Source organism: Epinephelus fuscoguttatus, linkage group LG7 (genome assembly GCF_011397635.1).
Source record: "Epinephelus fuscoguttatus linkage group LG7, E.fuscoguttatus.final_Chr_v1".
Taxonomy (NCBI): Eukaryota; Metazoa; Chordata; class Actinopteri; order Perciformes; family Serranidae; genus Epinephelus; species Epinephelus fuscoguttatus.
This window is the reverse complement of record NC_064758.1, coordinates 45,168,369-45,288,870: the sequence shown is the minus strand read 5'-3', so window position 1 is coordinate 45,288,870 and position 120,502 is coordinate 45,168,369. Positions and strand designations below refer to the sequence as shown.

Sequence of the window (120,502 nt, the reverse complement as noted above, 5' to 3'; positions counted from 1 at the left end):
AGAAATACAAAACAAAACAAAAGCATTAAATATAATGAAGGAGTGGATTTTAACCCTCATACAGACTGTGAGATTTGATCAGTCTTATAAGTTTAGTGCGGCTACACTGTGTGACATGGATCTAATAAACTTGGGTACGACATCAGGTTTGATGTTTGCAGACTGTACAATGACAGCGCCTACTGAATCACAGGCTACAAGGTACGATGTCACAGCTTCACATACTGAGTGATGCTGCAGGGTTATTACTCAAAGACAAAGAGCAAGTAGATCAGCTCAGGAAGGATGTAGCCAGCGACCTGGAGAACATCGACAGAACCATGCTTCCTGGCAAGCTGAAGCTCTGGTGCATGCAGTTCGGACTACTTCCACACCTCATGTGGCCACTAACCCTTTATGACGTTCCGATCTCAAAGGTGGAAAAACTTGAGAGACTGGTCAGCTCATATGCAAGGAAGTGGCTTGGCCTTCCCAGGTGCCTCAGCAGTACTGGGCTCTACGGCAAGGGAGTGTTAGACCTGACCATTTCCATCTATCAGAGGAGTACAAGTGCACCAAAGTATGACTGGAGATGATGCTACAGGATTCAAGTGATCCGTTTGTAGCCCAAGCTGCCCCCATCCTGGCTACTGGGAGGAAGTGGACTCCACTGGCTGCAACTGAGTAGGCAAAGGCAGCACAAAAACACAAAGACATCATTGTCTGAATGCAGCATGGGAGGAGTGGTCTTGGTCTTGGGGACAGCACACCAGCCTGGAACAAGGTAACTCCATCCCAGAGATGCAAGCTTGTGGTTCAGGAGGTGCGTCGGGAAGAGGAAGCAGGAAGGTGCTCAAAGGCCGTGGCACAGGCAAAGCAAGGGCAGTGGATGACGTGGGAAGGACTGGAGAAGAGGAAGATCTCCTGGCAAGAGCTGTGGGAAATGGAGGCATTCAGGGCAAGCTTTACCGTCAGGGCTGCCTACGATGTCCTTCCATCTCCCAAAAACCTCAGCCAGTGGTATGGTGAAGACCCCACATGCCCATTCTGTCCAAATCCAGCAATACTTAAGCACATCTTGGTGGGCTGCAAGACTGGCGGTGACACTTGTCCGACGAATTTCACTGCTGCAAGACACTTTAACACCTGGTTGTGCCACCATGTGTAACGGCCTTGGGTGAGGCTGGTCCAAGTCTGCCAGCAGCTTCCAATCCTGTGCCCTGCCTAGCTGCCCATTTGTCCGGAAGGGCGAGGGTCAAGCCAGTCTCGCCACCTCAAGACCAGACACTGGGTAGCTAGGCAGGGCACAGGATTGGAAGCTGCTGGCAGACTTGGGCCAGAAGCTCTGCTTTCCAGCTGAGATCACGTCCACCAACCTGCGACCCGACCTGCTATGGTCAGCCTCGCTCAGGTACGTGTATATCATCGAGCTGACAGTGCCCTGGGAGAGTGCAGTGGAGGAGGCCTACGAGCGCAAGAAGCTGAGGTACGCTGAGTTTGCAGCCAATGTACAACAACAAGGCTGGACAGCGGAGGTTCAACCAGTAGAAGTCGGCTGCAGAGGGTTCGTAGCCACCTCAACATCCAAGCTACTCCAGGAGATGGGAGTGCGAGGGAAGGCAAACCGGCAGGCGATCAAGGACCTCTCCAGAGCCGCTGAAAAGGGGAGTCAGTGTCTTTGGATAAAGAGGACGGACTCCACCTGGGCCCTCAAATAAGTAGATGGCATCTAGGGGATGAACCTGGGACGCTGGGATTCACTGCTGAACCCTCTGGAGGTGTTGTGGGCCAATCAGAGAAACAGCAAGGAAGGAGGGCGCCGACTTGATAACCTAGCGGAAGCCATCTCTCACTTGACCATTCCACAGAGTCCAGCAGTGTCTCAAGTGTGCAATAAGGGATATTAACATCTAGTCAGCTGCTCCAACTGTGGGGGCTCATATTGATGACATTATAAGTTAATAAAATGTTGATAAAATGTCAGAAAACAATGTTAATAAAATGTCTGAAAAATATCCCAAAGTTTAGTGGGCACTATAACTGCGGTGTGTGTGTGTGTGTGTGTGTGTGTGTGTGTGTGTGTGTGTGTTTGTAACTCCGCCTGTACCTGTAACTCCGCCTCCGCCTCATGGTAAGAGCTGGTGGAAGAGCTGTGGACTGCAGAGGCAGCAGCTGCTCTCAAGGATGCTCTGCGTTTTTTGGGGAATGCTTTTGCGATTGGTGGTTGTCAGGGCAGTTGTGATGAGGCACTGTGAAGGCAGCTTAATGTATATTAAAAGTAGAAAAAAAGGAAAATCCCAGTGTGAATCAATTTATAGAAAGCGTTTTGGGGGGCACCCAGGATTTATATACATATATATACATATATATAGCTGAAGTTGAAACCATTTCACTCAGTGGAAACGAAACTTTGATTTACTTTAATTTCACAGATAAGAAACAATAGCATTTTAAGTCTTGTGTGTGATTTATCCTGGCTTCATATGAGTAGGGAAAATATACACTAGCTGCTAGGCTAATTTATACAATGTAAAATGCCATAGGCTTGTGCTAATAACGTTAGCATGTTGTATTTGTTTGGAAAATGTGTCCGGTAAAGACAAGTGTTTGTCTGTGAATGCTGCAAGTTATAGTGAAGCTGATTTGTGTTTGAAACTGTCTCTATTAAGCCATGTTTAATGTGTGTTTAATTAATGTGTGTTTACCATGTGTTTAATGTGTGTTTAATTAATGTGTGTTTTGAATCAACTAAACTTTACAGCACTTCACAGAAACATCCACCGCCGACTAGTGTTTTGGAGGTGTAACTGCAGACACACCACTGCACAAGTATAAATGCTCACAATGGCATACGCTATGCATAGAGCTGACGTACAAGTTTAAATCTGCCTTTACACACTTCATGTTTAAGGGGGTGTAAAAACTTCATAATCCTCAGAATTCTGACTGCTCACTTTTTTATTACCAGCATTTACTTGTAGTTTTACTTTCAATACTTAAATACATTTAATATAATGCAATTATTGTTGATAATTAATATATCAGGTACTTTAAGACTTTACTGAAGTAATATTCTAATATTCACCTCTTGAATATCTATATTTATTCAACATTCAGCGCACATATCTGCACATATTCCTTTTTTTTAAATTTTATTTTATATTCTTGTGTTACTCCAGTGATTGTATATTATATTTTATTGTAGTTAACACACTTACAGCCCCAGAACAGTGATGATATGTATTTTATCTGCAATATTTTCAGTATCTTAAGTTCCAGTGTTAAACACTGTGGCATAATACACACATTATTTTTTTTATTTCAATGCACATTTTCATTTCTATTTTGTTTTATTTTATTGCTTTATAATTACATGCTGCTATTTCATATTCTTATTCTTACGTTGTCATAATTCTCTGCTCAGATCAGATCAGTTTCATCCTCAGAGATCAGCAAAGTTTTTCTGACTCTGATTCTGTGACCAAACTCATCTCCAGCTCAGATATCTGTTCCTGTACTCAGGTGTATTTTTCAGTCACTTGATCCTCCGCTGCTTCCTGCATATTGTACCTGTAGAAGTGTTCAGTACTTTAACGTGGGGGACACCCACAGACCGGCCCGTGTGTAAAGTCTTCTAGATCCGCCACTGGTCCCAGTTTGGGTCCAGTCTAAGCGTGGCCGTTCACTGCGCATGCGCAAAGACCGGTGTCCGGTGTCGGACTGACAGCAGCTGTTGAGACCATGCACGGTAGGACCGAGGCAGCAGAGAAAACACACCCAGAATAAAAGAGTGGACCCGGTACTGAGCCGGCAGTGATCCGGTACTACTGAAGGGTACAGATCCGGTGCTGACCCGGGACTGACCGGGCCGGTCTGCAGGAAGATCCGCCGATCTGCAGCTGGAGCTAACGGAGCTAACGGAGCTAAGTGACGGCAGACCGTCAGCTGTTTTCTGACTAACGGACAGGCCACGTTCAGCACGCGTCACAGCACTGAGCCGTTCTGACCCGGGTTAGTTCGTCCGGTCGGACTGTCTCCGGGTCTCAGCGCCGGTTGGTGGGGACGTCCAGCCGCTTCACGGAGGCTAACTAGCTGTCAGAGAACCGTCAGCCCGGCCGGGACACAGCGCTCCGACCCGGTTCGGTTTGAGGACCGGGACCCAGGATGCTGATAGGTAAAGTACTTGTGACCCGGGTCGGTGTCCCGGCACAGCTGTCGGTGTTGTCGGTACAGTTTGTGTCGAATTCAGTGACCGTTAAATCAACACGCTGAACTCCAGAGAGCGAAGCTAACATGCTAAGCTAACTGCCGTTAGCTAACGGTACCAGCCCGTGACACACACACACACACACACACACACACACACACACACACACACACACACACACACATTCTGGTTCCTCTGTCCTTGTGAGGACCCTCATTGACATAACACAGTGCCTGTCCCCTCACTGTAAGGGACTGTTCGTTACTCATGTGAGGGGAGGAGGTGTGGGGAAAAAAGGAGGAGACATGTCATATCATTTTAAGCACTGGGGAGGGACTTGTGTTTAATTTGGCTCAGGGGAGGGCCACACACGTTTCAATGGTTTAGTTTGTTTTTATTTTACTGCAGAATTGTAGATGGTAAATTTCCGACTGTCCTTTGACACATCACGAACACTTTAATCAGGAAAACACCCATAACCTAATCTGAGCTTCTTCTTCCTCTTTTTCTCTGTCTTCTTTTTAAACAGCAAATTGCAGATGGTGGAGAATAGAGTGTCGAAGTCATGCCCCTTCCGGTGAAGCTCATGGGACCTTAGATCGGAAAAAATATGAATGGCAGTGAATGGGGAGAGAAATATTATCTTTTGGTCCCGTTTGAGTTGTGACATGAAATCCAAATATGTCGTTAATGAATTTAAAATATAAATTTTAAGGTCAAGAAAGTCATACTTTGTGGTAAAACTGTTGATATATAAGCTTTTGAAAAAAACGTAATTAGAAAAACTACACAGGAGGCGGTCGCGTATGTGACGTCATAGCTTTCGCTCGCTTCCAAGCAGCTTGGAGTGACTGCAACCTGGCACAAAACACACAGACATCTTCAATCATAAATCGATTAATCATAAAACAGTGGAATTTCAGCGGGGAGGCCAAGCTGCAGGAAGCGAGCGAAAGCTATGACATCACATATGCGACCTCCTCCTGTGTACTCTTGAGTCTTTCTAATTAAAGAGCTTATATCTCAACAGTTTTACCACAAAGTATGATTTTCTTGACCTTAAAATTTATGTTTTAAATTCATTAACAACATATTTAGATTTCATGTCGCAACTCAAACGGGAACAAAAGATAATATTGCTCTCCCCATTCACTGCCATTCATATTTTTTCCGATCTAAGGTCCCATGAGCTAGAGCTTAGACAGTCAAGCGCCTGTGAGTACACTCGCAGGACTTCCACGGCACTAACACGCTCGGTGTGTCCTTAGCGTTAATTATAACAGCCAACTTATTAAAAAATGTCGGGTTTAAATCGGGCTCGGGCCCATAATTACAGTTAATTGGACGGGACGGGCCAGTCCCGGACATAACGTGCACGGGCTCAGGCTGGGTCGGGCTGAATTTTTTGGGCCCGATCTAAGCTCTACCATGAGCTCTGCCGGAAGGGGCATGACTTCGGCACTCTATTATCGCCACTGTCTCCACCCACACACAAACCAAACTTACGTCTCAACTTCAGTGCTGATTAAAATGTGCCACTGTAGCCAGGAGCAAGTTAGCTAGCAAGCTAACATCAGCACATGCATTATTGTTGATAGTATTTCAGACCCAACAAACATCACTGACTGCTTCTATTCAACAACAGTTTTTGTCCTTAGTGCAAAAAACATGTAGAACTTCCATCTGTAGAACATGGCCATGTTCACTGTAGCCAGCTCTGGCTCCTTGTTGTCCTCAGCCGCCATGTCACAAAGATGGCGATGTGGACGCGCTTAGCGCACTTGTGTTTAGTACAGAAGGATTAGATTTGAGACACACTGACAGTCCTAACCCTCAAACAGGCCTGTGACAAAGTGAGGACCGGCCCAAATGTCCCTACTCTTAAAAAATGTTTTCACTCTGTTGCTTTATTACATTTTGTAGTCCTCACTCTGTATCACACACTCAGAGACACACGTCCACAGATATGATAGGATGGAGTGTTCACTGTCTCCTGGTAAACTGAGCTCTCACTGATCCTCCAGGTGACATTTTATTTCCATATGAACTCTGATTGTCACTCCTGGCTGGTCGCCTCTGTCACGTCCTGACACGTCCTGGTTGTGTCTAAACTGTTCAGCCCTGTCTGCGGTTCGATGATACCTGATTAAATGATTTTACTAACTCTGCTAATGAATGTTGGAACATTTTTTTGCATATTTTAATGACAGGGTGGATGACATCAGAATTAAGATACCTCAGTATCTTAATAATGACTTTGTTTTTGACACATAAATAAATAAAGGTTAAGGCTTTTCTGTTTTTGAGCCGACATCTTGCCCAGTCTAACAAAGGCAGTCATGGCAGCGCGATGTGCAACTTGTTCTTTAGATCCTCTGCCATCTTGGATGGTCAAGGAGCTATGGTCTACCCTAGGTCATCATGTTTTATACATTTTAAACTTATCACTTTCCACTGGTGTTTTCTCAGTTTGTATTAAATCTGCTGTAGTTAAGCCCTTATTAAAGAAGCCTGGCTTGGACGCCAACTCCTTGAAACATCATAGACCTGTCTCCAATCTTGTGTTTTTGTCAAAAGTCTTTGAACAAATTGTCTTAAATCAGTTCTTGAAATACTTGACATTAAATGACCTCTTTCTGTCTGCTTTCAGAGTAAATCATTCAACTGAAACGCAAATGATTTATTCTTGGCTGTAGATTCAGAGTCAGCATCTGTGCTACTGTTGCTCGATCTAAGTACAACATTTGACACGGTGGATCATTCTATTTTATTGGACAGACTTGAAAATGACTTTGGCATCTCAGGTCAGTTGTTCCTGTGGTTGAGATGTTACTTGTCAGACAGATCGCAACGTGTCTTATACAACAACACATTCTCTGAAATGTATACCATTACTCATGGGGTTCCACAGGGGTCTGTACTTGGTCCACTGCTATTTTCTACGTACTTGGCACCCAGATTTAACGTTCATTTGGGATCTCTTTACATTGTTTTGCAGACGATTTACAGTTGTACACCTAATATCCTGCAAAATGGTTCAGAGATAACTAAACTTGAGACCTGTGTAGCTGCAGTTAGGGGATGGTCATCTAGAAATTTCCTTTTACTTAACTCGACTAAGACAGGTCCTGCAAAATTAAGGCATTTCTATGAATGTATTACTTTGTCTCTGGATGATTTTGTGATTCATTGCAGTGACAGAGTTAAGAGTCTTGGTGTGCTCTTGGATCAGACCCTCTCGTTTGATTTTCATATTAAGGACCAGAATGGCCTTTTTTCACATACGGAACATTACCAAGATTCGACCTATCCTTTCATTTAAGGGTGCTGAGATACTTATTCATGCTTTTGCCACATCACGGCTAGATTATTGCAGTGCCCTTCTGTCAGGTTTGCCAAAGAAGAGTTTTCGGGGTCTTCAGATGGTACAGAACGCTGCAGCTTGTGTTTTGACCGGAGCGGATAATTATGAGCATATTACTCCCGTGTTGGCCTTGCTCCACTGGCTTCAGGCAGAGGTTAGAGCAGACTTTAAAGTGCTTTTGCTTACTTATAAAATTGTAAATGGCATTGCACCACAGTACTCATGGTTAAACCATAATACTCCATACACACTTGCATGTGAACTGCGCTCCCAGGGGACTCATCTTCTGAGTGTCCCGTAGAAAGACGGTTGGTGAGCGTGCTTTTTCATTTGAAAATAGTACAATAATTTCTTTTCTTTTTTTTTTGTTTTTACAGTTTCTGGCTGTCATACATGGTGTCATTTGGGCATGTTTTCTTTAAAAATCAGCAGTAAAATAAATACAAAATAAAACCATTTAAATCTGTGTGCCCTTCACCTTAATGAAAAACACAAGTCCCTCAAAATATTTAACATGCCTGCTTCTTTTCACGCCACCTCTCCCCCTTCATAAATAACAAACAGTCCCTTAGGGGTTCACATGTTCCAACCATAGACCATAATATATTTCTGCAGGTGTACAAGTTTGCTCATGCAGAAGAAAGTGTTAAATTTGAAGCTTTTGAATCAGAGTTTGGTGTACGGTATTAATGGAGGTTAATGGAGGTTGGTGTGTGACTGAACCTTGTGTTGTGGAGGTGTGACTAAACGTAGCGCTGACTCTGATGTTCCTCCTCTCAGCAGCAGTCGGTGCAGGAACTGGAAATGCTGCCACCACCGGCAAGAAACACCGGCGGAGAGGCAAAAAACACCGGAGAGTCCGAACAGACGAGAATCGGTAAGAGACCAGAGACCACACACACACACACACACACACACACACACACACACACACACACGCGCGCACATACAATTATATATTTATAAGATATACATTTATAGGGGCTGTCAGGGTTAACGTGTTACTTGCGATAAGATTAAGGTCCACACATAACATGTTTTTTTTTTTTCTTTTTAATTGCTTGCTGCCATTTTGCTGTGTGCATTTACTTTGAGTTTGAGCCCCACCTACGAGCTGAGCACACAGGTGTAGTTAATCAGACTGATGTCAGCAGACAACCACATCACCAGAGCTGACAAAGCATTATCTTGAAGTGTGTGAATCACCACAGACCTGTGGATGAAACTAAATCAAAGAAGTTAAGCACTGCTAAACAGGTGGAAACTGACTACAGACCTGCATTTTAAGTCTTGTGTGTGATTTATCCTGACTTCACATGAGTAAAGAAAAACTCTGCTAGTTGCTAGGCTAATTTATATGTTGTAAAATACCATAGGCTTGTGCTAATAACGTTAGCATGTTGTATTTGTGGGGAAAACATGTCCAGAGTTCAGTGTTTTGTCTGTGAATCTTGTGACTAATAATGAAGCTGATTTGTGTACTTTTATGAAATTGTCGCTAAGCCAAAAGGCGGCTGCGGCTCAGAAAGGACAACAGGTCGTCCGCAAGCCTAAGTGACAACTCTCTGTACTTCTGATCTGTAACGTTGACAGGAAGTGACCACCATGAGACGGTGTATCATCTCTAGTCAACTCAGACGAGCTCAGACCGGCCAGTTCACTCTGCTGACACTTTTCTCTATGATGTTCTAAAAACATCATCTTGTCAAGAATCTTTGGTCTGAACTGTGATCTCATCAGTGATGAAAGTCAGCAGTTAAAATATTGTCACTCAGCAGAAATGTTTTCTGACCCAAACAACAAAGAGGAATCATCACATCTGACAGTCACCTCTTCAAACACTCAGACTTTAGGGTTCTGCTCTGTGGTTCAGACGATGGTCAGATCTACCAGATATAAACTCTCACTGCTCAGCTCGTCTTCAACCACAACACTTTCTTCTTCTTTTCTTTTTTTCTTCACTTATATTTGAACTTGTGTATGTCATGTTTTTGCCTCTTCACTCCTGTGTTTATTTGTTTTTATTATGTGTGTTTATGTGTGTGTGATTTTTATATCCTGTGTGTCACTGCTGCTGCCACCGAACTGGGGACAAATCAAGGTCATGAACTCAAACAAAGCAACCGCACATTTTACACGGTAATTCAAAACCTGGATCATGACTGTGCATCGCTGAAGGGAAGTGGGGGACTCTTCATCATAACTGATGAATGTAGCGTATAAACCTGAACAGATCTTAAACCCTCGTGGATCCATCTAAACTGCTGAACACAGTTTGACGCACGAGGAGGTCTGCACAGGAAAAAGATGCGTGATACAGAAGATACCACATATACATCTGTGTCTTAGTTGCTAGGCTAACAATTCCCCCTTGCTTCCAGTCCTTGTGCTAAGCTAGGTTAACAGGCTAGGCTAAGCTAGGCTAACAGTTGCCCCGTGCTTCCAGTCTTTGTGCTAAGCTAACGGGTGGCCTACTGACAGAAACAGGTTTGGTGCTCCGTCTGCAGAGACTCGGCTCCAATAATAGAACCAGAGACTGAATCGTGATCCCACAACACACACACACACACACACAGAGTCTATTTTAGTACACCGAACCTCAACAATGTCCATGACTCAGAGAAGTCATGGAGAGGGGAGCAGCTGTGTGTGACACAGATATATGATCCATCTGACTCTGTGTATGTGATTAGAATGACATCATCATCCAATGTTTCCAGGCTGAAAACATCCTTCCTGTACATGTACAGGTATCTGATTCATGGCTGCATGATTAATTGAATTTTAATAAAAAAAAACACGATTCCCAAAATTAAATAAACCTGATCGGCTACGATATCGATGTTTAAAATGATCCGCTCATAGAAAACTTAGCTGCACATCAAAGCAAGTGCTTTCTAAACTAAGAGCAGCCTCCACTTTGGGGGAGCTGTACGCTTCTCGTGCACGCTGCAGTGTCAGCCTGTGAAAAACTGTCCTCAGTGTTGCGACTGCAGATGAGCTAGAACAGAGGATTGGGCGGCACGGTGCTACAGTGGTAAGCATTGTCGCCTTACAGCAGCAGGGTTACTGGTTAGATCCCGGGGTGGAGGAGCCCTCTGTGCATGTTCTCCCAGTGTCAGCGTGGGTTTCCTCCAGGTGCTCCAGCTTCCTCCCACAGTCCAAAGACATGCAGGTTAACTGGTGACTCTAAATTGTCCGTAGGTGTGAATGTGAGTGTGAATGGTTGTCTGTCTCTATGTGTCAGCCCTGTGATAGTCTGGTGACCTGTCCAGGTGAACCCTGCCTCTCACCCAGTGTCAGCTGGGATAGGCTCCAGCCCCCTGTGACACCTAACAGGATAAGCAGTTAGATGAATGAATGAAGATGAATGCACAAAGGCGGAGAAGAATAACAACACTTACGTTACCTCACTGAATCCCAAACCTTGTTTAGTGTCAACTTGGACATCCATAACAGCACCGCCATTTAGGGTTGGGTTAACTCGATCAGATAATCTGTCTGACGTCATCATCGAAAGCGTTTTCATTCTTTGTGAATGTCCACGCTGGTGGTTGTCTCCAGTTTTTCACATCTTCAGTCTCAAGACGTTCATAGTTTAGATCTATTCACATGAAAAGTGACAGAAAGAAAAGTTCAAACCCCGCCCACTTTCTCATCACCACACAGCTGACCAACCACAGTGCGAGGTGGCTGTGATGTCACATTTTTCAGACAAGCACTAGTTTGAGGCCCTTCCTGTGGAGCCGTGGTGTAATACGTTGTTTTCCTCTGTTTCAGGCCTGATGACTTCTGTAACCTTCAGAGTCCAGATACCAACAGCAGCCTCGACACGACACCCCAGCAGAGTCACTCTCAACCTGCCCAGCCCCGCCCCCAAAGTGCTCCAGATACAACCACATCACCACAGAACACGCCAACATGTACTGAAGATCTCCATGCGCCCCCACAGACCCCCCCACCCACTGACACCACCCCGCTGCCCCCCGAGAGTGATCCCCGACCTGTCTCACCACCTCCCCAGTCCCCAGTTGCTCCCCAGACCCCCCCTCCCCCTCTGGATCCAACAGACACACCTGTAGCACACCTGGAACCTCCTGCGAGTCTAAACACCTCCCTGACATCCCCAGTGACGCCTGAGATATTCAGCCAATCCCCTCCTGCCACGTCTCAAAGTCCTGAGCACAGTCCTAGCCACTCACTGCCCCCTGTCAACCAAAATATTACCCAGAATTCCTCCAGATCACCTCACAGAACTCAGAGTCCGCCTGATGGCCGAACAGATGCTTTCAAATTGCCTCCAGCTTCACCACACGTTATTACCCACAATGCCTCAGAATCATCATCAGTTTCTGCCCAGCAGCCTACCAAAGCTCCTCCCACACCTCCATTAAGCCCCTCCCACCCTGACCCCTTCCTGCTGAACTCAGTGACCTTCACCTCCAGCGTCTCCTCCCACCTCTACTCCCCCGGCTCCTCGTCCACTTCCTTCCTCCGTTCCTTTGACACCCTCGGCCCCCACACCGGTCTGCCTCCCATGATGTCATCAGCCGCCCCACACATGACCACACCCCCTTTGACTCTAAGTCCACCCCCTCCTGAGTTAACTCCACCTCCTGTCCAGCTGCTGGGCTCTGACGATGAGGAGCAGGAAGACCCGTCAGATTACTGCAAAGGTGAGAGTTTATTTCCTGATTCAGTGAAGAGAACCGAAATGACTGACGATGATTCATCCTCTGATTTTCTGACGCAGTGAAAATATGAATAATCAAGGAGTTAAACAGCTCCCCCTGCTGCATTATGTATTTACAGTCAATTAAAAATAAATGATGATAAAGGATTGATAAACTTGGCTGATATTTGATCCAACCAATGTTTGTCTCCCATCTGGGTCCAGGCTGCACTGACAGCAGACTGAGTACGGTTCTCCTCCGTAAGCTTCAGTATTAAGTAGGGGTGGAAATCACCATACGATATTATCACAATACTTAGATCACAATACATTTCTGCGATATGCTGAGTATTTTGATAAAATATATTGTGATTTATTACCTTTTTTTCCAACTGCAGTATGCACGCAATCAGCACACACTACTATACCAATGAGACTTCCTCCTCAGGGGCCGGGGGTAACATGCATTCTGGGTGATCAGTCTGACAGTGGAAAGCCCCAAGTGTAAATGCACCCATTGCATCCTCAATGTGTCTTGAGATCTGATCACTCAGACCACATTCAGAGATGATCTGTGCTGCATGTGGCTGCGTTCTGTCAGCAGTGTGTGAGCTAATGTTTCCTGGGCCACACTGAAGGAATGCCTGCTCAGGTGACATCATCTGTATAGGCAGAAGTATGAGCTCATTCGTGCACCAACGGCAAACCACAACCCCTCCTCCTTTCGTTAGGTCTCTGTCCGTTCGTCCCGTCTGAAAGCTGACGATGGTCCTGTTTGTGTCTGGAATATTTCCAGCCTTTGTCGTCTTCTTTTGCTGCATTAAATTTCCAGCAGATCAATCTCCGCGGGTGGAAATGATGCTCGTGTTTATTTGTATAAAGAGCAGGAAGAGAGATCTGATCACAAGTTGTTACTCGACATGCGTTATGATGGCAGGTGTAAAGAGACAGGCTCAGAGCTGTCCACTTGTGATCAGATCCCAGGACGCCTGATGATACCGGTGTAAACAGGACCAGAGAAACGACCCAACACAGAGGCTCTCGTCACTGTGTCCGTGCTGAGTCTCCACTTTGTTCCGTTCTGTTTGTGTTCCAGGTGGTTACTACCCCGTGAAGATCGGTGATCTGTTTAACGGGAGGTACCATGTGGTCAGGAAACTGGGCTGGGGACATTTTTCTACAGTGTGGCTCTGCTGGGACCTGCAGTAAGACACACACACACGCGCACACACATTTATCACTGTAATTCTGAGGTCTTTGCATCGATTCTGTCACGTTTCGTGAATCTGTGTGTTTAGGAAGAAGCGCTTTGTGGCGTTGAAGGTGGTGAAGAGCGCTCCACATTACACTGAGACGGCTCTGGACGAGATCAAACTGCTGAGATGTGTGAGTACACACACACACACACACACACACACACACACACACACAGGTTATATCTGCAGCAGAGACTCTACAGCTGCAAGGAAATTATGATTTGGATGAGAAGTGATAGTGAGTGATAATCATGAAAGGCTGGTCATGACATTAAAGTCTGTGCAGTCTGTGCTGCGTCCATTCCTCGTTACTCCCACAGTAACATGATGATGTTGGAACACAGCGTTCTGCAGTACACAGGTGACAAGTGTTTCTGTGTACAGGTGAGAGACAGTGACCCCTCTGACCCCTACAGAGAAACCATCGTCCAGCTGATTGATGACTTCAAGATATCAGGAGTCAACGGAGTGCGTATCCTTCCTCATCACCTGTACCTGTCTACCTGTCTGTATACTCACCTGTACCTGTCTACCTGCCCGTCTTCATCAGTCAGTAGTTTCCTCAGCTTTTCTCAGATGTCTGTATGGTTCTGGAAGTTTTGGGTCATCAGCTGTTAAAATGGATCATTAAGTCGAACTACATGGGACTTCCTCTGGTGTGTGTCAAGACCATCATCAGACAGGTAACACACACACCTACAATGTGCACACAGTGACTCAGGACATGACATTAGTGACACGTTAACCTGTTGAGTGACTCGGCTGTGTGCCTGCAGGTGCTGCAGGGGCTGGACTACCTCCACACCAAGTGTAAGATCATCCACACCGACATCAAACCAGAGAACATCTTGTTGGACGTAGATGAGGTTTACATCAGGAGACTGGCAGCTGAGGCAACCTTCTGGCAGAGAGCTGGAGCCCCGCCCCCTTCTGGGTCATCAGGTGAGGAGCAGCCACGTGACTGGTCAGAATGGCAGTTTCATGTTTCTCCACTGGAGTCAGACAGCAGTGTTACTGGGAGCTGTGGTTTCCACTTTGTTCAGACACACAGCAACTTTCTGTCTGTCTGTCTGTCTGTCTGTCTGTCTGCTCGTTAAGCTGTCTCCTTCTTTTCTCTTTCCACATAGTTCTGACCTGTCTGTCTGTCTGTCTGTCTGTCTGTTTCCATCTTTACTTCCTGTTTCTGATGTTATCTTCCTGTCTCTTTTCTCCCTGTCTGTCTGCCTCCACGTGTCCCTCTAGTTAGCATGGCTCCCAGGGATCTACAGGTAAGTGTCCAGGTGTGATGCCTGCTATGTTCTCATTGGTCACGGCCATGTCAGAGTGAGAACTTGTCTCTGGTGCTGACCTGCCGGAAATAGCTTCCTGCTAATAAAACCTGATCAAACAATCCAGCTTGTTGAATGTAAAAACAGGAAGTGAGACACACACACACACACACACACACACACACACTATCCTGTGGTGGTTTTTGCTATACTGTGAAAGAGATTCTCAGAGAGCTATTACTGTAAATTTTATAAGGAATTATTTTAAATTAGAATAAATTCAGAGCAAGATTAAAACTAAATATATTACTTTGGCTGGCCCGACACACAGACGGCAGGAGGAGCGGCTGCTGCAGCATGATAATATATTACACCAAAAGATAAATATACAGATTAAAAGAGCCGGTAATGTTGAAGCTTTTCAAGACTATGGTCGTCAATAGTTCAGCGCCATGGCCTGTTTTCTACTGGAGAGATTAACGGAGTTAAAGCTCCACATATCCATGGGAAAAGCCTTTATTAAAGGGTTGAACTGATTCAAATGAAAATCGATTTGAATTAGATGAATTGATTATTTTCAGCCAGCCCTACCTACTGTGTCCTGTGATGGTGGCATCCAAGGCCGCAGTTGTCTAAGAGTTTCACGTTATGATAAGCCTCTCCGAAAATATCTCGGTTTCACGGTATCACAGTTATTATTATCATCAGTTAAAATGAGCCTAAAGGAATGAAAACAGATTATTTTTGGTTGAACAAACGTTTTATTTCTATGATTGAAACTTAAACCATTGTTTTAAAATGGAAATTGTGTAAAAAGTCTCCCCGTTGATAATAAATTGGAAGAAAAAAATATATGAATATATGAATATATGTGTATATATAAATTGAAAATACATAAAATTGAGATTTTCCGTCCAGTTGCATTTTTTTTCATATTGTAGATAAACAAATGTAACGGTACAATAACTGTCAACTTTTATATCACAGTATACCTTAAAACCGGTATATCGCTGCAACCCCAGTGGTGTCACCAGTTTGATTTCAGTAGGACACACACACACACACACACACTGTTTCCTGTGATGGTGACGTCACTGGTTTGATTCCAGTTTGGGACATTTGTTGCATGTTTCCATGAAATAAAAACAAATAGTGTTTTCACCAGTGTGTAGTGTAGGTAACACAGAGTGTGTGTGTTAGAGCACATTCACATCAGTGTGTAGAAACTTCACTGTGTTCTGCTGTCTCTCTCATTCTGTGTGTGTGTGTGTGTGTGTGTGTGTGTATTTTTGTGTATACATGTGTGTGTGTAGGTCGGTAAGCTGTCTAAGAACAAGAAGAAGAAGTTGAAGAGGAAAGCCAAGCGTCAGCAGAGACTGTTGGAGGAGAGACTGGTGGATATACAGGTACTGTAACACTGATGATGTCATGTGATCAGGTGGTGAGTGGGGCATCACGAGCTGAGACGTTAAAGTGAACAGAGCGTAGTGAGAATGAAACAGTGAACATTTATTATTTTTCTCTCTTTGTGTATTTCATTTTATTTGAATGATCAAATATTAAATTTTACTGTCGTGCTGAAGCTGGCACTGTGAGTATGTTTCACTACAACTGCTATTAACAAGCAGCCCATCAGATTAAAACAGGAAGTGATAAAAATGAGGGGTGTCACAGTACACAGCATTCACAGTTCAGTTCGTGTCTTGGTTTTGGGGTCATACTTAAGGAAGTCAGATACCGGAATGTTTTCAGTAAGACAGAATGAATAATAAAAAATAAAACGCTGAGGTGACGCCGTCAGAAATGAAATGTTTGAATGTGCTGATCTGAATGATTCAGGACGAGCACACATATTGTTACACCCCTGACAAATTCATCCCTTCAAAGTAAAGGTTTCATTTCCTTCTGTCTGTGTGTTCAGAGGATGGAGGAGGAGGACGGTGTGATCCAACCTGACGACACTGACAGCAACTGTGAGTACACACTCTCACACACACTGTTACACACACTGTTGCGTAGATAATACAACATCATCAATGAATTAATGCCTTTATTGTCATTGCATGTTCGTATACAACATTTACTTTGATAGAATATTTTTTACCCACTGTCAGGTTTGTGTGTGTGTGTGTGTGTGTGTGTGTGTGTGTGTGTGTGTGTTAAGTTAAATAAACTGTAAATGCACTCTTTTCCTCTCAGGCTCTCTGGTTGTCAACGGCAACACTTCCTGCTCCACAGCCAACAGCAAAGCGAGCCCAGAGTCCACCTCCTCCTGGTTGGAGGATAGGTGTAATGGCCACGCCCCCGGACGGTTCTCCAGCCCTGCCTCAGGCCTATCAGGCTTCTCAGGCTCTGTGATGTCAGCGACATCCGAGTCAGCACTTTCTACTCAGTCAGGATACTCGAGTGGAAGAGACGGTGAGAGCACACACACATACAGATTAACTGTAGGCAGCAGTATTGATCCATAATTAATGATAATGTAATAAACGTGATTTCATGTGTTGTTTGTGTGTTTCAGTGTTCAGTGCGTCAGACTTTATCCTCAGTCCTCTGGATCCTCAGAACGCCCACAAACTCAGAGTGAAGATCGCTGACCTGGGAAATGCGTGCTGGGTGGTGAGACATCTTCATCTTCTCCTCGTCCTCTCTGTAGTGTCAGTATGAACATTGGACCAATCAGATGGCTCCTCTCTGTCTCCCTGTGTGTGTCTCATCCAGCACAAACACTTCACAGAGGACATTCAGACCCGACAGTACCGAGCTCTGGAGGTTCTGATTGGAGCAGAGTACGGGCCGCCTGCTGACATCTGGAGCACCGCCTGCATGGTACACACACTCACGCACACACTGAAACTCACTATGAAACCCACACGACGCAGACATGACTCCCCTCACACATGATAAATGCTGTCAGAGACTTCTTTAGTGTGATAAACGTTTCGATGTGTTAGAAAGAAGTTTGGGAGTTGAGTGTAAATTAAAAGGTAAAAAAAAGTAAAAGTGTATTTTAATTTTTTTCTAAAAGTGATGGCTAACATTAACGAGCCTCAGCCTGACATGTCACTATGTCACAAATTTTTCATAAAAATTTCACATCAAAGTCAAAGTAGAGCATAACAATTTTCAGTAAAACGTGATGTCATATATATATATATCATAAAATTTAATTTAAAAAGTTCATTGAAAACTCATAGTACAGTATATATAAAATATTGTATTATTTATTATTATTATATTGTATTTTAAAAAAAAGTATTAAAAAGTCTTAGTTCAGTATGTGAAAAAATTCTTCAGAAAATTTCATTAAAGAATTCATAGCATTGTAGGTTGTAAAAAAGTCTGTGTAAATGTTGAAAGAAATGTGATTCAAGTGTCATGTATTGGTTGTCATAAAAATTCAATCGAAAAGTTACAGTTTAGTAAAGTATTGTATTTTATTGCAGGAAAAAAATCCCTAAAAAAGCCATGGTATCCTATTTTATAAAAAAATAAAAATAAAATTATAGTATGTCGAAAATTTGCTAAAAAATGAAGTCATAGTATAGTATGTCAAAAAAGACTGCGAAAAAAGTCATGGTGTAGTATGTCGAAAAAACTGAAAAAAGTGATAGCGTAGTATGTCGAAAAAAGTCATATTATAGTATGTTGCAAAACTGCAAAAAAAGTCATAGTATGTTAAAAAAAAGTCATAGTATAGTATATCGAAAAAACTGCAAAAAAAGTCATAGTATGTTAAAAAAAAGTCATAGTATAGTATATCGAAAAAACTGCAAATAAAGTCATAGTATGGTATGTCAAAAAAAGTCATATTATAGTATGTCGAAAAAACTGCAAAAAAGTCATAGTATAGTATGTCGAAAAAAGTCATGGTACAGTATGTTGAAAAAACTCGATAAAAAGTCATAGTATAGTATGTTGAAAAAAGTCATAGTATGTCGAAAAAGTCATAGTATAGTATGTCGAAAAAACTGCTAAAAAAGTCATAGTATAGTATGTCAAAGAAAGTCATAATATAGTGTGTCGAAAAAGTCATAGTATAGTATAGTATGTCGAAAAAAACTGCACAAAAAAGTCACAGTATAGTATGTCGAATAAACTGCACAAAAAAGTCACAGTATAGTATGTCGAATAAACTGCACAAAAAAGTCACAGTATAGTATGTCGAAAAAAAGTCACAGTATAGTATGTCGCAAAAGTCATAGTATAGTGTGTCGAAAAGGTCGTAGTATAGTATGTCGAAAAAACTGCACAAAAAAAGTCACAGTATAGTGTGTCAGATTTTTCATAAAAGACGTAAAAAAAAAATCAGTAATCCTATAGCATGTTGTAAAAGCTGTATTGATTATTGATGTAATGATGTTTCAGGCGTTCGAGTTGGCGACAGGAGATTATCTGTTTGAACCTCATTCAGGAGAAGACTACACCAGAGACGAAGGTACTACACATCATAACACACAGCATACTACACACACCACTGCCGTCTGGCAGCACAGCTCCTCACAGACACACTGCTGCAGGGTATCAGAGAGGAACTCAGTGTGCGTTTGTTCTCTGTGTTCAGATCACATCGCTCACGTCATCGAGCTGCTCGGACCGATTCCTCTGCCCTTTGCTTTGTCTGGAAGGTACTCGAGAGAGTACTTCAACAGGAGAGGTAAGACAGTGTGTCCATCTGTCTGTCTGCTCTTCTCTGCCTCTCTGTGTACCTGTCTCACCTGTCTGTGTACCTGTCTCAGGTGAGCTGCGTCACATCTCCAGCCTGAAGCCGTGGGGTCTGTTCGAGGTGCTGTTGGAGAAGTACGAGTGGCCGCTGGATCAGGCGGCTCAGTTCAGTGACTTCCTGTTGACCATGTTGGAGCTGCAGCCTGACCGCAGAGCGACGGCAGCGCAGTGTCTGCAGCACGCATGGCTGCACACATAAACACACACAGATGTACACACTTAGAAACACACATCATGTTGAGGAGTGTTAGATTTCTCTGTGTTGACTTCATGTTGGAAATTATCATCTCGACTGATTCTGTCTGAATCAGAAGGTTTTCTGAGTACGATCAGTGCTGCGTGTCGCAGTGACAGCCCTGCTGCCGTCTGCTCTGTCTGTCTAATGGTTATCAATAATCAAAGAACTCTGTCCACACAAACACGTCTGTCCGACACTTTCACACATACGTGTTCTCTGTAAAATGTCATGTTGGTCGGTCTGGATTTAGCACCCAGCAGTCAGAGGTTCAGTCGAGCTGTAATTTCCCTCCAAACTCTTCTCAAACTGTTTCTGTTGTAACTGCTGATTTATTTCTGATAATTATCTTCACTGATTTTTGTTTCTCTGTTGTTTCTTTCTTTGTGTTTGTTTCTGTGATTTTTTGTTTGTTTTTTACAGATTTTCTGTTTTTACAGATTCTGTTGACTTTTGCTGAGTTTCTATTTAACAGACTGTTTCCTCACTTCCTGCTTCACTTCCTGTCCCTTACTGATAATTGATCAGAGACTTCTAAGACTCCTGAACCTCCTTGATGATGATGATGAGTTTTGGTTTAGACGAGCACACTGTGGCTTTCTGACAGCAGCCGACCCTCTCACTGACTCTGATGACATTATTGATCGTATTGACAGTATTGATCTCTGTAGCTCAAAGTGAACTCTGACCTCTCACCTGTTTCTATGTTCATATAATAAATAGTGCCTTGAAATGACCCCTGACCCCGTCCCCCCTCCCTGTCACAATGACATCACCCGATGTGAAGAGGTTTTTTTTTTGTTTTTTTTTTTTACATGTGTCCGTTTGTGTGGCATGTTTTCTCTTCAGTGAAAATAAAGATGAATGAAAGTTTGTCTGTGGCGTTATTAAACATAGTATAATAGGTTTTGTTTAAAGAGTCATGATATAGTATGTTTTATGTAAGAATTTTAGAATTTTATAAAATGTCAAATCATAGTGTATGTCAAAAACATTAATAAAAAGTCATACAATAGTATGTTGTAAAAATGGCGTAAAACCAGTGTAATTTTTTTAAAATAAAAGTCATACCATAGTTTGTCATTAAAAAAATTACAAAGTCACAGCATTGTATGTCAAAAACTATTCATCAAACAGTCATAGTAAGTAGTAAATAAAAAAAAAATTGGTTGTAAAAAATTTTGTTTAAAAAGGTATGGCATGTTGTAAAAGTTTCTTTGTAAACTCAGTATAGCGTCAACAATTATACATATATGTCATAAAATCAATATAAAATGTCATTAAATATTTTTAATTTAAGTCTATTTAAGTATAGTGTGCCAAACACTATATAAAGTTACAGTACGGGATGTCAAAAGTTTCATTACCGCAGTTGTGCTGTAGAAAGTTGAAAAAATGTAATCAAAAAGTCAAAATTTAATTATAAATCATAGTATAGTATGTAAAAAAATGTAATTAAAAAAAAACAGTATAGTACATGGAAAATTGTTATAAGATCTGTTATAAAAAGTCATAGCATAGTATAAATAAGTCATATTTTACCATCTAAAAAAAAAAAAAAAAATTCATGAAAAAGTCTTAGTGTGCCAAAAACTTAAGCAAGTCATATTCTAGTATGTTGTAAACAAAAAAACTCCATCAGTCATAGTATAGTGTCAGAAAAAAATACATAAATACAGTATGTAAATTTCAATATAAAAAAAATCATAGATTAGTATATTTAAAAATTAAGAAAAGGTTTTTGTATAGTATTTCTCATTTTCATTGGAAAAAGTTCAGAAAAAAAGTCACATGTTAATTTTTTTGTCATAAAAAATCAAATTGAAAAGTCTATAGTGTGTCAAAAAATGTATACTGTAAAAATGTCATAGTATGGTATGTCAAGAAGAAACCAAGAAAAGTTCGCACACTGATCAGATAAATGGAACATCCACTCCAGAGGTTGATGGATGTCAAAGTTCCATGTTTAATGGTCCATCAAAATATACAGAAAAGATAACAAGTGGAAACTGAACAGAAATGTTTCAGCTACACAGCCATCCTCAGTCTGCCTGAAGGGCAAATCACACATCTGTGCTGTATTTGTAGATTAGAGGCAGAGTCAATCAGTGAATGGATCCATCCATGTTACAGGGCCACAAGTCCAGATACTCAAAGGATGTGTGATATCTAAAGCTATTGTTGCAGAAACACAGCACAGCAGATTATTAAGAGAAGAAGAAGCCTGATTTTAGATTTACTCCAGATTAACACTAGCAATTTCAAAATGTATAGAATACAGAAAGAAACATTTCCCATACACACACACACACACACACACACACACACACTGAGTTTGGAGAGAGAATATCCGTTAACACTCTGCCTGTAGAAGAGGACGTTCCATATCACCTTCTCTACACAGTGTTTTAATCTGCTGAATAACAGAAGGTGAGAGAGGAAACAGGATGGTTAGCATCTCTGACGTGACGGGCAACAGAGGATTTTTCATCGACCCTCCTAATTGCTCTTTCTTCTGTATAGTATGGTATGTCAGAATTTTTTATTTTTATTTTAAAAAAAAGTCATACTATAGTATACTAATAATCATCTTCATCTTCTAACCGCTTCATCCTCGTGAGGGTCGCGGGGGGGCTGGAGCCTATCCCAGCTGACACTGGGTGAGAGGCAGGGTTCACCCTGGACAGGTCACCAGACTATCACAGGGCTGACACATAGAGACAGACAACCATTCATGCTCACATTCACACCTACGGACCAATTAACCTAGTCCCCAATCTGCATGTCTTTGGACTGTGGGAGGAAGCCGGAGTGTCCGGAGAGAACCCACGCTGACACGGGGAGAACATGCAAACTCCACACAGAAGGGCTCCCACGCCCGGGATCGAACCGGCAACCCTCTTGCTGTGAGGCGAGAGTGCTAACCACCACACCACCGTGCCGCCCGTAAACTAATAATATTTTGTAGAAATTAAATCAAAAAGACAATATTGTATGTCATGAAAATTTCATTAAAGAATCATAGTCGAGAATGTCAGAAATTATCCTTAAAAGTCATTCTGTGTTCATTTAAAGTATACATGATACATTATAAACAAAGTTTATTGATTACTAACTACTAAACAGAAAGTATTGCATGTCTTCAAAATGTATTATTAAGTCTTAGTATGGTATGTTGATAAACTTAAACATAATTATAATATAGCTAGTTATACAAAATAATGTAATTATAAATTCATAGCACAGTATGTTGTAAAGAATAAAAACTCATAATACGCTTCTCAAAAATTATACAGAAAATTTTCATTTTGAGGTCTGTCTATTGTAGTGTTGTCACAATACCAAAATCTTTGTTTCGGTACCGATAGCAATATGAATTTTGATACTTTCCGGTAATTTCCTAAGGAAAAGTCCTTTTGGATACAAACCTTTAGAACAATAAATAGTAGAGGTGTAACGGCACCAAAAAATCATGGTTCAGTAAGTCCCTCGGTACGGACGTCACGGTTTGGGTCTGTGTACGTTTTGAACATAATTGCTTGTCTTTTATTTCACTATTTCACAGTATAGTTGTAATTGCGGACTGGACATGGCCGACTCACTGGGACTAAGAGCACAGACGACCTCCAAAATTAAATCACCTGAGGTCCCCATGTAATAAGCTACTGTGCGGATAGGGCTAACCGTTATGTCGGGATGCACCAAAATTAAATTTCTTGGCCGAAGCTGAACAATAATGAAACATTAGGCCGAATACCAAACACCTTACATTTTTCATTCATTCATTCATTCATTATTTTTGTATAATTTACTTTTCCACTTTTTTCAACGTTGCCTAAACCAAAGGGTTTACGGCCACTAGATGGCGCAGCATCATCTCAGATGTAAACAAAAAGCCTGCATTGTCTATGGCCTGGACTAAACGAGGTCAGATTTCAGCACTAACAGCTCCGACTGCTCCACACATCAGGACTTCTCTGTAAGCTACAAAGCAAGCAATATTTCTTTATATTTTGCGGGGCTAAAAATCGAACCATCAAGCCTAAGTGTGCTTTTTACTCAGCCTAGCCTACTATGTTTTCTTTTCACTGCTGCAGCCGGTGTCTTTCTCGTAATCGGCATGCTTTCAGTGTGTTTAGATTTTAGACGATAGATTCAGCTTGTAGTGCTGTTGGTCTTTCCACAAATAGCCTACCCCCCCAGAAACTTCTGCCTAACAGTGTTTACAAATTGCTGTTTTAGGTTCATTCTCGGATATAATGCCTCCATACTGCCGACATGTTGTAACAGCGTGTTACCAGGCACCCAGGCGCTGGCAGGCTGAATATGTGCATCATTTCATTTCTGTTTTGGCGAGGGGATGTTGTGTTTCAGCGCAACAATGTAATGTAGCCTATATATTTTATACTATAAACTTTTTTGTTTAAGTTTGAGTCAAGACAAAATATTGTATGTAAGGTCATAGTATAGTTAATATGTTGCAAATATTTCATCAAAAATAAGTAGAGTCTAAATGTAAGAAAAATTCATTAAGAGTCATTGTATAGTAAGTTATTTTTTTTTAAATCATGAAAAAGCACTTATATAGTATATTTCATTAAGTTAAAGTAGTGTGCCATTTTTTTTTTGAAAATTGATGATATAGTATGTATAAAAGTTTTTCTTTCAAATTCATTGATGTTGAGTATAGTGTCAAAAACTATACATAAAAATTCATTATAAATTTATAGCGCAGTATGTAGAATTTTTTGTTCCTGAAATTATTAGTTTTTAGTCTCACTGCTGCTAGCTTGTTAGCTTTGATTTTAGCCTGGCTCCTGCTACGCTAACACTGGTGCGTGTGTTTCACCTGTGTCGTCATATCCGCTTAGCGTCATGTATATAGGTTTATGAGAAAGACGAGCTCTGGCTGCTGAGGCTTAACACCTTCCCGCCCGGAGCTCCTCCGGCTGCAGCAGCAGGAAACACAGTGACCCCGATTGGTCCACTCCAGGAACGGCTAAAGCTCCAGCTCTGTCCTGCACCTGCTCCATCCTCACAGGAGTCTCTGAGCAGGGCTTTAACACCGGGGATCGGTGGTCTCTCCTGGGGGCTGAGTCCAGAGCAGCGGACGGTGCGGACTGCGCCTCATCTGGCAGGTGGACGAAAGGGGGGCAACTGCAGCAGGAGGCGGAGGCAGTTTCCCGCCAGTTTTCTCAGCCCGTACAGGAAGTCACAGGAACACTCACTAAAATGTTATCAGACCCATTTATCAGTTTGTTCTCAGTCTCCAGTTGTTTTATTGATTTATTTATTAAAATGTTTTACAGGTGATCTGTAATTTATGTTCATGAACTCAGTCAGCATCACATCAGTGCGACCTGTCGCCTCAACTACACAGGCTGAATACACTGTGACTGTGAGCTTCATTCATTCATTCATTCATTCATCTTCTAACCGCTTCATCCTCTTGAGGGTTGCAGGGGGGCTGGAGCCTATCCCAGCTGACACTGTAAGCTTCATATTTTATACAACACAACTGCTTTTATTACACATCAGTCAGACACGCCTCCGTCTCGTGAGATTATCGTTGTGCACTTGAGCAAAGCAGAATGAAGTCATACACAAATTTAACCAGCATGCATTGTGCAGTGATTGCTGGTGATTGATTCTGCCAAGGCCTGGCTCATCCCAAACAAGCCTAATGTCATGTTCCAGTCATGGCGCGGTCGCATGTCGACAGGGATAATAAGGCTCCGGTGAGCTGGACTCGACATCAGCAGGAAAACTGGGCTGTTGCCTGCAGGAGAAAACATGATGTGAGGCGCCCGTCTCCCCCTCCTCCCCCTTGGGACATCCCACTGGCTGACAGGTATGACATCCTGGGCATGCAGGAGTTTCCCCCGCTGAAGGGCCGCTCCCATCCTTCACCGTCTTTTCTGCCTTCTACCAACCCGGCTCACAACAGATCAAACATCAGCTGACTGTCAGCGGTCCAGTCGCTGGTTGATTTCTCCTGATGATCACAGTACGGAGCTGAACCTCTGTTGGGCCGGACAGCAGAGAGACTCCTCAAGGGTCAGTTTCTGACTGCTGGTCTGTCGCTGGGTTACACAGAGCTCGCTATCTGCTCCTACAAGAAACTGGAGAGTCGCCATTTTAGCTAGCCAGCGTCCGCGTATCAACGCCCTGATCTTAATAGAATATAGCGGAGGTGGGAGGAAGTCACATGTGCAAGTCATAGGCAAGTTTCAAGTCATGATATTCAAGTCTCAGGCAAGTCCCAAGTCACTGTAGTGAAAATCAAGCAAGTCAGGTCAAGTCATGTGACTCGAATCCTCCACCTCTAGAACACAGTAACTTCAACCACTGCTCATTTTAGAAGGACCACCACAAGATGGCGTGTTTGTTTTAATTATCAGACAATTAACAGACTTGATGACTGAATGAATCATGGTCGTCTGTTTCTGGTTGCCAGCACTGGCGAGCGTAGCTACAATAAAAGTATGACAGTATACTCTGATGACATCACACAGACACTGAGCAGCACTTTCAACATGTTTAATATAAAAACACAGAAACCAGACTCACTCTGGTTTAATGACGCCTCTCTGCTCACACGGCGGCACGATGAGGCCGCTCACAGACGCCATGACAGCGCAGAACATCAACTCCCGTTAAAGACGCGCTCCGTCTTTATCAGTGTTACACGCAGTCTTTTCCCAAAGGTCAAAGGTCAGCTGCGTCTGAGGTCAACAGTTCATACTGGTCCTCATCTTCCTGCTCACTTCTTCTTACGCACCATCGTCCACCCGTCCTCTTCTTCACCAGGAGGAGGAGGAGGAGGAGGATCTTTCCTGCTGACTGACGACTGTTCGGAGGATTCACACTCCATCACCTGGACATAGAAACACGTGGTTACTGACATCACACGATACGATGACATCACACTGTGACACCAGGCGGACTGAAGACCCATGTGTCAGGTGAGACGTACCTGTGTTTCATCATCACTGTCGTCATCAGACTGTGTGGGCGCAGCGGTGACCTTTGCCCTCTGACTCTTCTTCTGTGTCAAAGTGTCGATGGTGTGTTTGAGCTGCTGCAGCGCCCCCTGCTGCCACTGACTGAACACCTGCATCAGACTGTCACACAGCTGGAGACACAAGTGGAACATGTGACCTCTGACCTTTACAACACCTCTTCTATCCCATATACACATTTTATTGTTCCATATTTATCTGTGTGTGTGTGTGTGTGTGTGTGTGTATTTGTGTGTACCTGAGGTAAACTCCCATCATCCACCACTGTGTCAAACTCCTGATCCATCAGTTCAGCGATGAAGTCCTCGACCTCACACCGCTGCAGGTCGGCTGATCACACAAAAACACACACACACACACACACACACACACACACACACAGAATATAAGACCACACATAGATTCACAGGTGCAGATTACTACCAGAATAAAGGTCCTGTCATGAGTAAAATCACAGCTCTGTTTAAAATGTGCTCCGCCCTCTAACGGCTTCACTACTGGTTCACCATCACAAGCTCCGCCTCCGCATGAGAGAAAATACTTGTACTTGGAGGACAGAGTACCTGAGCAGGTAGAGGACAGAGTACCTGAGCAGGTAGAGGACAGAGTACCCGAGCAGGTAGAGGACAGAGTACCCGAGCAGGTAGAGGACAGAGTACCCGAGCAGGTAGAGGACCTGAGCAGGTAGAGGACCTGAGCAGGTAGAGGACAGAGTACCTGAGCAGGTAGAAGACAGAGTACCTGAGCAGGTAGAGGACCTGAGCAGGTAGAGGACAGAGTACCTGAGCAGGTAGAGGACAGAGTACCCGAGCAGGTAGAGGACCTGAGCAGGTAGAGGACAGAGTACCTGAGCAGGTAGAGGACAGAGTACCCGAGCAGGTAGAGGACAGAGTACCTGAGCAGGTAGAGGACAGAGTGCCCGAGCAGGTAGAGGACAGAGTACCTGAGCAGGTAGAGGACAGTGTACCTGAGCAGGTAGAGTACCAGAGCAGGTAGAGGACGTTAGCAGGTAGAGGACAGCGTACCCGAGCAGGTAGAGGACAGAGTACCCGAGCAGGTAGAGGACAGAGTACCCGAGCAGGTAGAGTACAGAGTACCCGAGCAGGTAGAGGACAGCGTACCCGAGCAGGTAGAGTACAGAGTACCCGAGCAGGTAGAGGACAGAGTACCCGAGCAGGTAGAGGACAGAGTACCCGAGCAGGTAGAGGACAGAGTACCCGAGCAGGTAGAGGACAGAGTACCCGAGCAGGTAGAGGACAGAGTACCTGAGCAGGTAGAGGACAGAGTACCCGAGCAGGTAGAGGACAGAGTACCTGAGCAGGTAGAGGACAATGTAAACACTACCCACGTATGACCATACACAAGAAACCTTTGCTGTCACTTGACAGGTTACTATGGTTACGTACCATTGTCGTGGAAAAACTGCTGGACTACATCCACCATCCAATCAGCTTTCTGCTGCCCGTACACGCCTCCAAACCCGTTGTCCACCGCGATCTGAGGAAATGAAGACACAGGAGTGAGTCTATGACCTTTGACCTCTGAGGCAACAGGCATCCATGCTTCAGAGTTTCACTTTAAAGATATGCAAACTAAATATGAGAGGTGACACACAGCTACGTCACTAACTGCATCACCAGCTCTGTCACGTGTCTATTAAACATCATCAGGGTCGCAGTGATATATCATGACACTGTATACTGTGGCACGACACTGACAGGCACTGCGAACATTTGCTTATTTACGAAAAAGATGCAACCGGACGGACAAACTCACCTGTGCACACATCTCCTTTCCTTTTTCTACAAACTTTATCTCTGGATGTGTACTGAATGTGTGCTGAATGTGTTTACTGGTGTAAAAACTACATTATATGAAGGGCTGTGTGTGTGACGACCTTAAATCAGAAGTAACATCTGTGTTTCAAACATGTGTTTACTTTGCCAAAGAGAAAAGACTTCCATGATTAGCTTTGTTAGCATTAGCCTGTTAGCATGGCCCCGTGTGTTCCGCAGTGAGTCAGTCGGTAACAGTCGGTCCGGTGTGTCCTCTGTCGGACCGGTGTCTCGTTACGGATCATATTTACCTGTAGAACCGGCCAGGTGTGAAGAACCGCTCTTACTCCCTCTTTAAAGAGCTCACGTGAAGCTGCGGAGGCCGCCATGTTGGATGTGATGGACAGAAGCAGTCGAGTGAAGAGAGAGTCGATCAGACAGAAACAGTCGATCAAACAGAAACAGTCGATCAGGCAGTCTGATGTGGATTAATTAGTTTATTAGTGACAAACTGTAATTGTGAAGCTGAGCCGTTGTATTCTGTGAATCTTTAACTGCTTTACAATCAAATTATTTTGTAATGATTTCATTTATTTATTTATTTATTTATTTATTTATTTATTTATTTATTATCAAACTCAAAACAAATGATACAAGTCACAGTTAAGGTGGTTAACTTTTCAGTATTAAACAGTATAAAAGTGCCAGTGTTTAATTATAATAATAAATTGACCTATTTTGTTTTCATTATTTTTTTAATAATTCTAAAATCCAGATTTCTCTCATTAAAACCTGAAATATGTCTTGTAATGAACAGCCCAGGTGTGATGTCAGGAGTGTCCAGCAGGAGGCAGCAGCTGATCTCACATCGGTCTGATAATAAAGCCCTTTTTTAATTTTTAATCTTTTACTGTTTTCATGTTAAAGTGTTTGTTCTTAGTGAGAAAGGAGAGTTTATTTACTGAAGGTGAGACTGAAACAGAAACAGTATTTTCACTGATGGCTGCTCAGAGGATCAGAATCTTTATTTGTAGTTGGAATCATTTTGGTTTTAATATTAATAAGTTTTAACAACTGAACATTTTACTGTGATATCTAAAAGTTTAAATTGACAGTGAAATATTTGCCTTTGAAAAGTGTCTGTGTGGATTTATGTGATCTGAATTTTCCTCTTTAACTTTTCAACGCCTTGTTTTGAAGTTTGATTTTATGGAGTGAGGATACTTCCTCTTGTATTTCAGATGATCATGTGACTGATAAAGTGTAACCTGATTGGTCAGAAGTCGGATCAATGATCTGTTAGCATGAGTGTTCATGTGAGAATTTCTGATCTTGATTGAAAACGATTTGATTTTGGGGCTTAATTTTAATCGAATCGTCTCCACACAGTCTGAACGAGTCCTTTAAACTAAAACCTGATCCTGGAGTGCAGCTGCTCTTCAGGATCCATCAGTGGAGAATTCATCTCTTCCTCGATCTGAAATATTAAATCCTGACGTTTTAACATGAACAAATGAATAAATGAAGGAGTGAGTGAGGAGGTGAAAAAACATGAACTGCTGGTTTTAACTCTTCAGTGTCTGAGACCATCAGAAAGGAAGTTCAGCCCAACAAACGGTCACAGAACATTTATTCAAGCAGACCCAGCAGCATGACGACGGCCTGCAGGTGAACCACCTGTTAACACTGAGGGCTTTAATTCAGTTCAGTTCAAAGAAGCTTTATTGGCATCATAGGAAACAGACGTTACATTACAATGCAAGTGTAAAATAAAACAAGAACTGTACAATAAATAAAGATCGACTAGAATCTGGTTTATATACAGGTCACTGCTGATTGGCTAACACCTGTGACACGCCCACCACACAAGAGAAGATGTACGTCAAAGCCTGTTTCACACCGTTACACCGTTTCACACTGTTTCACACTGTTTCAGTCTGTTTTACACAGTTCTACACTGTTAAATCATTTCACATCATTTCCAACTGTTTCGGGTCGTTTGACACCATTTGACACAATTTCACGCCGCTACACACGAGCTGTATTCGAAACCGTCCACTCACTCACTCACTCACTCACTCACTCACTATTCCCTATTTCGTGTTTACTATATAGTGCACTACATGGGGAACGACTGAACAAGATTTCGGACACTAACTGAAATTTTCTGAACGTCGTTGCGTGAGTAGCTGCGCCGCATACTCCTGTGACGTAAGTGGACGCGCCGAGCATCGTGTAAACAAACCAGGCGCTTTGAGGATGATCGAACTGTATGGTGGTTGTACTTTTTGTCAATAAAATGTTGAAATGTCAACGGTGTGGACGTTTGGTTTTGTCAGCTACGGTTGTGTGTCTGCATTGTGAGCTGTAACAGCCCACGATAGTGCACGAGCTACAAGCTACCTGGCTCGTGCGAGATAAGTGATTATTGTTAGCTCGTTAGCTGACGTTACCGGCTAGCATCCTATTCGTTTCTTTTTGTGCCATCTTTGTGGTTCTTCTTCTTCTTCTCCTCTGGCAAAAGTAAAATGTAGGGTACATCCAGAGATATTGGATGAAGTGAGATATCCCACTTAGCTCACTTCCTGATTCAGTGACGTCAGCGCCACGCCCCCGTAGGAGACTTGCGGCAGCTCTGAATGTATTGTCGTCAATGAGGCAAATGAATGTGATCACAATTTATGGTCAATTCTTTCGCCTTATAGTCACTAAAGTAAATATTGGGTTCGTTTTCCACAAGCCACACATCTCACCAATATTCTGACACTAAAGCTGCATTTTTCATCCACACAGATCAAGAAAAAAGAAAAAACAAGTTCTCGCGAGATCTCGTGATCTTGATAAACAGGCGGTAAAATCACAGTTAGCTTACAAACAGTTATTTACCGCTAGTAATAAATAAAAAATGCCCAAGCTTTGTGCAGCAATAGGCTGCAATAATAGGAAGAATGTATTTTCATTCCACCTGCTTCTTGATCTGCATACACAGACATCCACAGAGCCTCTGTTCAACACAGTGGTGGAGGGGGGGGTTGAGGGAGAACAGGCTCTGATTGGAGGGAGAGCTAACCACGCCCACTTAGGAGACAGGAAGAGTAACAGTTTTCTTAACATTGGATAAGCCTACAGTTGGGTATCTCCCTTCATCCAGTATCTCTGGTACATCGTTTGTTCACTCACATTTGCTGTGCATTGTGGGTATTTTATAGTCCACTATATAGTGAATGAAATTAACCACGGAGAATTCAAACAACACTACAAAATGACGAACACACTATATAGTGCACTATATCCGTGATAGGGAGCGATTTCGAACACCGCTACTGTTTGAACCGTTACACACCGTTTCTGTTTCACACTGTTTGGAGTAAACATGTCATTCTAGCTGGAAACTGCAGTAAAACAGTGTTTCAGACTGTTTCCAGTGTTTCTCAGTGAGAAAAAAAAACAACAACTTACTGACTTATAATAAAAAAACAACAAATCCTATTAAAAAACAGCTCCCAGGTGTTTTCTACAGATTTACAGTATAAATATATTTACAGATATTCACGGTTTCATTCTTTTACAGTATCAGTATAAATATCACCAGAATAGAGTGTACAACACACACACACACACACACACACACACACACACACACGCAGAACAACACTTTCAGAATAAAAGTCTCTGTTTGAACAAACATGGCTGCTCCTGCAGACTGTTTGTGATGAATTAAAGTGTAAATGTAATAAACACAAACAGCAGATCGTACAAACCTTCAGATGTTCTTCAGTCAGTTCATACTCAGACTATAAAACAGGTGAAAATCAATGACTACTGCTTTTATACTGGATCCTATAAAGTTTAAAGGACATTTAAATCTCCTTCAGGTTGATGACGTCATCATTTAGGCTTTGATTCTGTCTGCTGATTGGTCCTCAGCTGTGAGTTTTAACAGTCATGTGACCATGTTGATGAATCCTGCGCTCAAATGTCACTGGAAAAGTCAGGTGGACAACATCACCTGAGATTACCTGAGTCAACCCTGCAGGTGACGCAGAGCCAATCAGGATGAGTCCTGAGGAGAGGACGTGTAAACAGGTGGACAGAGACGTCACGAGTCGTCAGGTGAGACGCAGGTGAGCAACAAAAACCCTGCAGCTTGTTCAAAGAAAACTCTGCTCTTATTCTGGTAGTTCTGTTTGATCACTTCCTCAGCAGGGTCCACAGGGAGGCCGCACTCTCACCCAGACGCGTCGCTACGGGTATGGCCGCTTTGGCAAAGAGAGGCGGCGTCACAGACAGGCTGGAGAACAGGTTAGTAAACAGCAGAAAGCAGCATGGAGGCCTGTGAAAACTTTACCGTGGTTACTTGTTCTTATATCTTGTTTTGTTCAGTCTATCTTTAAAACTCCGTGCACACTCATTCGGATCGATGTTTGAAGTTGATCGGAGCCGGAGCTGATGACTACTGCAGAGTCATGTGACGCAGGTGTGAATGACGATTATAACTTTTTCCATTATACACAGAAGCCAGATGTTAGCGGGTTTTTGTGCAGTGGAAAAGAGTCCGACAGCTAACGTTAGCTCGCCTTTTTATCAGCAAACATGAACTCACCACAGAGATTCAGCTGCTCACTGACTCCACACGTGTTCACTGATCAGTGTTTAAATATCGTGGTGACCTTCATCCTAAATAAATATGACTAACATTGACCTTTCTGTCCCACTGTACCTACATCTACACACATTATAACAGGAAGGATGTAGTAAAGTAGTAAAGCCCGCCTCTAACTCGATTTGATCGGCTGCCTGTGTCAAGTGTGACTGACCAGGGACACTGCTCTGTGCCTGATACCTCAGTGGGGGAAAGTGGGACTGATCACCCAGGGCCGCAGTGGGACGAATTATTGTTGCAAATTTTTTTTCACTGACACTGAGCCGACACTGGGCCGACACTGAGCTGATACTGGGCTGACAGTGGTCCGATGCTGGGCCGATGCTGGGCCGATGCTGGGCAGAGAAGCTGCTGTGTCACATGACACGACTACCAATGTAAAATCTACGTACTGATCCTTTAACAGTCAGCTGCCTCTGTGTTTGTTTAAAGGGTCTTCTGATGGTTCACCTGTCTGTCCAGGTGAGTCCTGCTCCGTCAGGCGTCCATGTTTCTGTGATGGACAACCTCAGGATGAACAGGTGAGACCTTCAGGTGAGTCTGACTGTCCACAGGAGGGGACGTCTCCTGTCCAACAAACTGCACTCCACCAGTTCAACCAGTTAAAGTTGATGTCAGATCAGAATCAAACATGTTCTGTGTTCATATTTAACCAATTAAAGACAGACAGGAAGTCCTCAGCTGATTCTTTCAGATCTGTGCTGCTGGTCAGCTGTTCGCTCATCAGACTGACCGTGCAACTGTCACAGTGATGTTTGTGTCCGCGCTCCTTATCAAATATAACGTCACTCATTCGACTCATGTCTTTAGCATGTTGTTAGCACTAAACTTCAAAACGCGTTCTCATCCGAACTCATCAATTATCACCGCTTTGTCTGTGTTCACGTCTTCATATGACACACTAGGTATCCTCCTGTGTAGCTGTTGACGTTCAGGGACACGCGTCAATCAGTCTTTTTCAATCTAAACTTACAACGTCGGTAAAACACCATGTGCTTACGTTTATTTCCTTGTGCAACAAAAGCATGTGGTTTGGCTCTAAATTCAAATGGAAAGTGAAGGTCAGGCTCCTGGGTGAAGGTCCAGAGACTCTCCAGCTCCTTATATTATGTTGTTACTGGCAGTGTTTTAAACTGATGCTGTCCGGCACTGTATCATATCGCTGTGACATGCTGTCCGGCTGCGTTATCAACGGATGCTGCCTGTACACATATTGCTGTCTGGCCGACAGGTGGCGTATCATACCAATGTGAAAGGTGCCATCCGGCTGCGTTACAAACTCCACAAACAGAGGCTTTTGGCGTTGGTGTCTGACGCCGAATCACTGACAAAGCAGTGGTATTTGAGTAGTTCAGAATGAGAACGGACTGGAGCTTCAAACTGACACCTGAACGCACCACTCTGAGAAGGAAGTTTCATTCTGTCGTCAGGACAGCACTTCCTGCTGAGGACTTCCAGTCTGAAATGCAAAAACTCATGATTTTCACTATAAAAGCCGTGGGATAGTTTTATTTTGACTCCACATGTGTGTGATTGTGTTGTTGGTCTGTGTGTGTGTGTGTGTGTGTGTGTGTGTGTGTGTGTGTGTGTGTGTAGGACCATGTGATCTTCATGATGATGATGATGTCATCAGGCTCTGGACAGGGATTGGTCAGCAGCTACCTGAGAGAGGAGAAGAAAAAACACAGTGAGGAGAAAGTGATCACACACTGGCCCCGCCCCTGTCTGTCAGTCATCTGTGATGTAATGATGCTGATTGGATGAGGTGTGGTGAGGTCATCCTGTGTGAGGGTGTGAACCCCTCGGCTGCACTTTAATCTGCTTCAGTGTGATAACATTAACGCTGAGCTGCGGGCGGATTGTCCTCTGATCATTAATTAAACCACAGAGACAGAGCTGCGTTCAGTCAGACGTGTTAATGGACTCTGGGAAACCTGAACCTCTGTGAGGACTCTGAGAACATACTGGACCAGTGGAACCTCTGTAACAACCTCAGAAACCTCCTCAAGAACCTCCAGAGTCTGAGTCAGGTTTATTGCAGAGGACGCTGTTTTGATGCAATAATAATAACATTACAAATATATCAAGAGACATTAAAATCGACCTCCTGTGTCCTCATGAGGACATCACACTCTGGGTTTGCTGCACCTTATACTTCATTCTGCTGAGATCAGACCTGCTGTCCTCGCCATGGACACTTTTTCTGTCGCCATCTAGTGGCAACACAAATCCATGTAAAAACAAGATGGCGGTGATCTCTGCCAAGTCAGTCTACAGCCAATCCCAACACAAAAAAGTGGACAAGGTCCAAAATCTGATCAAATTCTATGTGCGGCGCGGTCATTTTGACCTGACCAGCAGACTTCACTACAAGCTGATTGGCTGTTGAAACAGGTGACGTGCTTTAAAACCAGCCGCCGGCCTTTTGACCAGCTGAGTGTCAGGAGACGCCATCAGACGACTTGAGTCGAGCTCAGACCGGCCAGTTCACACTGCTGACACTTTTCTCTGTGACGTTCTGAAACTGTTTCATCTCATCATGAATCTTTGGTCTAAACTGGACGTCATAGTTCAGTCTTTGAGCGTCTCTCAGCGTCTTGTTAAACCCGTCCCTGTCCCCGCTCCTGTACGCCTCTTCTTTGTCCGACCTCGGCTGAGTTTGGCGCTGAACCAGAGTTTGATATCTTACTTTGATAACTTAACCTGCTGTCTCCACAGAAGCTGGTGTATGACATCACAGCCTCTGTGTGTCACCCAGACTGTTGGTAGCGTCCTGAAACATCTCAGTCTGCACTGTCCACCTGGAGATCCTCCACAGCTTCACCGCTCCTGTGGCGTCCTCACAGCAGCTTCACAGAGCTGTAATTCATCTCTGGGTGCAGGTGTGTCCCAGTGCAGCGTGAGGGACAGCGTGACAGGCGATGACGGTGATCTGTTTCCTCTGATGGTCACTTCCTTCTGTCTGAGTGCTGAGCTCTGATTGGCTGACAGGCTGTATTGATCAGACAGGAGTGTGATGACACTGACGAGGACTCCGCAGAGGAAACAGAAGAAGAAGCAGAAATATTAACGAGCCGTCACCCTGCAGCGTCGGTGCCTTGCTCCGGAGCAGCTCAGCTGTTCACATGAATCTTTAAGCAGCAGCTGAAATATTCAGCAGTGCCTCCACAAATATCTGCAGCAGTTTCCAGACGTCAGGAATCATCACCTTCCTCTTCAACACACACGCTGGCTCCACCCACCGACCATATAAGGACACAGCCCGCCCCCTGCCTGTCAATCATCAGACTGAGTAGAGAGAAACAGAGACATATGTTTCATACTGCTGAGACACAGAGAGGCATGCTGGGACATGTGGTTCCTCCTGCAGTGTGTCCTGAGTCTGGTTCTGCTCCTCTCACGAGTTCTGATGACTGATCCTGCATCACTGACGGCTGGAGCACGGATGTGTTGAAGACGTTTCTGTCTGAAGGCCTCTGAGCACTGAATGCATTTTTTTGTTTTGTTTTTTTAATCCATCATCTGAAAAAAAAAGGTTGTGCACACAAACCTTGTTGTGAAAATTCACAAAATGAGAAAAAATTTAAACACACATTAGCTCCTTGTTTCTGTCCACTGACACTGATGTGTCTGTCTCTACTGTCTCCTCCACTGTGTCTCAGATCACATACGTCTGTACTAAACACTTCATATGTTGAACATGCTACGTGTGTTCACACTGCACAGTACGGGAAAACACAGTGTACTACTGGCATTCTCAAAAAGCTCCAAAAGTTGAGTGTGGAATGACGGACACCTCTCACCCTCAACGGTCGCCATCTTTGTGATGTAGCTAAAGCTACGCCACAAAGATATCTGTCACCGCTGCGTTGTAAGTTCTATATGTGTTTGCACTAAGCTTCAAAACTGTAATCGAATAGAAGCCATCAGTAATGTTTGTTGGGTCTGTGATGATTTGGTACCACCAACAATAATGTGAGTGCGTTCACTTGCTAGCTAACTTGCGCCTAGCTACAGTGACACATTTTAATCAGCACTGTCGTTGTGACATAAGTTTGGTTTATGTGCGGACAGGGATAGCGGTCAAATGTTGGTCATGATGCTCCAGTGTCTGTTTGCAATTTGTCGTTCAAAAGGAGGACGAAGGAAAAGAGATCCTCACTTCCGGTAAGTGAAAAACTGCAGTGCGTGATTTGAGACGACACTACCCTGTTGAAAAAAGTGCACCATGCAAGAAGTTCGTAGTGTTCTACATATTAATGTACTAACATGCGATGTGAGACACACACCTCATGTCTTAAGGGTCCAGACACACCAAACCACCTTCAGAGAACTAGCGGTGACGAAGGCCCCCTGCTGCGTCGCCTTACATCACCGTGTCTCAGCCAAAAAGTTGCACCTGAACACACAGCAGAGACTACAGCCAACAGCCAATGAGCAGGTACGTTCTGCGCTTGCGTGAGAGGAAATAAGTCTCCACAGCAGCAGACGGCGGTCGTCTGTAATCATCGTTCAAAAAGGGAAACAGGGAAAGCGTCTTGATGCTAGTTAGCCAGTTAGCACGTGAACAACACAACCCAGTGTTAAAGAACAGCGCCAGTGAACAATAACACAAACCATCAGGAGACATTTCTGCTAAAGAGCTCATTGGGTAAAGAAAAATATCTCTCTGACGGCCCAACATGGACCGAAGGCCGTCTGCTGGCTTAGTGTGTCAGGGCCTTATCATCATCATCATCATCATCATCGTCATCATATTAGCATGCTAACATTAGCAGAGTCCAGCTGAGGCTGAACGACTTCAGTCCCGCAGGTATTTGGTCACAAACCAAAGTGTTGGACACATTAACATGTTGACCTGATGATGGAGAGTGATTACAGATCATCACAGTACACCACATACATGTTCAGACAGACAGATGGACATTAACATCCAAAGAGACAGGCTGCTAATGTGGCTACACATGCTGAGAAACATTAAATAAAAAAAACATGTTTATGTTGATGAATATTTTGACTTCAGCTTGTTGACCTGCAACTTCAGTGTGTGTTGGTGTAGTACCTGCACTCTGTGCTATCACTGCGACCTGTCGGGTTCAATCTTCGTCTCTCCGTTCTGCTTCTCGCTTGGAGATTTCTGAGACAGTTTGGCAGCTTGGACAACAGCCTGCAACACAGCAACACAGCAACTGTCAGGCAACACAGCAACCATCAGAACAGTCAACACAGCAACACAGCAACTATCAGGAGATTCAGAACCATCACAACAGGCAGCTCGTCACAGCAGCACACAGAGTGAAGCTGCGTTTGCACCTTGAAGCTCCTCTTCCTCTTCTGGACATTCTGCTCAGGGTGAAACAGGATGACGTAAACCTTGGGCATGTAGAGCATCCCGAGAGAGACGAAGGCGCTAAGAGACATGGAGACGGTCAGAGTGGCGGTCTGGATAAACATCTGTAGAGACACAGAGAGATGTTTACTAAGAGACAACTTCCTCAAGGTCCACTAGAACCGCCCACAGGGTTGGAAGGCATGTTTTGGTGTGTTCACACCTGCCCAGACTAACCACACTGAGGAGGCAAACAAACTTGAGTTCGACTGAACCGAACTAAACAGGGCAGGTGTGAAAGCACCCTTAGAATACGACTCACTTTTCTGTTAGGTACTCAGGTGTGTACTTTAACACACAAACACATCTGTATAATAAAGAAACACAGTCTCAGCGTCCTGCAGCTCCTTTCACAGGAAACGGGAGCAGATTTTGGTGAGAGGATCTAAATCTAAAGAGGAGAAACAGGACGACGTGTGAAGACGATGAGCTCTGAATCTGTCCAATCTCTCCTTTCTTTTCTTTTGTGTCCTCTGTGTTCACATTAATCCTCTGGATGTGTTTCTGTCTGACGCTGCTGTTTGCCTTCATGTTATTTCTGGATTTTATTGTCTCTTTATCTGTTTGTTGAAGCTCTTTGTAACTTTAGTTATTATTCTATTCTTACTTCCTGTGTTGGTTTATAATCTGTTTAATCCAGCTGTTCCCGTCTGCCTGGAAACGACTCCACTCATTTATCTGTCCTGCATTAAAGACTCGTCCCTCCCTGAACTCACTCTGAACCACAAACACTGAAAACACCTCTCTGTATAAATGTGGCTGCAACAAAGAATTAACTTTTCATCGTTCAGTTGTTTTTCTGGAGATTTCTACTGAAAGTACGTCCTCATTCAGCCGGTTAAATTCACAAACAATCTTTTTCTCTCAGTTCAAATTTCAGTAAAAAACTCGCAAAGCTAGACGTTAAACTACAGGTTTTTATTTCAGTGTTTCAGAAAACTGTGAAAAGTGTTAGAAATAAATCAGCCACTTTGGCCGAAGGATTTTAAATTCTACAAGCCGCTCATACTTTTTATCAGCCACTATTCTGTTATCACACTTTTGTGTAACTAAGTTTAGTGTTACGTTTGTCTGTGCAAATAAAAAACAACGAATACACATTGTTCTCACAAAAAGAATTACTGAACCTCTTAAACAACAACAAATACAGCTGCTGTTTTACATATCATAATCACCTTGAGGGCCCACGGACAGGCCGTCAGATTTCTTGAATTACATTTTTGGTGTCTCTCCCTGTATTTGAGTCTGTCCTGGTCTGGTCTGGTTTGGGTCTTACCTTCTCTGTGGACTGGGCAGTACCAAAGAAAATTGGTACGAAGGCGAGCCAGATGATGCAGGTGGTGTACATGGTGAAACCAATCGGCTTTGCTTCGTTAAAAGTCTCTGGAACACCACGACTCTTCACTGCGTACACCGTACACGTTACCTAGCAACAGAATGATACAGGTTACCTAGCAACAAGGGCAGTGCAGCCCTCTACAACAATCACAGATCAATGAAGAATCAATACTGGATCAACAGCCCTCGTTACCATGAGTACGATGCTGTAGCTGAGGCAGCAGATGATTGACAGGTCAGACATGTCACATTTTAGGATGCCTCGGGCCAGGTCAGGGTTCGGGGGGCGGAGCTCCTCATAGTCGATGATGGTGTGAGGAGGGACAACGGCGAACCACACAAACACTCCAAGGACCTGAAACACACACACACACACACACACACACACACACACGTGAAGATCATCCTGAATCATGTGATGGAAACAGGCAGCTGTCTGATACCTGTGTTCTCACCTGGACGGAGATGAGGATGAAGGTGATGATGAGCTGGGAGGCGGGGCTGATGAATTTGGGCGGGGTCACCGACCTCTTGCCCTGTTCGAAGATGCGGTAGATGCGGTTGGTTTTGGTCAACATGGCGGAGTAGGTGATGGCCATGCCGAGGCCCAGCAGGAGGCGCCGGAACGCACAAGCCACCACACCTGGCTCTGCGATCATTAGGAAGGTTATCAGGTAGATCAGGAAGATACCTGCAGAGAGAGAGAGAGACAAGTGATGTCATCCTCGCTGCTGATGACATCTTCCTCACTGCCGATGACATCAGGAACTTTTATCATGGCCTCATTCTGTCCTGTGTTAACTTTTGCACCTGCTGTAGTCAACTCCTACAGGATATACTGAAGCATGTAGATTATGACCCTTCAGAAAACCACTTTTGAGCAGAGCCATTGTAAATGAGGACGTGTCATCAATGGAAGGTGTTTGCACAGTGCACAGTGGAAGTGAACAGTTGTAGCAACACTGACTTGACTTCTCCACCCTCTCTTTCCAACCTGTAGAGTATGACGTGCTCACTGATGTCATCACGGTTCGCACTTCAGGTCAAGGAAAACCTGCTATTTTTTGGTTCCAGTGAAGAACTAACTTTCTAACCTTCTAAATCAATTTGTTTTTTGTTGAAATGCTCTGAAAGGTTCAAAATTAGATGCGGGAACTGCGGTCGACAAGGGGTATGATTGGCCCTCAGAGGACAACGCTGCCATGGTCTGGGTCTGTCTCCTACCCCTTGTAAATCCTTTGCATCTGAGGTCCCAGGTCTTTTGGGGGCTGCCTGAATACCTGTAATTCAAGAGGATTTTCAACAAGGCGCAAGACACACCTGTCTTCACCAATTACCCACAGACCTCCTTCAGTTCAGGGCACCGCTCTGTGGCAGCCAGCATCATCTGACCCCTCCTAGTCTCAAGAGGAAGACTTCATCTTTATGGATAGACTTTCTGTCCCTGCATCTACTACTGGGGCCTTAATGACATCATCATCAAAAACAGGCACCATTTTTCAATCATCTCGTCAGCATTTGAACTATCTTCACCATGCTAGATATTCGGAAAGGTGTTACCAGCCTCTCTAGGGCCCCACTTGGAAGGACCCGTCCTTGGCAGCCTTGCAGTTCCCTTGGTGCTACTTTCAGCCTTGTGGCACTAACTCTCTTACTGTTTCAGCCCCAGCCACTCCAACCTGGCCTGCAGTAACTTCAATGTTCACACCATTTCCTATCACCTGACCCACACCCACATGCACACCTGTTCCCCACTCCGTCGTCAGGTCAGGAGTATTAATACTGAGCCATTCCCCCACATTCCCTACCAGATCATCCATCTTAGAAGCCAGTTTTCCAGCCTCTCTTCCCTGCCTGTCAGACCTTACTAGTTATGAATCCCAGCCTGTTTCTTTTGGTCTTCTCATCTGCCTGTGCCTCTTCTGGACTGGTTAACCCGGGTTCCTCCACCTGCCAGTTACTGACTTTACCTGCCTTTGCCACTGCCTCAAGCATAGGTGCTCAAGTATCTCACGGTCTTGTTCACAAGTGAGGGTAAAATGGAGCAAGAGATGGATAGGCAGGTTGGTGCGGCATCATGGGTAGTAGTGCTCATCTATCAGCAGTACGTGTCACTAGATTTCAAAAGAATTTCTCTGGCATTTCTTCTTCTTTTTTCTTCTTTCTTCAACTCACTGAATAACATCTACTGTAGTATTTACCTGTCTGCAGCACCCACCTGTCAGTAGGACATAGCTGAGCTCCCTCCCTGCTGCCCTGACGATGGGTGTGTCATTGAAGCGGATGAAGGTGATCACCACGACACTGGTTGCTATGATACCAAGCATGGCGAGGGAGGCGGGCACTAGGGCAAAGGGGGAGTTCCACTCCAATTTGATGATCGGAGTTGGGCGACAGGCAGTTCTGTTGGGGGTGGGGCGCATGTCTGACGGACAGGTCTCACAGTTGAATTCATCCAGCTGGTACTGATAACCATCACAGAGCTGCAGATGAGTCAAAGACAGATTTTAACACAACTTTATTTATAAACACAAACATAATTTATTTCAATACAAACTGGTGAGCTGGAAAAACAATAAAATCTCAGGCATCATTAACGCAGCTCCATCAAACAGCTCCAACCTGACCTGCTGCCAGACACCAGTAACACAACAACAACAAACCCAAACTAAGACCATCCATCAGCTGATGGCCCGATATCTGCCCGAAACAAGAAGGTCCAAGGAGCCCCAAATTTTAATGCTGTCTATAAAACATATGCCAATTATGACAGTTCAGTTTGATTCTCTGTGTCACAGAGTGGTGACGGTTTTACCTCACAGTGCCAGCAGCAGGGAACTCCTTTCACCATTTTCTTCCTCTCTCCTGGTTTACAGGGGAAACTACAGATGGAGTCTGGGACTGATTTATCTCCTCCAGACCACTGCATCTCCTCCAGCTGACAGACAGACAGGTGGAGAGACAGACAGGTGGCGGGACAGACAGGTGGAGGGACAGGTCCAAAGTGAGACAGTAAGACTTTATATCATCAGATGCTTTCCTCAGTTTCATTTCTGTTCAATCCAATCAGCTTCTTACGTTGAGTTTCAGGTTATTGGTCCACTGGCCAATCACATGGTAACCAGGATGGCTGTGATTGGTCATCTGGAATTGGAAGATGTCATAACGACCGGGAGCGTCTCCATTCTCATTGAACAAGACAGTCGTACCTGCACTTCCTGTTGGAGACAAACAGAAATGGATGAGTCAGAGACACGGACTGAAACAGTCACAACATCAGCTGTCACACACCTGTCACCTGACACCTGAACAGTTCACACCTGAACAGTTCACACCTGGAACAGTTCACACCTGATACAGTTCACACCTGATACAGTTCACACCTGGAACAGTTCACACCTGATACAGTTCACACCTGATACAGTTCACACCTGACACAGTTCACACCTGGAACAGTTCACACCTGATACAGTTCACACCTGATACAGTTCACACCTGACACAGTTCACACCTGGAACAGTTCACACCTGATACAGTTCACACCTGATACAGTTCACACCTGGAACAGTTCACACCTGATACAGTTAACACCTGACACAGTTCACACCTGATACAGGTCACAACTGAAACAGTTCACACCTGACAAAGTTCACACCTGGAACAGTTCACACCTGACACAGTTCACACCTGATACAGGTCACAACTGAAACAGTTCACACCTGATACAGTTCACACCTGATACAGGTCACAACTGAAACAGTTCACACCTGATACAGGTCACACCTGATACAGTTCACAACTGAAACAGTTCACACCTGATACAGGTCACACCTGATACAGTTCACACCTGATACAGTTCACACCTGACACAGTTCACACCTGGAACAGTTCACAACTGAAACAGTTCACACCTGATACAGGTCACAACTGAAACAGTTCACACCTGATACAGTTCACACCTGACACAGTTCACACCTGGAACAGTTCACACCTGACACAGTTCACACCTGGAACAGTTCACACCTGGAACAGTTCACATCTGATACAGTTCACACCTGAAACAGTTCACACCTGGAACAGTTCACAGCTGATACAGTTCACACCTGATACAGTTCACACCTGGAACAGTTCACACCTGACACAGTTCACACCTGATACAGTTCACACCTGACAAAGTTCACACCTGATACAGTTCACACCTGGAACAGTTCACACCTGACAAAGTTCACACCTGGAACAGTTCACACCTGACACAGTTCACACCTGATACAGTTCACACCTGATACAGGTCACAACTGAAACAGTTCACACCTGATACAGTTCACACCTGATACAGTTCACACCTGATACAGGTCACAACTGAAACAGTTCACACCTGATACAGTTCACACCTGAAACAGTTCACAACTGAAACAGTTCACACCTGATACAGGTCACACCTGATACAGTTCACACCTGATATAGTTCACACCTGACACAGTTCACACCTGGAACAGTTCACAACTGAAACAGTTCACACCTGATACAGGTCACAACTGAAACAGTTCACACCTGATACAGTTCACACCTGGAACAGTTCACACCTGGAACAGTTCACACCTGATACAGTTCACACCTGATACAGTTCACACCTGATACAGTTCACACCTGACAAAGTTCACACCTGATACAGTTCACACCTGGAACAGTTCACACCTGACAAAGTTCACACCTGATACAGTTCACACCTGACAAAGTTCACACCTGATACAGTTCACACCTGGAACAGTTCACACCTGATACAGTTCACACCTGAAACAGTTCACACCTGATACAGGTCACACCTGACAAAGTTCACACCTGATACAGTTCACACCTGAAACAGTTCACACCTGATACAGGTCACACCTGATACAGTTCACACCTGACAAAGTTCACACCTGATACAGTTCACACCTGAAACAGCTCACACCTGATACAGTTCACACCTGAAACAGTTCACACCTGATACAGTTCACACCTGAAACAGTTCACACCTGATACAGTTCACACCTGATACAGTTCACACCTGCACCTGATACAGTTCACACCTGGAACAGTTCACACCTGATACAGTTCACACCTGGAACAGTTCACACCTGGAACAGTTCACACCTGAAACAGTTCACACCTGGAACAGTTCACACCTGATACAGGTCACACATCTGACGTGATCATGACAAAGAGATTAAACTCACTGAAAACCCCTCATGTGATTGATGATATGAACTTCAGTTTGAACAGTACACAGGTGAGGAACCACACACACAGAATGGTGTGTTCCATAACATCTCACAGTGAAGCAGCTGAGGCAGTTTTTACTTGTTATAACCATCAAACACACTGTCGAGTACACTCTGAAATCCAACTGATTCTGTCTCTGCTCTGTGACGACACTTCACCAGATTTTATCTGTCAGTTCATCACTTTTCACAGTTTGAACGTTTATGTTTTTATTTTCTTTGTGCAGAAAAAAAGATGTGAATAAAAACAGCTGGATAGAAACACAATCTTCTTTTTCCTCCTGCAGAGTGTTTTCAGCAGCTGCTCACTTTAATTATTAACACACAGTAACACACAGTAACACACACACACACAGTAAGACAGTGAGTCCTCAGAGGGAACATGTAAAGTGCATTAACTTATTTTTAACGTATTATCTCTGAATAAAGAAGAAGCTGCTGACAGGGGGCGGAGCGTGGGGGTCATGTTATTTTACACTACATTTTGTAAAGGGCCAGTTACCTTTGTTTCACAACAGCAAGTAGACCAACTGAAAAACAGAGTTTTGTGTGAACAATCCATCCAACAGTTGTTGAGATGTTTGAGCAACATGCTGCTGACAGGCTGAAGACAGAATTTCAAACCCTGCCTGCTTTCTGACCTCCACTCAGCTGACCAATCACTGAGTCCCATGGGTATGATGTCAGAAAGTTTAGACATGTTAAGCGCTTTGAGCACAAAGTGATAACTGAGACTCAGAGAAGTGTATCAATACTTGTACCAATGCTCATTTTCTAATCTTTTTGCAGCCACACAGTCGGAGGACAATCAGAGAGGCTTCAGTGAGACAATCAACCTGAAACTATCTAAGGTAGGGTGACAATGTCTGTTATTACAGCTACAGAATCAGACACTGTTAAAGGGATAGTGCACCCAAACATGAAAATTCAGCCATTATCTACTCACCCATATGCCAAGGGAGGCTCAGGTGAGGTTTTAGAGTCCTCACATCACTTGCGGAGATCCAAGGGGAGAGTGGCTAGCACACCTAATGGCTGACGGCGCCCCAGATTCAAACGTCCAAGAACACATCATTGAAACCACAAAATATCTCCATACTGCTCATCCGTAGTGATCCAAGTGTCCTGAAGCCCCGACATAAAAAGTTGTTTTGAAAAACGTCATATGAACTCTGTTTTTAGCCTCACTGTGGCCTGTAGCTCTGACGGCCTCTCTGTGCTCTGCGCTTGCGCGAGACCAGCGAAAACATGAGCTTTGCTTACCTGTGTTTACATCATTTGACACGTGCACCGCAGGGAGAGACAACAATAACCACAGAGCTAAAAGATAATTTGCACTACGGTCTTTTAGCAAAGGACAGCCCAACATGTCTGAAGACTTTGAAATTGAGGAGGAACAGCATTTCTTTGTTGAGCCGTATTTGTTTGAGCCCGAGTATACGCACGGAACTCAGGCTACTGGACGAAGCAGCCGCCACAGCTCATGATCCTAACCCTCAGCCAGCCGCAGAATACCGGAGTCGAGCACTGGAAACCTGGTGGTGTAGTTGTTTCAAATGCAAAACAATGCCAACGGATGAGGAAAGTCTTTGCTGCTCAGACTGGGAATTGGCGATGCCTGCACTTGAGAATCTGGACATCAGTACTGACGAGACTGCTGCTCTTCAGAGACCATGCATCACTGATCACCCTGAGCACGCACACGTGAGCGCGGAGCACAGAGAGGCAGTCAGAGCTACAGGCTACAATGAGGCTAAAAACAGAGTTCATATGTCGTGTTTCCAAACAACTTTTTATGCCGGGGCTTCAGGACACTTGGATCACTACGGACGAGCAGTATGGAGATATTTTGTGATTTCAATGATGTGTTTTTGGATGTTTGAATCTGGGGCACTGTCAGCCTCCATTAGGTGGAGTTGTGTTGCTACCTCCTCTCCCCTTGGATCTCTGCAAGTGATGTGAGGACTCTAAAACTTTACCTGAGCCTCCCTCGGCATATGGGTGAGTAGATAATGGCTGAATTTACATTTTTGGGTGCACTATCCCTTTAAGGCCCAGGCACAGAAAACTGACCTCAGAGAACTAGTGGAGATGAAAGCCCCCCTGCTGACATCACTGTTTCTCAGCCACAGAGTAGCATTGCCACAGCACGCACCTCTAACCTGCCATACATGCCATTTATTCAGCTCACCAAGTAAACTTCCACTCACCTCGCCTCTCCACCACACTTACCTGCCAGCAAATCATCTGTCCACACATCTTCTGCTCTTGTTAGTCCACCACACCCACCTCATCAAGCCAAGTCTGCTCACCTGTGCCTCATTACCTCCTGCCACTATAAAGACCCCAGCTTCACAGACTCTCATTGTTCTTTGTCATTCAATGCAAGAGTTTTAAGCGTGTGCTCCTGGTCTGCTTCCTTGCTGCCGACCTCGCCTGTCTCTCAGCTCTCCTGCTTCGTCTGCTCCCTGGTAAACCACTCAGCCTTTCCGCCTTCACGATTTGTGTTCATCCGTTTCCTGTGGGTGAGTAGAGGGACTACCAGTCAGCTCTACATTATGAGTTTACCTGTTCTGCTGCATGTGATTTCCTGTGCTGTGGAATACCTTGCTGTGAGGCTGCACATTCTGCCTCTGTGTCCACGCTGCAGGATCCACTAATTGCCACCGCTGGCTCCTCGACTCCTCACCAATTCTGACCTATGTACAGCAGGCTCCTCAAAGGTGTGTTGGCTTCAGTCACATGTGTTCATCTAGAATCAGACCCTCTGCTCACCTGACATCACCTCCCGTCTTCTCCGTCACGGTACCACTGCACACGTTTGAACTGTTTGCTGTTTGTGTGCATCCAGCAGAAGCCACTGACTCACCAGCTCTGCTTTGGCGTGCCACATCAAGTACTTTGGACTTAACCTGTGTCTTGGAAGGTTCTGAGCCATGATACTGACTCACAAACTGTCTGATCTGTCTTTGATCCTGCAATTGTTCCTACCACATGCGTGACATGCACATGAGCACACTGCAGAGACTGCAGCTGATTATCAACCAGCACGTACATTCTGCTCCTGCCGAGAGGAAATAACTCTCCACAGCAGCAGCCGGCAGTCGTTTGTAAACATCATTCAAAAAGGGAAACAGGAAGAGCGTCTTGATGCTAGTTAGCCAGTTAGCACATTAACAACACAATCAGAGCATATATACCGTGCGCCAGTGAACAATAACACAAACCATCAGGAAATGTTTCTGTAAGAGAAAAATAATCTGACCTGATGGAACAAGTTTGTTTTGGTCTCACTCGCTCTGGACTTAAACACTTTGTTTACTCAACTCACTGACGTTTCTCTTCTTGTGCGCTGAGCTGAACTGACAATCAGAGGGATTTTACTCACCAACTGGCTCCATCATTGCTGACACAGATTCAACATGCTGAATTGACCAAAAAAAAAAAAAAGACAATGGAGGCAGACGAGGGCCAACGTTGCGGAGCTTGATGTTTCAGGGCCTTCAGATGATCTGACCAGCACTTTATTAACTTAAAATTGGTTCCCTCAGGGGTCACCTGAGGTCAGCAGGTATCAGCCTCTGTGTCCCTGTTCTGGTTTCTGTCTAATCTTCTGATCTCTTTGAACCAAACATGGAGTTCGTCAGCCTCCTCAGCGAGAACACACTTCTGGTGAACAGATTAAATATTCAGATGACAGAGAAGATGAAGATTCATGAGGAGAGGGAGACAGGCAGTCAGACAGACTGGTTTCATGGCGTGCAGCTCCGGCTCTTAGAGATGAAATCCTCTCAGTCTTCCAGCTGCCGCAGCTTCTCACCTTTATAAAATATGGATTTGATGTCTCACAGAATGAAGCTGCTGCAGTTTGTTGTGCTGCTCTGAAAACAGTTTCTTTCTGTCATGGTGGACTTCAAACTGACTGAAGACTCAGTCATCAGGTCAGTCGGTCCTCCAGTAACTCGTTAGGTCAGCTCCATCTGATGGACAGGATATTCAGTGTCCTCATGTTAGACAGAGAAGACAGATGTTTGAAAGAGGAGTAAAGGAGTACATCTATGTCAAACTACAACAGAAGGTCAACTACACCACTGATTAGACGCTAAAGCCTTGTCTCCACCGAGCACTCCAGTCCAGTTCAGTACAGTATTCATTAGAAAGGTTATTTTTCCATTTCCATTGTGAAAAGTTGTGGATGTACCGACAGAAAGTCTCCATTTTTCATCACCCCTCTGTTGGGGTACCTAGCCAACCTAGTCTCACTCCAAATTCGTCAAGCACCAGCACATAGGCAGTGACTTCCAGTGTCAGACACTGACAAAAAAAGCTGTACTTTAATGTCAGCATGATACCCGCCGGTCGCTGTTATCGTGTAATGGTACCCAGTGGCATCAGGGGAAATGTGGCAGGCCAACAGTGTGAGTTAAGGGGGTGAAAGTCCAAGTAGGATGGGGGGAGGGGTGGTGGATGGGTCCAGCAACCCCGGACTCTAAGCCAGGATGCTGGTATTCACTTCCTGTAAGATTGTAAAGCCAAACCCTGTTCTTTTTTCCTAAACCCAACCACGTGCTCTTGTTACCTAAACTCAGCCACATGTGTACGTTAGCCAAATGTAACCACATGCGTTTGGCCAGCTGATTTGGCCAAATTCTGGGGCGTCATTCATGCCGAGTGTCAGCTGAGTTGGACACACAATGGCCTAGCTAATTTCATCCGGCATACCGAGTTCAGGCCAATACTGGGCCAGGTCATTTTTGATAACGGCCCAGTAATGGCAGTGTCGGCAGTTGGAATTGGGCCAGCCCATTTTGCCAGATTCTGGGGTGTCATTTATGCCAAGTCTCAGCCGAGTTGGGCAACTGGATGTGGCCCAGCTAATTTAATCTGGCATGCTGAGTTTGGGCTGATGCAGGGCCAGGTCATTTTGACTACCTGGGAACCTCCACGAGACTTTGAAGAATCAACCTAGACAGACCAGCAGTGTCCAGAGCCTTCAACATCTCATGGTGAATCTCATGCAAACCTGGTGCCTTGTTACCGCAGAGCCTCATACTAATTCAGAATCCTCTGCCAGGGATAAAGGTAAGGCTTTCCACAAGACTTCCAGATCTACTCCTTCCATGGAGGATGCATTAGTCAGGTTGAGGAGTTCCAAAAAGAGCTATTTCCCCAGTTAGCCCCAATCATCAGTTCTCCTCCCTGCTCCCTACAGCCTGGGGAATGATGGAGCCAAGACTTTCAACTAAAACTTTGACACCAACAAAAGTCCTTGTCCCTGAACTCCTACACCACTTTGGCAACCACAGAAGCTGCAATCCATCTGGCCTACATCTGCTGCTTCAGGAGTCCTCTGGGCCAATCAGCCTGAAAAGACTTCATCAGCTTCATGGCCTCCTTCACCGCCAGCTTTCACCAGCAGGTTCTGAAGGGCTTTCACAACATGTAACCACAACTGTGTGAATGCAGGTCCCCAGCCTTCTTTAAGGTGCAAGAGACAGTCCTCTGGATTGAGTTTAAGGCCTCAGTCAGATGTTTCCCTTCGAACAAAGAACCATCCGGTTCTCTGAATACAGCAGTTCCAGCAAAGAGTCCAGACCTGGTTCTGTGTGTAGAGCCAAGTCCAACTATATCTAGTTGGTATGAGTCCACCTTCTGCAGTAACTCTGGCTGCCAGATGCTCACAGGTGAGGTCCAGTCTGTCTTCCAGGTGAGGTGCTGCAGATCTGATGTTGAAATGTTGCTTTGATGGAGATTTATATTTTCAGTGTGTGTTCTTACCGTTGAAGTTGACAGCTCTGATGTAGTCGAGAAACAGGCGTCCCTCCACAGGGTCCATGTTGCTGCAGACTCCAGGGCTGCTGGGACACAGATCCAGGTGCATGCTGTGTAGAGCATAAGCGACGGCGTAAACTGCATCGATCACAAACTGAACCTTCCCCTCCTGCTCGTAGGACGAGTCCCGGCCAATCCTCTCCTCACCTGTAGGGACAGACACATGGTCACATGACATGGGGGGCTGTTGGTGTTGATTGAAAGGTGTTTCACCACCAGGTAGGCCCCACCCCCTCAGTTGTGCGTACCTGTACATTTCTTCTTGTCAGGGTCCAGTTTGATCCCAGGTCGGGTCAGTTTACACCTGAAGTCGTCCTCCCAGAACTCATTGAACCAGATGTTCCTGCGGTTGTTCTCCAGGGAACGAGACATGAAGTACTGATCGAAGCCTGTTCAACACACACACACACACACACACACACACACACACACACACACACACACAAATGTTATATAACTTATATTAAGTTATGCATGCTATGTTATGTTTGTTATGTTATCTTATGTCAGGTTATGTCATGTCATGCCATGTATGTCATGTGTGTGATGCCATGTCATGTCATTTATGTTATGCCATGTTAATGTCATGTCATGAAACAGATGTTATGCTATGTTATATCACGTTATGTTGTTATGTACGTTATGTTATCTTATGTCAGGTTATGTTATGTCATTTATGTTATGTATGTTATGCCATGTTAATGTCATGTCATGTCACATACAGTACAGGCCAAAAGTTTGGACACACCTTCTCATTCAATGCGTTTTCTTTATTTTCATGACTATTTACATTGTAGATTCTCACTGAAGGCATCAAAACTATGAATGAACACATGTGGAGTTATGTACTTAACAAAAAAAGGTGAAATAACTGAAAACATGTTTTATATTCTAGTTTCTTCAAAATAGCCACCCTTTGCTCTGATTACTGCTTTGCACACTCTTGGCATTCTCTCCATGAGCTTCAAGAGGTAGTCACCTGAAATGGTTTCCACTTCACAGGTGTGCCTTATCAGGGTTAATTAGTGGAATTTCTTGCTTTATCAATGGGGTTGGGACCATCAGTTGTGTTGTGCAGAAGTCAGGTTAATACACAGCCGACAGCCCTATTGGACAACTGTTAAAATTCATATTATGGCAAGAACCAATCAGCTAACTGAAGAAAAACCAGTGGCCATCATTACTTTAAGAAATGAAGGTCAGTCAGTCCAGAAAATTGCAAAAACTTTAAATGTGTCCCCAAGTGGAGTCGCAAAAACCATCAAGCGCTACAACGAAACTGGCACACATGAGGACCGACCCAGGAAAGGAAGACCAAGAGTCACCTCTGCTTCTGAGGATAAGTTCATCCGAGTCACCAGCCTCAGAAATCGCAAGTTAACAGCAGCTCAGATCAGAGAGCAGATGAATGCCACACAGAGTTCTAGCAGCAGACCCATCTCTAGAACAACTGTTAAGAGGAGACTGCGCGAATCAGGCCTTCATGGTCAAATAGCTGCTAGGAAACCACTGCTAAGGAGAGGCAACAAGCAGAAGAGATTTGTTTGGGCCAAGAAACACAAGGAATGGACATTAGACCAGTGGAAATCTGTGCTTTGGTCTGATGAGTCCAAATTTGAGATCTTTGGTTCCAACCGCTGTGTCTTTGTGAGACGCAGAAAGGTGAACGGATGGATTCCACATGCCTGGTTCCCACTGTGAAGCATGGAGGAGGAGGTGTGATGGTGTGGGGGTGTTTTGCTGGTGACACTGTTGGGGATTTATTCAAAATTGAAGGCACACTGAACCAGCATGGCTACCACAGCATCCTGCAGCGACATGCCATCCCATCCGGTTTGCGTTTAGTTGGACGATCATTTATTTTTCAACAGGACAATGAGCCCAAACACACCTCCAGGCTGTGTAAGGGCTATTTGACCAAGAAGGAGAGTGATGGAGTGCTGCGGCAGATGACCTGGCCTCCACAGTCACTGGACCTGAACCCAATGGAGATGGTTTGGGGTGAGCTGGACCGCAGAGTGAAGGCAAAGGGGCCAACAAGTGCTAAACACCTCTGGGAACTCCTTCAAGACTGTTGGAAAACCATTTCAGGTGACTACCTCTTGAAGCTCATGGAGAGAATGCCAAGAGTGTGCAAAGCACTAATCAGAGCAAAGGGTGGCTATTTTGAAGAAACTAGAATATAAAACATGTTTTCAGTTCTTTCACCTTTTTTTGTTAAGTACATAACTCCACATGTGTTCATTCATAGTTTTGATGCCTTCAGTGAGAATCTACAATGTAAATAGTCATGAAAATAAAGAAAACGCATTGAATGAGAAGGTGTGTCCAAACTTTTGGCCTGTACTGTATGTTATATGTTTTGTATGTTGTTATGTTTTGTATGGTATGCTGTGTGTTATGTCATGTCATGTCATGTCATGTCATGTATGTTATGTATGTTATGCCATGTCTTGTCATGTCATGTCATGTTACATCATGTTTTGTATGTTGTTATGTTTTGTACGGTATGCTGTGTGTTATGTCATGTCATGTCATGTATGTTATGTATGTTATGCCATGTCTTGTCATGTTACATCATGTTTTGTATGTTGTTATGTTTTGTACGGTATGCTGTGTGTTATGTCATGTCATGTCATGTCATGTATGTTATGCCATGTCTTGTCATGTCATGTCATGTTACATCATGTTTTGTATGTTGTTATGTAAGTGTGATGGTAATGGTTTTTATTTTTACCGTCTATTGAAGCCCGTTTGGGCAGAATGGTCACGGCGCCCTCGGCGACGTCCTCCAGCTCTGCGATTGGTGAGCTCTTTGCTCCCCAGCTGTCCGACCCCACAAACAAGAAGTGACCGGTCATATTAGCACGCTTTGCCGCCTCGAGGACACGCCTACCAGGAGGACAGGGGAGTGGTCAGAGTGGAGTCATGTGACCACAGTTTGTGAACGTGATCGGTTTGTTTTTGTCGTTGTTTATATGAACTGATGTTGTTTGTGATTTTACTTGATGTCATCCTCGTTGGCGAAGATGATCACTCCTCTGGCGTTGCTCGTCTCCATCAGACGTTTGATGATCTTGTCAAATTCTCCGGCTGTTGGCTCACGAGGAATCTTTACCGACTGAGCAATACACACCCCACCTGACAGACAGACAGACAGACAGACAGACAGACAGACAGACAGGTACACAGACAGACAGACAGACAGGTACACAGAGAGACAGACAGAGTCAGCGTGAGGGAGGGAGACCGTGTAATGTTCGCCATCTTTTCCAGCTGTTGTGATTTTTTGATGGTGTCTGATCTCAGATGCACTCTGGGAGTGGAAAGGGATTTAAGTGTAATGAACATTTGCCTGATAACGACACACCACCTGCCATCTGTTGTGAATTTTAAATTCTACCTAAAACCTAGAGTTGACGTTTTAAAACTTCAAATCAGTTCTGAATGTTTTCAGGAGGCTGACGTGACACTGACAGAATTACAAATGTTGTTTACTTCCAAACTTTACATTTCCAGAAAAAAGCATATTTTTTTTACATTATTACAAAAGGTATTACATCATCTGTAAAAATGTTGTTATGATATCAGTGAGGACATTTTACTTTATTATTGGTAGAGTTATAGCATTATTGGGTTTTATTACATTTTTAATGAGGTTGAATGTAAATATGATGACATTTTCAGACATGGTTACATTTTGGGGCGCCGCAGTGTATGAACTGTTTCCTGTGGGAGGTGTGACAGAAGCTTTGTGGATAAAAGCAGAAAGAGACTGAGTGAATAAATGATGATGAACATGAGGAGCTGAAAACATGATGAGGAGACTGTACCCTTCCTCACATAAATGCATGAAACAGACTGAAATGTGACGCCCAAGCTCCCTATTTTCCAGGAAAACCAACATTCAACTTTTGGAATACAGCAACGTGCACCGCATGTCATGTGATGAGGAACAACCAATCACAGCCTTTGTTCTGTAAAGATCAGTCTGAGAGGTTGATCATTTTAGTGCAGAGCTTTAGAAAGATTTAAATCTGTCCCACAGACAATATTTTACTTTACACTTAAAATTAGGGCTGTCAAATGATTATTATTTTCAATCATGATTAATTTCAGAAGTTAATTGAGATTAAGTGCATCTTTAATCGCATGTTTAAAATTCCAATATTTTGGATTTCAGAACCGTTCTGAAGTCACTCACTGACGTCCAGTGATCTGTGGTTAATGTGACAGCATTTGCACTTTTCAGGAGTTCCAGTTTACTGTCTTTCTCTGATTCATAAAGGTCCTGTATGTGTCAAACTATTGTTCCCCCCTAATGGTACGACATATAACTGGTCACAACATGTCAACCTGAGGATGTCCCCTTAATATATGATATACTTGTGCAGTGTTGTGTCTGTGTCACTCTGCAGTTACATCCTCAAAATAGTAGTTGGCGACAGGGTTTCTGTGAAGTGCTGTAAAGTTTAGTTGATTCAAAACACACATTAAACACACATTAAACATGGCTTAACAGAGATAATTTCAAACACAAGTACACAAATCAGCTTCACTATAACTCGCAGCATTCACAGACAAACACTTGTCTTTATCTGGACACATTTTCCCCACAAATACAACATGCTAACGTTATTAGCACAAGCCTATAGCATTTTACATTGTATAAATTAGCCTAGCAGCTAGCAGAGTTTTCTAGGAAGAATAACACATAGGACTTAGTTTCATCCACAGGTCTGTGACGTTTTGTTCACTCCAAAATGGTGCTGTGCCGCCTTTGACAATGCGATTTCCTGCTGACAGAAGTCTGATTAGGTGCACCTGTTGGTTCAGCTCGTAGGTGTAGCTCAAACTTGAAGTACTTCGGTGATATTTTAATTCCATTTGACTCAAGGTGCAGATTACTTTTGAGTAAGCAACTGAACTGTCTGGGAGTTTTTTTTTAAGTAGAAGGAGACATTCAAAAGTGCAGGGGTGCATTAAGAGACAAAGTAAGGGTGCGTCGAAGATGACATACCCAAATTAAAATGACTGTAGCTTCTGAACCGCTCTGACTACATGCATGCATGAGGTCTTGCCAGAAAGAAAACTCCCTGAAGTTTCTTGTGAAAGTGTCAGAAACACTCTAGGTGATACAGAGACAGAGTAATGGGCCTCTGAAGTCAGTAAAAAATTGAAGATTTTGCCTAAAATAAAATAAAAAATGTTTTTCAGGATGAATAACTGTCTGTGGCTTCATCTGAGCAGGTAAATGACACTGTGGGGCTGTAGGCACACTATCAATGAACACTTGTTTCAAATTTGAAGAAGACTGCTCAAAGTATGACCATTCTACAGTGTTTTTACCATGAAAAGATCCAGGCGGAGCTCCAAATGACAAGTCGGTCACTCGGCTTCAAAACAGCACTATCAGTGATCAAACAACACTCAGCCAGCTTCAAACATTGTACCTTATTGAAATCAGGTGTGATTATGATAGCTGATGTTGTTTATGACACAGAAACACCATAAAATATCACCAAATAAAGCCATATGAAACATGAAAGTTATGATCCCACTTTCTAGACGGTGTATCTCAGCCAAAAATAGTGGTAGGAGTGAGACTCTTACCTTTTATAAAAGAGCTAAGTCCCTGCTAACAGCTCCACATAAGAACGTGAGTAATCCTTTAACTTTTCCTGTTGAAAAACGGCATGACATGACTTGTCACCACTCATCGCGATTTGGACTTTGTGTGTTTAGGCTGCTCTGGTGCCAAATACATAATAAATAAAAGAAAAATGATGCCGGATTCTGGAAGCCAAGAGCTTCCTGAATCTGGTGATACCAAACATCACATGGTTTGATGACGTAGTGTGCCTGGGAGATACCATTTAACAGAGGAGGGGGGAAGCGCGGACGCCGGCGTCCTGGCAGAGTTAGAGAGGCTAAAAAGAAAAACTATTTGGACCTTAATTGCAACACAAAGCATTAATGCTGACAGCCGTACTTAAAAAAACAATGTCTGGAAGATGATCAGCTCTGAGGGTTTCTGGTAGATTATAGTCACTCAGCAACACCAGGCTCAACCTGCCTCCTCGCTCTTTAAATTTGGCACAAAAAATGACGCAGCATGTGAATGAGCACTTGTGTAGATGATGAGCAGAAACCATGTCCAAGTTTGGGAACACACTTTCCACAACTTTCTGGTTTTCATGATCACACACTGTCACAACTCATACATGTTAAGATAAGAGGGGCTGCTGTTCTCATACCACAGAAGCTAAATATTTAGCCTGACCCCTGAACAACGTTTGGTGGTTCATTCTAGAACTCAGAAAATTTGGCACATCGGGAAGAAGAGAAGAATAAAGCATAAGAACAGAAGAAAGTAGAAGAAAGTAGAACCCTGATGTACCAGCCTCTCTGGAGATCTGCATGAAGGCGTCGACTCCGCTCTCTCCGTAGTTTCCCTCAGAGGCCAGCGTGGAGACGTAGTTCCAGCCCAGAGCTTTGACGATGTCCAGCATAGCCTGAGCCTGGTACGAGTCCGGAGGAACCACCCGAGAGAAGAAGTCGTACCGGTTATTATCGCTGAGCTCCGGAGCCGTCGATGCATAGCTCACCTGAGGGATCTAACACACGGACCAGTAATCAATAATCAGTATTTATTATCACACTGGTTATTTCAGGTGGTAAATGTTCATCTTAGTTAACGTTATCTGGCTAATGATGGAGGACGTCAAACAAAATATCTCCTATTGTTACCTGAAGCTCGGTGTATTTGGACAGAACTTTAGTGTCTCTGAAAGACTGATGGAACAGGGGAGGATGGCACTGACGACACCCACTGTGGTTGTTGTCATCTTCCAACACCATAATATCAACTAAACGACGATGGTTGGATTATGTAAACAGCTCAGTTAACAGCAGACATTAAAATTTGACATATGCCAAAGGTAAGGTAAGGTAATGTATTATTTATAACTGCTGATGACTTTGTGTAATGTGTGTGTGTGTGTGTGTGTGAGAGAGAGAGATGTATGTGCCTTTTGATGGTCATTTACAAGGTGTCACATGTGTAATTAGGTTTGGTACACTGGCTAGCTGTAACCATGGTAACAACAGAGTGACAGGGACAAACTCAGTGTTTCAGTAACATTACATTCCCCTCATCAGGCTAGATTGAGTTTGGCAACTACTCTCTCGGGCTCGGATGCGATTTGGTTACTACTGTATTGGTCGGATTTGTTTATTACATTTTCAGGCTTAGGCTAGGGTCAGGTCTGGTTACTTTTGTCTTGGGCTCGGGCTTGAGTTTGGTTACGACTGTCTCAGGCTCGAGTTGGGGTTGGTTACTACTGTAGCGGTCAGGGTTGGTTAGTATTCTCTTGGGTTTGGGCTCGGGCTCGGGTGTGGTTACTACTGTATCCGCCTTTTCGGTTACTACTCTCAGGCTTGGGTTGGGTTGGGTTGCTACTGTTTTGGGCTCTTGTTGGGGTTGGGTACTACTGTCTCAGTCTTTTTGATTTCAGGCTTAGGTTGGGTTCAGTTACTACTGTCTTGGGCCCGGGTCCGGTTTGGTTACTACTGTATCAGTCAGATTTGGTCACTACTCTTTCAGGCTCGGTCTTGGAGTTAGTTACTACTCTCTCAAGCTCAGGCTGGGTAGGGTTTGGTTACTACTGTCTTTGGCTCGGGTCAGAGTTGGTTACGACTGTCTTGTTGTTTTTTTTTGTTTTGTTTTTTAAAGATATTTTTTGGGCATTTTTTTGCCTTTATAGATAGGACAGTTAAGGGTGAAGGGGGGAGAGAGAGAGGTAATGACATGCAGCAAAGGGCCACAGGCTGGAGTTGAACCCGGGGTGCTGCGGCCTTGAACATGGGGCGCCTGCTCTATCCACTAAGCCACCGATGCCCCAACTACTGCCTCAGCCTTGGGCCAGGGTTGGGTTTGGTTACTACTGTCTCTGGCTTGGATCGGGGTTGGTTACTATTGTCTTGGGCTCAGGTTGGGTTCCATTTCTACGGTATCGTTCGGAATCTGTAACTACTCTCTTGGGCTCTCTCGGGATCATGAGCTCACTTTCCTAACAGTTCATGACACACACACACTTAGGGCTGGCTCAGACTTGCCTTGGACCAGCCCCTAGTTAGGCTGATGTAGGCCTACGATGCCTCTCAAAGTCAAGGAAGGATCCTTACACGGCTGAATTTTAAGGTGGTTTTGTCATCGAACCTGTTCCATTGTCAAGGATCCTTCTACCGAGGAACGATTCTACGATTCTACTGAATTATCAAGGGTGCATGTATGTATACTCAGCGGGCATGGAGTACCCACAATTCTTCCTGTATGATTTGCCGGAATTAAAGGTGTCCTCTTCACCAGCCAGCCTGCTCCAATGTGTGTTCACTGAATGCTAGGAGAGAGTCTTCCCAAGCCTCTGTAGGAGAACCTGTCCTACCAAGGAAGCATCCTTTACTTTAAGAAGCACTGCTAGTCTGCCCGAGGACTTCCTGTGATACACTGAGCTCCTCTCTCCATCTGTGTACAGTCACGTCTCATTAATGCACGTTACTGACTCCGCCTCCTCCCATGAGCTTTTGTGCTCCCACACCTCACAGTTTCTTTGATTGTGATTGTGCCTGCTGTCGTGATCCTACTTGATGCTGACTGCTGCTATTACTAGTATTCTATTACATTCACTATTCTAATTATTATTAGTTATATCGCTATAAGTACAGTTGTTACTGTTGTTACCGTGCTTCTCTCTGTTGAATCAGAGTTTGATGATGTAGAACCTGCTCTGAATAAAAAAGGTCTCGAGATAACTTCTGTTATGATTTGGTGCTTTATTAATAAAAATTGACTTTAACCGGTGTTACAGTCACAGATCTGATGTCATGAATCATGTGACTGCTTTCACACTACAAAGTTCACTTTGAACTGAATTGAGATCTTCATGCTCCTTCACTCAAAACTCAGGGTCAAATTAAACACATGCATACCTCTGGTCAAACTGGGAACACTGGTGGGCTTAAACAGAGCATAGGTACACACGCACACACACACACACACACACACACACACACACACACACACACACACACACACACAGAGGATTAGTGTTGTGTAACAGCAGCTGAATGTGTGTCAAAGAACAATCACATTAACACAAAACACTGAGTGTGTGTGTGTGTGTGTGTGTGTGTGCAGATTAATGAAGGACTTTACATTAACGAGCTCCTAAAAGCAGACCTCGTTATGACAGTCATCATCATCATCATCATCATCATCATCAGACGCTTCAGTGGAGCTCGATCGCTGTGTTCAGGTCAGTTTGTCGTTTTCAGAGAAACACATGAAGCTGAAGTCAGAAACCTCTCTGACATCACAGCCAACTCACACTGTGATTGGTCGGGTGTGTAGAGGTGAGAAAGTGGGCGGGGTTTGAATTTCTCCCTCAGATATGTCTCTGTCACTTTTCATATGAACAGGTTGACACTGTGAACGTCTTCAGGAAACACTGAACGTGTGACAACTTGTCTCCATATTTAAGACCTTTGCACACTGAGTCCGTTTTTTCGATTGTGAAACAAACTGTAACACACAGAAACCTTGCACACTGAGTCTGATGCATTTTTTGTTTATTCTATGTGTTGCAAAAATTCGCAGTAAGGGACAAAAATGAAAATACACATTTCCTCTCCTGCTACTGTCCACTGGAGTTATTTATCTGTCACCACTCTCTGTCCCTATGTCTTGCAATTTGGCACCGCAGCTCCTGTCCTAGTGTACCAGAGTTTAATTCTACTTCCTGTTATTGCTATAATGTGTAAGACATGCAATATGTAGTTATGTGGTGATACCGGAGTAATTGGCTCAAGGGCGCCCTCTCTCAGAGGTAGCAGGTAAATGCCACTGCAGGCGTTAAAACATTGCCACTTAATGGGAGACGTGCCTGAGGTGAGTTGTTGATCATAGCACTGTGTGTAAATATTGTGTCTGTATGTTCACCATATGAACATATATTCACTGTGTGTTATGGAAATGTAACTGGGATGAGTTACGAGTGGGTTAATTAATGCACTTTGTGAAACAGCTAGCTTTTATGCTAAAATAACATGCTGTTCTTTTGTACTGTGCTGTGTGTGAGGTGCCTGTGTTGAGCCTACGGCATGACTGACCAGTGCATATCCTGTTCCTGTTCAGAGAATAAAGGGCGGTGTAAAAGGGACGACGAGCCTCCTCATTACTGAACACACAACACAGATTCCGAGGGTTGCCTACCAGCAGGTACAGCGAGGCATGACTGAGTTCGGTTACACTAGGTCCTCTTTTAATCTGTATTTACATGCTTCTTTTAGGCAGATTAATATTCAATCAAGAACTCAACTTCCATCGTTATGCCAATGACACTCACCTCTGTGTCTATAAAACCAAGATTCCCCAAACAGGCTGGGGGTTGACATGCAGCAAAGGGCCGCAGGTTGGAATTGAACCCCCGGCTGCTGCGGCAAAGACACAGCCTTTGTATATGGGATGTCTGCTCCACTAGGTGAGCTAGTGGACACCTCTCTAAGGAGCCGAGCAGTATGTTACGGTTCAGTTCGGTTTTAACACATTGTTTCTGTCTCCACAGTGTAAAGTTGTGGATGGTACCAACAGCAGCGTTCCTTAGCGTCCCCATGTTTGGTCCCCCCTCTGTTGGGGTACCTAGCACACAGATCTGGTACTAAAAGGTGGAGCTAGAAACCCTGCAGTCTGATTGGTCAGTAGAGGACGCTCACTCTGGTTTTATGTAACCTCTGTTCATACATCAGTAAACTACAACTATAAAATGAAAGAGAAAAAAATAACTTCATTCACTGGGCCGACTGCCGGCAACTTTTAAGGTGGAACGTTAACTTGTAATGTTACTCAATGCATGAGTTGATGACGTGAATCCATCAGCACACCTTAAATTTCACTGTGACAACTTTGACCATCACTTTAGTTTTTATATGACACACACTTTTAGTAATGACTTTAAAAATATAGATTCATTTGGAGCGGATTATGTGAAGGTCATATATTCTAATCCTCACTTCCTGTGGGCTACAGCAACACTAAACCCCTGAGCTTGCCTGAGAAGGACTAAATGCACAAAGCTGCTATTTTGAAATATCCCATGGAGAGAGACTCTCACTGCAGCCTGTTCTATTTTGTTCTGAAAATGTCGGTGCAGTAGAAACTCTAAACAGACCGAGGGTCTAGGTACCATGTCTGAAGGGTTACTGCTGGTTCCAAAGGTGCTGTACTGAAAGTGTTTGGTGGAGACGAGGTTTTTGATTTCAGTTTACCTTTGACCAATCATGTCAGTAATGTCATTTTTATTCTTCACTGACTAAAAAAAGTTATTCTATTTTACCTATACTTGACCATTGAAATTCACTCTTTACCTGCATAAAAACTAAAGCAGGCTCATGCCTTCAAATTGCAGCGAGACCCATTTTAAATAGACCCTGCACAGTTGCAGCGGTTAGTGCTTAGTTTGCATGTTCTCCCTGTGTCAGCGTGGGTTTCCTCTGGGTGCTCTGGTTTCCTCCCACAGTCCAAAGACATGCAGGTTAATTGGTGATGTCCAGGGTGAACCCCGCCTCTCGCCCAATGTCAGCTGGGATAGGCTCCACCCCTTCTGCAACCCCCAACAGGATAAGTGATGGATAAACAAATGATAAAATGAATGAATTAAAAATAACGCATTAAAAATTAGCGCAGACTAATGCTTCCCCTGGTGCCCTTTGACCCTGTGCATCATTGAAGGCCACGGTGTCTTTGTCACATGATGGAGGCAGATGAGACGACGCTGCTCGGCCCCGTGAATGGAACATGTACATTTTAAAAAATCACCCAGATGGAGCTGTCGATAGGAGCACCGTTCTCTGCAGGTTCTGCAAGAAGGAATTTTGAACCATCGGAAAAGGACAGAGGTGTCGTATCCGGCACAGATCGTAAAGATCTTTGAGGCAAAATTATAATGAATCATATTTGGCTATACTGATCAAACTGGTTCAACTAAACTCGGTCTGCTTCCAACGAGAGACACCTGTTTCTGTTCCGGCTGAGATTTCAGACCACCAGGAACCAGGAACGTCTCTCAGATCCATATCTGCATCCGCTAAAATAAGTGATGGAAAGAGGAACGATCCATAATAATAATGGTAAAATATTCCCATGATGCACCTCTGTGGCCGAGTGTTTCTGCTGTTTCAGTTATAATAATCTGCTGAAACACACACACACACACGCACGCACGCACGCACACACACACACACACACACACACACACACACACACACACACACACACCGCAGTCATTAAAGGCCGTCATTAGAGACGGTCAGTCATCCAGACACTAACTGTCTGTTTAAAACATTAATCCACAAACCAGACTACTTCATCCACCCTCCGTCTGTCTGTCTGTTCACCTGTCTCTCTGTCCATCTGTCTGTCCCTCCATACTTCTCTGTTAACCAACCAGCATGTGGAAATGTTGACATGTTGCACTGTTCACTTTTGTCCTCTGCCCCGGTTCAGACTGTCAGCCGGAGGCCGACTCCAGTTCAGCCTGAGAGGCTGAATTTAGGACAATAATCCCCCACAAACAGAGACAACTAACATACATGATGACACATTGTTCTGTTTGAAGAGTTCACATCCTCCAGGGACCACATCAGACCAGAAACCTGAGCTCTGCTGTGAAAACAATAAACAGCAGAAGCTTCAACCTGCTGGATGTTCTGTTCCACTCCAGCCTTTTATATCGTCACACATCAGATGGATCAATGGACTGAACATATGGTATATTACCAGGTGTATTACCTGCATGTCACCTGTATATTACCAGGTGTATTAACTACATGTTGTATGTTATCAGGTGTATTATCTGTGTGTTACATGTATATCATTTACCTCAAACAGTCGCAGGATGTTGGCCACCATGATGGACACGGAGCTGGCCGACGCTCCGATCACTCCCACCACCCTCTCTGGTTTACGGATGATGGGCGGCTCTCCGTTGGAGCAGCGGATGTCAGACGTGTCTTTCTGGATCAGCGCCTGGACGAAGGTGAGCGACTGCTCCAAAGCGTAGGTGTCTCTGGAGCAGGTGTCAAGGATGCGGGCCCCCAGGGTGATGTTGGGCAGCAGGTCAGGGTCGCTGTTGATCTGGTCCAGAGGAGACATCCATCCATCCATCCACCCACCCATCCATCCATCCATCCATCCATCCATCCATCCATCCATGCATCCATCCATTCATCAGTGGCTCACGGGCGTGGAATTTTAACAATGATACATTAAGTGTATGTCCAGCAAATATTGAAATAATGGAGTCTTGGAAGTGAAACATGGTGCAGGTCACTCACCTGTACCACCTGTCCACCAATCCAGAGCCAGAGAGACAGCAGGAGGCGGGACCATAGTGAGGACTGATGAGGTGCCCATCCAGTCCAGAAGAAGATGTGATGATGACAGTGGTGGAGATGGAGGGGGGAGGATGTGGGGCCTGATGATGTCATACTGAGGTGACGTTCAGGGGAGACTGTGCATCCTGCTTCTTACACCTGAGGAGACATCCATCCATCCATCCACCCATCCATCCATCCATCCATCCATCCATCAGTTAAAAGGCTCAAATTTTTTTTTACCGAATGATACATTAATGTATTTCCAGCAAATATTGAAATAATAAAGAGTCTTAATGAAACATGTGCAGTGTCACATGTTTAGTGTAAACTGTCACACGACCAGAGCTGTTTACTTCCTGGTTGTACCATGAGACGAGGATCGAAGCCAAACAAAAGGTTAGTAGAGTGTTAACTTCAAGACAGGAAAGAGGTTTTTGGTACACATTATCTTAAAGGTGTCTGATGTTGATATGTGCGTGTGCAATTACTCAGCTTTGCTACACAATACATAAGACTGAATTTATACTTCTGCTTTGAACTGATGCCGTAGCCTGATGTGCACCTCCCCAGAAATGTAACTACACATCGTTCACAGACCTCCTGTCTGTCTCTGTAAGCTGAAACCATTTCCCTCAGTGGAAACAAAGCTTTGATTTACTTTCATTTCACAGATAAGAAACAATTAATTGTGAAGACAATAAAGCCTCCACAAAATATAATTTTAAGTCTTGTGCGTGATTTATCCTGGCTTCATATGGGCAGAGGAAATCTGTGCTCATCGCCAGGCTAATGTATACAATGTAAAATGCCACAGACTTGTGCTAATAACGTTAGCATGTTGTATTTGTGGGGAAAATGTGTCCGGATAAAGACAAGTGTTTGTCTGTGAATGCTGCGAGTTATAGTGAAGCTGATTTGTGCCATGTTTAATGTGTGTTTAATGCGTGTTTGATGTGTGTTTAATGTGCGTTTGAATTGTGTTTGTGTGTTTGATGTGTGTTTAAAGTGTGTTTGACTTGCGTTTAATGTGCGTTTGATGTGTGTTTGATGTGTGTTTAATGTGTGTTTAATGTGCGTTTGATGTGTGTTTAATGTGTATTTGATGTGTGTTTAATGTGTGTTTAATGTGCGTTTGATGTGTGTTTGATGTGTGTTTAATGTGTTCTATGTGTGTTCTATGTATATTTAATGTGTGTTTAATGTGCGTTTGATGTGTGTTTAATGTGCATTTGATGTGTGTTTGATGTGTGTTTAATGTGTTCTATGTGTGTTCTATGTATATTTAATGTGTATTTAATGTGTGTTTAATGTGTGTTTAACGTGTGTTTAATGTGTGTTTTGAATCAACTAAACGTTACAGCACTTCACAGCTGCCAACTAGTGTTCTGGAGGTGTAACTGCAGAGTGACACAGACACACCACCGCACAAGTATAAATGCTCACAACCGCTCCTGCTTAAGAAGCAGGAAAGTCCATATAAGGAGGGCAGGAGTGGTGGATGGGTCCAACAAACCCTGGACTTTCACCCAGGAGCTGAGTGTTTCCTTCCCAAATGCCAAACCAAGATGTTTTATTCTAAAGCTAACCACGTGCTTTTGTTGATGTCCTGGTGTTGGTAGTGCATCCTGGAACGTCAACAGCAGACGCAGAATGCAGCACGTCATATATTAACATAAAAGGCCACTGACAAAGTGGTGATATATGTATGTAGAAGGGTTTTTGATATGTAAAGTAGTCTGAATATGATAGAGCATTCAAGTGGTAAAGCTGTGGAACTGCCAGTGACAGAGTTTCAAATGTGGTGGGACAGATCAGTATTTTGATGACTGCGGAGGAGATTACGTTAATTCGGTCAATAAATGGAAGATACAACGCAGTATCCCACCGATCGCTATTGCGACCAATCATAAAACACTTTTTCACCTGTTCCATGAACATTTTAAAGAATAATAACTGATTATGTCAAAAGAGTCAGATGACAGATGATTTGGACAGTTTTATGTCTGGGGGAAAAAAATGGGATTAAAAGGGTTAATTAAAACTTGTCATGTTCATATATTAAACACAGAAATACTGAAAACGGTTTCTTTTGTTTAATTTCAGGTCTAATTATCTGCTCTCTTTATTGACTTTTGACTTTATTGGCCTCAGGATTGATGGATGTTTGATGGCAACTGAAAATAAAAACAACAGGTGCATCGTTGAAAGTTTGTAGGGGGCGTTACTGAGACATTTTTTGAAACCAGAGTGCAAGACACATATAATATCAGAATTTCCACCACTTCTGATAAGTGCGCAAAATTTCATGAATTTTTGAGCGTCTTCAGACCCTCAAACGAGAGATTTATTTCTAGGAATACTGATAATAATAAGTCCTTCAATTTCAAGAGGGTCCTTGCACGGCGTGGTGCTCTGGCCCTCACCAGTAAATGTGGAATTACACTTAAAGCCTGTAGAGTATTTCAGATCAGAGAACTATGGGACAAGCAGTTACTGGATGGAGGTTCTGAATTCAAAGGCAGACGGACTTTAAAATTATTTCTAGTCATTTGTCATTTTTTTTTTTTTTAAATCATCATTACCAACATTTATCGGACTAAACTTTTCATACAGACAGTGAAACTAAAGCCGACCAAACTGTGAATCATGTTTCATTACTTATACACAAAATGCATTTTCCAATATCCACGAACTCTTCTCTCGTTCATCCTCCACCTCCTGTAAAACACTGATCTGCAGCACAGTTTCTAAAATGCTGACACGCTGTTTTAGAAACTGTTGGAGACACTTTGAAGATAGAATGACGGCAACTTCTGTTCAGTTTGTGTGTGAACAGTTTTTAAAACGTACAAACCCTCTGACACACTGTAAAAACCACACAGCAGGTGAATACTGAGGCTCAGCACAGAAGACGCTGCCCAGTGTTTCACATATACTCATTATTACACCGAAGGAACGACAGGGTCACATCTCAGTTATGTTACATATGATTCATGTTACAAACTGAAACTAAAAACAGGACACCTTGGTGGGATTCCAGTTTGGATTTATTAATATTCAATTTATTGTAAAAGAAAATATGCTGGGATTTTTTAATACATTTCAATATGTGTCCTGCAGAAGTGCACAGAATTTACCGTCACTCTGTCTTGAATTTTTTAAGGGTTTTTAAAGCGTTACCGTTAAAACTGTGCTGCAGATACACAGTGTTTTACATAGTGTTTTACATAGTGTTTTACACAGTGTTTTACATAGTGTTTTACACAGTGTTTTACACAGTGTTTTACACAGTGTTTTACATAGTGTTTTACAGGAGGTGGAGGATGAACGAGAGAAGAGTCCATGGATTTTGTGGGAAAGTAATGAAATATGATTCACAGTTTGGTTGACTTCTGCTTCTATGACTGTGCCAACTGTTCTGATGAATGCATGTTAGTTATAATAATAATAATAATAATAATAATAAAACACTGTGAAAGATAAATCAGTAAGAGCTGAATGATTATTGAAAAGTTAGATTTTCTCTAAGTAGCTGTTATTTTCTGTCACAGCCGCTCTCTGTAAAGTCACAGTGAATCAGAGGTGTTTTTAAATTTTAAATTATTATTTCTGAACAAACCATGAAAAATAATCTAGAAAATATAGAAACATGAGGAGAATCAGTAAAAGAACAACAACATGCACAGTGTCATAGTAATGTAATAAATAACAAGTAATATAAATATATTTAACATTAATACTTATATATATATTTTGAATATATATATGAAAATATAGACATAGATTTATTATATATTAAATATATGTTTATTGTCTCTGTGAGTGTGTATGTATTTGTTTATTTATTTATTCATATATATTTTATATTTTCAATAAATATGTATTTATATTAATCGTTGTGATAAATAATAAGTAAAATCAATATGTAATATTAATATGTATATATATTTATTAAAGATATATTTATCAAATTTGTTGTGTTTTTGTCTGTATTTATTTACTTCTTCATATATATTAAATTTAAAAAATGAATATATATCTATTATTCATTGATCTAATAAATAAGAAATATAGCAGTTTTATTAGTGATTGATCTGCAGATTGATCAATAAATGTTTGTAAAACATCTTTTAGAATAAAAAAATGCCGAAAGTGACGTTTTTAAATGTCTTCAGTTTACTGTGATGTAAAACTCAATCGATGATTAAGACGTCTAAATCAGCTGTTAATTGATTTTCTGTTAATCAATAATCAATTAAACTCTGACACAAGAGAGGATGGAAATGTGTACGAATGATTGATATTAAATCTAAAATCAGCTGTGGATTGATTTCCTGTTGATCTGTAATAAATCAAAACTGACACAGAGTCCAGCTCAGTGAATATCGGATCGATATAATCAATAAACTCATCAGTTTGTTTAAATTACTTCAGAATGTTTTGTTGTTGTTGTTGTTGTTTTTTAATTAAATGTGACGTCACATCAACAACTAAAATTTGGATCAGTGTGTGACATCAGTCCAGTTTGAAGTCACTGGTTTCAAACAGCAGCTGAATATAAACCAGTTCAGTTGTGTGTGGAACTCACCGGAGCGGAGTCCCGTCTCCTCCCGGTCCGAGCTCACTCCTGGACCCGCTCAGCTCCTCACGGCCGCCGCTCTGCTCCGGTCAAACGCTCCGCTGCTGCTCCCGGGGAAAGTTTGGGTTCACCTCCTGCTGCTCCTCCGGTCAGAGGAGGACTGAGGACCTGTCTGTCTGACTGACTGTCTGTCTGTCTGTCTGTCGGTGTGTCTAATTAAGACATGCACATGGACATGTTGCTGCGTGTGTGTGTGTGTGTGTGTGTGTGATCTCAGAGTATAGCAATCCGATAGTGACCTCTGCTGGTGACTGTGAGTCATGACTGTTCACCTGTTCAGATGTCAGACAGGTGTTCAGTGTTTACCTCCTCATGTGTAAACTCACTTTGATCTTCACACACACACACAAACACACACACAGAGCTCTGAGTCCATACTCAGAGCTGAACTTTAATAACCACATTAATATGATCACAGACTCTGTGCTGCTCAAACATATCAAAGGACAACATGTGTTTATCTGCAGATGACCTGGCATGTCTCTGCAGGTCAGGTCTCTGCAGGTCTGGGACAGGTCTCTACAGGTCTGGGACAGGTCTCTACAGGTCTGGTCTCTGCAGGTCAGGTCTCTGTAGGTCTGGGACAGGTCTCTGCAGGTCAGGTCTCTGCAGGTCTGGGACAGGTCTCTACAGGTCTGGTCTCTGCAGGTCTGGGACAGGTCTCTACAGGTCTGGTCTCTGCAGGTCAGGTCTCTGTAGGTCTGGGACAGGTCTCTACAGGTCTGGTCTCTGCAGGTCAGGTCTCTGCAGGTCAGGTCTCTGTAGGTCTGGGACAGGTCTCTGCAGGTCAGGTCTCTGCAGGTTTGGGACAGGTCTCTACAGGTCTGGGACAGGTCTCTGCAGGTTTGGGACAGGTCTCTACAGGTCTGGGACAGGTCTCTGCAGGTCAGGTCTCTACAGGTCTGGGACAGGTCTCTGCAGGTCAGGTCTCTGCAGGTTTGGGACAGGTCTCTGCAGGTCTGGGACAGGTCTCTGCAGGTCTGGGACAGGTCTCTGCAGGTTTGGGACAGGTTTCTGCAGGTCAGGTCTCTACAGGTCTGGGACAGGTCTCTGCAGGTCAGGTCTCTACAGGTCTGGGACAGGTCTCTGCAGGTCAGGTCTCTACAGGTCTGGGACAGGTCTCTGCAGGTCAGGTCTCTGCAGGTCAGGTCTCTGCAGGTTTGGGACAGGTCTCTGCAGGTCAGGTCTCTGCAGGTCAGGTCTTTGCAGGTCTGGGACAGGTCTCTGCAGGTCTGGGACAGGTCTCTGCAGGTCAGGTCTCTACAGGTCTGGGACAGGTCTCTGCAGGTCTGGGACAGGTCTCTGCAGGTCAGGTCTCTGCAGGTCTGGGACAGGTCTCTGCAGGTCAGGTCTCTACAGGTCTGGGACAGGTCTCTGCAGGTCTGGGACAGGTCTCTGCAGGTCAGGTCTCTACAGGTCTGGGACAGGTCTCTGCAGGTCAGGTCTCTACAGGTCTGGGACAGGTCTCTACAGGTCTGCTTTGTGTCCTCAGAGTCCAGACTAATCACAGAAGCAGCATTTTAAAGCTCTCACCGCTTTTAAACGAAGACTTCTCTGTTTCCTGCTGCCTTTTATTAAATCAAATATTTGTTCATTTCTTACGCTGCACTGTAACTTTGATTGTCGTAGTTTTGTTTTAATTAAATTTCTATCCTCCAGCTCCCTCATGCTGTTATCATGTTTCTTTACACTTTGTCTGAATGACTCTGATGTTTGGTGGATCACCTTGTTTCCGCAACGTGCTGTAGAATTAAACCAGGCTTTCTGTGTGAACGGCAGCCTGTGGATAATCCATGGTGACACTAAGTCTGTGTTGAGGCAGCAGTCAGGTTTAATGCATGATGGGAGATGGTGTCTGTTGATGCAGCAGAGGACTGAACCAGGAAGTGACATCAGTTTGTTACTGAGGTGTCCTACGATGGCAGCATCTGCAGCTGGAACCCCGCAACCGGACATGACCCCGCCGAGGTCAGGCCGATGCTGGGCCAGGTCATTTTGGTGACGTACGGTTGAGTCTAAAGAGCCTCTCTCTAACCTGGCTCCATCGCCATGGTGACAGATGCTGCACACCTCACCTGAATAACAAACAGTCCCTATTAACTGATTAATGATGGAGGGAAGGTCAGGCATTTACCACATGTCACTCAGGGAGGCTGAAGGAAAAAGATCTCAGGGAGAGGCAAAATTTAATAAAGCAAACAAAAACCAAAAAAACAAAGCAACACAACTCCACCTAATGGAGGCTGACGGCGCCCCAGATTCAAACGTCCATAAACACATAATTGAAACCACAAAATATCTCCATACTGCTCATCCGTAGTGATCCAAGTGTCCTGAAGCCCCGACATAAAAAGTTGTTTGGAAAAACCTCATTTAAACTCTGTTTGTAGCCTCATTGTGCAGCACAGGTGTGTTGCTACCTCCTCTCCCCTTGGATCTCCGCAAGTGATGTGAGGACTCTAAAACGTCACCTGAGCCTCCCTCGGCATATGGGTGAGTAGATAATGGCTGAATTTGTGTACGGCCTCTAATTTCCAGTTTGATTATATCAGTCAGGTTGCTGTGCTCTCTGGTCCATTCGTCCACGCCTGCTCTGAAAGAAACTTTCCATAAAAACAGATTTCATTTCAACAAAAACCTGAGTTATTACGTCTGTCACATGATTGTAGATTTATTTACAACATTTTATACAGAGAGATGTGAAGGTGTGGTGACAGGATGAGCACCTGCACAGGTAAAAGATGAGGATGTCAGACAGACACTGTGAAACTGGTGATCTGTAACTGACGAATCAGAGAGGTAATAACTAAGACTGATGAGACTCATGAGCTCTTTAAGGCAGGTACAGAAGGCTGGAAAAGATCAGTAGGTGGGAACAGAACTCAGATGGCCCCGCCCCCTGCTGAGACTGGCCTGTGATTGGTTGGGGAATGTGGGCATGTCAGCACCAGTTCTTTACAATCCGCTTCCTGTTTCCATGGAAACAATCTTGTCCAACAGCCAATCAGCTGTCCGTCTGCTGTTACTCTTGTTGGCTGGAGTTGAATATCTTGGCTAACAGCGAGACGTTCGATTGGCTCTTCTGCTGTATGAGGCGGGCCTTGTCCAGGTGCTTCTGGGAAACGGTGTCTTTCCTCTTCTTCTTCTTCATCTGGATCTCCTCCTCCGTCTGACGCTGAGTGAAGTCCCACGTCCTGTCGTCCACCTGAAGGAGACAAATAAAGTTTTACTACAAACACGAGACAGCTACTTCCTGTGTGTCCGTCCTGAAGAGTGTCCCCCCTCTGTGTCTAACATGTTGGACAGATTTGATGTGAGGACAGACGCCGTCACACTCTGAACACACTGTACAGACGTGGAGACGCATCTGTGATACTGGGCTGTATGAAGAACAGGTGAGTTTACCTGTTGTCCGTCTCTCTGTCTCTTCCTCCTCAGCTTGTCCAGGTGAGCGCTCTTATCCACGTTGTTCAGGTAGAAGTTTGTTTCTCTCTTTGCCTGAGACACTTCAGTCCTGAGTCTCTGCTGGAGAACCGTCTGCTCGTAGGCCAGCCGCTCGCTCAGGTGAGTCCACTGGAACCTGTGCAGGTACTACAGACAGAGAGACAGACAGACAGAGAGACAGACAGACAGGACATAGATTGGTGACAGTGTGACATCAAAGCCGGACTAAAGATAGTCCTCATGGTCACCTGCTTCCTGCTGTGTGACATCACAGCAGTGGACCAGTGAAGCCGTGGAGGACAGACTGTACCGCCTGTGATGTCACACCATTAACACCAGGTGAGGCAGAAGCCTGCACAGCTGACCAATCGCAGTGTGAGGTGGGTGTGATGTCAGAGTGTTTCGGGAAGTTACAGACACGGTCAGTCTCAGCTACAGTCCTCGCTCAGGTGAAATAATCAGGATGTGTGACGTAACTGTGATGTCAGCTGTTGCCGGGCGGACTGTACCTTGATGCACCAGAGGTCGGAGGAGAAGCGCTGGCGTTTCCTGCTTCCCATCGGCGTGTTGTGGAGAGACGAGGCCACTTTCTTCGCCACACGTTTATCTCGAAACTCCACCCACCCTTCAGTGAAGTCACACCTCCTCAACCCCGACTTCTTCTTCCTCCTCCTCACCTGTCCATCTGAGGACCAATAGTTCACTGATCAGTAAACAGGAAGCTACAAACTGTCTGAGGACAGAGGAGACGAGGACAGAGGAGATGAGGACAGAGGAGATGAGGACAGAAGGAGATGAGGACAGAGGAGACGAGGACAGAGGGAGACGAGGACAGAGGAGATGAGGACAGAAGGAGAGAGGAGATGAGGACAGAAGGAGATAAGGACAGAGGAGACGAGGACAGAAGGAGACGAGGACAGAAGGAGAGAGGAGATGAGGACAGAAGGAGATAAGGACAGAGGAGACGAGGACAGAAGGAGACGAGGACAGAAAGAGATGAGGACAGAGAAGACGAGGACAGAGGGAGACAAGGACAGAAGGAGACGAGGACAGAGGAGATGAGGACAGAGGAGACGAGGACAGAAGGAGACGAGGACAGAAAGAGATGAGGACAGAGAAGACGAGGACAGAAGGAGATGAGGACAGAGGAGACGAGGACAGAAGGAGACGAGGACAGAGGACATGAGGACAGAGGAGACGAGGACAGAGGAGACGAGGACAGAGGAGATGAGGACAGAGGAGACGAGGACAGAGGAGACGAGGACAGAAGGAGACGAGGACAGAAAGACATGAGGACAGAGAAGACGAGGACAGAAGGAGATGAGGACAGAGGAGACGAGGACAGAAGGAGACGAGGACAGAGGACATGAGGACAGAAGGAGACGAGGACAGAAGGAGATGAGGAGAGAAGGAGACAAGGACAGAGGAGACGAGGACAGAAGGAGACGAGGACAGAAGGAGACGAGGACAGAGGAGATGAGGACAGAGGAGATGAGGACAGAGAAGACGAGGACAGAAGAAGATGAGGACAGAAGAGATGAGGACAGAAGGAGACGAGGACAGAGGACATGAGGACAGAAGGAGATGAGGACAGAGAAGACGAGGACAGAAGGAGACGAGGACAGAAGGAGACGAGGACAGAGGAGACGAGGACAGAAGGAGATGAGGACAGAGAAGATGAGGACAGAAGGAGATAAGGACAGAGGAGACGAGGACAGAGGAGACGAGGACAGAAGGAGACAAGGACAGAAAGAGACGAGGACAGAGGAGATGAGGACAGAGGAGACGAGGACAGAAGGAGACAAGGACAGAAGGAGACGAGGACAGAGGAGATGAGGACAGAGAAGACGAGGACAGAGGAGACGAGGACAGAGAAGACGAGGACAGAAGGAGACGAGGACAGAGAAGACGAGGACAGAAGGAGACGAGGACAGAAGGAGACGAGAATAGAGGAGACGAGGACAGAAGGAGACAAGGACAGAAGGAGACGAGGACAGAGGAGATGATGACAGAAGGAGATGAGGACAGAGAAGACGAGGACAGAAGGAGATGAGGACAGAGGAGACGAGGACGGAGAACATGAGGACAGAAGGAGATGAGGACAGAGAAGATGAGGACAGAAGGAGACGAGGACAGAGGAGACGAGGACAGAGGAGATGAGGACAGAAGGAGATGAGGACAGAGGAGATGAGGACAGAAGGAGATGAGGACAGAGGACACGAGGACAGAGGAGACGAGGACAGAAGGAGACGAGGACAGAAGGAGATGAGGACAGAGGAGACGAGGACAGAAGGAGATGAGGACAGAGGAGATGAGGACAGAAGGAGATGAGGACAGAGGAGATGAGGACAGAAGGAGATGAGGACAGAGGACACGAGGACAGAGGAGACGAGGACAGAAGGAGATGAGGACAGAAGGAGATGAGGACAGAGGAGACGAGGACAGAAGGAGACGAGGACAGAAGGAGACGAGGACAGAGGAGATGAGGACAGAAGGAGATGAGGACAGAAGGAGATGAGGACAGAAGGAGATGAGGACAGAGGAGACGAGGACAGAAGGAAATGAGGACAGAAGGAGGCAAGAACAGAAGGAGACAGGGTGTGTATATATGTGTATATGTGTGTGTTGTTGTTGTGTATTTGTACAGGAAGTACCCTCCGGCTGAAGGAAGACGCGTCCGACCTCTCCGTACACGGACAACATGTTCCTCAGGTGTTTGGGGCGGAGCCTCGGAGGAATGTGACCCAGGTAGATGATCCCTGGAACACACTTCCTGTCTGGACAGGAAGTCACTCTGACAGATTTCTGTTTAGCCTTCTTCATCCCTGCAGCATCTTTATCACCATCCTCCTCCTCCTCCTCCTCATCACCTCCTCTCTCTGCAGCCTTCTCCTCCTCCTCTTCATCCCCATCTTCATCATCATCATCACCTCTCTCTGCAGCCTCCTCCTCCTCTTCATCATCACCTCCTCTCTCTGGAGCCTCCACCTCTGTCTGAGCCGTAGTCTTCCTCTCCTCCTCCTCTTCCTCCCTCCTCTCCATCTCTCTACAGACAGACAGATTCACTCTGAGGTTTTCCTTCATCGTTCATGACAAATGGACAAAAGTTTGTGGACGCTGCTGATTTCAGGTTCTGTTTTTGGGATCGCTGCAGATGTCTCGTGTGTCCAACACAAACTTCATTATATATTTTTATTTTCTGTGAGTAACCATTTCCTGTCGCTGCCTCTGACCAAAGTTAATAACTGTAGATTGTTGTTATTTACTAACAAAACTTCAGAGAAGTGGCAGCATGTTACTGTAGCTGAGGCTCTGCTGGGTGCCACTACTCATGTTGGCATTAATGACGTATTCCCTCAGCTGAGGATCGATTATAAATCGATTATTGACTAAAGGAACCTGACCCTGACCAGGTGAGGATCGGTTACCATGGTGATGGAGGCAGGTTAAAAGAAAACTCTTTACACGTCGTCACGTCACTAACTGCTGTGACTTCATGTCGCTGTGCAGTGTTTCTACTCTGAAGCTGAACCAGCTGAAACAGACCTGAGATCAGTGAATTAACCAACAGCTGGAGGAAGAGTTTAATATAAACACACACTGTGTTCATCACAATAACAACAAACAATCTCACCTTCAGTTTGACTTTAAAATCCTCATCGACACCGCTAACACACACGTGCGGAACGTTTGTCGCGTCTCAATGACGAAAGCGAGCGTCGCGTATCAAAACTCTGCTGATACACAGCTTCCGGTTAACCCTTCAAAATAAGACCTTGGGAACTAAAAATAGTGCAGTTACTGTTCGGCTTATTAAAAGTTAAATACGTTTGTTTATGTATATAAATACATATAATGTGGTGTTTGCTTTGGTGTGTTTGTCAGTTTACTCGGGGACACTGAGGCGGAGGGTGGTGATGTGCAGAAAACATGATCCTAGGTGAACTGTGACAGTAATAAATATTCACTGATTATTGGAAACTCCTCTGAAATAATAAGATGTGAGAATTTTAAAAAATAAATAAAAACAAAGCTGTGACAGTTATTCACAGATACATTTATCTATAAAAAGTAGAGACTGTTCTTCACTTATGACTTCAGTTTTTTTTTTAATTAATTTAATTCATGTATTCATTGACCCTCCCTTTTTAATGAGACGTAGAATAAAGTGATTTTCACAAAATATCAATATTTGAAGCACAGATTTGGTTATTGGTTTTTCTGGCAGAAGCATGTTGTGTCCAAGGACAGTCGGAAATTTGAAAATCCAACAATAATTTTTGTTTTGCAGTTTCTGGATGTGATCAATTGTGTAATTTGGGCTTTAAAAAAAATTCTAAAGAAAACATGCCTTTCTTCTTCTCTAAAAATTGCCAAAATTACCAAAGTTTTTCACGACAAAAAATAAATAAATAAATAAATAAAAAACATAAGCACCTCCCTAAAAAATGATTTGACATATCTCCCCCTCCCCCCTCACACGTTATGAACACTCCCTTAATTTAACTGTATACGCTTTATATAAAGTGTTTAGGAGCATCACCTGTTTCTATAACTGCTCCGTTTTAACACATCGGCCTGTTCATCTGTTTGATTTTATCCATAAATCACATTTGATTCAGAGTTACATTTTAGATGACGATTTAAGCAAACCTGGTTGTTGGGTTGTTTACATTGTATTGCCTTACTAAAAATAAACAATAAAAACAAGTCGATTCCAATACTGTAGTTTTAAATATTTAGCTTACTTCCAGGCAGTCAAATTGACAATAGTAAAATATTCACACTCTCCACCAGACTGGAGACAGATGTGATATGGAAGGTTGGAGGGAAATAAAATTCACTCGGAGTGGAATTAAACAGTAAATTAAATAAATAAAATATGAAAAATACTTAAGCGATTGTAGACACCTTGGAGGAGGATGAACGTCTAACTGTCTGACACAAAAACCTCTCACAGGAAACTAAACATTATTGTTTATCAGCTCCAACAACTCTTACTGTGAAAAGTCCGACCGGAAGCTGGTCTAAGCTGAACGGCATGCTGGGAAAACTGTCATTGCGGGATGTTTTGAAGCGGAAGCTAACGTTAGCAGTTGGAAGATGCAGAGGTCGGTGTCCAGTTTGTCTCTGAGTCCCAGTGTGAAGATGAAACTGGTCACGGCTGGTTTCCAGTTCACCGCAGACCTGCTGCACCTCAAACCGCTGCAGCTCAGCAAAGGTACAAAATATCTCCGAATTAATCTGTGTGTCCGTTTCTGTCTGTCTCCAAACTCATCATCATGTCCCGATTTTAAAATCCTTGTTTCGTGACTGACATAAACAACAAACAGGTGAAGATCAGTAGTAGAGAGTAACTAAGTACATTTACTTAACTACAGTACTTATGTGCTTTTTGAGGTACTTGTACTTTAACCTGTCTGCCGCTTTATACTTCTCCACATCTAACTATGATGCAATAATATCATAATAAAGGTCACACTGACCACACTGACTGTGTGCTGCTGCTGCTGCTCTACAAACACTGATTATTATTGGATGTCACTGTGGATTAAAGAGGGTTGAATGTTTTGTGTTGCAGAGGCCAGTCTGTCCCAGCAGGAGGCGCTGGAGGTGCTGCAGGCTGTGAGGAGGGAGGGAGGAGGAGGCGATGAAGCAACAGCAGCAGCAGGAGGAGGAGTTGGGGGAGAAGGAGCGTTGGCTTCTCTGACAGCTCTGGAGCTCCTGCAGAAGGAGGAGGAGCTGAGGAGCATCATTACGTTCTCATCTCAGCTGGATGCCATTCTCGGAGGAGGACTTCCTGTTGGGAAAACTACTGAAATCTGTGGAGCTCCAGGAGTCGGAAAAACCCAGCTGTGGTCAGAGACACACGCACGCACGCACGCACGCATGCACGCACTCTATCAGCTGATAATCAGTGAAGTTAGAGACGATCTTTATTGATGACATCATCCTCTCAGCCTGCAGCTGGCGGTGGACGTTCAGGTCCCTCAGTGTTTCGGGGGCGTCGGAGGTCAGGTGGTCTACATCGACACCGAGGGAAGCTTCCTGCTTCAGAGAGTCATCGATATCGCCGCTGCCGCTGTACGACACTGCTCCTTATTGGTCGAAGACGACGAGCAGCGAGCCGCCATGGGGGACTTCACAGTGGAAACCATCCTGTCCAACATGTTCCTGGTAATGATGGCAGGTCGTCATGGTAACAGAGTCCTGTCACAGTCATGTCACCGCACAGCAGCAGGTTATAATGATTCTGATTGGCTGTCTGTCTCACCTCTCTCAGGTACGTTGCCATGACTACGTGGAGCTGCTCGCCGAGCTCCACCTGTTGCCTGACTTCCTGTCTGACCACCCGAGGGTCCGCCTCCTGGTGATCGACAGCGTGGCCTTCCCGTTCCGGCAGCACTTTGACGAGCTGTCGCAGAGGACGCGCCTCCTCAGCGGCCTCGCCCAGCAACTCATCACCATGGCAACCACCCATAACATCGCTGTAGTAATGACCAACCAGATGACCACCCGGCTGCAGGGTAGCCAATCGCAGCTGGTCCCCGCCCTCGGAGAGAGCTGGGGCCACGCCCCCACCATCAGGCTCCTCCTCCACTGGTCGGGGTCACAGCGGCTGGCAGACATCTTTAAATCTCCAGATCATAAGGCGGCCACCGTCCAATACCAGATCACCTCGGAGGGATTCAGAGACGTTGACCAATCAGAGCAGCCGCCGAGCAAACGGCCCCGGACACACACCGTCCAATCAGCTGCCAGCTAGAGAGACACCGGCTGCTGATTGGCCAGAGAGACTGTGATGTACACATGAACACGTGTCTGTGTGAAGATTCAGTCAGAGTGAATCTCAGCTGGAAAGAAAAGAACACAGATACAGAAACACAGACGCCTCATTGGCTGCTGGATTGTTAATCAGTGGTAACGCCATATTGGAGAGGTCGAGACTTCCTGTGAACAAATGGCAGTAAACAGGAGCTGCAGTTTTACTGGACAACAAGAACTACAATGTTTATATTTCTCAACTAATGGCAGCAAGTGGGCTTTATATTCATGTGTTCATATGGAGCAGTGAGTGACAACAGCCCCGCCCACATTTAAGAGGACTGTGTGAACAGACCGAGGGTCTAGGTACCATGTCTGAAGGCTTACTGCTGGTTCCAAAGGTGCTGGACTGAAAGGGTTTGGTGGGAACAGGCCTTTAGGAACCAGCAGTAAGCCTTCAGACATGGTACCTAGACCCTCGGTCTGTTCACACAGTCCTCTTAAATGTGGGCGGGGTTGTTGTCACTCACTGCTCCGTCCAGATGATCGTCAGTGTCACTTTAACCCTGTTTAAATAAAGCTTATTAAAGTAAAGTAACAATAAAGAGCTTCTGTTCTAAAAAGCTTTATTAGTTATTTCTGAGATGAGCTGCACATCTTTTCATTTAGGGACTGTTCTTTACTTATCAGAGGAGGAGGGTGTGGCTCTATTTTTGTTTGTTTGCTTTACTTTTGCCGAAGCCACAAATATTTGTCCTTTACCCTCCCTGAGTGACTGGAGGATGATGTTTGAAAGTTAAAAGCTGAAGATGAAATTCTGGAGTTGAAAAAGTGTCAGTTTTTCACTCTTGTCGTGCAAACGGTTTATTTTTGGACACATTTTAAATGAGACAGAATAAAGTGATGATAAACTTTTATTTTCATCTCAAGTGATGTGTCCAAGGACCGTTGAAAATTTCAAAATCCATTTTTACAGTTTCTGGCTGCAATAAATGGTGTAATTTTGTTTTCTTTAACAATTGTCAAAAATATTTAAAGAAAACAAACCTGTTCTCCTGTTACAAACATATTTATACATGATATAATAATAATAACAATAACAATACTATAGATGAATGTATATAAACATATTTATATAAACGAGCTGATGCATTAAACAGATGTAACTAGGACCTAGCATGTCTTTATTTTTTATTAATGTGTTTGTATAATGAAGTCATTTAAAAAATTAAGTACCGGAGGCGGCTGTGACGTCACTCCCGGTGCGGTGAGTGTCTCCGTCAGGACGCACCGGAGGAGCGGAGCTGAGCGGAGCAGCAACATGGCTGCAGATTACTGGGAGCCAGAAAGCCCCGAGACTCTGTCAGACTGAACCGAGCCAAAGACAACCCGGGACAGACCGGGACAAACCCTCCCGGTGAGTAACACACGCCGCCGAGCTTCGTGTGTCACCGGGAAACCGTTTTATTCCGACGTGACGGAGCAGCAGCTTCACAGATAAAGCCGCTCCGCCTCCGCTGCTATTTATATCACACCGAGGACATTTACTGCAGCACATAGACGGGTCCCGTCCCGTCCTCCACACACCGATACACTAACATGTAGACGGAACACACTCAGGTTATAGACGGGACCAGAACCGGAGTGATTTGTGACGTGAGACAGGAGCGGAGCTGTCCGTCGGTCCGTCAGGTGTTAGCCTGTTACCTGTCTGTCACATCAACACCGACCTGCGGTCTGTACACAGGGTTTCAATGTGATGATGAGGCTCTGCAGGTGATGAGGTGTGACCTCACTGCTCGGTTCTGCCAACAAAACTTTATTTACATCCTGCTGACGACACACAAACACAAACATATTTATATTCTGTTGTGGTGTCTCGATTTGATTTAAACCTTTTGTTTCAGCACTGAAGGCCGAACCATCGTTAGACTGAGGAGTTGAGTTCATGCCCCGACACTTCATTAGGGACTGTTCGTTACTCATGAGGGGGAGGGGTGGTGCACAAAGGAGGGGGCATGTCAAGCGTTTCTTTAAGCACCGGGGAGGAATATACACATTTAAATGGACGTATTTTAGATTTATTTTACCACAGATTTGAAAATTCCTTCGGAAGGCCTTTAAAAAATTCTATAAAACCTTTAAAAAAAAAAAAAAATTCTAGAATACTTCTTGGCTATTTTTTTGCTATTACAGTTTTTTGGCTTTTTTTTGTTTCAAAATTTCTGTCATTTTTTTCTGTGGAAAAAAAGGCTTTTTTAATTTTGGCAATTTCTTTATCCTTAAAATTAATTGTTTCATGTAAAATGTCTGTCATTTCTATTCTTTATTTATTTATTTTTATTTTTTTGGTTTAAATTTTTCTGGCAATTTCCTCTGGCTTTTTTATTTTGTGCAATTTTTTTTGTCTGTAAATATTTTTTGGCACATTTTTTTTTTTTTAATTTTTTGGCAATTTTTACAGAAAAGATGTATGGAAGGCATGTTTGAATATTTTTGGTGATTTTTTTCTGTCTTCATTTTTGGCAATTTCTAAAGAAAACAAGGCAGGTTTTCCTTAAAAGTCGCCAAAATTACATCATTTATTGCAACGAGAAACTGTAAAAACAGAAATTATCATTGGATTTTCACATTTCCGATGCTCCATGGACACATCATGATGGAACACTTCGGAATGCTTCAGAAAAATAGTGATATTTTATTAAAATCACTTTATTCTATGTGTCATTAAAAAGTACAGAACAGTCCCTTAAAGGTGCAGTCTGTAGGCTCAGGCTTATGTAGCCTGTGTGCCAAACATGTAGGAGAACTATGATAGATGACGCAGGAAAGCAAATGTCCCTGTCAAGAGTCAGTGTTTGGTTTGTCCCTTCTGGGCTACTGTAGAAACAGCATTGCGATCTCTGTAGACAGTACCTTGCTAGATATGTAGATATAAAGGGCTCATTCTGAGGTAACTAAACACAACGATTTTTATTTTCAGGTGATTAAACACTAAAGAAAACATAGTTATGAATACTGTACTCCATGTCTGCTGATAGACGCCCCTGAATCCACACTGGAGCTTTAAAGAGCAGCAACATGACATCAGCTGTGATGTAATGGCCGACTCTGAGACCACACTGTCAAATTTAAGTCATTTATTTAAAATCGTCAAGATCAAAACCACATTTCAGTCCTTTCTGAAGTCAGAATTGAAATGGTGACATCACTTATATTTTGGTATCCTAGCCTTCATTTCCTGTGTCTACCTGTCCAGGTGTGGTCTCCAGGCTGGCTGCCCCGCCCCCCTCAGCGTCACGCCCTCCCCTGCCCCCCCGGCCCCCCCTCATGGAGAGGATGAGGAAGATCAAACGGCAGCTGTCACTCACTCTGGGGAGGGGAGGGGCCGGGGGAGGGGACAGGACGCTGAGTGACACCATCAACCAGGAAGTGACATCACACAGTGACTCAGGTAACACACACAGGCCCACCCTCAGCGCCCCCCGATCCCCCAGGTACTTAAAGGAGAAGTTCACTATGTTCAGTGTTGATGGTGTGTGTAGTTAGTTAGAGCTGAGTTTTCCTTCTTACACAGCCGTTACCTCAGTTCCTACATGTACCAGGATGCATTGCACCTGAGCTCCTGATGCTCAGCTGCCGAATACTTGCCAAACCTGCCCAGCACGTGGAGGTGGGCGTTTTAAACGCTGATCTGTTTACAAAAAGTAGAGGCGTCTGAAATAAATTACTGAACTGTTTGACAGGAGTGGCGACAACATGAATATAATAACACTGTAGTGTCATGAACAACAGACAGGCCTCATGGGCTGCGTCCACCAACGTGTTTCTTCTGAGGCCGGCGTATTTTCATACTTCCACACCGGTGAGAGTCGCGGCCGGAGGCTTTATGTTTTCAGGTTGTCTGTCCGTCCATACGTCCGTCCCATCCTTGTGAACAAGATATGTCAAGAATGCTTTCCCTTGAATTTCGTCAAATTTGGCACAAATGTCCACCTGGACTGAACAATTAACTGATTAGTTTAGGTTGTCAAAGGTCAAGGTCACTGTGACCACTGTTTGATGTTTCCACCACAGACAGTCCTCTTAAATGTGGGCGGGGTTGTTGTCACTCACTGCTCCGTCCAGCACTCGCTGTATTTCCTCATCAGCGGTGACACAGATGGAAGTCTGCACCTGGTTTATCGTCCACAGAACGAGGCTGCACGCCCACATTTTCACAACAAAATAGAACAGGCTGCAGTGAGAGTCTCTCTCCATGGGATATTTAAAAATAGCAGCTTTGTGCATTTAGTCCTTCTCAGGCAAGCTCAGGGCCCGTATTCACAAAGATTCTCAGAGTCCTCTCAGAGAGCTCCTAACTTAGCCTAAAAATTCCTCGCAAGGAATCTTAGCTTAAGAGTGATTCAGGAAGTTTCTGAGAGCAACTCTGAGCAAGGAGGGGACAGAAACTTTTATCTTAGTGAGGAGGTGTGGTTGACCCCGTTGCTAGATATGACGCAGTCTTCTAAAAGCTGTGATTGGCTGTTACAAAAAGAAAAAAAAAATGCGCTCCTAGTAATGAATGGACAGTGAAATGAACCGATCATAGAACTTAAGAAATAAGAAATGTGTAATCGTGAAAATAATGATGAAACTCAGCAAAATTAAATTAATTGTTACACAGCTTCAAAATGTTTGAACATACCTCATTCACATGCCGATTATTATATTGATTTGCTTATTGTTATGTTTACTCGCCCTGCTGGTAATTTTACTACTTAATCTATTTGATATTAATGGTGGGCGCAGACTCAGCTGTCAGCAATTACTGTGATTGCTGGTCAAAAGTGCTTTGATTTGGCAGAATGACCAAAACAACGAATGAAATGGAGAAAAAAAGAACGAGAAAGCCGAACTGGACAGAAGAGCAGTGCCTGCTGTTGGCACAGCTCATGGATGAGAACAACAGAGCTTTAAGAGGGAAATTCGGTCCCGGGATCACGGCACAAGGGAAGAGGCAGACTTGAGAGCGCATTGCCCGACAAATCAATGTGTCGTTCCCTCTCCTTTTACGCACAAGTGATGAGTGTGAGAAGCGCTGGTACGTGCTGCAATCCAAAGCGAGTGTTACTGCGTTACTACGCTGGGTGGGAAAAGTAAGCTCATCCCTGATGAGGTCAACCACAAACATTATCCCTGCACGATCAAGCCGGTAGTGTCTTATTAAATCACTGTCGTTCAATATACGGAGAATATCTCTCCTTCCTCTCTGTCTTTCCTCCATCTTCTCTGTTTAAGACACTCTTAGGCTTCTTAAAAGTCCTCCTCTCTCCTCTTAACAGTTTTTCACCTTCTCTTAAGGCCTAAGATGCTTTGTGAATAACTTTTATCTTACCAAGGGAAAATCTAAGATTTTTCTTAGAATGACATCACTAAGAGCTACTTTTAGTCTTAGGATTCTTTGTGAATACGGGCTCAGGGGTTTAGTGTTGCTGTAGCCCACAGGAAGTGAGGATTAGAATATATGACCTTCACATAATCCGCTCCAAATGAATCTATATTTTTAAAGTCATTACTAAAAGTGTGTGTCATATAAAAACTAAAGTGATGGTCAAAGTTGTCACAGTGAAATTTAAGGTGTGCTGATGGATTCACGTCATCAACTCATGCATTGAGTAACATTACAAGTTAACGTTCCACCTTAAAAGTTGCCGGCAGTCGGCCCAGTGAATGCTGCGTTAAAATTTAAACGTCACAGTGGTGACAGGGTGAAAAAAGTGACACCTGACTCCTCCCTCTGATCTGATTGGTTGGTTGAATTTATGATTTTGATTGGTCGTCTGTTGGAATGACCAATCGATCAGTTAATTGATCTGCTTCTCTGATCTTTGTTTCTCCCCCCCCCCCCCCAATCAACCAATCAACATCCTCCATCACACATTAACTCCTCCCACCCCTCCATGATCCCATCACCTCTACACCATCCCTCCATCATCCCTCCATCATCTGTCCACCATCCCACCATCATCCCCTGTCCATCACCTCTCCACTTTTTTTTCATCATCCCTCCATCATCTCTACATCACTCTTCTGTCATCGCTCCACCATGCCTCCATTACCTCTCCATCCCTCATTCCCCCTCCATCATCCCTCCATCAGAGGTGGTGTCTCTTCGTGGTTCCTCTGGAAGTTTGAAGGTTCGGGGTTCGTCTTCATCAGTTCAATCTCTCCTACAGTCGTACAGCAGCTCACTGAGGAAGCCTCGAGGCCTCGGACGCAGCCTGAGCTCCTACCTGAACCACACCACCAGACTGGGTACAAATACTGCAAATACATGTACAAATACTGCACCACCTGAACCACACCACTGCTTTTGAATCCAGAGTATCCTGTAGTACTCTGTGCTGTAGTACTGTGTAGTACTGCTGTCAGATTCTGTGTTCATGTTGTGTACGTGTATTTGTTTGTGTATTTTCAGAGATCGTCCATGAGGATGTGAAGATGAGTTCAGATGGAGAAAGTGATCCGGCTTCTTCGTCAGATGACGTTCAAAGTCCCGTCAGAGTGAGACTGAGAAACAAGAAGATCTCCTCTGAGGTACACACACACACACACACACACACACACTGATCTGTAAACACACATTTAGTGGGTGACATTTGTCTTTAACAGAGAAAGGACAATCAGATCTATGTCTCTGTCTCTGTCATGTTTCAGGACATCAACAAACGTCTCTCGTTACCGGCCGACATCCGTCTTCCAGACGATTACCTGGAGAAGTTTAATCTGATTGGTCCGGCCCTGTTTGAGCAGCCAATTAGCCGAAGGCTGCGCAGAGTGTCTCTGGTACGTCTTCCTGTTTGTATTGTATTCTATTATCAGAGTCTGGTGTCTTGATACAGGTTATATATGGACGGTCTGTCTCCCTGTCTGTCTCTGCAGTCAGAGATTGGTTTTGGGAAACTGGAGACGTACATCAAACTGGACAAACTGGGAGAGGTGAGGACTCATCTGTGTTAAAGTGAACAGACAGTTTGAATCAAACCCCCTCTACCTGTCTCTCTGTCTCACCTGTCCCTCTCTACCTGTCTTTCTGTCTCACCCGTCCCTCTCTACCCGTTTGTCTCACCTTTTTCTCTCCACCTGTCTCTCTGTAGGGGACATATGCTACAGTGTATAAAGGTCGCAGTAAACTGACTGATAACCTCGTGGCTCTGAAGGAAATACGACTGGAACATGAAGAAGGAGCTCCGTGTACTGCAATCAGAGAAGGTACTACAGTACTAATACTGTACTACAGAAGTAACACTACACTAATACTGTACTACAGAAGTAACACTACAGTATTAATACTGTACTACAGAGGTAACACTACACTAATACTGTACTACAGAAGTAACACTACAGTACTAATACTGTACTACAGAAGTAACACTACAGTACTAATACTGTACTACAGAGGTAACACTACAGTACTAATACTGTACTACAGAAGTAACACTACAGTACTAATACTGTACTACAGAGGTAACACTACACTAATACTGTACTACAGAAGTAACACTACAGTACTAATACTGTACTACAGAGGTAACACTACAGTACTAATACTGTACTACAGAAGTAACACTACAGTACTAATACTGTACTACAGAGGTAACACTACACTAATACTGTACTACAGAAGTAACACTACAGTACTAATACTGTACTACAGAGGTAACACTACACTAATACTGTACTACAGAAGTAACACTACAGTATTAATACTGTACTACAGAGGTAACACTACACTAATACTGTACTACAGAAGTAACACTACAGTACTAATACTGTACTACAGAGGTAACACTACACTAATACTGTACTACAGAAGTAACACTACAGTATTAATACTGTACTACAGAGGTAACACTACACTAATACTGTACTACAGAGGTAACACTACGCTAATACTGTACTACAGAAGTAACACTACAGTACTAATACTGTACTACAGAGGTAACACTACACTAATACTGTACTACAGAGGTAACACTACAGTACTAATACTGTACTACAGAGGTAACACTACACTAATACTGTACTACAGAGGTAACACTACGCTAATACTGTACTACAGAAGTAACACTACAGTACTAATACTGTACTACAGAGGTAACACTACACTAATACTGTACTACAGAGGTAACACTACACTAATACTGTACTACAGAAGTAACACTACAGTATTAATACTGTACTACAGAGGTAACACTACACTAATACTGTACTACAGAAGTAACACTACAGTACTAATACTGTACTACAGAGGTAACACTACACTAATACTGTACTACAGAAGTAACACTACAGTATTAATACTGTACTACAGAGGTAACACTACACTAATACTGTACTACAGAAGTAACACTACAGTACTAATACTGTACTACAGAGGTAACACTACACTAATACTGTACTACAGAAGTAACACTACAGTACTAATACTGTACTACAGAAGTAACACTACACTAATACTGTACTACAGAGGTAACACTACACTAATACTGTACTACAGAAGTAACACTACAGTATTAATACTGTACTACAGAGGTAACACTACACTAATACTGTACTACAGAGGTAACACTACACTAATACTGTACTACAGAAGTAACACTACAGTACTAATACTGTACTACAGAAGTAACACTACACTAATACTGTACTACAGAAGTAACACAACAGTATTAATACTGTACTACAGAGGTAACACTACACTAATACTGTACTACAGAAGTAACACTACAGTATTAATACTGTACTACAGAGGTAACACTACAGTATTAATACTGTACTACAGAGGTAATACTACACTAATACTGTACTACAGAAGTAACACTACAGTATTAATACTGTACTACAGAGGTAACACTACACTAATACTGTACTACAGAAGTAACACTACAGTATTAATACTGTACTACAGAGGTAACACTACAGTAATACTGTACTACAGAAGTAACACTACAGTATTAATACTGTACTACAGAGGTAACACTACACTAATACTGTACTACAGAAGTAACACTACAGTATTAATACTGTACTACAGAGGTAACACTACAGTAATACTGTACTACAGAAGTAACACTACAGTATTAATACTGTACTACAGAGGTAACACTACAGTAATACTGTACTACAGAAGTAACACTACAGTATTAATACTGTACTACAGAGGTAACACTACACTAATACTGTACTACAGAAGTAACACTACAGTACTACTACTGTACTACAGAGGTAACACTACGCTAATACTGTACTACAGAAGTAACACTACAGTACTAATACTGTACTACAGAGGTAACACTACGCTAATACTGTACTACAGAAGTAACACTACAGTACTAATACTGTACTACAGAGGTAACACTACACTAATACTGTACTACAGAAGTAACACTACACTAATACTGTACTACAGAAGTAACACTACACTAATACTGTACTACAGAGGTAACACTACACTAATACTGTACTACAGAAGTAACACTACAGTATTAATACTGTACTACAGAGGTAACACTACACTAATACTGTACTACAGAAGTAACACTACAGTACTAATACTGTACTACAGAAGTAACACTACAGTACTAATACTGTACTACAGAGGTAACACTACACTAATACTGTACTACAGAAGTAACACTACAGTACTAATACTGTACTACAGAAGTAACACTACACTAATACTGTACTACAGAAGTAACACTACAGTATTTATACTGTACTACAGAGGTAACACTACACTAATACTGTACTACAGAAGTAACACTATAGTACTAATACTGTACTACAGAAGTAACACTACACTAATACTGTACTACAGAAGTAACACTACAGTACTAATACTGTACTACAGAAGTAACACTACACTAATACTGTACTACAGAGGTAACACTACACTAATACTGTACTACAGAAGTAACACTACAGTACTAATACTGTACTACAGAAGTAACACTGCAGTATTAATACTGTACTACAGAGGTAACACTACACTAATACTGTACTACAGATGTAATACTACAGTATTAATACTGTACTACAGAGGTAACACTACAGTACAGTACAGTGTAGTGTGACACACACCTGCAGCATCCAGTCTGTTTACTCAAACTCAAAGTGTAAGAAAGAAATAATAAAACCCAGATTAAAAAAAAAATCAGGATACTGTAAATAAAAACAGAATGTAGTATTTTTACTGTCTTCCAGATTTCTGCAGACCCCAGCTTCAATGTGTGTGCTAATGTGTCTGCGCTACTGTGTGTGTATTATTATGTGTGTATTTTCCTTCAGTGTCTCTGCTGAAGGATCTGAAACATGCCAACATCGTCACGCTCCATGACATCATCCACACACAGAAGTCCCTCACGCTGGTGTTTGAGTATCTGGTGAGACACACACACACACACACACACACACACACACAGACATATCTTATTTGGTGTAATCAACCTATAATCATGTTTCTTGTGTGTTTTAGGACAAAGATCTGAAACAGTATCTGGACGACTGTGGAAACATTATCCATGTTCACAATGTCAAAGTGAGAAAACCTTTAATATACCTGTTTGTATGTATTCATACCACGTACCCACGCACGCACGTACACACACACACACACACACAGAACGGAAGTACAGAGAGTTGTTGACTAGAGGCGATACACCGTCTTATTGTGGTCACTTCCTGTGAATCAACAGCTTTTTACAACGTTACAGAATGGAGTGTTGACAGTAGCTGTTTGTTTCAACTCGTCTTGTCGTGAATTTTTGGTCTGAACTTGACTTAATCAAATTACTGTTATTTTGACAGCCCTGATATATGTATACTCACTCAATATATCACTGCACATTTGTCATGAAGTTAGTTGGTTATTTTATTTAGGGTGGACTCTAACCAGCAGCTCTCTGACCTGGATTTATTTGATAACCAGTGATTCTTTGAACTGGTTTGTGTCTCCTCAGCTCTTCCTGTTCCAGTTGCTTCGAGGTTTGTCGTATTGTCATCGGAGGAAAGTTCTCCACAGAGACCTGAAACCCCAAAATCTGCTGATCAACGAGCGAGGAGAACTAAAACTGGCTGACTTTGGTGAGTCAACGGCATCTGTATACCGCGGGTAACAGCAACACCAGAATCAGAATCAGCTTTCTTCAGCAAGTGCGTGTGTGCATACAAGGAATGTGACTCTGGTAGACTTGCTCTCAATGTACCAGAAATGACATAAGTACACAAATTTAGGCAAGAAGTGGAATATACAGAATATACATTATACAAAAAATATACAACTATACATCAAATATAAAAATATATAAAAAATTATCAAAAAATATTTATAAAAAACATATACGATACACAAGGATGCAGTGTTGTTTTGACCTGCCACTCTGTGACCGTTACGGAGTTCATCAGAGCGACAGTAATACCACAACCAGTCTACAGATGGACAGACAGACGGTGACAGCCTATTCCTGCTATGGACCAAAGTGTTTACAAAGTGAATGATGTAATGTTGTGATGTTAGTGAGGTGGGATGCCACTGCAATGATGTCACTCAGGCACTGTGTGTGTTCCAGGTCTGGCTCGAGCAAAGTCCATCCCGACAAAGACATACTCTAACGAGGTGGTGACGCTGTGGTACCGACCGCCGGACATCCTGCTGGGCAGCACCGACTACTCCACTCACATCGACATGTGGTCAGTACTGCAGTACTTTAAATGGGCCCGGTTCCTGACTACCCCCCGTCAGTTAAAATGTAGGCTGGTTGTCTCCGCTGAATATTAATGTTGGTCATTATTCTGTTATGCCATTAAAAAGCATCTCACCACTACAGTTCACTGAAGTAGCAGAACTAACTCTGTGAGCAGCTGGCAAACTTTGCTTCCCAGACTAAAAAACTTCTGAATCTCACATTATTTTATCCAGAGATTTTTCACAGATACAACTCTAACAACCTGTCTGTCTGCCTGTCTGTCTGCAGGGGTGTTGGTTGTATCTTCTATGAGATGGCGACAGGTCGACCTCTGTTTCCTGGTTCCACGGTAGAGGAGGAGCTCCACTTCATCTTCAAACTCCTGGGTGAGACCCAGTCAGCTTCAGTTATTTGGGTTCATGGAAAGTGTGTACTCAGTGTGTACTTGATGCGTTCAATGTATTCTTGTGTGTTTGAAGTATATTGTGTGTACTTAATGTGCAGGCACTCCCACAGAGCAGAGCTGGCCTGGGATCAGCTCTAATGACGAATTTGTGGCGTACAACTACCCTCAGTACAGAGCGGAGAGACTGAGTAACCACACCCCCAGGTACACATCTGCGCTACACAACTGTGCTACACAACTGTACTACACACTTACCAGGGGTGTAAATCATTAGTTTCATCATGATATGATATGAAATCTATTCTTTGGACAACAATACCATATTTGTCGATGTTACAGTGTCTGCCATGATATGATTTTTAATCTGTTGTGATTCAGGGACCTTCGATCGATATGAAACGACATCATCTGTCATCTGTTAAAAAAGAATCTGACAACTCTTTTTTGTTACTTTTGCCAATAAAAGACAAAAACACCACATAAATAATGTCAAATAATTACAACCACTTAAGAGCAGTGAAGTTTACTTTGAATTAACGTCACTAACACATATAAAACAAGCTAGTCTAGACTTTTTGTCACTCACGGTTGGTTCAAGTCGCTGTGTCTCCGACAGTTTGAGGTTTCATTTAGCCACTTGTTAGCAATAGCTTTCTCTAAGACACATAAAACGCTTCACAGTGAGGTATTTACTGACGTATTTTATGTTGTAGAACAACGTAGAAGTCTCTTTAGATTGTGTGAACCACAGACCTTATATGAGGCATCTCACCAAAAACCCACTGACTTCAAGATCAGGGAACCAATAGTGGTAAAATGCTAACTCACTTCCCGGTTTTAGGACTCATTCCTCAGGCGCTCTGCTTCAGTGCATGTTTTTTTCAGCCCAACACTGTTGAAACAGAGAAGCTAATGTTGCTGCAACACGTTAGCGGAGTGACACACCTGTCGAGGCAGGTACGTCGGGTTTTATCTCGTAACAACATTGTTTACATACGACATGTCCTCGGTCCTGCGTTTTCTCTGGAATCCAAAATATTTCCACCCTGCTGATTTATTAACAAGTTAATAACGTCATCCTCATCGTTTTACTCTTGGCTGCTGCTGTTTGACGATGACGCAGAATTTAAAAAAAGAAAAGAAAAAAAAGCATAACCTAAAGATGATGATGTGGATTGATGTTTTCACTCTGCATCAATGATACTGGATCATTGATCATTGAATTGATATACTGATCCAGATAGACGGCTCGTTCCTCCCCTACAAGCAGAGTATACAACTGTCCCGAGTACAGAGCAGAGAGACTGGACCTCAGGTTCAGTTTTGGTTTTTTTTTGTGTGTGTGTGTGTGTGTGTGTGTGTGTTTCAGGCTCAGCAGTGAAGGTGTGGACCTGTTGTCAAAGTTCCTGCAGGTCAGTGAACGTCTCACTGATTTAATTAAATATTAAACTGGACTAACTCTTGATATTAAAAACAGGGGTGTTATGGTGACTTCTGAATCTCATTAACTGTTTGTATTCAGTCACTTTTAGATCTGTGATTATGATGTAATGTTCATGTGGCAATACCACGACAGGATGTGACATCACAATGTCTGAAAAAAACACTAACATTGTTGTTTTCTACGATGACAATCGATAAAGTTTTTATTTCAACTTTAGTTTGAAGGGAAGAAGAGGATCTCATCAGCTGAGTCAATGAATCACCGTTACTTTAGTAACCTTGGAAACAGAGCGATGACACTTTCTGACAGTAAGTATAAACACAACCTTTGACCCCAGTTTTCAGTCTGTGATGTAACTGTGGACCATGACATCACAAAATCACTCTTAATGTCATTTCAGCAACGTCCATCTTCAGTCTGCCAGAGATCCAGCTGGAGAAAGAAACGATCAGACCAACAACAGTCACACCCGATCCAGGTAACACACACACACACAGAGTTATTTTATGACGACCTGTTCCCAGAACCGCAACGTGCAATACCTCACTGGCCCCGCCCCCTGCACGTATGACCAATTAGTTGTGCAACCCAACCAATCTCGCCAACGCAAAATCAGTGACCTGACAATCCTGTACTCAAGATGTGCTGTTCATATAACTGGGTTGCGCAGCATGTTGTGAGTGATTATCTTCATACATGTAAAACTAATAAATTTTAAACAAAGGTGAATTTTATAAAGATTTTAAATAATGTCGTTTGATGTTTTAGGGGTTGTGTTGTGTTTTGCTTATGGTGCTGTTGTGTGCTGGTGTTATGTGCGATACATGAGAGGCTGATGTGTGATACTGTTACGTGTAGTATGTGATTTTAGTTTTTTTTTTATGGTGTATGCTTTTCATTTCTTCTGGACTATTACTGTGAGGCAGCAATACTGCAGCTCCTGAGTTCAAGACCAGTTTTCCTACAGGGACAATAAAGTATATCACATTATATCATAATCAGGAAATACAATTTAAATTATTATGTTTTTGCTTATTGTCATAATATGAACTATGAAGGAGCACATCTCCACAGGTAGCGTGCCTGTTACGGATTAAAGCTGAAAACACACTGGCATTGCCTGGTCAAGTGCCGCACCTAGCACACATCACGTCACGTCAACAGACGATCACACAAAGTTTTTATTACTTTAAGTGACAGATCTGTACTTCCTCCAGCTCTACGTTAGCTTAAACTCATGTGTGGACAGCCTCTAATTAAACCTGATTTCTCACCTGAACAGTCGATCTCCAGAGCTGTGGCTCAACAGGAAGTATCTTTTTGGCCATTGTCTTCATAATGACAGGACTGCGAGGTGTTTAGCTCGGGATATTTCTCAACCTCAACAGCAACAGCTACAGAGTTCTCTTTGCATCCATAGTGAAGAGAGGAGTCGAGCTGCCAGTCAGGTAGAACTGAAGAAGCCTCTTGGATGAGAGGTGAAACATCTTCAGTTGCCTATGATGTGACACACAGAATGGTCACTTCTGGCTCCAAAAATCCAAGATGGCAACGGCCGAAATGCCAGACTCAAGGCTTTAGAACTGTAGTCCACAAACCAGTGGGTGGTGTCACGGTACCTACGTCCATTATTAAATACCTCTTGCACTCCACCCCCATTTTGTAGCAAAAACGCCTAAAATGACATACCCAAATTAAAATGACTGTAGCTTCTGAACCGCTCTGACTACATGCATGCATGAGGTCTTGCCAGAAAGAAAACTCCCTGAAGTTTCTTGTGAAAGTGTCAGAAACACTCTAGGTGATACAGAGACAGAGTAATGGGCCTCTGAAGTCAGTAAAAAACTTAAGATTTTGCCTAAAATAAAATAAAAAATGTGTTTCAGGATGAATAACTGTCTGTGGCTTCATCTGAGCAGGTAAATGACACTGTGGGGCTGTAGGCACACTATCAATGAACACTTGTTTCAAATTTGAAGAAGACTGCTCAAAGTATGACCATTCTACAGTGTTTTTTCCATGAAAAGATCCAGGCGGAGCTCCAAATGACAAGTCGGTCACTCTGCTTCAAAACAGTACTGTCAGTGATCAAACAACACTCAGCCAGCTTCAAACATTGTACCTTATTGAAATCAGGTGTGATTATGATAGCTGATGTTGTTTATGACACAGAAACACTATAAAATATCACCAAATAAAGCCATATGAAACATGAAAGTTATGATCCCACTTTCTAGACGGTGTATCTCAGCCAAAAATAGTGGTAGGAGTGAGACTCTTACCTTTTATAAAACAGCTAAGTCCCTGCTAACAGCTCCACATAAGATCGTGAGTAATCCTTTAACTTTTCCCTTCGAAAAACGGCATGACATGACTTGTCACCACTCATCGTGATTTTGGACTTTGTGTGTTTAGGCTGCTCTGGTGCCAAATACATAATAAATAAAAGAAAAACAATGTTATTTTTTAAAAATCGAGAGCTTCCTGAATCCGGCAATACCAAACATCACATGGTTTGATGACGTAGTGCGCCTGGGAGATACCATTTAACAGAGGAGGAGGGGAGCGAGGAGTTAGAGAGGTCAAATACAGTCTAAGGCAGAGACACATCTCTCGTAGTGAGGCTCAGAAATAAATTTACATTATTATTATTAAACATTGTTCAAACGTCATCACTGTTTATTCAAAGTGACAATCAAAATCAAAAACAAATCAAATCAGAATCAAAAACTTTTTTTTCTGTCTAGCGAACAGTCCAGGCAAGAGGCGGAGTCTGCTGTTCTGACGTCATTGGGAGGCGGAGTCTGGTCCTCTGACATCACTTGGAGACAGAGTCTGCTCCTCTGACATCACCAGGGAGGCAGAGTCTGCTCCTCTGACATCACCGGGGAGGCGGAGTCTGCTGCTTTGATATCACCAGGGGGTGGAGTCTGCACCTCTGACATCACCAGGTAGGAGGAGCGTGCTCCTCTGACATCATCAGGGAGGTGGAGTCTGCTTTTTTTTCTTCTTCTTCTCTCCGGAGGAGTAAAACAAGAACAGGAAGTAAAATGATAAGAAGAAAACAAACTGAGCCCTGAAATGATTGTTTATCAGACAGACAGACAGACAGATGCAATAATGAATCACAGCATGCTGTTACTAACGGCAACAGATTCACCTCAGTACGTGAACAGATGAATGAGTTAAAGCTTATTGAACAGACACATGTAAACATGTAAGACACGGAAACACCTGAGTACAGGTATCACCTGAGTGACATCATTGATGACATCACAGAAACAGAGGGACGATTTTACAGGCTGATGTGTTTGGGTTGTCGTTGTTCGGGACTAAACTGACACGTTTTTTTATATTCTATCCGTTTACAGAAAAACAGAAACTGAACAGGAACATCTTGTTTGTTAACGAATATAACTTGTCATTGATTCAGACTGCACTGAATTAAAACTTTATTTGATTCAGTTTGAAGCAGATCTGAAACCTCAAACAGCTGAAAGCCATCAGATGAACAGAGTTCATCATCAGTTCAGACAGACTGATCTCCACCTGTTTTATACTCTGAATATAAACTGGAGGTGACCGCAGGAACAGCTGATGAGGAGCTGATGAAGAACGAAAGGTCTTCGTAATCTGTTTGGCGCTGCTGTTTGTGTTTCTGCCACAGTAGAGTGTTAGATTTACAGTATTACATTTACACTTTAATGTTATTAATTATAAAGATACTGAAACTCTTTAACAGCCTGCAGGAGAAGCCATGTTAGTTTCTGCAGAAGAGACATTTTGACTGTTTTATTCTGAAAGTGTGAAATTGGTTTCTGCTGTTCTGCATGTGTGTGTGTGTGTGTGTGTGCGTCGTACACTCAGACTGTATACTGGTAATATATATATACTGATACTGTACAAACACTACAGTGATGCTGTAAATATATATAGTTATACTGTAAGTCTGCAGGAAACAGCTGTGAACTGTTTCCTCTCTATGTGCCGTTTCTCACAGAGAAGTTATTTATTTTAGGATTATTTGTGGGCTTTAAATCGCCTTGATTAGACAGAACAGCTGAAGATAGACAGGACAGAGGACAGACAGGGCAACAAAGGGTCACAAGTCAGAACTGAACCTGGTCCACTGCGAAGGACTCAGCCGGCATGGGGGTGCACGCTCTGCCAGGTGAGCTACTAGGGAGCCCCAGAGAGTTTTATTTTTACAGATTTTATTGTTTTTTATTTGACTGAAGGTCAATAAGTAGGTTTTCTAACTGAGACTGTCGGAAATCAGGGGAGGACCACGTGATGTCACCAGAGACTTGTGACATCACCGCCCCCTCCCTGAACCACATGACATGTTAGAGGACAGTTGAGGGCTCCAACTGACCAGCCAACACCAAGTGAACACTAAGTCAACAACCATCACTAAGGTACACTTAACCAACACTAAGTCAACAGCCAACACTAAACCCACACTAAGCCAACACTAAGCCAACAGCCAACACTAAGTCAACACTAAGTCAACACTCAGCCAACACTAAGTCAACACTAAGTCAACACTAAGTCAACAACCATCACTAAGGTACACTTAACCAACACTAAGTCAACACTAAGTCAACAACCATCACTAAGGTACACTTAACCAACACTAAGTCAACAGCCAACACTAAACCCACACTAAGCCAACACTAAGCCAACAGCCAACACTAAGTCAACACTAAGTCAACACTCAGCCAACACTAAGTCAACACTAAGTCAGCACTCAGCCAACACTAAGTTAACACTAAGTCAGCACTCAGCCAACACTAAGTCAACACTAAGTCAACACTAAGTCAACACTCAGCCAACACTAAGTCAACACTAAGTCAACACTAAGTCAACACTAAGTCAACACTCAGCCAACACTAAGTCAACACTAAGTCAACACTCAGCCAACACTAAGTCAACACTAAGTCAACACTCAGCCAACACTAAGTCAACACTAAGTCAACACTCAGCCAACACTAAGTCAACACTAAGTTAACACTCAGCCAACACTAAGTCAACACTAAGTCAACACTCAGCCAACACTAAGTCAACACTAAGTCAACACTCAGCCAACACTAAGTCAACACTAAGTCAGCACTCAGCCAACACTAAGTCAACACTAAGTCAACACTCAGCCAACACTAAGTTAACACTCAGCCAACACTCAGCCAACACTAAGTCAACACTAAGTCAACACTCAGCCAACACTAAGTCAACACTAAGTCAACACTCAGCCAACACTAAGTCAACACTCAGCCAACACTAAGTCAACACTCAGCCAACACTAAGTCAACACTAAGTCAACACTCAGCCAACACTAAGTCAACACTCAGCCAACACTAAGTTAACACTCAGCCAACACTAAGTCAACACTCAGCCAACACTAAGTCAACACTCAGCCAACACTAAGTCAACACTAAGTCAGCACTCAGCCAACACTAAGTCAACCTCAGCCAACACTCAGCCAACACTAAGTTAACACTCAGCCAACACTAAGTCAACACTAAGTTAACACTCAGCCAACACTAAGTCAACACTAAGTCAACACTAAGTCAACACTCAGCCAACACTCAGCCAACACTAAGTCAACACTAAGTCAACACTCAGCCAACACTAAGTCAACACTAAGTCAACACTCAGCCAACACTAAGTCAACACTAAGTCAACACTCAGCCAACACTCAGCCAACACTAAGTCAACACTCAGCCAACACTAAGTCAACACTCAGCCAACACTAAGTTAACACTCAGCCAACACTAAGTCAACACTAAGTCAACACTCAGCCAACACTCAGCCAACACTCAGCCAACACTAAGTCAACACTAAGTCAACACTAAGTCAACACTCAGCCAACACTCAGCCAACACTCAGCCAACACTAAGTCAACACTCAGCCAACACTCAGACAACACTAAGTCAACACTCAGCCAACACTAAGTCAACACTCAGCCAACACTAAGTTAACACTCAGCCAACACTCAGCCAACACTCAGCCAACACTAAGTCAACACTCAGCCAACACTCAGCCAACACTAAGTCAACACTAAGTCAACACTCAGCCAACACTCAGCCAACACTAAGTCAACACTCAGCCAACACTCAGCCAACACTAAGTCAACACTCAGCCAACACTCAGCCAACACTAAGTTAACACTAAGTCAACACTCAGCCAACACTAAGTCAACACTAAGTCAACACTCAGCCAACACTAAGTCAACACTAAGTCAACACTCAGCCAACACTAAGTCAACACTCAGCCAACACTAAGTCAACACTAAGTCAACACTCAGCCAACACTAAGTCAACACTCAGCCAACACTAAGTTAACACTCAGCCAACACTCAGCCAACACTCAGCCAACACTAAGTCAACACTCAGCCAACACTCAGCCAACACTAAGTCAACACTAAGTCAACACTCAGCCAACACTAAGTCAACACTCAGCCAACACTCAGCCAACACTAAGTCAACACTCAGCCAACACTAAGTCAACACTAAGTCAACACTAAGTCAACACTCAGCCAACACTAAGTCAACACTCAGCCAACACTCAGCCAACACTAAGTCAACACTAAGTCAACACTCAGCCAACACTCAGCCAACACTCAGCCAACACTAAGTCAACACTCAGCCAACACTCAGCCAACACTCAGCCAACACTAAGTCAACACTCAGCCAACACTCAGCCAACACTAAGTCAACACTAAGTCAACACTCAGCCAACACTCAGCCAACACTAAGTCAACACTCAGCCAACACTCAGCCAACACTAAGTCAACACTAAGTCAACACTCAGCCAACACTCAGCCAACACTAAGTCAACACTAAGTCAACACTAAGTTAACACTAAGTCAACACTAAGTCAACACTCAGTCAACACATAGTTGTCAAAGAAAACTCTAAATGGATTCTCATGAGCCTCATGAATAAGGTTTAACCCTGACCTGGTCAGAGTCCAGGTGTTAGTGGGCGGAGTTTATCTGAGGTCGGGGCGGAGCTTTGCCTGCAGTTTGTAAATGTCAGATAAGATTCTTGTTAAAATTGTCGTCCCTTCAGACAGAGTGATTTCTTTTAAAATGTTTATCCAGGATTGTTTCAGGTTTAGGATTGTTAATATATTTTAAACAATCTGATGTTGTTGCTTACGTGAATTTTTATTTTTTAGCTGTGAAGAAATATTAGCAATAGAGAAATATTGATCAGAAGACAATAACAATTGATCAGAATGTTAACAAGGAGTCTTTAACCTGCTGTAAAAATGACACATATGTACACGTGTGTTTGTGAGGTTAGAAGATACAGCGCCCATATAAAGAATGCTCCTCCATCATTTTTTATTAATTATCAGTGGATTCATTTGATGCTGATCAGCAGAACTCTTTAATGTCAAACTGATAATACAAAATAATTGATTGCAGACGTGTTCAGCTTCACATGTATCCAGGTCAGAGAACCAATCAGAGATAATACAAGAACATTTCCAGTGTTTATCTGCCAGGGTACAGGAACTAGTGTATGTCAGAACATCTCTGTAATCAGTTCTGTTGTGTTGAATATATTGAAGTTGTTCAGATGAATGTGTGGAGGAAGTTGGACTTCAAATATTTTTCTGTGTTTTAGTTCCGTCAAAGTGACGAATTCTCTTTGAAGGCAGAAAATCAGAGATGACTGGAGCTTCTGACTTCACAGGGTGCTTTTCATTATGCTAGCTTATGCTTCCTCGCCTCCTCTCTCCTCCCGTGACCTGGAAATCGTTCCCCTCCGCCATGATGGAGGATCTTCCAATCTCTTAAATGCACATCAAGGAGATGAGGAGAGAGGAGGCTTCTGGAGGAGCTCAGAATGAGGAAACATCGGTGTATCCTACATAGAAGTCTTTTATCAAGTAGCGTGACAACAGAGGCCCTCAGTGGGTCACGTCAAGTTGTGTTTTGTGTTCCATGAGGTATAATGCTGCACCCCCATATGACTCCTTATTGACAGTTTATTCTCAGAGCACCCACTTTGTGCAAAGCAGTGGTTCCCAACTGGTGGGTCACAGTCCAAAAGTGGATCGTGGGTCCATTCTGAATGGACCAAATGTTACTCGAGAATATGAATGGAACATTTACATTTAAAAAACGTCCAAATGGATCTGCTGATAGGAGCACCGTTCTCTGCAGGTTCTGCAGGAAGGAATTTTCGTACCATCAGAGAACTTAAGACTTATGGCCATCGAGCGTGGCTGAGCAGAAAACTTCCAGTTTAGCGCTCTGCTTACCTGAATTGGGATAAAATAATTTAATTTTGCAGCTCTTTTAGATTTTCAAATGTTATCAGACTAAATGGACTGAATCCTGATAGTGGAACGAGTCAATATATTGGGGTTGAGATGCTCAAAAAATGACATCACATAACAGATGCAGGTAATCACCATACCACTGTTTCGCCACTACCAAAACTGGCTTTAAAGCCTGGCGCACTTCCTGGGGGCCTGCTTCCTTCCCTCCTCTGCTTGCATTGCCTGCAGGCGGGATTAAGACACGGGGAGACATATTAGCATGATGAAAAGTACCCAGACTGTTTTCTGTGAATGACATGTGTTGAAGGAAGTGATGTCATGAAGGTGGAGTGAAAGCAAAGCTTCAGTTAGCCACGTTAGTGCTGAGTTAATGATGAATGACTGTTGAATGTAACTACAAACTGTTGATGGGGGCAGCAGTGTACAGTCATAACGTGTACAGTTATTGATTATTGCAGTTTGAATGTGCAGTGTGGTGTTGTTCCTCAGCTGCTGTTTGACCGTCTCATCGGACGTCTGATTCATCTGGATCTTTGTTTTCAGGAACATGAACTGATGTGAAACAGCTGAACTGAGATCAGAGTGATCCAGATCACGCAGTGAACGTGACACAGGAGCGGCTCGATGAAAACTAGACCCCTCACAGGCAAACACACAACACCTGCTTTCTGATGGTCAGAGACACTAAAGAGTTAAAACCAGCAGTTAATAAATATCCACAGTGGGACACCTTCAGTTTATACAGGCAGCTGTCACAGAAATCACTTCCTTATCTGTTACACTGACTTATTATTGTCCATTAGAGTCAAATTATAAAAACAGAAACTGAGTCTCTGACCTCAGATCATCTAACAGCTGATTCTTCACGATTCTTAAATCAGAGTCCTGCACGGGTCCATTTTTAAAAACCTACACCTGCCCATACCAGTAAAGCTCAGAACCAGAGCCAACCCATTACCTGTCATTACATCTCAGTCAAAGCCGAACCCATTCACACTTTCCCTGCCAGAGTATTATTTGTAAGTTTCCAGCCCGTCATGGAGATCTCGTTTTGTTCCACCTAACTCGTGAACTCCAGGTAGGCTGCCACCTCATCCTCAGGCTGCAAAGTTTTATGGCTGGAGTCCTCCATGTCGGTGACCAATGTGATCACGGGGTCAAAGGTTACACTTGTGTCACTTGTGTCACAATAAAAGGAACTGTCAGAATATTACACATATACTGCACATCTTTTTACTTTGTTTTATTCTGGAAAATAGAAAACATATTTTTGTTCACACCCGCCTGGAGTTCATTTTTACCCGTGAATTTACATTTACACACATTTTTTACCTGTTACATAGCTTTCTGAGGGTAGGGTACCCGACCCAGTGCCGGACTCTGTCATAAATCATGTAATATCTTACCACACGCAGTTAGAGTCACTGTGAAGAAATAAGGTAAACCCAAAATGTCACAGAGTGAATTCAGATTCTGAAAAGAAACAGACCGTCTATTTTTCTGCCGTCAGATATTTGTCTTGTTTCGATTAAATCAAACTTTAACGAGCTGCAGGGTGAGACGGGTTTGTTTGTAGTGCACATGGATCCAGATGCTGTTTTCTCTGCTTCCGCAAAAATGAACTGACATGCTTTGTTTTGGTCGACACCATACCAAAGTTATCTGCAATATACTGCACTGCATGATGGGATTCTTACAGATAACTCCTATGCTGTTTATTTTTTTGAATATTCTTCCATCTGCCAAGAAAGCACTGCAAAGTATCTGATGCTATAACTGATCTGCATACTTGAAATATCAGTCCAAGTATGGAAAATAAAGTATATCCTGTTATTGTGTACAATTATGTTTACATGTATTCTGGATATATTTACAGTACATAAATATACATTAAAACTCTTTATTTATTATCAGTGTTGGCTGTTTGTTTTTGTGTTTGCCCGGACCTCTGACCCCTGCGCCGTGACTGCTGAGAGCTCCAACACTTTTCTAACTTCAGAGACATTAACTCTTTTCACACAGAGATCTGTGAAGTCCTCTCTTTATGCTGCCTTTACATTTTTACACAGAACCAAACAACGGCAGCATCATTTCCCTCCAGTGTGTGATTTTACACAGCATGTTCGCATCGCAGAACCAAAGGAGGCTTGACATTTAAAAGGCCCAGATGCACCAAACCGACTCCAGAGAACTGTCGACGATAAACGCCCCCCTGCTGCGTCACCTGATGTCGCCGTGTCTCAACCAAAAAAGTACCATACAAACACACCAGTGTTAATTTTGTAATGAAAACTGCTGAATTTTTTTTTGTCAGCGACCTTTTTTCCTTGACAAAAAATTAAACAATTACGAACAAAAAATAGATCTTAATAATAGAAACTAAGATGAAATCTATGTTTCATTTTCATCGACGAGACGTGATGAAAACGTTGGTGGTGGAGAACGGCCGTGCTCGTGATGATCTTCAAATGCAGCATAAACAGGCTGGTAAACTCCAGTAAATAGTCTGCACCAGGATGTTTCAGTAGCCAGCAAAAACTCTTATGATCCAGGTGCTTCGGTTGGTTTTAGAGTTGACTAATTTGCAGGATGATGCTATGAACTGATTGACTGTCTTGACTGTCACGTTCAGAAAATGAGAGTTCCCTAAATAAGTACACAGGCCTTTACAAAAACATAGTTCAAATCAACGGGGTATTAAAAGATTACCCCAAAACACGGCGGTTAAAGACTGTAACCCTGTGGCATCTTCCATGCTCCACACTCATTTGAGCACACCTGCTTTCAATTAAACGATTCCCGAGATATCAGGTCAGGTGGTGCAGTCAAGAAAACAAAAAAAACAATAGGAACTTCGGACATGCTAGAAATGACTCTTAACAGTCAGTAATCAGTAATTAGTTCATGTAAAGGTGTGTGGAAGTGTGTGTGTGGAAAACAAAGCAGAAGAACCCAGAGCTGTCCTCAGGCCCAGGTGTAGCTCAGTTAGCCATAGACCCTCCTCTCAGCTCAACACAACAGACGAGAACCTGCAGGAGAGCCTTCTAGAGGATGCAAGGAGGAGCGTCAGAGTTTCCTTTTGTAATGTCTTATTTTTTTAATGGACGTCTGTGTGTGGATCATACATTTTTATTTACTTTGTAAATGTCAAGTTAAAGGAGCAATTAGCGAAATCCATCATTTCTAGATTGAAGGAATTAACAAGCCGGTCCGGCTTCGCGTTGATGTACGTTCAAGCTAGCAAACAATGTTCTTTCTTCATAATGGAGGATATAGAGGAATCAAATTCACAGATAGTGTCTGGGCCTTTACTCAGCACAGCTGCTGAGGCTACCAGCTGCATCTCAAACACACACCCTCATTTATCATTTTGTTTTTAGTTTAATCCGCTTCTGTTTGTCCTGTTAAATTAAATGCATTGCGCCATCATTTCAAACTCAACACTTCCTGTTTCTGTTTCAAATTAAAAGCTCCTTATAGTTTCAGCTGAGAGAATCCCTTCAATTTCTAAAAAGGCTTTTATTGTGAAATATTTGCAGGAACTTCCTGTGGAGGATTCAGTGACTTTTTAACAGTATTACAGTAACAGTTCAGCTGGGACATGAACAGTCACAGTGACTGAAATAATGAAAATAATAAAAATAAGACAAGAATAATCTGATGACATCGCATGTTGTGAAAGACAACCAGTGATGATTGGTCATGAACCAACCTGTAGTCTGTCATGTCTGTCGGCCAAGTCACAGCAAGATTTTATGACTCCACAATCAGCTAATCTGACATAGTGACTGTTGGAACAGACAAAAAAGGTGTGTAGTCTGAACCCGGCGTCACTACCAACATCTGAAACACTTTTCATTTTCCTTTGGATTAATATCATCCCTGTCATCGCATGAAACACACATTTTGGCATTAATAATAAACTCAATATTAAAAGTGTTTTTGCTTTAAACCAGGTTTCATGTTTTTCCCTTTGATCAGCCAACAGATATTCATGCACGCATTTTGCGTCATCACAGAACTCAGCTGGTCATCAAGAGCATTCAGTAGCTGTGTTTTATCATTTTTTAATATTAAACCTTGCACTGCTGTCAGCCTCCTCACAGGTCTCAGTGGAGCCGCACTGCCTGCATCATCTGTATTGACGCCCCTGGCTCGCACACCAGTCCCGCTACTTAACTCCGACATCGCCTCGCGCATCTCCATGATAAACAACAAACAAACAAACAGTCAATGTAAAGTCATTTGTCCACCCGCTTCCGTAACCAATGCATGCATGTGTGCACACAGTTTCAACAGCCGTTAAACAGTGCAGGCTCCACATACCTCCGTGCGTCAGGCGCCGTGCACTGACCCGGTGGTCCGACGCTCCACAGCCGCACCGTCGCTCCTGCTCCCCTCCTCCAATCACCTCCCTCCGGCAGCTCTCCTCGTTGTCCCGCTGCGCTCCAAACGTGCCTGAGTTTCCCAACGCAGTTCCAAAGAGCGGGTTTCTGACTAATAACGTGGGAGCTGAGTCCACACTCAGATCTTTAACCCGCCTGACCTGGCCGACGCGCTCGCTTCAGTTGGTGCCACATCTTCTCTTCTGTTGGCTTCAGGAAACGACCTGCAGTCACCATATTTATTCACCCCAGCACCCTGGGGCCCAGTGAATGTGCATTTCTTCATTTTCATCCAAAAACCCAACACACAACTTTCAGCATGTCCATGTTCCGCGCCACAGCGTCAAAATCCATTTCCGGGGTCAAACACCTGACACGTGGCAACAAGGTCCTTTATTCACATAGCCCAAGTACTAGCACAGCGCCACCCGGTGTACACACATGGTAAATACAAATAATGTCTGGTAAGTGAAAGAACATCAGTGTCTCACATTGTAGTGGGTAGTGCCTCCAATCCCACTCTACCGTTTTGCACTTACAGGAAGTGACACGTTTTTTTTTTAACCGCCTCTTCTTCATCGTCTTCTTTGTAAACGGCAACTTGCAAACAGACGGTGGAGCATCATCACCAACATTTGACCGCTATCTCCACCACACATAAACCAAACTTACGTCTCAACATCAGTGCTGATTAAAATGTGCCGCCATAGCTAGAAGCAATTTAGCTAGTAAGCTAGCGTTAGCACTCGCAGTATTGTTTGTGTTACCAAATCATTACAGACCCAACAAACATCACTGATGGCTTCTATTCGACAACAGTTTTGGTGCTTAGTGCAAAAAACATGTAGAACTAACAGGCGCCTTGTTGTCGCCAGCCGCCATGAGATGAGACGGTCACAAAGATGGTGACCGTTGAAGGAGAGAGGTGTCCGTCATTCCACACTCACCTTTTGAACCGTTTTGAGTGCTCCAGTAGTGCACTGCCTTTTCCCATCCGACACATTCTCACTCCAGCCTCATCACATATCACCATTTGGTCATGGACTTCTCATACCCAGATACGGTGTGCAAGGTGCCCTTGTTGCGTTTATAGACACAGCCTACTGTGTTTTCCCCTGAAGACAATCCAAAACCAGCCTGCGGTATCTGCATTATTTATGGTCTCGAGTTTGTACCAATCCATGTCCTAGATATTTAACAGGGTCAGTGAAAACTTTGACCGCTTGTGACGCTACAAGAAAAGTCAAAGGATCAACAACCTCAGAGCTCAACAGCTGTGGTACCAACGTCTTGTACTGTTGCTTCCAGATTCTGCATGCAGTAATCTGTTTAAAGAGACTGGACTGAATCCTTTACAGGACGCCACCCAGAGCAACACTTTCTCACTGCGACCTCGTCACATGTCCACGTTTGGTCATGGACTTTCCACGTCCACATATGACGTCCAAGGTACCCTGGGTGTGTTGGTTGTTGATGTTCTGGGACGCCGTGTCAACTTCAGCCTGTTACATGCATTGTCTGTTTTCAAAATACACTTCGTTTTCACAGGAAATGTACAGTTTGCATACAGTCTCTTTCAAAATAAAAGCACTATGTTGGTACAACACCACAAATGAAAATTATTTTTTCCAGGGTTTGGCTTCATATTCTTACTGAAAGTGAACACCGGCCTCCTGGGTGAAAGTCGGTGGTTGTTGGACGCATCCAACACCCCTCCTGCCCACCCTACCCAGACTTCCGCTGCTTTAACTTTTGATGTTGTCCCACCGTGTTTCTCCCTGACGCTGATGCGTATCATGCCGTGTGAAAGAACGTTTTGTTTGTCGGTGTCTGATGCCAGAAGTCACCGACCAAGCGCTGGATTTGGATGACTTTGGAGGTGACTATTGAGTGTGAACACACTTAGCGCACTTGCGCATTGAAAATATGAAGTGTTTAATACAGAAGGATGCGATTTGAGACACACTGAGTATTTGGCTCTTAGAGTGTCTGACTGTTCCTCTCCCAGGACAGGACCTCTCGACCTTTAGAGTGCACATTTCATGATTTATTTTTAATTTGTTTACTTCCAAATTTGTGACCGTTTCAGTAAGGAAACTTGTCCTGAAGCATGTTATTTGCATGTTGTCAGCTCTCATAGATCAGATGTGTCTGCGGTGGGAGCAAGAAAATAAACATGGGAACAAGGTCCTTTGTTCTGGGTTGGTGTATATTTATTCAAATAAACACATTTCCCTTTTAAATGGTGCCACATTTGTAAGGAACATGCATTTGTGGGATGAGCAGCAGAGCTGAGTATGTGGGCTGTGCACATTAAAAATTTGCCAAATCTTTTCTGCCAGGCCCCCCAAGCTACCCCACCCCACCCAAGTAATGAACAGTCCCTAACCAATATCAATTCCTGTTGAACAACAACTTCGACGTGATGACGTAAGGACATGTTGCCTTCACGTGCTGTCAGAGATAATGAAACTTTATGAAAACAAGTCGATCACGGAGGCCGTCTGTTCTTTAACATCATACTGAAGCTTCAGTAAGGTGGAAAGAGTTCAATATTAAAAACTTTAATAAGAAGGATTACAAAATAAATATTCATTCATTTATTTTCTGTGGTTACAGGGTCACAGGGGAGCCTATCCCAGCTGACATTGGACGAGAGGTGGTACACACCTGGACAGGTCACCAGACTATCACAGGGCTGACACATAGAGACAGACAACCATTCACACTCACATTCACACCTACGGACAATTTAGAGTCACCAATTAACCTGCATGTCTTTGGACTGTGGGAGGAAGCTGGAGCACCTGGAGGAAACCCACGCTGACACAGGGAGAACATGCAAACTCCACACAGAAGGGCTCCCACACCCTGGGGTTTGAACCAGGAACTCTCTTGCTTCGAGGCAACAATGACCACTGCACCACCGTGCCGCCTCACAATAAGCAATCACATGAAAAAAATGTGTAAAATTTATAAATGAACCAACATTTTGTGAAATTATTTAAACTTCACTCATCATGTAATTTCATTTTTGCATATTATTCTATTTAATGATACATCACTTTTATTCAAAAAAGCATTCGTGCAAATGAAATTTCTCCCAATAATGAATTTATTTATGAAACCCAAGCAACTATATGACAAAGAAAGGCATCAATTTCATATCTGAGGAGCTGGAGCCAGCAAATATTTGGCATTTCAGCTTAAAGGTAAAACAGTAAGATAAAAAAAAAAACCCTCACATAAATAATTTTAGGAAAACTGCATAGTTTGTATCACTGATAAGGTGACAGCATGAGAAGAACACATATAATTATTTTTTTCATATAACTTGTTTAAACATGTTCTGGCACACTTACAGGGAGACAACATACAGTTTTGAGACATTACTCCCAAATACAGACAAGATGTTTTTCTTATAAAAATAGATTTTAAAGATTCTACATAACATTAAAGCTGAACTTAATTAAAGGTGGAAGTTTTCTCCAATCAAATCTTTTGTCATCATATTCTAAAGTATCTTATTTTTTCTCAAGTATCTAATCTAATCTAATCTAGCCTAGTCTAATATAACAAATGTCAGAAAATATTGAAAACTTTTTTTTAAATAATTTTGAACAACCCAAACAGATAAATTAATATATGACAAAGAAAAGCATCAAATCTTCAAATTTGAGGAGCTGGAACCATCAAATATTTGGCATTTTTACTGGAAGATGTTACAGTAACATAAAAAACACATAAATAATTTTTGGGAAACCAGTTAAAGTTTGTATCCCTGATAAAGTGACAGTATGAGAAGAGCATGTGTAATGATTTTCTGTAAAACTCATTTAAACATGTTGTGGCACATTAAAGGGGGACAACATATTATGGACACAATTTTACTCTTAAATAAGGAAAGAGATTTTTCACAATAAAAATATATTTTGAAGATTCCATGAAACTTTTAAGATCAGCTTTTTATCTTAACTTTTTTTATTTTACAGTATTTTAAATGAAAAAATGTCACAAAATAATAAAAAATTCTGTTCTAATTCCCAACAGCCCAAACAGATAAATTCTTATGTTTTGTTTTAATCAACCAACAGTCTAAAGCTCAAAGATAATAAATATATGATCATATATGACAAAGAAAATGATCAATATCATATCTGAGGAGCTGGAACCAGCAAATATTTGAAATTTAAACTTAAAGGTGAAACAGTAAGATAAAAACTCACATGAATAATTTTAGGGAAATTACTTAAAGCATGAGAAGAACACATATGATTATTTTCCATATCACTCATTTGTAAATATATTTTAAAGATTCCACAAAACATTAAAGCTGTTTTTTTTTTTACTTTCCTTGAGTCAAATCTGATTATTAAGTATCTTCACTTATTTCTTCTTAAAGTATTTTCATTGAAAAATGTCAGAAAATAATAACAAAGTCTGTTCTAATTTCCAACAGCCCTAACAAATGGTTTCTTATGCTTTGTTTTATCGACCAATAGTCTAAGATATTAAATTTATGATCATATATGACAAAGAAAAGCATCAAATCTTATATTTAAGAACTTGGAATCAGCTGATAACTGATAAATGAATTGTCAAAATAGTTGCGACTGATGGATTAATCAGCTAATTGTTGCAGATCTATTCTGACCCATTACATGAAGACTTTAAGGAAAGAAATCCACTTTTCTCTGATGAAACCAAACACAACAATTCAGCCTTAAAGCTCATCCTTTTTGGTCTTCTTCTTCTTCTTCTTCTCTTCCTTGTGGAAGACTTTTCCATCTGGCTGCTTCCTCCAGCTCAGTTTGATGTTGTCACCCAGCCCCTGGTCCTTCAGCTTCTGTTTGAGCTGAGACACAAAACTCCTCATCATTCTCATCACTCACATACACAGATTACATTCTGCATTCTTATTTATATTGGACTCATCTGGAAGCTCTATTTTAGGAGCACTCTGCTTCATATATACTTGTTTTTCCTAAGGTGGTGCCGACCTGTTGGTCTGTTGTAGATTTGTCTTCTCTTGTAAACTCTCTGTCTTTTCTCAGATTGCTGGATTGTATTTGTACAGTTTCCTGCTGCATTTGGTGGCAGATAGTGAAGTTTCTGCTGACTGTTGATTCTTCATTAGTCACACATCAATAAGGCCTGCAGAGTGGCACTAACACACTTTACTTCTGCACATATGGATTGGCACAATGCTCAAGTCATGTCCTGTATGTGACCAAAGTATTGTAATGTATATCATGTATATAGCTTCTGAATGTCATTTATTAAATCTTCTTATTTTACTGTATTTATGATTTTAAATAGCTCTTTATCTGTTTCCTCCTCAGTCTGTTTCTTGTACTGCTGCAATGTGGATTTCTCTCTGGGGATCAATAAAGTTGTATTTTTATTTGCTTTTAGAGTCAATTGATTGGTTTTGAATCAAATTAGAAAACATGATTTACCTTCTTCAAGGTGTCCTCCATCACAGCAGGGTCATTCGGATCCAGAGAGGAGTCCTGTGTGTGAAACTTCAGTCTGAACACTTGTTTTGTCGTAGCTGTGAAACATTTCAGAATTTCATCAGTTGAAACACTAACAGGGAAAATGTGGTAGTTACATCCTCCATCTGTTGCATATTTTCAGCATTAAGTCGACACAAACTGATCATCTGCAGCTGATCACCACTGCTGCTCACTTTACAAACAACTCCATAAAAATGATCAGCATCATGAGGGTTAAAATTTATTGTCCGGGACTTGATCACAACAACAATCTGTCCTTTAACGCTGAGAAAACAAAAGAGCTCATCACTGACTTCAGAAAATGAAAACTGTTCAGCCACCTGTTGACATAAACAACACCCCTGTTGAAATTGTTAACAGCTTCAAGTTCTTAGGCATCCAGATCACCAGCTCCCTCTCCAGGGGGGTGTTCCAGAAAGCGGGTTTAGTGGAAACTCTGAGTGTGTTAACCCTGAAATGAGGGAAACTCTGGGTTTTCAGTTCCAGACAGAGAGGTAAGTCAAACTCTGAGTCAATCACCATGGCAACTGACTCTGTGAACCTAACCTGCTCGCTGGCAGGTTTTCTTTAAGAAACCCTGAGTCCACCCTGTCTCCTCCCTACTGCCGAGCCTGAAGCAAGCTGGCAGACACACATGGGTTGTTCGTATGTAGGAAATAAGATCGATATCGAGGCTGAATTAATTCACAATGCCTTACGCTGGGAGAGGATCTTCACACCCCGTTTAGATGTGCTGTCTTTCCCCAATGAATATCTGTTGGAACAGAACTGTTTTTCATTAGACTCAATCATTTACTGGCCACACATATCAAATCTGACACACCCCGGACGTGCGCTCTCATCAGAGTTTTTTGTGAACGGTAGCTTTTTATATGATATTGCTGACCTACAGTATGTAAAGAAATAGCCACTGAAGGATAGGTTAAAGCCGGCTCTAGCCACTTTGGTGCCCTAGGCGGGATTAGGGTTATTATTATTATTATTATTATTATTATTATTATTGTCTCACTGGAAGTGGTGAGGTAGTGAGGTGGTGTGCTGAATCCAGCCGTGCTGCTGCTTGTTGTCTGACTTGTAGCTGTATTCAAACATACAGTACATCCATACTGTTACACCACTGCTTTAAGTCTGTTGTGTCATTCTACTTCATATAAAGTGAAGCACTGTACAAATAGACTTTATTTTATTTGACCTACATTTACTGTAATTAGTAACAAGGTTAAACTGGAACATTCAACAGTACTAATAATGACATTATAATAATAATATTAATAATGATAAAAATGACAACATAGCAGTGTGTCAGAGACCACCAATAATATGTTGCTCAAGGTTTACTCTGATGCATTTAAAGCTGGTACTTTACCACAGTCAATTCTCACTGCAGTTATATCTTTCATTGACAAAAAGGGGAAAGATGATTTAGACCCTAGTGGCTATCGACCTATTTCATGACTCAACTGCGACCAAAAGATCTTAGCAAAGACATCCATATGGGACGCCTGCTCTATCCACTAAACCACCAACATCCCATCAAAGATGATTCTGCTTGATTTCATATGCCGCCTCTCTTCCCTTGGCAGCTTTAGCGCTGTTCATTTTTTTCACAAAATCTATGCTCATATTGGCTGTAGGCATTCATGAGCACCTCCAGTTCCACAGGTGTAAAATAAGTTGGAACCAGATACTCAGAGTTTCCCAGCTCAGGGTAAGTCAAGTCAGAGTTCAGGATTAGACTCGGAGTTTGTTGAACCTCCTACCTGGAATACCCCTCTGGTCTCTGAACACCAGGTGTGTCATCAAAACAGAGACTTGACTTTCTGAGGTGTGTGAGGAAACACAGCATGTCAACAAAAACCCTCATCTACTTCTACCAGTCCAAAATAGGAAGCACCTTGACTGGATGCATACTGGTATGGTTTGGCAGCATAACAGCACAGGATCATAAACACCTGATGAGGATGGTGAAAATAGCGTCAATAATCATAGGATCACCATTACATCAGATACAGGACATGTACACCACCTGCTGGAGGAAGAAAGCACTTTGCATTTTAAAGGACACTAGTCACCCAGCACACAGCCTTTTCTCTTATCTTCACTCAGGGAAGCATCTGCAGAGCATCAGAGCTCCAACCTCCCGCCTCACAGATAGTTTTTACCCCCAGGCGGTCAGACTACTGAACAGGAGCACTTAAAGACTGTGGATGCTGTGGATTATTTATATATGTTTATTATATGCTGCTGTTATATGTTGCTATAGAAATCCAAATACAATTTGAATAACGGGTCAGAACTCACGTGTGCTGTAGCAAATGAACGCTCTCCTGATGGCACAGGGCAAGTTACGCCATTGTCCGGAGTAGTAAAAGTCTGCAGCCACACAAAGCTGATTCCCTCCATCAGGTTGCCCTGGTACCCAGTGCCTAAATGAGGAGCTACTTCCATCCGACCACTTCCAGGAGTCTCTGAAGAGGCCGATCCAGACACGTTCTCCTGCAGGTATCAGCTCCTGTACCTTCTGGTTCTCTGTCATGTTCCTCACACTGGTCAGGTCTGTGTAGTTTACTCTGCAGTGGCTCTGGGCCTCAGTCCATGTCATGGATTTGGTGATGAGGATAAATGTCACATCCGACCCTGAAAATAGAGCACAGTGAGGCGCTGTGTAGAGGCACCGTAACATACAGCCTCCCATCCATGCCTCTCTGTGGTACTTTTCAAACCATTATATAATATTGATAAACTAATGAATATGTAATAATAACAAAGTAAAACATTATCATCTTAACAAATAAAATACATTAATAACAGTATTTCTGAACCATCTCTCTACATTCATAAAAACGTCTGTGAGAGCCACTTAGGCACAAAGCAATATGTGAATAAGTGTTTCTGTTGTCAAGTATATGCAATATGTTCTGCCTATATTTAAGTTCATGCAACAGTTAAACAGTATATGGACAGGTTATGTGCATTTTAAGATTTATAGGTTAAAGGTTTGCAATTTTTGTGTTCTGATGCTAAATGCAGTAAAGTATATTGTTTTGTTGCTTTACGACAGTTAATTGGGCTTTAGGGCAACCATGTGTGCAGGTAGGATGTAGAGGAATCGGCATAAGCGTGGATTGAAATAAGTTTTTGACTGTGTACAAAGTGTATAACTTGCATAATGTATGTGACACGTGTACAGTTTTAGACTGCTTTATACTGGTATTGGACCAGGGGGTTTTTTTTGTGCGTCTTCAAATAAAGCGACATCAACGTTTTCCCTGTCTCCTGTGGACTACTTGTGAGCAACATTGGGTTTCTCAGGAAGAGTGGATTAATTAATTGAACACGAGTCAGAACTAAACCAACTTACTGCAGATTAAGTGGCCTACAGTAGCAACTTGGACCTTGGTAAAAACGGCCACAACAACGTCCTTAAAATCACCAAAAATAGACACATACAATATATTGTTTTTTAAATATGAATATTTTTGTCAGCGTTATCACACACACACACACACACACACACACACACACACACACACACACACACACTGTGTGCACGTGAACATACAAGTGTGCAGTCTGTCCATATCAGCCCTCTGTGATGTCATCAGGAGACACACTGAGCTGTTTTACTGTTTCCATTTGTTCTGTCTTATTCTCAGCCTGTCAGTCACCTTTAAAGCACTTTGAACTGCTCTCACCTGTATGAAAGGTGCTACAAATAAAGTTGGTTTGATGGATTGACTGATACTACAGAGGCCCAAATAATGAAAACAAAGAGGCAAAGAGAAGCAGAGAAGGAAAACTTCACTAGTTCATATTCTCACCTCTGACATATGAGCAGACGACCTTAAGGCTGTTACTACACAGGAGGCTGTTCCATAGTCCATCCTCATCCATCGCTGTGCAGTGTGCTGCATTGATAATATTGCTTGGTTCTCCAGCCCTCCATCGTCTGAACTCTGTCTCCCCGTGTTTGTAGAAACTTGTGTCTGACAGTGACCACCTCCAGCTGTACGTGCCTCTGTACAGTCCAATCCAGACTTCTCGATACTAATATTTGACAGTGAGATAAAGAATTAGAGCTCGCTCTAGCTTTTGTTCAAGGCAACATTTTTACATAAACTTGCCATTAACAGTCTTGATGCTGCCTGTCAGTCTGATCCTCCACCACTTTATTACAGGATTTTACAGCTGAGAGATTCAGTGTGTAAAACTCTTAAAGGACAGGTTCACAAAATTGAAGTCTGTCTTCAAACAACATTCAGGAGCTCATATGAACAGTGAAACAAGTTTTGCCTCCTGTCATCATTCCTGCTGTTCATACTGGACATTAAGAGATCCCCTCATATTGGACTTTCAGTGTAAGTGATGCTGTTGCAACTCAGAATGAAATAATTTCAATGTACGCGATAACAGTTTTGTAATAACACTGGTGTCATGTAAGATTAGAAGAGTTTCTTTGCTCTAAGAAACAAGGAGAGTACTCTTTTCTTTAAATGATCACATCATACACTGAATTAATGACATTATTCAACATTTTTCTACTTAGTTTATACATAATCATTTTCCTACATTATTACATTTGGCATAAAACTCTTAATTACTAATTAAGCACTCAGGTTTTCTCACATTATATGCTGAATATTATGATTATTATTATTATTATTATTGTTATTTTGAGCTGCTACAGCTGGGGAACAAACTCTACAGTCCTCGTTGTGTGTAAAATATATTCAAACATTGATGTGAAGTTAATCTGAGGCTTCATCTGTCTGTGGAGATCTTCCAAAGTTAGAGTCTTCCTCCTTTGTTACCATCCCTCCACTGCAGCTCAACAGGGAAACACTGTCTGCTCAAACACCATGAGGAAGTTTATACTGAAAACACTTTATACTTCTACTCTACTACATTTTACAGGAGATATTTACTATAGTTACTATGTAGGATCAGATTTTAATACTTTCAAACCACCTGTCACTGACACACTTATCAAAATGACTTTTAGATGAAAGACAGAGAAAAGTGAACTCAAATAGCTGGAACATACTGAGTCAGTCAGTTTGCTTGTATCTGCCGTGTTGTTCAGGGTCGTCACGTCCTCCATGTTGTCGACAGTAGCCAGGTCTGTGTAATTCTCTCTGCAGTAACTTTGTGCTTCAGTCCAGTTCTTCCGGTCATAAACAACATGGTACTGACGTTCAGCATGTGATGAGACAGCACACAGCCCTGTAGTGACACACATGCATAGTGATCAGATTCAGACTATAAATGACTTTTTATATCTCTTCACTTTGTAATGTTTCATTTAGGTCACATAGACAGTACATTGTCCTGGACTAATCATATGGACTTTTCAGCATTAACATACAACAGAGAATTGACTTTGAGATGTTGTGTAATAAAAAAACAATCAAATCAAATAAATCATAATAACAGAATGAGTCACAGGAGACATTTCCCTTCACAGTGAGTACTTTTCTGCTGATACTTTTAAGCACATCTTGTTGGTCATATACACATATGTAGATTCAAACAGTTTTTGTTTGCTGTGATCATTCCTCCTGTTCATACTGGACAGTAACAGATTTTCTCTCCTAACATGCATCCTAATATGTCCTGTAGACAACTTGAATAAATATTGACAGTTGCACTATACTTTGATTATATTTTGAGTCAGGCCATATTTCCTCTGTAAATTGTATTTGTCATCAAATATATTTTATTGTGCTTCTTTTACCATAATAATACAAGTATGTAAGACAGATTTTAATAATAGATACTGTTGGTGTTCTTGAATGGACTCCTTTTAAAAAAGTCAAATATGTGGCAATATTGCATTCAAATGAAAATTGGGATCTGTGTGCAAGCTACAGTTCCCATTGTTTTCTGTCACTATGGAGGTTTAGAAATGTTTAAAGGCTTGGCCAACTTATTGACTTTGTAAAAATAGACTTCCATAGCCTCCATGTGTGGACAAATGGACAACAACACTCCAGATGTACAGGCCAGGATGAGCTGCATGTGGAAGTGATGTGAATATTGTGATAAGAGTATTTGTGAATATTTGATAGAACTGTAGCAAAAATGTTTGTGGATGTGGCCATATTTACATTAGAAACATGACTGCAGCAGTAACATACAGTTACAGAACTCACCTGATTCAGGCTGTGTCTCACTGGAAGTGGTGAGGTAGTGAGGTGGTGTGCTGAATCCAGCCGTGCTGCTGCTTGTTGTCTGACTTGTAGCTGTATTCAAACATACAGTACATCCATACTGTTACACCACTGCTTTAAGTCTGTTGTGTCATTCTACTTCATATAAAGTGAAGCACTGTACAAATAGACTTTATTTTATTTGACCTACATTTACTGTAATTAGTAACAAGGTTAAACTGGAACATTCAACAGTACTAATAATGACATTATAATAATAACATTAATAATGATATTTGTTATGGAATTTCAGGGTATCTTTCTTGGGTATGATAGTTTCTAAAGGATTCAAATTTGAAATAAGTCATCAACCATCTATATGTGCTTAAAATAGCTGCTGAAATTAGCAAGGGTTCTTTTTTAATATGTTTTTGGGGGCATTTTGCCTTAAACTGACAGGACAGTTGAGCGTGAAAGGGGGAGAGAGACAGAGGAGTGACATGCAGCAAGGTGCCACAGGCCGAGTCGAACCTGTGCCGCTTATCCACTAAACCACCAACATCCCATCAAAGATGATTCTGCTTGATTTCATATGCCGCCTCTCTTCCCTTGGCAGCTTTAGCGCTGTTCATTTTTTTCACAAAATCTATGCTCATATTGGCTGTAGGCATTCATGAGCACCTCCAGTTCCACAGGTGTAAAATAAGTTGGAACCAGATACTCAGAGTTTCCCAGCTCAGGGTAAGTCAAGTCAGAGTTCAGGATTAGACTCAGTTTGTTGAACCTCCTACCTGGAATACCCCTCTGGTCTCTGAACACCAGGTGTGTCATCAAAACAGAGACTTGACTTTCTGAGGTGTGAGGAAACACAGCATGTCAACAAAAACCCTCATCTACTTCTACCAGTCCAAAATAGGAAGCACCTTGACTGGATGCATACTGGTATGGTTTGGCAGCATAACAGCACAGGATCATAAACACCTGATGAGGATGGTGAAAATAGCGTCAATAATCATAGGATCACCATTACATCAGATACAGGACATGTACACCACCTGCTGGAGGAAGAAAGCACTTTGTATTTTAAAGGACACTAGTCACCCAGCACACAGCCTTTTCTCTTATCTTCACTCAGGAAGCATCTGCAGAGCATCAGAGCTCCAACCTCCCGCCTCACAGATAGTTTTTACCCCAGGCGGTCAGACTACTGAACAGGAGCACTTAAAGACTGTGGATGCTGTGGATTATTTATATATGTTTATTATATGCTGCTGTTATATGTTGCTATAGAAATCCAAATACAATTTGAATAACGGGTCAGAACTCACGTGTGCTGTAGCAAATGAACGCTCTCCTGTCGTCACAGGACCAGTCGCGCCATTGTCCGGAGTAGTAAAAGTATGCAGCCACACAATGCTCATTCCCTCCTTTGTTATCAGGTTCTCTCAGTACCCAGTGCCTAAATGAGGAGGTACTTCCATCCGACCACTTCCAGGAGTCTCTGAAGAGGCCGATCCAGACACGTTCTCCTGCAGGTATCAGCTCCTGTACCTTCTGGTTCTCTGTCATGTTCCTCACACTGGTCAGGTCTGTGTAGTTTACTCTGCAGTGGCTCTGGGCCTCAGTCCACGTCATGGATTTGGTGATGAGGATAAATGTCACATCCGACCCTGAAAATAGAGCACAGTGAGGCGCTGTGTAGAGGCAGTAACATACAGCCTCCCATCCATGCCTCTCTGTGGTACTTTTCAAACCATTATATAATATTGATAAACTAATGAATATGTAATAATAACAAAGTAAAACATTATCATCTTAACAAATAAAATACATTAATAACAGTATTTCTGAACCATCTCTCTACATTCATAAAACGTCTGTGAGAGCCACTTAGGCACAAAGCAATATGTGAATAAGTGTTTCTGTTGTCAAGTATATGCAATATGTTCTGCCTATATTTAAGTTCATGCAACAGTTAAACAGTATATGGACAGGTTATGTGCATTTTAAGATTTATAGGTTAAAGGTTTGCAATTTTTGTGTTCTGATGCTAAATGCAGTAAAGTATATTGTTTTGTTGCTTTACGACAGTTAATTGGGCTTTAGGGCAACCATGTGTGCAGGTAGGATGTAGAGGAATCGGCATAAGCGTGGATTGAAATAAGTTTTTGACTGTGTACAAAGTGTATAACTTGCATAACGTATGTGACACGTGTACAGTTTTAGACTGCTTTATACTGGTATTGGACCAGGGGTTTTTTTTGTGCGTCTTCAAATAAAGCGACATCAACGTTTTCCCTGTCTCCTGTGGACTACTTGTGAGCAACATTGGGTTTCTCAGGAAGAGTGGATTAATTAATTGAACACGAGTCAGAACTAAACCAATTTACTGCAGATTAAGTGGCCTACAGTAGCAACTTGGACCTTGGTAAAAACGGCCACAACAACGTCCTTAAAATCACCAAAAATAGACACATACAATATATTGTTTTTTAAATATGAATATTTTTGTCAGCGTTATCACACACACACACACACACACACACACACACACACACTGTGTGCACGTGAACATACAAGTGTCCAGTCTGTCCATATCAGCCCTCTGTGATGTCATCAGGAGACACACTGAGCTGTTTTACTGTTTCCATTTGTTCTGTCTTATTCTCAGCCTGTCAGTCACCTTTAAAGCACTTTGAACTGCTCTCACCTGTATGAAAGGTGCTACAAATAAAGTTGGTTTGATGGACTGACTGATACTACAGAGGCCCAAATAATGAAAACAAAGAGGCAAAGAGAAGCAGAGAAGGAAAACTTCACTAGTTCATATTCTCACCTCTGACATATGAGCAGACGACCTTAAGGCTGTTACTACACAGGAGGCCGTCCCATAGTCCATCCTCATCCATCGCTGTGCAGTGTGCTGCACTGTTAATATTGCTTGGTTCTCCAGCCCTCCATCGTCTGAACTCTGTCTCCCCGTGTTTGTAGAAACTTGTGTCTGACAGTGACCATCTCCAGCTGTCCGTGCCTCTGTACAGTCCAATCCAGGCGTACTAATATTTGACAGTGAGATAAAGAATTAGAGCTCGCTCTAGCTTTTGTTCAAGGCAACATTTTTACATAAACTTGCCATTAACAGCCTTGATGCTGCCTGTCAGTCTGATCCTCCACCACTTTATTACAGGATTTTACAGCTGAGAGATTCAATGTGTAAAACTCTTAAAGGACAGGTTCACAAAATTGAAGTCTGTCTTCAAACAACATTCAGGAGCTCATATGAACAGTGAAACAAGTTTTGCCTCCT

General features: G+C 43.1%; 7 protein-coding genes across 10 annotated transcripts; 3 read left to right on the top strand and 4 right to left on the bottom strand.

Moving 5' to 3' along the window:
* The first annotated feature begins 3,680 nt into the window (after nt 1–3,680).
* Nucleotides 3,681–20,516, top strand: srpk3 (SRSF protein kinase 3). The gene is made up of 17 exons (XM_049580281.1): nt 3,681–4,153; nt 8,331–8,427; nt 11,331–12,226; nt 13,319–13,427; nt 13,521–13,608; nt 13,863–13,950; nt 14,055–14,161; nt 14,255–14,420; nt 14,721–14,746; nt 16,060–16,152; nt 16,668–16,719; nt 16,946–17,164; nt 17,268–17,365; nt 17,468–17,575; nt 19,115–19,184; nt 19,311–19,403; nt 19,486–20,516. The coding sequence occupies exons 1-17, from the start codon at nt 4,144–4,146 to the stop codon at nt 19,668–19,670; spliced, it is 2,505 nt and encodes an 834-aa protein (XP_049436238.1). The 5' UTR covers nt 3,681–4,143; the 3' UTR covers nt 19,671–20,516.
* Nucleotides 20,517–26,232: 5,716 nt separating this feature from the next.
* Nucleotides 26,233–28,915, bottom strand: tsr2 (TSR2 ribosome maturation factor). Its single transcript, XM_049580303.1, has 5 exons — nt 28,815–28,915; nt 28,135–28,225; nt 26,967–27,058; nt 26,683–26,841; nt 26,233–26,583 (listed from the first exon to the last, which is right to left on the bottom strand). The coding sequence occupies exons 1-5, from the start codon at nt 28,890–28,892 to the stop codon at nt 26,470–26,472; spliced, it is 534 nt and encodes a 177-aa protein (XP_049436260.1). The 5' UTR covers nt 28,893–28,915; the 3' UTR covers nt 26,233–26,469.
* Nucleotides 28,916–38,243: 9,328 nt separating this feature from the next.
* On the bottom strand, nt 38,244–64,196 carry grm6a (glutamate receptor, metabotropic 6a). Its single transcript, XM_049582333.1, has 14 exons — nt 63,924–64,196; nt 57,387–57,603; nt 53,992–54,127; nt 53,724–53,878; nt 51,241–51,375; nt 50,933–51,133; nt 42,972–43,111; nt 42,709–42,831; nt 42,112–42,376; nt 40,349–40,584; nt 40,087–40,248; nt 39,832–39,981; nt 38,480–38,620; nt 38,244–38,333 (listed from the first exon to the last, which is right to left on the bottom strand). The coding sequence occupies exons 1-14, from the start codon at nt 64,194–64,196 to the stop codon at nt 38,244–38,246; spliced, it is 2,424 nt and encodes an 807-aa protein (XP_049438290.1).
* A 7,032-nt stretch (nt 64,197–71,228) lies between these two features.
* Nucleotides 71,229–76,221, bottom strand: abt1 (activator of basal transcription 1). Its single transcript, XM_049580294.1, has 5 exons — nt 76,138–76,221; nt 75,158–75,549; nt 73,013–73,188; nt 72,465–72,650; nt 71,229–72,264 (listed from the first exon to the last, which is right to left on the bottom strand). The coding sequence occupies exons 2-5, from the start codon at nt 75,543–75,545 to the stop codon at nt 72,082–72,084; spliced, it is 933 nt and encodes a 310-aa protein (XP_049436251.1). The 5' UTR covers nt 75,546–75,549; nt 76,138–76,221; the 3' UTR covers nt 71,229–72,081.
* An 870-nt stretch (nt 76,222–77,091) lies between these two features.
* rad51c (RAD51 paralog C) lies at nt 77,092–79,587 on the top strand. The gene is made up of 4 exons (XM_049580290.1): nt 77,092–77,724; nt 78,085–78,361; nt 78,464–78,680; nt 78,787–79,587. Exons 1-4 carry the CDS (start codon nt 77,607–77,609, stop codon nt 79,267–79,269), a joined length of 1,095 nt encoding a protein of 364 aa, XP_049436247.1. The 5' UTR covers nt 77,092–77,606; the 3' UTR covers nt 79,270–79,587.
* Nucleotides 79,588–80,531: 944 nt separating this feature from the next.
* Nucleotides 80,532–108,266, top strand: cdk16 (cyclin-dependent kinase 16). 2 transcript variants are annotated; one of them, XR_007449615.1, is made up of 18 exons: nt 80,532–80,685; nt 82,528–82,722; nt 85,410–85,565; nt 85,729–85,847; nt 85,968–86,096; nt 86,193–86,249; nt 86,408–86,522; nt 89,601–89,695; nt 89,788–89,850; nt 90,272–90,395; nt 90,881–91,001; nt 91,286–91,383; nt 91,502–91,607; nt 92,773–92,815; nt 93,065–93,155; nt 93,248–93,325; nt 95,595–95,798; nt 108,147–108,266. XR_007449615.1 is itself a non-coding variant. In XM_049580284.1 (17 exons), the coding sequence occupies exons 2-17, from the start codon at nt 82,599–82,601 to the stop codon at nt 95,630–95,632; spliced, it is 1,557 nt and encodes a 518-aa protein (XP_049436241.1). In that variant the 5' UTR covers nt 80,532–80,685; nt 82,528–82,598; the 3' UTR covers nt 95,633–97,159. The 2 variants fall into 2 exon arrangements, 1 of the variants encoding a protein (XP_049436241.1); XM_049580284.1 differs by lacking the exon at nt 108,147–108,266 and having other exon boundaries at nt 95,595–97,159.
* Nucleotides 108,267–110,247: 1,981 nt separating this feature from the next.
* LOC125891228 (macrophage mannose receptor 1-like) lies at nt 110,248–120,241 on the bottom strand. Of its 3 annotated transcripts, XM_049580301.1 has the most exons (6): nt 120,032–120,241; nt 118,685–118,865; nt 118,524–118,546; nt 117,199–117,288; nt 110,987–111,081; nt 110,248–110,382 (listed from the first exon to the last, which is right to left on the bottom strand). In XM_049580301.1, exons 1-6 carry the CDS (start codon nt 120,102–120,104, stop codon nt 110,251–110,253), a joined length of 594 nt encoding a protein of 197 aa, XP_049436258.1. In that variant the 5' UTR covers nt 120,105–120,241; the 3' UTR covers nt 110,248–110,250. The 3 variants fall into 3 exon arrangements, with proteins under 3 accessions (XP_049436258.1, XP_049436257.1, XP_049436256.1); XM_049580300.1 differs by lacking the exons at nt 117,199–117,288; nt 118,524–118,546; nt 118,685–118,865 and adding an exon at nt 113,348–113,683; XM_049580299.1 differs by lacking the exons at nt 117,199–117,288; nt 118,524–118,546; nt 118,685–118,865; nt 120,032–120,241 and adding exons at nt 113,348–113,683; nt 114,868–115,087.
* Nucleotides 120,242–120,502: the final 261 nt, after the last annotated feature.

Coding starts and splice junctions, on each gene's coding strand:
- abt1 (XM_049580294.1), bottom strand. CDS start 75,545: ATGGAGAGGAGGGAGGAAGAGGAGGAGGAGAGGAAGACTACGGCTCAG. Junction 73,189..75,157: donor CGTCTTCCTTCAGCCGGAGG/GTACTTCCTGTA, acceptor ATTGGTCCTCAG/ATGGACAGGTGAGGAGGAGG. Junction 72,651..73,012: donor CCGACCTCTGGTGCATCAAG/GTACAGTCCGCC, acceptor CTCTGTCTGTAG/TACCTGCACAGGTTCCAGTG.
- cdk16 (XM_049580284.1), top strand. CDS start 82,599: ATGGAGAGGATGAGGAAGATCAAACGGCAGCTGTCACTCACTCTGGGG. Junction 86,523..89,600: donor GTGTACTGCAATCAGAGAAG/GTACTACAGTAC, acceptor ATTTTCCTTCAG/TGTCTCTGCTGAAGGATCTG. Junction 93,156..93,247: donor AGCGATGACACTTTCTGACA/GTAAGTATAAAC, acceptor ATGTCATTTCAG/CAACGTCCATCTTCAGTCTG.
- grm6a (XM_049582333.1), bottom strand. CDS start 64,196: ATGTCTCCTCTGGACCAGATCAACAGCGACCCTGACCTGCTGCCCAAC. Junction 40,585..42,111: donor CAGCTATGTCCTACTGACAG/GTGGGTGCTGCA, acceptor CTCTCTCTGCAG/GTATCTTCCTGATCTACCTG. Junction 39,982..40,086: donor GCTACAGCATCGTACTCATG/GTAACGAGGGCT, acceptor TTCTGTTGCTAG/GTAACGTGTACGGTGTACGC.
- srpk3 (XM_049580281.1), top strand. Junction 17,576..19,114: donor TCTGGAGCACCGCCTGCATG/GTACACACACTC, acceptor ATGATGTTTCAG/GCGTTCGAGTTGGCGACAGG. Junction 19,185..19,310: donor AGACTACACCAGAGACGAAG/GTACTACACATC, acceptor CTCTGTGTTCAG/ATCACATCGCTCACGTCATC.
- rad51c (XM_049580290.1), top strand. CDS start 77,607: ATGCAGAGGTCGGTGTCCAGTTTGTCTCTGAGTCCCAGTGTGAAGATG. Junction 77,725..78,084: donor ACCGCTGCAGCTCAGCAAAG/GTACAAAATATC, acceptor TTTGTGTTGCAG/AGGCCAGTCTGTCCCAGCAG. Junction 78,681..78,786: donor TCCTGTCCAACATGTTCCTG/GTAATGATGGCA, acceptor CACCTCTCTCAG/GTACGTTGCCATGACTACGT.
- tsr2 (XM_049580303.1), bottom strand. CDS start 28,892: ATGGCGGCCTCCGCAGCTTCACGTGAGCTCTTTAAAGAGGGAGTAAGA. Junction 27,059..28,134: donor GCAGTTTTTCCACGACAATG/GTACGTAACCAT, acceptor TTGTGTGATCAG/CCGACCTGCAGCGGTGTGAG. Junction 26,584..26,682: donor ACAGTGATGATGAAACACAG/GTACGTCTCACC, acceptor TTCTATGTCCAG/GTGATGGAGTGTGAATCCTC.
- LOC125891228 (XM_049580300.1), bottom strand. CDS start 120,104: ATGGATGAGGATGGACTATGGGACGGCCTCCTGTGTAGTAACAGCCTT. Junction 111,082..113,347: donor GTTCATTTGCTACAGCACAC/GTGAGTTCTGAC, acceptor AATGTTTCACAG/CTACGACAAAACAAGTGTTC. Junction 110,383..110,986: donor TGGAGGACACCTTGAAGAAG/GTAAATCATGTT, acceptor TTTGTGTCTCAG/CTCAAACAGAAGCTGAAGGA.